At 42.9% G+C, this 144,179-nt stretch overlaps 1 protein-coding gene across 2 annotated transcripts; it reads right to left on the bottom strand.

The window, feature by feature from the left end:
• Positions 1-50,315: 50,315 nt before the first annotated feature.
• ZNF366 (zinc finger protein 366) lies at positions 50,316-112,214 on the bottom strand. Of its 2 annotated transcripts, none has more exons than XM_045848233.1 (5): positions 112,077-112,214; positions 68,625-69,970; positions 65,220-65,411; positions 55,801-55,975; positions 50,316-54,257 (listed from the first exon to the last, which is right to left on the bottom strand). In XM_045848233.1, exons 2-5 carry the CDS (start codon positions 69,954-69,956, stop codon positions 53,716-53,718), a joined length of 2,241 nt encoding a protein of 746 aa, XP_045704189.1. In that variant the 5' UTR covers positions 69,957-69,970; positions 112,077-112,214; the 3' UTR covers positions 50,316-53,715. The 2 variants fall into 2 exon arrangements, with proteins under 2 accessions (XP_045704189.1, XP_045704190.1); XM_045848234.1 differs by lacking the exon at positions 112,077-112,214 and adding an exon at positions 78,906-79,007.
• Between the last annotated feature and the right edge of the window lie 31,965 nt (positions 112,215-144,179).

Here is a 144,179-nt window from a genome sequence, read left to right as displayed (position 1 = left end):
CTACTGTAGCCAGGCTGCCCTGATCCCAGAATTCTGAGAGATACAAACATATACAGATGAGACCACCAAGACCCACCCCGGATTAAAACTAGATGCTGGCAGAACTGTGCACAGAGCTTTCACTGACCCACTCCATTCTGGTGCATATGCACTGTTTCTCATAATTGCCACCTAAACCTTTGTCCACTCATCCCATCCAGCTGTGATGGGATCACAGGAGGACATGGTGGTCCTCGCTGCCTGACCACTCGAAGGCTTTGCCGATACTAGCCTGGTCCGTGCCGGACAGCAAAGCCCATGACCTGCTAGCAAGGGCCTACTTTCACATCCACACAGTCCCCAGAGCGCGTGGCCTTTTTAGGAATCCACGGGTGTCTTATGGTGTGAAACATCGAATGGCCTCTGCTTTAAGCACTGGGGGTCACAGTGAGTGGACTGCAGCAGTCAGCAGAGAAACTGCTAGGCAGAGAGTATGCCTGAAGAATGGCAAACGAAGTCTGGTATTTTAGCAACTCAGCTCTGTCTCAGTGTGGACTGTGGCTCTGACAGTGTGCAAATTCTCTGTCCCTAGACCGAAGAAGAAATTACTCCGTGGTCACCTCCAGTGTGGTGGGTTCCACATTTAGGGCATCCAATGAATGAAGGACTTTTTAAAAAAGTCATTCACATTTCACTGGGTGGGTGAAAACACCAGTTTAATGTTTGTACAAAGGACCTATTCCCTGTTTCATCAAGGTTGCAAGTTTGTTTTATGATGTCAGCCATGTCAGAAAAGAGCGTCTCCGAGTGTAGCCTGGGGCGCAGATAAAAGGCAGGTTGGCCTGTCACCGTTTTTACCTGCTGGGTTTCTACCTATATTATTACTGACTCCCTCAAGGTTTAGGCATGAAACTCCCCCCTCTTTAGTTTCCCACCAATAAAACTGACTAGCTCACCTCCGAACTTGATATTCAATATCCAGTGACAAAAAGACATGTTTCATGGCCAACATTATTTATGTTACTGGCATGCCTGAGTTACACAAACAGCCTCAGTAGCTGAAAAACACAGGGAAGACAGTAAAATTTACTGGAGTTTACTCTTCCCAGGACAAATCCATGAGTACCCTAACCAAACTGCCTGCAACTTCTTACAAGTAATGTCATGGTGATTTTACTATGGAAGAGAAAAAGGAGAAATAGAAGGTAAAGTCCCAGGAACTTCTCCTTTATCTCAGTTGTCCATCTCTTCTCACACTTGGAGTGACAGGAACAGAGAATGAGGATGGAAATGGTATGATTGATACATATACAAAATCTCACCCGTGGTTAAGACTTTCAGGGGAAATTTAGACCACAGTCTCAGCTTCCCAGTGCTCACTACCCCTTGGAGTAGTTCTGTTTTTAAAAATTTTTAAAAGGCAACATTTGGAAACTTCGTATACGATATATTACAAGACGGGTTTCTTTGCAGCAAAGGTGATGTTATAAAGCAGAGTTCAGCTCCTAGAAGACTGGCAACTCCACGTGTGTGATTGTGACAGAGAAGACAAGGAGGGGGAGGACTTGAAAAGGGGTCCCTGCCGGAGACGATGAAGCCAGCTGTGAAACATTCCCTAAGATTACCGGGCCCACACAGCTTTGTGTGCCTAAGTCACCTCGAATCTTTTCCTATCCCAATCTTCTGACACCTGTCTCCAGGCTAATCCTCCTAATCTAAACAGCTGCCTTGCTCATGTCATGCCTTGTCTGTAGTGACTCCCCAAGGTCTCCAAATATGTCAGATACATCCTAGGCTGGCTTTTAGACTGTTCAAGAATCTGGCTGCCACTGACATTTCATCTCCCTCTATCCCCACCAGGAATCTGACACTCCAATCAACAGCCTACACACTGCTTTCTTTTTGCCCACTTCTAAACCTTCGCCTGGGATGTCTCCATTCTCTTCATCTGCAAGAGCCTCTTCCTCCCACTTTCCTTCACAACTATCAATTCCAGTGTATGATACACGAGGTGGAGTTTGGGGTTAGGTAGATCTGGGTTAAAGCCTAGCCCTACTACCTGCTTGCTTGTCATTGGGCAAATGTCTTATCTTCTCTGAACCTCAGCTTCCTTATCTATAAAATGAGAATGTTCACATCAGGTTCACAGTAGATACTCAGTAAAGGTGAATTCCTTTGTTCTGCATGTCTGCTCAACTCCTGTGCACCTCCCCAAGCTTCTCAATCAACTAATTTCTATCAAATTGACCATAAAATAGGGTTTATATATGAAAATAAAATTTAGGAGTTATGCAGGTGTCATCAAGGAACTGGCCAGGCCAGGAATGTAAAGATCAAAGATCTCAGGACAAAGCTCAGGGGCCAAGTTGCATGGGTCCATTCTCTGCCAGGGACACACTGAAATTTCAATTTCAAGGGAGTGGAACCAAGTACTTGGGAAAGAGTCAATCAGTTCACTAATGAGAAATTGTAGCATTACTGTGATTCGCTGTTAGATAGTTGAAAGAGTTCCAGAATAACATATTTTTATAATTCCCCTCAAATTTACAAAAGATGCCAATGAACAGATTCAGTTCCAAGATACTTGAATCATAATTTTTTGAATAAAAATGACACCCTAGATGTGTTTATGATGCCTAAGCCCCTGTGAAAGAAATTGGCCCACCAACAACGCCTTAATTTGGCAGGTAGTTTGCCTTGTATTGGAAACCTTCTCTGGGCACATCTGATTGGCACATCAGGTGTAGTAGGCACCTGACCAAAGGGCAACAAATCAGATAGGCTAGAGAGTAACTATGTCTTATGTCCTAATGAAAAAAGATGAGCCAATCAGATTCCCCATCTTTCAAGAACTGGAACACAGTTCCAGTAGGAAACACAGAAAGAATGAGACCAGAGCAACAAGAGCAGAAACCATAAGGATTCCCTAAGGGAGAGTCAGGGACTTTGCAAGCAAAATCCATGAGCAAGCCAGAGTCAAGAAAGTCCAGAAACCTCTCATCAGCAGAAATAGCCAGTTAGTAGACAGAGGAGAACAGAAGTGAGTAAAAGCACAAGGAGAAGCAAGAAGCCACGAGAAAAAGATGGAGGGAGCAGAGGGTCCCTGGGTGTGACCAGTTCCTCAGGCCACCTCAGTCTTCGGAGCTATCTCAGTTCCTGCAGTGAAATCCCCTTGTCTCAACCAACTTAGATTGGTATTCATTATAAACAAAGAATCTGACTTCGACAGTAGGAAAGCAGTGCAATGTATTACTACTAGGAAAATGTAAATACACCTCCTCTGGACATACACACTGTCCACAAGTCGCGTTACCAACAGGACTGCGAGTATTATTTTTAGGTGAAATACAAGGCCCATGTGCCTTGGCATCTGAGCCAGGCACCTCAGGCATGCTTCATCCTGAGAGGATCTTGTGATCTTTACATTCCTGACCCAGCCAGTTCCTTGATGACACCTGTACAGCACCTAAACTTTACTCGCATATATAAACACTATTTTATAGCCAATTGGAAAGTTTATGCTACCTTAAAGGACCGACTGCCATTTTCTCAGAGCATTGGCAGGAGGTAGCCTCTTATTATTTCACTTCTGAGGGCAGCCACCATGATCTGACACCTCAAAAGTATTCCTGCCTGCCTTGAGGATTCAGATCGTCCTGCACAGGATGCCATGGTGACGTGATAGAGAGAGCTCACTTTCGAAATGAGAAAATGTGCCACCTGTGTCCTTTGATGGATGTACACCCACTGGCCCTGTGACCCCAAGCAAGTCCCTTCATCTTTTTGAGATGCAGTTTCCTCTCTTGTGATAGATGATCACTTCTGGAATTAATAATATATTAATCTTTTTAGTGAATGTCTTCTTCCCATTAGATGACAAAGGAGGTAGCTTACAAGGAAAAGAAAGACTCCAGACCAGGAGTCAGGACACCTGCGTTTCCTCTCTGCCCCTCACTGGCTGGGCAAGCTTGAGCAGCACATGAGACCCCTCTGGGCCTCACCCATAAAACAAAGGAGTTGGTTTGTACCTCATCAAAATGGCATTTTCACTCCAAATTTCACGATTCTATGATTTCTAAATATCCCCAATCCATGATTCCAATGTCTCCTTACATCTGTATTTAAAATTCTTTATCTTTTTTTGTCCTACCCCGATGATCCAGACAGCAATTTGTGCAGCAATTCTTAGGAGAACTGACTTCTTTCATTTTGTGCAGCTACAGACTAAGCATAAAGAATGTTTGTGGGGATGGGGAGGCTGACCAGTGTGGCTCAGTTGGTTGGATGTCATCCTGCAAAGAAAAGGGTCACTAGCTGATTCCTGGTGAGGGCACACACCAGGGTTGCAGGTTGGGTTCCCTGTCGGGTGGAGCACGTACACGAGGTAATCACTCGATGCTTCTCTCTCACATCGATGTTCCTCTCTCCTTCTCTTTCTCCCTCCCTTCCCATCTCTCTAAAAATAAATAAGCAAAACCTTATTTTTTTCTAAAAAAGAATGTTTGGAGGGAACTCTGGTATGTTTCAGTCCAATGCCAGTGAGAACAGCTGGACCAATTCAGGTTCCCTGTGGCACAAGTCCTCCCGGTTGCTGCTGGAGGGCTGTGAAGCTTCAATGAGAACACAGGCCATATGGAAAAGGAAAGGTGTCTCCTTCCCAGAAAACCATAAATCCATTAGTAGAAAATGAAGGCATGGAGACCAAAGCATTCCTCAAGGTCATTTTAAATGACTCCTCTTAAAAAGATTAAATTGGTGAAAATTAGGAGCATTGGGGTCCAGATTAAGGAGGTACAGGTGAACAGAAAAAGGCCAGGAACAGATATGGCTAGTGATAAAAAAAATTAGTGCCCTGCAATTTCAGTAAAAACAGAGTCACAAGTGACCCGAAGATACCAAGGGCCATTGACTGTCATTGTTCCACCAGCACGACAAGTGCTCTAGCTACGAATGATGGCACAAAACTCTACAGCCACCTTTGATTTGGCCCAGACAGGCAGTTAATCTAAAGTAATCAGATATAAAGAGTGTGAACTGGTAATTCACAAAATAAATACCTATAAGCAAGAGAGATAAGAAAGATTTTCACTCTCAATAATAATTAAAATAAAATACAAAATGACAATTTTTTTGCCCATTGAATTAGCAACAAATAAATAGCATCCAGTACTGCTAAGGGTGTAAGGAAATAGCCAATCTTGTATACAATAGAAAATGCAAAATTTTAAATATATATAGCCATTGACCTAGCAATATCAGTCCTAAAAATTAAGCCATCCAAAAATATATGGATATTTACTTAATAATGTTCTGTTTCACATCGATGTTCCTCTCCTTCTCTTTCTCCCTCCCTTCCCATCTCTCTAAAAATAAATAAGTAAAACCTATTTTTTCTAAAAAAAAAGATTGTTTTTTAGCTTTTAATAGTGAATGTTCATTAGCTCTTAATAGTGAAAGTTGGAAACTATTCATATCAATGGATTGACTAAAAAAACTTTGTTCACCTGAATACTATAGTAATACATAGCTGTTTTTGAAAGAATGAGTTAGATCTAAATGTATTGAGGTGGGAAACAATTGAAAAACGTTTTGGAAGAGAATGCACAGTGTCATCCATGTCTTTCCAAGGTTGCACAGGTCCCCACCCAGCACTCTACAAGGTCCCCACCTCCCTCCCTCCCGCACATCTCGCCACACCCACCTGATGTGATGCTCTAGCACCATACTGAGTCTCCAGCTTCTCTAACTTGTCCTGGGTTCTCCCAAGAACACATGCTCTCCCTCTGCCTGCAACCCTGGCCCTTGGCTCGTTACCTGGTTAATTCCTAATTTTAATTTTGTGTTAGTGTACAAATCTGGAAGAGTTACACCAAAACATTAATGTGGATATTTCTGAAGCCAACATGTCAGGGTATTTCCTCCTTCTGCATCATACTTTACTGCATCTTTGACTTTCTAAGTATGAAAATAATGTTTTATTATTTTATGATTAAAGAAAAACACTATAAATAGAAAGAATACGACTAAAATATAAAGTGATCGGATCTTACCTCTTGCCCTACAGCTATCGCTACCTTCTGTGCCTTATAAATTCCTCCAGTTACAGATAGATATTACCCATATGCAGACAAAAAAATCCCAGGAAACCTAAAGTCTCCCAGGAAAATGTAGGCCAGAGGGAGTGAGACAGACGGGAAAAGGAGGAGACGCTTTGCTAGTGATTTGCCAGTAAGATGGTACTTACTTCCAAATTTCAGGTTAGGAGTCTTGGGTACTTTTAGTCCCATGGAATGAAAGCTGAAGCTTTAGTTGTTGCCCAAACTCTTAGAGAACCAACCAAACAGAAAAACAACTTTGGCAGAAACCTACACGTTTTATTTTTGTTAAGATTATCAAACCCAACAAACCGTCTCCCCCAATTTCAAAGAATACCCTTTTGTTAATTATAAACTAAAACAAAGTTCCATCATTTAACTGATCTTATACAAATCAAAGAAATATAGTATATTTGAAAAACCTTAAGTATTAGAACATCTGGGTGATAGTTCGAGTTCTGCAGTAATGTATGGTGTTTGTGTTAGTTCATCCCACTCCAGACACAGAAAGCTCGTCTGTAATGTCGTCGTCTCTACCACTTGCTGACCTTCCCACCCTCCATTCATGAGTCTCCAGACTTTGTCAACTCATGTCCTAGGTGCTTCTCCAGTCTGTCCACTGCCACTGTTCCACCTCAGCTCATGCTTTTTTCAGCACTCAGGTGATCAACCATCTTCATTTGTGTGCGACTGAGGGGTATCCTGGGATGTGGTTGGGATTCCCAGCCTTGAAGGCTGGGAATTGGTATAGACTTCCTAAGGTCATAAGAGGAGCTCAGTAAACATATGTCAGTACAACTGGTTAGTTATATGAGATTCACAACAGACCACTGTATTCATTAGCCTTTATTTGTTTGTCTATAATTGAATTTATTGGGGTGATATTAGTTAATAAAATTATATAGGTTTCAGGTTGTATAATTCTGTAATACATCATGTGTATATTGTATTGTTATTGTATTGTGTGTTTACTACCTCAAGTCAAGTCTTCTTCATCACCATTTGTCCCCACTGTACCCTCTCTACCTCCCCCTGCTCCCCTTTTCCTCTGGTAATTACCATGCTATTCTCTGTGTCTGTAAGGTTTTTTTTTTTAAAGATTTTGTTTGTTTATTCTTAGACAGAGGGGAAGGGAGGAAGAAAGGGAGGGAGAGAAACATTGATGTATGTTTGCTTGTTGCACACTGTCAACTGGGGACCTGGCCCACAACCCAGGCATGTGTCCTGACTGGGAATAGAACTGGTGACCCTTCCGTTCACAAGCTGGCACTCAGTCCCCTGAGCCACACCAGCCAGGGCTGTTTTTTTTTTAATCCCTTTACTTTTTTCATCCAGTCCCCAATGCCTCTCCCGTCTGACAGCTGTTGGTCTGTTCTCTGTGCCTACGAGGCTGTTTCTATTTTGTTTGTTAGTATATTATGCTCATTAGATTCCATGTATAAATAAAATCATATGGTACTTATCTTTCTCTGATTGTTTTATTTTACTTAGCATAATACTCTATAGGTCCATCTATGCTGTCTTAAAAGGTAAGATTTTCTTCTTTTTTACAGCTGAGTAGTATTCCACTGTGTTACACAGCTTTTTTATCCACTCATCGATTGATTGGCACTTGGGTTGCTTCCAAATCTAAGCTATTGTAAATAGTGCTGCAATGAACATAGGGGTGCACATAACCTTTTGAATTAGTGTTTTGTGTGTCATATTTCTTTGAATATATTCCCAGAAGTGGAAATTCTGGGTCATAAAGGAGTTCCATTGTTAAATTTTTGTGATAATTCCAAACTGCTTTCCTTCTGTTTTTGTCAGTGGCAAAAACCATAGCTGTTTTGTTTCAAAACCATATAACTATGTAAAATTGTGATGGATGTCATGTAGTAGCCTCATGCTTATTTTTTTGTATTTTGAATTTAAGTTCCCATGAAACAACGATAATTCTTGTCTGTGACTTTGCCTAAATTTTCACAAATAAACAAAAAATTTTGTTGTTGAAAACTAAAGAACTTTAAACTCTGGTTGTTTTAATGCCTTTATTTGTGTGAAAATATAAAAAAAATCATACTGGGACTTCTGGTCAAGATGGAGGCATAGGTAGATACACTGTGCCTCCTCACACAACCAAAAGAAAGACAACAACAATTTAAAAACAGAAGACAACCAGAATGGACAGAAAATCAACTGTATGGAAGTTTGACAACCAAGGAGTTAAAGAAGAAGTATTCACCCAGACCAGTAGGAGGGGCAGAGATGAGTAGCCGGGCAGAGAGGGCTTCTGGGGCTGGCGGACCCAGCAAGGTGGCAGATTCTGGAGCAGGCAGTCACACATTCACATGCAGATAAATCAGGAGGACAATTGGGGAGCAAAATAGACCTTGCAACCCAGGTATCCAGAATGGGGAAATAAAGCCTCAAAACCTCTGATTGAAAATACCTGTAGGGGTTAAGGAGGCAACGGGAGAAACTCCCAGCCTTACAGGAGAGCTTGTTGGAGAGACCCACAGGGTTCTAGAATGTACACAAACCCACCCACCCAACAATCAGCACCAGAAGGGCCCATTTTGTTTGTGGGAAGCAGGGGAAGTGACTGAAATCCAGCAGAGAGTGGAGCAACCACCATTGTTCCCTCTTGGACCCCTCCCCCACATACAGCAATGTGGGTTACCCATCCTGCTAAACACCTAAGGCTCTGCCCCTACTAGTAACAGATGTGTGGAGACAAAAAAAAAAAGGCCCAAATAAAAGAACAGATCAAAGCTCCAGAAAAAAATACAATTAGGTGACAAAGAGATAGCCAGCCCATCAGCTGCACAATTCAAAACATTGGTAATCAGGGTGGTCACAGAAATGGTTGAATTTGGTCACAAATTAGATGAAAAAATGAAGGTTATGCTAAGTGAAATAAAGGAAAATGTACAGGGAACCAATAATGATGTGAAGGAAACTGGCACTCAAATCAACTATGTGGACCAGAAGGAAGGAAGAAACATCCAATCAGAAAATAATGAAGAAACAAGAATTTTAAAAAATTAGGAGAGGCTTAGGAACCTCCATGACACCTTTAAACATGCCAACGTCCGAATTATAGGGATACCAGAAGGAGAAGAGGAAGAGCAACAAATTGAAAACTTATTTGAACAAATAATGAAGAAAAACTTCCCCAATCTGGCAAAGGAAATAGACTTCTAGGAAGTCCAGGAAGCTTAGGCAGTCCCAAAGAAGTTGGGCTCAAGGAGGAACACACCAACACACATCATAATTACGTTACTCAAGATTAAAGATAAGGAGAGACTCTTAAAAGCAGCAAGAGAAAAGGAGACAGTTACTTACAAAGGAGTTCCCATAAGACTGTCAGCTGATTTCTCAAAAGAGACCTTACAGTCAAGAAGGGGCTGGAAAGAAATATTCCAAGTCATGAAAGGCGAGGACCTACATCCAAGATTGCTCTATCCAGCAAAGCTTTCATTTAGAATGGAAGGGCAGATAAAGTGCTTCTCAGATAAGGTCAAGTTAAAGGAGTTCATCATCACCAAGCCCTTATTTTATGAAATGCTAAAGGGACTTATCTAAGAAAAGAAGATAAAGAAAAAACATGTATAGTAAAAGGACAGCAAACTCACAATTATTAACAATCACACCTAAAACAAAAACAAAAGCAAACTAAGCAAACGACTAGAACAGGAACAGAACCATAGAAATGGAGATACATGGAGGGTTATCAACAGGGCAGTGGGAGGGGGAGAGAGGGGGTAAAGGTACAGAGAATAAGTAGCATAAAGGGTAAGTAGAAAATAGACAGGGGGAGGGTAAGAATAGTGTAGGAAATGTAGAAGCCCAAAAACTTACATGTATCACCCATGGACATGAGCTAAAGGGAGGGCATGTGGGTGGGAAGGGGTGCACAGGGCAGAGGGGAGTGAAGGGGGGAAAATGGGACAACTGTATTAGCATAATCAATAAAATATATTTTTTAAAAAATCATACTGATTATACACATGAATGGAAGGAGGCATTGACACAGAGACTTTTGAGAGGAGGTTAAATATTTTCCTTACTGTTTTTGAGTAAAGATACGCCAGTGATCATGTAATTCTCATTGTTTCAAATAAAACAGTAAGGTCATTGTGAAAAGATTTGATTTGGGAGAGCTGAGTCATGCTTCTGGATTCTGTCCCATCAAACTTCTCCCTGATCTTTACCCTATTTCTGTAATGTTGACTTAAAAAATTGTACTTACAGGTTTTAACCAGAGAAGAGTTAACAGATTTAAACTAATGTTGAGAAATTGTTCAATAAAATGAACTTGATGTTGACAAGAATTTTAAATAAATTTTGCTAGTGATGACTCACACTGATGGTATGGTAGGGGTTTATAACGTGGGCTCTGTGAAAGAAAAATATATTCAGTGACACTTGTTAAAGATGGTGAAGCAGACTTTACTCACTACCACCTCAATAGGTATAGGGACAACTACAATGGGATTTTGCAGTGAAGGAGAGAGATTAAGCTCAGCTTTGAATACAGCATGGTGAGGGGTCAGTGGATGAAAAATTACTTAGAGGAAATACCAGGAGTTCTGGCCAAACTGACCTAACACAGGAATCTTTGCTAAAGATCAGTCAGGGTGATTAGACATCACCTAGTTGAGAGTGGGATTTTTCCAGTTAAAGTGACTTAGATGGGTTCTTGCTAAAACTGGATTTTACAGGGAAGTACACAGAGGAGCCCAGGAAAAGGTTCAGGAGGCTGACTAAAGTTTGGCCAAACAAAGAATCTTTGTCAGCTGCCCAAACCCCTTGAGACTTTGACTGGTCCCTGGACAAAGCATTCACAATGCAAGTTCTAATGGTCCACCCCCACAGTCAACAGTGTGGCAGAGAGGAAGACAATGAACAAGTAATTATAGAGTATAATGAGGACTAAAAGAATACAAATAGGATGCTGGAAAGGAGAATAAAAAGGGACAACTTTGGAAAGTGGGTCATGGGAGGCACCTTGAGGAGACATTGAGTTGCAGAGAGAGAAGTCAAGGGAAGAAGTGGAGGGATGGGGTTGTGTGGGCAGAGGTGAGCAGTGTAAAGCGCGGAGGCAGGACCAGGCTGCTGTGGTCTTGGAAGTGCGGGAAAGGCAGCACGGCTGGAGTGTAGAGAGGACACCCTAAACCAAGGTCAAGAGGAAGCTGGGATCCAGAGCATGAAGAAGTTTGGTTTTATTCCATGTAGAGTGGTGAGCCATTGAAGGGTATATTACCAGGCAGGGGATGGACTTGATTCTCATTTTTCAATGATTATTGTATGGAGAGATCAGGTCACAGCAGGGCCAGAACAGAAGAAGGAAGACCAGTTAGGAGGCATTGCAGCAGTCCAATGAGAGTGGGCTTCTCCAGGGCTCGTGGCAGTGGTGCCCTTATGAAGAAAGGTGGGGTAGATCTGAAAATGCATACGTAAAGATATTGGATAGTTAAATACACAGTTTTTAACAATGATGAAAATTGAGTGTTTTAATGTTGATGTTGTCCCCAAGAAAGACTGACATTATTGCACAATTACTGTTCAATTTCCACATAAATGCATAGGACTGACATGTCATTTTCATTGCATCCTCACGCCTGGGCAGGAGAGAGCACCCACATCAGCCACAGGCACAGGAGCCCGTGATGGTGGCTGATTCTCCTGCCAAACGAGCTCCTGTTTTCCATGATTAACAGGGGCTGAGTCACGCAGGCATCAGGCCTGTTTATGTAGAGCTGTCTTAAAATAGGCTGGACAAGAGAATGAGGGAAGAAGGAGGAAATCACTCCCAAGTTGTTCTTACTAACTTCCTCCTTGGGGCATAGGGTTCAGAGGGGCTCTATTATTAAAAATGTAGCAGGTTATCCTGGTAGGGTATAATGAATGAAGATCAAGCACGCATATGTGCATGTCTTGCTGTTCTGGTAGTTCCTGCTTCACCCTAGCTACAAACAAGTTCACAAAGTTTCATTAGTGGACAGGTTCAGAGTGACAGGGCTTTATCTATCTGGTGACATAAGATCAGTAAAAGCCCAGCATAGTCAACTTCAGGTCACATCTAAATTGCTTGGTAGCAACTACAACAGGCTTGAAATAAATAACTTGGTAAAATCAGTCTATAGTCTATGAGGTAGAATTTGGGCCCATACTCTGAGTAATAAATTGATCATATAAAAACAGCATTCTTTGATTTGAACCTAATAAAAGAAAGGACAACTCACTACCTCTGTTTCTCCCAGCTTTAAACGCCATTCCTTCACGTGGAGTGCCACAGTCTGTGGCTTCCTAGGGTGACTGAAACGTTTGTGTGGGGAGGGGTCAGAAGACTAGAAGGGAGGCTGCTACCTGGGGGCAGAGCCCAAAACTGGGGGCAGCTCAGCTCTCACTTTTCCACAGAGCGGAGCAGTCAAATAATGAATTTAATTTTTTAGAATGAATGGCATTTTGCAAAAGGGGACAAAATGCTTATTTTATGATCATTTATTTTATAAGATTTTACATCTATCATTAAAGCTCTATTCCAGGCTATAGAAGATATTTTCCAATGTTTTTTAAATTGTGGCCATTTAATTATTGAAGAAATACTTGTAAAAATTTCAAATGCTTCAGAAGAATAGACATCAAAAGCGAATAGCCCCTTCCCCATGCCCCATACCTCCTCTTCTTCCCAAAGCAGCCACTGCTATGTGTGTCCCTTATCCTTGCAGATTTTCTCTAACCATACACAAACTTATGCTTGATCAATAACATGACACTAACACAAAGCAGGCAGCACATGTATTTAAAAACAGAGACAATACTGGATGGTTACTCTGCAAATGGTTTTCTTTACTCTCCAGACACTGTATTTTAAAACGCACCTCCTGCTTTTTTAAGGATACACCATTATTTTACTAGTGTCCTGTTGGTGAACATTTAGAAAGCTACTTTTAAATAAGAAAAATTTTGTGGGGGGTAGGAATGGGCAAAAACGCTGAAAGAAATTAAGAGGTACAGATTCTAGTTATAAAACAAGTCATGGGGAGCAAGTACATACTAGGGAATAGAGCCAATAGTAGTGTAATAACTGCATAGTAGCGACAGAGTTTCTTGACTTATTGTGGTGATCACTTCATGAGGCATATAAATGTTGACTCCCTAGGCTATATACCTGAACCTAATATAATATTGTATGTCAACTATACCTTAATTGAAAATAAAATAAAAATAAAAGAAAGTTTCTATGTAGTGGAAGGATTCTTTCTAGGTAAGGATAGAATGTACTGAGGCTGTGGTAGGATTTTCATCCAAATGCTTTAAACCAACTATGGATATGAACTGAGAACTGTTTTCATTGACAGAAAACTGAGGCATTAGGAGACATCAGGGAACTTGCCCAAGACTTGAAGACACTGAGCCATCTGCCTGCTTCTCAGCCTGGGACCCAGGGAGTGGCACTGTTCCCTGGGGATTGGAAGGGCACTGGCATGGGGGAGAAGATTTGAGTGGAGAAAAGAATGTAAGGAAGGACGCAGGGAAGTGACACAGCAGGAAGGGAAGAAGGAAGGACAGAGGGAGGTGGTGACCTTGGGACTCCACCCCACCTAACCCCCTCCCCCACCACTGCAGGGAAGAGGGGGGACACAGGAAAGTGGGAGGAACTGTGGGAAGCTCATTGGAAGGCCCAGGACCCTGGAGCCACTTTTTCAAAAGGGTGTTCTGTTGCCAAAGTAAAATTGCAGGGAGAAGCCAGAAAGTATTCATGTAAGAAGGACATTGTAAAGCTTTGATTAAATCCTGGCAGAGGACTCAAAGAACATTGCCATGACTCAGATCGGAATAAAAAAGTATGATGCAAGTTTTGGGAGGGGAGGGATTTTTCATGTGGTTATTTTGGAGATGAAACATGTCAATGATGGAGGCTCCAGAAATGGTGTGTGCGCCATCAGGCAAAATTGCAAAGGAGGCCCCAACCTCGTCTGGAGCCCCATGTCCCCATCCTCTAGCCTCTCCCACCTTGAAGGGCCTCCTCTCCTCTCTAATGCCCTGAATCACAGTGAAAACTCCAGAATTTCTACAGCAGAGGGACTTAGGGACACCAGTCTGAGTAGGGGGCAGGGCTAGAGCCTAATCTTGAAATTGCATCTGTAGGGCAAGCAAATCATTTTTTGCTTGAATATGGTATAAAGCAAGTCAAACAGCAAAGTTTCCAAAAGATGTTTTTATTTATATTCTAAATAATAGTATTAAGAGAAAGTTACTTATTCACCTCAAACTATATTTCTCGTACTTTATATGAGGTATTTTGAGGAAACAGAGGAAGAGAGACCCTCTCCCAGCCACACACTCCTTCCCTTAAACTGCGGGCCACATCCTCATGTTCTTTCTGCTCCCGCCTCATCAAAACTTGCTCTGAGGACAGTTAGGATGAACTCGGGAATGGAGCATAGGCTCACCTGTCAGGATGACTGAGCTATCTGCAGTTTGTCAAGGCATTAAACAAAACCTGAGCCAAAGAACCACCTCTTTGGGGGCAATGTTAGTTGGTGGAGTGAGTATCGGAAAGAGAAGTTGCTCTTCCCAAATTCTGACATCCGTCCACCCTGTTCATGAGGCCAGGCCAACCAAGAGTCAAGGGATTTGGTCAGTGCTTTAAGGGTGGGAAAATGACATTGTCATTTGTCAAATAAATAACATACTAGATAAATTCTTGAATATGTAAATATATGTAAATGGAGACATTATCTTCATTGTGAGGGAAGTGTGTTATTTTACATGCACTGGGTCCTTCCCATTGGACCAGGACACAGGGTCTCTGCGAAGGGCTCTGCTAGGGCTGAGCATGGGCACTGCCCTAGGGGAGTGGACAGAGGAGGGAAGGTGGGAATTCCAGGCTGGCTGTGGATGTGCCAGTGAGTGTCGTTCCCCACTCCCTTTCTTAAGGGGAGGTGTATCGATCGATCAGGGAGCAGCTTTGGAAAACAGTGAACCACTTAGATATTTTCATCAGAATGAAGGAATTTTGGGTTTAGAAAATGTTAGAAGGGCTGGAGGAGTAGATTTCAGGCCTGAGGAAATGACTTTCAGAGCAGGACCGCTGCAGGGGCCCCCAGGGAGTTGGCTGCCATCCAGAGGTGAGCAGTCGAGAGACCACAACCCCAGCACTGCAGATGTCAAGATCCTACCACCAGAGCTGTGGGCCAGAGATAAGGAAACCTCTGTCATCACTGATGCAAGTGCTCCTTATTGTCCATGAAAATAACAGTTGGACACTGGGTCATGGGTGCAGAGAAGTCCCATCTGCCTCTCTGTGGCCTTGAATGCAGTGGGACAAACCTTCTCCCCACCCTCCTTCTCTATTCTTCCTTTCAGATCTTGTTCAAGTGCCATCAGTTGGCAGAACCTAATTTGCATCCAAAACCCTAACTGCAAGAAAACCTGAAAAGTGATTATTTTCAATTTTGTAGTATAAGGGTTCAGAACAAGTCACCCTAAGATGTGCTTCTGTGGTATGAGAATTATTCTGAGCTAAAGGCAACCAAGACTTTGTGGGCTCAAGAGAAATTCCTACTCCTCCCCCCACCCCTGCCCCTTAACTACCTAGAAGAATTTAAATTAGGGGCCTTGCCCATAATAAGAGTTATCACCAGAAATGACTATGACCTATCTATAGAGGCAGGGCAAACATCTAATTACTGAACATCTGCTCTTTTTATCATCCTGCAGTGACCTTCCTCCCCTCTGAAGCCCCAAGGCCCCTTACCTCATCCTTAGTTCAGGATGCTGTACAGGCCTCATTCTAACTCTGCCCCTGAACCTCTCGTGTAGGCAGGATCTCTGACCCTCTCATGTATGTGGGCTTCTCACATGTCTATACATAAATAAATATGGTTATTTTCTCTTGTTAATCTCTCATGTAGATTTAGTTATTAGAGTAGCTGAAAGAACTTTGAAGGGTAGAGCAAAGATTTTTCTTCCCTCATAGCAGTGCCAGAGAGCACACAGGAAAGAGGTTGTTGGAATTGATGCTAAGGACCAATTCTTCACATCTGCTGTAGAAGGGAGGACTGGGGAGGGGTCGGGGGGGATTCCCTCTTCCCTGAGGTCAATAGAGAAGACCTTCAGGGATCTATTCAGAAAACTAGAAGTGTGTCCTATGCAGTTTGGGAGGAAGGAGGGGGAACATGTTCTGATTCCTGCCTGAGCAATCTGAAAATGAGAGATGTTCTGACTACCAGGAGCAAAGGCAATCTGGGTACTATCATAGCTGGCCTGTTCTCCCAGAGTCTGAAATTCAGGGGAAGAAAGTAAAAGGAAGCCCGAGGGTCTCCAACTGACAAAATGGCCCACACTCCTGAAAGATCTGTGTGGGGCTCACTCACGTCTGTGCAGGTAGGTATCCGAAGGGGAGCAGGGGCTCCAGCAGCAGTGGCTGGAGGCTAACCCTGGAATGCTTAGGGCCTGAGGAAAGAGCCATAAGCATGGAGGCATGGAGCAGAAGGAGAGTATAGCAACTATATCTAGGAGGTCCCCCAAGAGTTGACAGACACTTCTTCTAAGAAAAGGAATCAAGTTTACACTCGGCCAGGGACGGAAAGTGTGCTTAAGGCTCACACCAGCTCAGACAAGTATAAATGGTCCTGCTTCTTTAAATCTCTTCCCTTATTCATGGGTCAAGAACTATGTATAAGAGGGGAAGAGGGAGAGAATATAAGGTGATGAAAGTGAGTGTCATGGACTGAATTGTGTCCCCCCAAATTCATATACTGAAGCCACAACCTTCAGTGTAGCTTAAGGAGGGAATTAAGGTTACAGGAGGTCATAAGGGTAGAGTTCTGATCCAATAGGATTAGTGGCCTTTTCAGAAGAGGTACCAGGGAGATTCCTCCTCTACCTTGTGTGGACACAGCAAGAAGGAGACTCTTGGCAAGCCAGGAAGAGTCTCCACTAAGAACTGAATTGACCAGCACCTTGATCTTGGACTTACTGGCCTACAGAGCTGTGAGAAATCAATTTCTGTTGTTTGAACTACCCAGTCCATGGTACTTTGTTATGGCAGCCTGAGCCGATGCACATAGTGAGAAATCAGCTAAGGCCCCTCCACTGTCTCACTGTCACTAGGTAGAGGGAGGCACAACTCTCAATTTTAAGCCATACTTATAATTTTCACGATATATAAAACTAGATATTTTGTTTACTGAATTGAGGCCACAAATTACTATTTTTTTATTTCCAGAGAGTGAACAGAAACATCATAGGATTGTTTGAGATTTCTTTCAGGGACTGGAGAAGAACTAGCCCAGGGTGGATTTAAGCAGCTGGTGGAGGCAAAAGAGCAAGCTGCTTCATGAGTGTATCCTAAGAATTGTTCTCATTCAATATGTCAATTATAAATTAGCCTCCAAAACCAATACATCATGTTACATAGTAGAGATAACCCACATGCCCTGAAGAGATGACTGTACCTAGCTGAGTACAACAGTGGGAGCTGGATGGGTCTCCATGGAAACAAAGACAAAGGCGAGTGGGAAAGCAGGCTGACACCTATCCCAGTTCAGCACAGGGGGTGAGGCTCTTGGCCCAACAGCCTAAAATGTTTCCATTTCCATGGCAAACTGTCCCTCTGACGGGTGAAAGGGCATCCTCTTCTCTTTAGTGGAGAGATGTTTCTTAGGATCGATGAACTGCCAGTGTTAGGATAACATCCTCACTTTTGGATAAGTTGGCTGCCCATGGCTGGAAGTGAGAGTGGGACACATCCCTTTGCTAATACAAGTTTTCCAGTCTTCGGGATGACTTGATGATTCGCAGTAAATTCCCGGACTGGCATTCTGGTTTGTGTGTATCAGTCCCTGTGAGCCTGGTTAATGTGCATCTGTCCCTGAGGAGGGTGTCTATTCTCGGTGTCTGCTAAATATCAGTCAATCATCAAGCAATGGATTGATAAAATTTCTAGTTTTAAGATTGACACCCAAGTCCTACTAAATTATCAAGGTAAATATTTTATTGTGAGTCTCTTGGCAGCTAGCTGGCTGTGCTTCTGGAGACACTCCTATCAGAGCCTTTTCATTTCCAAATGTACCAATGGCCTGTGCAGACATACAGAGGATTCAGGTTTGTGAGCGCTCAGAGGAGCGCTCCATGCAAACTATAGCATTTAAATTAGAGTCATTTAATGAATTGCAACCTAATTTCTTTCATTTTTCATGGTTATCTTAGTGTTGCAAAGGGTCACACTACTTCTTACCTTAACAGATTAAAGCACATTTTGTACCTCACGGGTAAACTGCCCCAGGTGCGAAGCCAGAACCCAGTTCTAACCCATGTAAAATTAATGATTGTTTCATTCCAGTTCATGAAAACCAAAACAGGGACATTCTGTCCATTAGGCACTTCTACTCTGGTTTCTTCAGCTACTCTGGTCCTTTAATTCTCATTCCTAAAATAGCATAGCTCTAAAGTGGCCACGTGTGTGAATAGGTGAGGACACAGGGCGACATTCTTGAGTTTCTCCCAACATGAAACCAGAATACGTTAATGCTCTCTTTGTAGGAAGCAGCCCAATTAGATGGATAACAGAGGACCCAGATTTTGATTTTAAAAAGTTGACCTTAATAAAGGCAAAATATGTGGCTCCTTTTCACCACTTGTTTTCAAATCTTTACACCGACTAAGCAAAGTGAAACCATTCTTTCAGGTTTAAGAGTCAGCCTTGCAAATGTGTCTGTTTATTCAATGTTAGATTTTGAAGACACTAACTAACATTGTCAAAATTTGCTATACCCTCTAAGGGAAATCAACAAACCCTTTAAAGCCTATTTGTAGTTTACATTGCTCAGTTGCCAAGCAAGGTAAATGGTGCCAAGAGACAATGTAATGTGTTTGCATATGCTCTCCTATGTGATGCTAGAGTTTTCCCAGAAATGAATAAATGCATGACAATGTAGGGTGGGCTTATTGATTTAACTGTCAATAAAGCTAAAGATAAAAACTCAGCAAATTTGAAATGAAAACAATGATCCTTTAATTTACATACCATAAAATTTACCCACTGTTAAGTGTTCAATTATTTTAACCAATTGGCTGTTGTGTAGCCATCACCACACTGAGTTTTAGAATTTCTCCATTGTTTCAAAAGTTCTCCTACGCTTTTGTTTTGCAGTAAATCTCCACTCCACCTTCAACGTCGGGCACTAATAAAATTTCTGTCTCTGTAGATTTCATATAAATGGAATATAATTTGTACTCTTCTGTACATCTGGCTTTTTTTAGTTGGCATAATGCTTGGTGATTATGAATGACACTGCACGGAACATTCTGTGCAAGTCTTTGTGCATAAATGTGGTTTTATTTCTCTTGTGTAGACTCTTCAGAGTGGAATTGCTGGAATTGCTGGGATGAATTTATGTTTAACTTTTTAAGAAAGTATAAAATCATTGTCTTAAGTGGCTCTCCTATTTTATGTCCCCATCAGCAATGTGTGAGGCTCCCATTTCTCCCCGTCTTCCCTAACACTTGTCATTGTCTGTCTTGATGTTAGCTATTCTAGTGAGGGTGAAAAGATAACTCATTGTTGTTTTAATTTGCATTTCTCTGGTGAGTAATGACATAAAGCATCTTTCCATATGTTTATGAAATATGTATATATCTTCCTTGGTAAAATATCCATTTAAATCACTTACTTGTTTTTTAAAGATTTAATTTATTTTTTATTTACTAACTCATTTTTAAATTGAGTTGTCTTCTTATTGAGTTGGGAGAGTTTTTTATATATTCTAGATACAAGTTCTTTATTAGAGACATGATTTGTAAATATTTGCTCCTGGTCTATGGCTTACTTTTCATTTTCCTAGTATGGTCCTTTGAAGCACAAATGGTTTTAGTTTTGATGAAATCCTTTTATTTTATGGATTGTGTTTTGGTGTGACTGGCTTCTTTGGGGGGCTATTGTTCATGGGAACACATGTTCTCCTCTGTCCCATTTGCAATATTCTCAAAGCTGCCCAGGAGTGTTCTACTGACGCAAACGAGTGATAAGAAAGAGTTTTCAGGCAGGCAAAGTCTCTAACAGATTGTTTCAAGAATGGAGAAAAATGAGTTGTGTTGAATAAAGAGGGAAAAATCCTAAAACACAGCATGAAATTTACTAGTAGAGAAATTTCACAGTAAACCTAATGTTAAGTTAATATTAATAAGAGGGTGGGGGAAAAGCAGGAGGGAAGAAGTGGTTAAAAATTAATGTACTGATTTTTTTCCAGGGATACTAAGACAAAGGCAGAAAGCTTTTTGGTGACCTTGACCCCAGCTGGGCCAGGGGAGGGACTGGCGGTGTTTCCTTCTCCATCATTCTCTCATTGCTCTTCTGATGACACGGGATTGAGCGGGTTAGTAGAGTGTCGAAAAGAGGAAGAAAAACCAAGCACTCAGTAATGTATAAGGAAAATAATGGTATGCAAAAGTCGGAGTCAGAAAACTCAAGCTTACATCTCAGCTCTGCCCCCAACTAGCTACATTGCTTTGGGACACTTGATCTCAAAGTCTTTGTTTCTTCTCCGTTAATACGGGAACAATAATTCCACATCACAAGGGGCTGTGAGGATCCGCTCTGTGTGTGTGTTGTGGGGGTAGTGCTTGTGAATGTGTCTGTTGCACAGTCAGAACCCACTAGAATCTACCACAAGGACAAAGCATATATTTTTTTGCCTTTTCCTTTTTTTAAAAAAATATTTTCTTGATTATGCTATTACAGCTGTCACATCACTCCCCCTCAATCCCCCTGGGACAAAGCATATTTAGGTTTGGCAAGAGTGTGCAATTCACAGTAAAATTCTACATTCCCGCTGTAAACCTAATGAGACAGTATGAGACAGGATCTTAATGTCATTGGTACAGTAATTGGATTTGCAGAGTGGAATATAGGAAAGGCTCTCTGGGAGAAAGAAACCTCATGTTTTTTTTTCTGTTTGTTTTTATCTTGAGTTATTAGAGGTGTGGGAGATCTTAGACTCCAGTTGAAAGATAAATGATACAGGAGAACAAATGGGAGAGGAAGAGATTAGTTGAAATCTAAGTACTGTCATTAAAAAAGAAAAAAGCAGGAAGAATTTTTCTCATCAGTCAAATGAAGGGATCGGCACAGATAACCTCTGAGACTATTTTTTGCTTATGGTTCCACCATGAAAAAAAGCTTTTCATGGAAGTGAGGCTGTACTTGCCAGAGGAGAGTTGTCAGAAGAGATTTTAAGGTGGTTGATAAGACAGAGCTGCCAAAAAAAGTCCCTTAAGAGCAGAGGCGTTTTGAATACAGTAAGAAAGCAGAAATAAAGAATTACTACCTTAAGGCACACACCAGTACTTAAAAATGAACGTGTGGAAAACACTGAGGACAGGTTTGGTTCTGTAAATAGAACCTCCTTTATATAGGAAATCCAGAAAAAGTTGGTATTTTGGAATGTGATGCTGGGGATGAGTACCTTTCACATCATGTCAGACATTGTAATTAAGTTTGGAAAGGATGGAGATTTGCAAAAAGTTATGAGAACCAGGAAGGCAATAGAGAGGCAGATCATTTAAAGGGCCTGAACCTACACCTGGGCCTGGAAAAATACCACGACCCACAAGAGTTACAGTTAAATAGATTATCACCAAGAAGAGTATTTCAGAGACTGGCAATTTCCCCTTAACTCTCTAGGCCTGCAGATCTGGTTGTGAGCACCGAGCAGCTTAGCCCCACCAGGCAGATTTGTTTATGGTGTACATTAATGGCTGTGTCGGGCATTTGGGAAGAAACTTGATTAAACTGATCAACCTCAGGGGAATGGGAACTTTGTTTGGTGTGTGTGTGTGTGTGTGTGTGTGTGTTATTTTTGAGTATGCCAAACTGTACAGAGAAAAAATTGAGAGCCACCTTTTTGTTTTGAATCAGAAGTTCCTCAGCTCCTAAAGGCACGCCAACATAACTTACCTTGCTTTATGTCAGACTCACCCAAACTCTCTCTGTGTGCAGCCTTCCCAGCTGGATGCTCACAGAACTTAGTCACATGCTCACAGGTGAATCGCAGGCACGGGAATGTTGACTTTGAATACTACTGTCTCTCTGGGGCTCACAGTCTCTCACTATCTCTGCTCCCTCTTCTTCTCAATGAATGACTATTTAGTTATGAAAATCTTGATAACCATAATTTCAGGTTTAAAAAGTATTAGGTGGGAATCCTTTTCCTTCTGAATATTATAAAGATATTTTTGAATGACAGAAATATTTTTCATTAAAAAAGAATATATTATTATCTTAAAAACTTTAAATAAAAATAGGTAAAATAAAATACAGGGTCTGGCAGAAGTAATGCCTGCTTGAGTGTGGTTGGTAGAGTAATAATATGGGTGTAATAATTTATAGTTTTAATGTGAACATTTCACCTAAAATGTCATATGGTGTGCTTGAGTGTGGTATTGTTTCAGAATTACATGCTTATGATTTTGTAATAAAAAGGGGCATTATTTGTGCTCGATCCTGTGTAGGGATCCCCATTCTCCTCTCAGTCTCTATCTCCAAACTACCCCAATCCCACACTCAGGCGTAACCATTGCTTAATCACATTTTTTAACAGACTGGAAAAGATGAACAAATTTTCTTCAGATGTTTTTAAGATATGAAGAAAAAGACTCAAAGAGAAAGAATCAGTTTATATTGTGCCCACTCTGGACTGGCAGGGAGGGTTAACACTGACTCGAGATGGATTCATAGCTGGAAAGAGTCTTATCAAGGGGACAGCAAAAAGAGTCAAGGTGAAAAAAATTTTGAGAGAAAAGTGTACCTCCTAGAATGGAATTCATTTTTCTTGGGAGGAAATTAAGAAAAGATTCAGTATTAGCATGTTTTAAGAATTGAAACTGTGAGAGAGAAGTAGAGATAGAGTGTGGTTCGCACACCATGGGAAACGCTCACTGAAGGGAATGTGAAGGGCGCCTGCAGGACGGTGACAGGGTCCCCCAGGGCTGCCAGCGCGATGAAGAAGACGACTGGTGACATTTGATTGCTGGAAGCTCAATTTTAAGCCCTCAGGCACAATCCATCTTGCACAGAGGCAAAGTAAAGATTGGATATGGACTAAAAATGGTTGGTAATAAGAAAATACTAAGCAGACTACAAAAAACATGACATGAGAAGAGGAACATTAACGACCTCAATAGTACATTTCTTTTTTAATAATCGACAGATGATGATTATAATTAGAAGGCATGACTAAGAAATTTAAGATCATTGATGTTTATTTAGTAGGGCATAAGAGAAAACCTGGGTTTTTTGTTTGTTTGCTTGTTTATGTCGACAACGGTTCGGAAAGCCTATTTATTACTGATTTGTAACTAGGCTTCCTATAATCTCTCTTTTTCTCTCTCAAAAATAGCCTCCATATTATTGGAAATCATTATGTTGAGATTAAAACCCTAAAGGCATTTTGTATGTGAAAACGTTTGAAAATAGAATCCTGTGCAAGCTTTCACAGGACTAATTATGGGCTTGGGCCCATTTAGGAAAGAGAGAAAAATCCTCCTTAAGGGGAAGTGAGAAGAAAAATGAGGAACAAAACTATCAGAAAGAGGTGGGCTAGAGATGTTTATGTTCGGTAACTTTGTTTTACCAGTTTCTGAGTGTGGTGTGAAAAAAATTAATAGACGACAATTGAATAGGAAGTGGCCAAGTGGCGAGAAGAGGATAAATTTGTCAAAATAAGGTTAAGCTCTTTTTGTTCTTATTCTTGTTCAGGAGTTATTATTTGTTGAACTATTTTTTTAAGCATAGGAATTATGAAGATAAAAGTTGATATGTAGGAAGACGTAACACTATGTTATTTATGTTTTTAAACTTCTTTTACAGCCTTTTCATACCCCCTCCAATATATTATATTGTTAGGTGGAAATCTAACTTTGGAAAGTCAGCAACCCATCGATGGATGCTTAACTGTTGAGCCTAGGGACTAGAAGGGAGAATTCAGAGCAAGCATTTCTTCAGGTGGGAGGCCGAAGCCAGGACAACAGAGGGAGTGCTTAATAGAAAGGGGCAAAGCTACATGTTCCCCCTCCAGTCCTGAGTAGCTGTTTGAATCCAGGCAAGGGGCTCTAAACTAAAATGGCAGTTCAATGGAACAACTTTTTGTAAGTCACATGCCAATCAGCTGCATGCTAAAAAATCCCCGACCTGCATTTCAGGCTCTTGAGTAGCAACAGCCCCTGTTATTCTTGATAGTAAGGAACAGTGTGGTCTCTTGCTGACACCCAGGGAATGTGGTCACTAAGCCACAGGAAGAGTGAGAACAAGGCAGCTTTGGGCTCCGGCTACATTCTCTCCCCTTCTGTCCTGCTCTCCCTTGTCTTCCCCTCCCCTTTCTTTCTTCCTTTCCTCTCCCCTTCTCTTCTCTCCTTTTCTTGGCAACTGTCTGTGTTCCTCTCTCTACTCAGCTGTCTGAAATGGCTTTTTCTGGATACTGCGCCTTCTCTTCCTCCTCTCTCTGAATCTGCATGTGCTGTACCTCACCCTGGACTGTGCTCGCTCCTCTTCACTTGGCTACATCCCGTCTGCTCTTTCAGGGTCTTCTCAGGTGCAGCCCTTTCCAGGTAGCTGCCCTCCACCCCTCAAGGCTGGGATAAGTGTCCCACCTGTGAGCTCCCTGGTTTGCTGCTGCCAATCACTCCATCTTTCTCTTTGTATTGCAATTGCCTGACCTCTTATGCCTTTCTCCCACTGCACGTGAGCCTCCTGAAGGCTGGACTGTCCCTTGTGTGCCTGAGCTTCACATAGAGCATGGAAGCATCTGTGAATGGCACACCCGAGGGTTGTGTGGTGCCCCTCTGATCAGGAGCTTAACATGTACGGGATGGGCAAAAGTGGGTTTGCAGTCGTGAGTACACAAAACACAGAGATAATAAAGCTATTGTTATCATCGTAATTTCCACAGAAGCAACTGTAAAACCACTTTTGCCCACCCCTGTACTTATGGAAAGGACAAATGAGTAAATTAACAAACTCGATTAATCACACTTATGAATTACACATAAATTGTTCATGTTGCCACAACACCCAGGCTTTCCAATTTTGTCTTCCTTATCATTGCATGAATCAGGTTTACTTGGGTCTGGAGTTTAAGCCCAGAATTCTATAGTAAAAATTACTACAGGTTTAGCACTAAGTAGATCTACAGAAGCTGATAGAGCAGGGCTTTGGCTCACCCATTGTCTTGAATCCCCTGACTGAGGATTCTGGTGGCTGATGTAACCTGCCTGGAAAAAGAAATGGCCCGCCTGCAGGGAGATGGCTCAAGGTGAATGGCCTTGACTATGTCTGGCTGCCAAGGTCTACTTTGGACAGCAAATGACTGAACTGGTTGATATTTCTCTTGAAAACTTCCATTCCCAGTTGGAGAAATTCATAATGTGCAAAGAAAATAATGGCTTGGGATTTATGTTTTTGTGATCATAAGAATATTCCCAGAAGGCACCTTTGTGTTCATTCTCTCATACACTCTAGTTTTGAGTCTTTAGCTAGACTGAAGAAATTGTTTAATGTTTCTGATTTGATTGCATCATGGCCTGTGAACACCACAAATTAGCCATGTCTACGGTGGGGAAATGGCCTATTTCACACTTACCCATTCCTCAGGAGTCCGTTACTGCCCACTTCCACCTAGGTCATGTTCACCTATAAAAGGAATGAAAATGTACATTTAAACCCTTTAAATGTAGTTTCACAGTCTGAAATCAAGACCCTATTCTACCTCTTTTCCTTAAGCACTGGCTCTAACTGCTGAATTCTGGGTATCATATTCCCAGTGGGGCTTACTGTGAATTATTGGGGTATCAGCAACAAGGAAAATCATGTTCTGTTTCTAATTGGAAGCAGAAGGGGATACACTATATTTCTTTGATAAGAAAGTGGGATTTGCCTGCCACAGTTCATGGGGAATTTTTTTGTTTTTACTTACATGATTTTATTGCCTCAACCTGGAGGTCAGAATGTCTTGACGTATAAGAAACCCATCTCTCGGGTGCCAAACTCTTTACCAACTAGGGATTAATCTGCCTCCTGGCTAGTTGCAGCGCCCTTGTCCAGAGTTATGTTGGTGTCTCAAGCATCCTTTTGTCAAAGTAAATAAGTACAAGGAAAATTCCCACGCTGGCCTGAGGGGCACTCCTTAGACAGGAGCTCGAGAGTGGTTCTGAGAAGCAAATGAAGATCTGGGATTGGAAGGTCAGAGAAGGAATCAGGTCCATCTCGATTGAAGATGGCTATTTAAACAATGAGTATAATATAGGTAACTGCATAAAAGTTCGCTATTATGATAGGAAGCCATGTGGATGTCCACTAAATATTTTGTTAATTTCAACTCCAGCTTTTGGTTTCTGGCACACTTTAGATTAGGCAGAAGCTGAAAGGCGGTAGCTTACACGTAAATGATTTCCTCTTGAAGTATAGATAACCCCCTGGTGGCGTGTTGGCTGATGGTAATAGCCCAAGCCAAAATTCGTATTTATCTGGGTTGAGATTTTTTCAGAATCACATTTAGGAGCAACTGCATTAAAAGAAGGAATGGAAAGGAGGGAATCTTGTCTGTCAGTGGGGTCACAAATACTCCACTCCAGAAAGCCAGATGGCACTTGGTCAGCCGTTCAGAGCTGAAAGGCCCCAGGACACCTGGATCAGGTGCTGCCTTTCTTACCTTAGTGGTACAGGAGCCACAATATCAAATGTGAACTAACCAGTCAGCCTCTCAAATTCCCATGCAAACCACCCATCAGGTATCAGCTGGTGCCAAGAATAGTCTTGTAGGCAAAAGTATTTGCTTCACTTCCTGGTCTCTGATGACTATAATACCACTGTTAAAGATTTTATCTTAGTATTGAAGAACTGAATTCATGAGCCAGAGGTTTAGGATTGTGCCACTGTGGCAAGTCACCTCTTTGAGCTCCGGTTTCTAATCTATAAAATTTGATGAGTACTGCCATCTTTCAGGTTGTTGTGAGGACTAAATGAGATATTAGTTGCTTTCAAACACTGGTACCATGAAAATTACTTGGCTGTTTGTTAAAAATGTAGATCCTCAGGCCTCCTTCAGAAGATACCATATACTGACTTATTGTGCAAATGTGAAGAGTTGTACAAACAGAAGTAATTGCACTTATCATCCTGGGCACTCCTGCAGGGTTAACCCTTTCATCCCGTTACACATCAGGACAGGGAGTGAGGGTTAGAGAATGTGACGGTCACTGAATCTCTCATATGGTGTGGGCCCATTTCACACATTATATGATGTAGGATTAGCAGTCCCATTTTAGAGATGAGGAAATTGAGGCTGAGAGAAGGTAAGATTCTTATTCAGCATCACACAGATAGCAAATGAAAGAGTCTGTGAACCTGCTTTCCTTGCCTCCAAAGCCCAAGCTCTTGCCACTAGACTGGAATTAACCCATTAATTAGATATGGATCCTTTCTAAGTGTCCATAAGCGGAGACCCAACCTTGAGCAGAGGAGAGAAATGTATAAATAAGCCCTCAAAAGTGTGGGTCTCAGACCAGCAGCTTTAGCACTGCCCTGGAAATTGTAAGAAGGGCAAACTCTTGGGCCCCACTCCAGATTTCTGGATCAGAAACTCTGCAATGGGTTCTGGAAATCTGGGTGGGTTTTTTTTAAAGATTTTATTTATTTATTTTTAGAGAGAGGGGAAGGAAGGGAGAAAGAGAGGGAGAGAAACATCAATGGGAGACACATCAATCGGTTGCCTCTTGCACATGCCCCAACCGAGGACTGAACCCACAACCCAGTGTCATGAACATATGTTTGCAATACAGTCTTTCCTGTTAGTCATCCAGGCAATTGTTCGGCAAGCTGCCTACTGAGCAACCTGGCACAAGGAATAGACAAGAGTCACACAAGGTAACTATGCTATTCACTCAGCTTTTATTGAATACAGGTTCACTCAAATAGAACATCAACATACATTAATATCCTACTCACACTCTAACAGTCTAAGAGAAATATAACACACACACAGCAATCAGTGAGATATAATGAACCTGAGTCCCAGAACCTCAGCCTACAGGTCTGGGAGACAGCACGGTGGGCAAGGGAACCGCCAGGTTCTTGCAAGGAGGGATCTCCAGAGCCAGGTAGGCAGTAGGGCAGGCGAAGTCCCCAGTCCAGCAGGGCAGAGCCTCTGGTGGCCGATGCCAAGGGAGGTCAGAGTGGCATGGAGCAGCACTCTGGGGTGTGGAGCTCAGCTGCCTCAGCAGTGTCCTGAAGTCTGCCTCAGTTATACCTTGAAAGTGGTGTGCTCCACTTTTGGGGGTCTCTTGATAAATGCCTTGGCACACCTGATGGCAAATGGGGTACTTCCCCAGAAGCCTGTCTGTGGGCGGTCCTGCTGTGCGAACATGGCTGTTTTGATCACGTGTGCTGATATCTTAGGTGTGTCTCCTTGCCAGAAGTGTCTGCTCTAACTTAGGTAGTTTCCTTCTTGAACCCAAGTGTCATGGCTGACTGACAGCTAGCTTGGTTGACACGAGTGACTCCACTTTGTTTTATATACTTGATCCTATCTTAACTGGACCGACGCCATTGTATTGGTCTTGCTCTCCACACCTAGGTATTTGCCCTGATCGGGAATCAAACCGGCAACCTTTTGCTTTGCAGAAAGATGTTCAACCAACTGAATCACATCAGTCAGGGTGGAAATCTGGGTTTTAACAAGCCCTGCAAGTGATGGTGATGCACACTTATGTGTGACAACCTTTGCTATAGACCTGAGGAAATGGGTGTGAGTGTCTGTGAGTGTCTGTGTTGTGGGGAGGACCCTGGGCGGTGGAGGGAAGGGGCAGCTTGAGGCAGGAGGCACCGTGAAAAGGGGGAGAGATCTCAGAGTGCTCACCTTCACTCAACTGCCCTCTGTCCTGTCCCTCTGAGGCTCCAGGCAGGATGCCTGTGGCCCCCACACTCCATGCCAGGAATCAAGTGGTGCCAGGAGAGGATTTTGGAAATCAAAGGGCCTCCTAAACATCTAGGTGAATCATTTCTTTATTTTACTTAGATGACCAGACATTTAGGGCAAGTTCCATAATAAAATGTTCAATCAAATATCAGAATGATCTCATAATAAGTGGGAACAGAAAATGTACCTTTAAAAAATGTTCCCCTTTCCTTTTTTCTTTTAACTCACCTTCCCACATCCTCCATCAGAAAACACTGTCTGGACATCATCTGAGCCACTTGCTCCCTTTCAAATTAAAAAAATTTCCCTTCAAAAATGTTGAGATTTAAAAAAGAGTGAGTGGAAATCAGTAACCAAGTGACAGAAGACCAAAATAAGAATTAGAAAATAAATATCCTTAAGAATGGAATGACTAAAATGCAATTTTTGAACTAACTGCATAAGGCCAAGAACGAAAATTAACCATAAGTATAGAAGACTTTAGGAAATTACTAAATGTGGCATAAATGGATTCTTTCATTGAATGTCTTAACATTTTTAAAATACAGATTTTGAGCAAGCAAATATATTTACATGGTTCAAAATAAAGTATTTGAGAGGACACGCAATGAAAAGTCTCCCTCCTGACCCCATCCCCCAACCACTCAACTCCTCTAGCCACAGGCCCCCGAGGGAATCAGTTCATTATAAATCTTCCTAGAGATAGTTCACACACTTAAATATTTTACATGATTTTCAGCATACTATAGTTTTTAAAGCCTAATACTATAACTTTCAAACCATTGAAAGTATATTTTATATAAAACTGATTCAGAATCACTATTGTACCTTCCGAAAGAGGGTTCCAGAATAAAACAGTATTGCCGTGTAACTTGCCCTTCTGTGAAACAGTGCCGTAGTCATGCGCTCCATTATACTTGACTCTGACACCCCATGTCGGGCTCTTGCTGCTAGAGGGGGAAGCAGGAGACGAGCTGGTGCCCCTGCTGAATACACTTGAGCTGGTGGCTGAACAAGAGGGGCTGCCATGATCTTGACCTTTGCAGGTCCAGAAACATCCTTTTATGTCACCAGGTGTTGTGCCAGCTCCCTGGGATTCTCAGAGAAAACTTATAAATGCCCATTTTAAATAACACTGAAAAGGGCCCAGTGGCCCTGTGAGCTGCTGAGTCCTGTCCCTCCTCCAGGTGAGTCTGCCTGGGGAACCAAATCACTACCTAGAAGGTCAGTTGGTAAAGCAGGGTCAGAGTCTGAGGCATTGCTGGGGGTATTGCTGGCTTTGCTCACTGAGCTACTCACCACTTCTAGTAAGCAAACTATGAATTGTGTAACTATTTTTTTTCTTGAGTCCTTATTACTTATGCTTATGGTGTGCAAACATTTTACCCTTGTTACTGCATTCAGTTCACACAGTGCTCTGAGGTGAGCCCAATGTGTGTTCCACATGCAGATACTGAGGCTAAGAATGGTTCAATAGCTAGCCCAAGGTCACAGGAAACTCCTCAACTAGTCCTCTCTACTCTCTTTATGATCTTTGGGCAAACCCTCAATTTACATATTCACTCTTCACACAGGTTACAGGAACTTGGGGCCCCAGTTCTTCTTAACACACCTCAGTCCCGGTGTCACCCCCAGGTTCTCCAGCAACCATTCACTCATGCCCCCGCATCACTGGCCCTTTGGATGCTGGGGATCCAAGTGTGAGGGGCTCCTACCTGGAGTCCTTGTCTGTGGCAAGAACAGACCTATAAACTAGCGTTTACAATGCAGGATGCTCTTGTAGAGACAAAGTGTACCAAACATTACCCGGGGGCCTCAGGAAGTGGCTATAATAACTACCATTTATTGAGCACTTACCACATGCCAGGAACTGCTCTAATTTTTTTAATACTTATTTAATCATCTCCACAATCCCCCAAGGGAAGGACTATTATTATGCCATCTTACTGATGAGAAAACAGTCACAGAGAGATTATGTAACTGGCCCCCCAAAATGGCACACAGTGTAAGCTGAGCATTTCCATTGGGCGTTTTCCCTAGTTCATCCAGAGGACAGCATATCTGAGCTCTGTGGCACCTTGCCATGACTCGAAGAGCTAACTGTGCTGTGATAGCTAATGTTTGATAATGCGGTTGCCGGGGTACTTTCTGCAAAGACAGAGAGTATGAAGGTGTACAAGGAAGCTGCTTTGATTTCTAACAGTGTGGTCAGAGCACCCTTGGAGAGAGATTGGGGGAGGAGAGTTGACTTGACTAACCGAAGTCATTTGCAGCACTGACAACCCCTTCCATTCAGGGTGTGGTGCTGTCGTGCCTGGGTTAAGTTCTCACTCCCTGCGCTGGACGCCCAGCCTTCTGCGGAGGAAAGCCCTGTTTCACCCTCTGCCAAAGACTCTCCCCCAGTTGGTCAGTCAGTTTGCTCTTCAATGTATGACATTGGTCACAGGGGGAACTAGCATGGATGAGTCAACTTGACCTATCACTGCCCTAGAAAAATAACCCAGAGCAGCACTTACTGGCTCTGATTTCCTGGTGTCATTTACCCACATAGCAGCAGCATCTCACTGATTCTAAGTGAACCCCCTCCTCCAGAGAGGGGAATTCACAGAAAAGTGAAAGTGTGCTGATAAACAAGAATCCACGTTTCACGTGGGTGGGGCCTGTGGGGAAAGAGGACTTAGGGGGCATTTCAGAAACGGGTTGGTCTGGAATGGAGTGTGGACTGGGAAGACAGAAATGGCCTATCCTAGGAAAAGGATGGAGACTTGCCCTCAGAGAAGAACCAAGGGCAGGAGCTGGTGGGGTGGGGAGCCAGGGGAGTGGCTGCATTGTGGGGCAACGCCCACTCTCATTTGCCTGCTCTGAGAACTGGCCCCTTTTCACAAGGATAGACTCTTCCCTGCCCCGTCTAACCTGCGTGACCCTGGGCCATTCTTTCTTAGCCATAGCTGATAGGTCCACGGGACTCTCTGACCTCAGTGGTGCCAATCAGATTGGTCTCTGAGGCATTTGAAAGTGTGAGGCGAGAAGAACAGATAATTGGGGATGTATGCTACTGAGTGAGGACAGCAGCCTGGAACGTTGCTGATGCGGATGTCTGAGTCTGCCCTGGGCCCAGCCCTCCCTCAGGCTGGTTGTTTAGATTTTCCTGGGCTTCCTTGTTTATTTATTTATTTACGTACTTACCTGCCTGCCTGTTTAAGTTGGCTAGGGTTGACTTCTGTGAGCTGGGATCAGAAAAGCCTATGTAAGATTGACAGAAAGCTGGGAAACACCTCTTCAGGCTTCAGGGCTACCCGCCCAATTCTGACGGAAGGAAGCCAATTTCTTCCAAGTAAGATTGACAGGTTAACTAGCTGAAAATTAAGGCTCCATTGAAGTCTGAGACTACTTGGGAAAGTGATCTCTCTCTCTTTCTCTCTGCCCTGCCCTTCTCTCCCAGATTACCTAAATTACATCTCGGAATAAGATTAAGATGCAGCTGTGACTGACTCCGGTCAGAGGTGGCTGAGGACCCTGCCCCCGATGATGGCTAAGATTTCTAGAACATAGGAGTGGCTGCTAAGCAGACTTACTGCATCGGGATATCTACAGAATATCTGTGACCCAGGAACATGTATTTTAAACATGCTGTCTCATCTATTTTATGTTAATTTTTAGATTATATATAAACGTAATTTAGGTTATATATATATAATTTAGATTATATATACACATATATACATATATACATATATACATATATATATCAGTTATCTTAGGTAATTCCAGTTGTTTTGAAACACGGACCAATTTTTGGCTTACTATGCACTGGTGTCCTAGGGCTACCGAAACAAATACTACAGATTAGATAACGTGAGATGACACGTGTACTCTCTCATTGTTCTGAAGGCTAGAACTCTACATTCCAGGTGTCGCCACGCCCATGCCCCCTTGGAGACTCTAAGGAAGAATCCTTCCTCGGTTCTCCTAGTTTCTGGTTGTTGCCAGCAATCTGGCATTTCCTGGCTCACAGATGCCCCACTCCGGTCTCTGCCTCCACTGTCACATGGCCTTCTCTCCCACGTGTCTGTGTCCCTATCTCCCCTTTCTTATAAAGACACCAGCATTGCATTAGGACCCACTCTAGTGGAATATGACTAACTGTAACTCAATTACATCTGTAAAGACCCTGTTTTCAAATATGGTCACATTCACACGGAGCAGTGGGTAGGAAGTCAGCATGTATTTTTGAGGGACACAGTTCAATCCACACTTCCCGCTGGGGATTTATGTTGTGTATAATTTTTCCAAATGATAATACTACAACAAACATTCTTTCATATAAATCTTTGGTGTCACCCTCTGTGGTTATTTCTCTCTGATATGTTACTGGAAGTGAGTCATGGGTCAGATGGAGTATCAATTAGAGTCCAATCAGGAAAACAAACAATACTCTTAAGTTTTTATAACAATGAGGAATTTATGCAAAAAAAAATGGATTACATGGGTTCTAGAAGAGGCTGAGTAGCCAACAGGGGAGATGAGATTGCCCAGAGTTTCCTTAGGTAATTCCAGTTGTTTTGAAACACTTTCGGGGCAAAGCCACAACCACCCCTGCAGGCATCTGATGGGATCCAGAACAACGGCAGGCCTGTTGGGCAGGAAGTGAATCCCCAGCAACGGCTTTCAAATGTGCCACTCAAGGGCCGGTGGGGACCTGCCTCCTGCTTCCCTCCCATCCCCCCACTTCTCACCACTACCTCTGAGGCTAGGTGACCAGGGAGTCAGAAACAAACGCCCCACAGGGACCAGCCCTCTTTCCTTCAGAGCAGACTGGGGGCAGCGGAGGAGGTAGCCTGAGGGCAAATGGACCTGGACTGGCACAGGTGTGAAGAAGTTCAAGGGCTTGCTACATTGCCCAGTGCTTTCCAGAAAGCGTCTACCAACACTCACAATAATAAGTAATGCCCAGGCCAGTATTGATGATCTAAATGTAATAAATAACACTTTCGGTTGTAATATTCAACATTTCAAGTAACAGTGTCTGATTTCAAAGGCAATACATATCATTTGGAAAGTAGACAAGCAAACAGAAAAATATTAAAATGCAAACTAACTTTATTGCTTGGTGACAACCACTGTTGACACACGCCTTACACTCACCAGCGAGCAGCACTCAGGACCTGAGGGCCGTCACGGATGAGTCGCCCTATCTCATGCAAAGTGTGAGTTGCTTTGACCAGAGCATCCATTTTCTTTCTGAACACTGAAGCTTCTCTTTGGTATTTGTTCTCAAAATATACAGCAGATGCAGCTCAAAACCCCAGCGAGGAATCCCACTGGCTCTGCCCTCAGATTCCCTGGCTTAGTGACTCAGCCTGCTGGGTGGCAAGCGTTTGGAAGACCTTTCCTCCTCGGTTTCATATCCCCAAGTGCCACCCAGTGCAAGGCTCCCAGTAGCTGTCCCCTGTGTCCGTGTGTGTTTAACAGTGAGAGAGTGAGTGCACATGCATCATCTTTGAAATTAACCACACCAGCATAGACAGTATTACATAAACTCCAAAGTAAGATGGGAAATCATTTTCTCACAGAATAACACAAAGTTACCACCCCTGGCAGTGTTCTCAGAAACAGGAGACTTGCCTCAGGCCCTGAAATACTGGAGTTTACCCTTCCTCAGGCAAGGCAGCTTCCTAGGTCTGTGTCTAAACTGATTTAAAGTAAAGTAACACAGGAACACATCTAGGTTTCAGACCAAAAGACAGCCTTGCAGCAAGTAAATAAAAGCCTACAGGACCTGCAGAAAGGAAGCATCTTGCTCACGTTGCAGACAGCTGAAGCTGAGCCAGTGCTGGTCCCTGGCACCCAGCCCTCGGCTCACAGTCTGGGGGGCTCGGGGAAATCGAAGGCAGAGGCTGCCTTCCCACCACTGGATGTGGGTTTGCATTTCCTTTCCCCATGTAACTAAAGTGATGACAGAAAGGCCCCATAAGCACCACCATAATAGATAGGAGGCATTTTGCAACTTGGTTGAACCTTTGAAATAATTTCCAGACACTTGTTTTCCAAAACAGACAGGCAGAATCCACTGTCGTATTGGATGTCATGCCCCTTCCTAGGTACTTAGGAAAGATATTACTGCTTTATAGCATGCACCACTTGTAACAGACTGCTACTGCTTCAACAACACATTCTGGCCCCAACATCCTACTTGGGAGGGTCAACATCAGTCTAATACCTGTCATTTTCCATGTTCTCCTTTTCCTTTGCCTTGCACCTGGACAATGGCTCCTCCTAGATGTTCTCCAAAAGTGTGTGCATGCTTGTGCATGTGTAAGCTCGTGCATGTTTGTGTGCAGAGTGGGTGTGGATGTGTGAGCATGTGCGTTTGTGTGTGTATGTGTGCAGGGTCTCAGTTCACTGTGGTCACTCACCATCACTGGCCTTCTGTGGCATGCCATAGTTGTTGGGGGCTGTCCTGTTTGTCCCTGAGGCCACTCTGGACAACCTCCTGCAGGTCTCCATCTCCCCTGGAGGTCAGGATGTGTGGGCCCAGCTCTGCTCCAAAGGCCAGCAGAGTCATTTTGGGTCTGGTCTCTGCAGGCATCCGGTCCTGCGGGTTGGACCTTGTGTCACGAGGAGTTCACGAGCCCTGGTCTCTCCTAGTATCCTGGAAACTGGCAATGCCAATGAGAAACACTCTCCTCTTTTACCTTCGAAACACAAAAGGCTTTCTCCATTCAGGGTCATCTTAGGCCTTTGAAAATAAGGTCTCTTTGCGGCTGTCTTCCCAGGGTCTGCGGCTTTCCTTCTGAGTGTCTGTGTGTACTTGCAAGAGCACACATGGAACATCACAGAGCCATGTAAAACCACGGGTAACTCCCCCTTGACAATAAGAATAAAGGCCCAACTGCCTAGCCTTTATTTGTGGGGTGGGAGGGTAAAATCCCCTTTGTTTCTTTCCAGAAGTCTAGAGTAAAGAGGGGGAAAAAAACAAACAAAAAGGCAATAATTAACATTACAATAACTCATCTTGTTACATATTAATTCATTGCAGACTCAAAATCAGGTCACATCTGGATTTTAAAGCTGAAATAAATGTGAATCAAGGAAAACAGTGGAGATGGGAAGGGGATGTTTATGCTAATACAAGCGACATTCACAAGGGCAGGGCCTATTGCAAATCTAAATGCTCAAACATCTGTGCTCTTCGATTCTAAAAAGTTGAATGATTCGTGAAGACACCAACTCCCCTTCCAAGTTAGAAATCCATTTCCTGACACCCCGTGGGAATGCCGACTTAGTCTGAGACCACAGTGCACGTGTGGCAGGAAGAGCCTGCTTCTTCTGGAGGTTGCTCATTCCATTCCTGGTCAGTTCTAACAGGGTTTGAAGTTCTTCCTTACCTTACAAACACTCTACAGTCCACGGTTTAGCCTTAGTTTTGCTTTTTAGAAGTAATGGAGCATCAGAATATTCAAACATTTAAAGCCAGTTAGTACACTCACCCACCTGGCTCCCTGAATTCCCCAGTCTCCACAGACAGAACTGCTTACTCCTTGCTGCAGGCCAGTCAGGGACCCAGGTCAAACGGCCCTTGAATTCAAACCTCTGTGCTCCCGCATCAAGCAGGGTGATGGTCGGTTTTACTTCACCAGAACACCTGAGTTCTAATGACTCAAGATACGAGCAATGTTGGTGAACACATGTGCCAGTCAACATTCTAAACACTTCGAGTATGTGTTTGAGAGAGAGAGTTAGCTCTCAAAAACTACCTTATGAGGTAGGTTTTATCTTTATCCTCATTTTATAGATGAGGACATTGAGATCACACAGCTAGTTACTGGCAGAGCTGGGATTTAAACCCAGGAACTCTGTCTTTCAAGTCCATGGACTTAATCACTAAGCCAGTGGTTCTTCAACTTGAGCATGAGTTAGAATCACAAGGGGCTTTTGAAACATAGGTTGCTGGATGTTTCTAATTTCAGTTGATTTGGGCCCGAGAATTTGCATTTCTAACTAGTTCTTGGGTACTGCTTGTGCTGCTGGTCTGAGAGACATGTTTTTAGAAGCACTGGTTGGTGCTACCCAAACCTTTCTCTTGATCCCCATTTTTGAGTTTCTTGCTTTGTTACCTGCCTGGCCCACAGGAAATGGAAACCTAACTCCACAGGAAATGGAAAGCTCCAAGGACCAGAAATAACTGGGTCCCCACTCTCTGCTCTCAGATGCCAGACGCTACTTGTTTTCCTGGCCCTCTGCAAGGATGTCATTTGCAAGATGTTCCTGTTTTCCACCTACCTTCCAGATGCTAGAGATGTCCCTAGTCATGTGGTAGGTGTATCTGCTCTGTGGATTCTACTCTGTCCTCTCCTATTATTGAACAAGCTGTGGCTATGTTAGCTGTCATTTCTGAAGTCTTCTCTGACCTGGGGCAATCAAGTTAGGTCATATGTTCTCAGGTGACATGGTCGTCAAACCTTTCCCTGTTCAGATGACCCCCCTCTAACCACTCTCTAAGGCTTCCATGCCCACCTTAGTGTATGGAGCTCAGGACTAGACGCAGTGCTATGTGGGATCTGACCACAGTTCATTGGAATGTGACTTCCCTTCTCCCAGTCTTTTGTATTCTATTCATACTGCTTAAAATTGCATTTACTTCTTTGGCATGTATTGACATTGGTCCCAAGACTTCCAAACATTTTTCAAATAAACTGTTTTCAAACCACCAATATCTTTCTTCATTTTATGCTTATGTAATTTTTTTAACTTTGACACAGGGCTTTATAGTTATTCTGGTTAACTTTCATCTGGTTTGCTTTTATATTGTTTCTGCCAAAGGATTATTGTTTTGTAATAAGTCTCTTTATTGTTTTTTCTTAATTATAAAATGTCTTTTTCTATTCATTATAAAGTGAATAACTTGTTCATTACCAAAAATGTCATAAAATCTAAACTAAAAGAAGAACATTAAAAACCACCAGACTTCACATTAAGTTGGCTATTTGTAGAGTCCCAAACTGAATATTATATTATCTTACCTCTTTTCAAAAATAGTCATTTGTCCATTTTCAATTTCCAGGGGCATTTTCCACCCTTTTTATTTCCCCCAAATTACTGGCAGTGACCCTACACTTACTCAGGTTGGTTTCCAGAGCCGTAGGGCAGCACCCGCCCAGGTCTGAAGGGTGAAGCCTCTGACGGGGGCTTCCTGTCCTCCCACTCCCTCGGCTCCTGCCTTGGACTTCAGTCACCTCCTAACCATGTTTATGCCACACTTCCAGGTTTGCAGATCTCTCACTTTCATAAAGAAGATGAAGCAAAATAAGAGTTGAGAAGAAGTTCTATTTCCCTCCTGTCATCCATTAGCCTTAGAACATCTGCTTCAGCACACCATCCTGGCCATTTTTGCGATGCGCATATCCACCATTTTGATGCCTCAACATTTTTTCATAAGCTTCGACTTATGTTTTTCTTGGCTCCAGTTTACCAGCTGTGATTTGTACCCTTACACAGTCTTCCTTTTTCCCCTTAGTAATGCACTGTTCTCTGATCGTGGTGTGTGTGTGTGTGTGTGTGTGTGTGTGTATGTGGTCTTTTATAATCTGATTTCATTGGTGGCCCACTAGTCACTCATTTCTTCTTTACATTCCTCTCTCTTTTCTTTCACACCAAGATCATTGAAAGTTTTTTCTTTTTAATTGAATTTATTGGGCTGACATTGTTAATAAAATTATACAGGTTTCAGGTGTACAATCCTATAATACATTATCTGTATGTTGTGTTATGTGTCCACTGCCCCAAGTCAAGTCTCCTTCCATCACCATTTATCCCCCCTCTACCCTGTTTTACCTCTCTTCACCCTTCCTCCTTCTGGTAATCACCATGGGGTTGTCTTTGTCTACTAGGGTGTGTGTGTGTGCGCGCGCGCACGCACGTGTGCTTTATTCTTTTACCCAAGATCATTTTTAAAAATTATATTTTCAGATTTATTTTTTAAAGTCCCTTCTCCCTTTATTGACTCTAGCTATATCAACATACCTATCTTTCCTTTGAGTTTTTGAAATCTCAGATAGATGCCTCACTGTGCCCTCTGCTTTTCCTTGGGCTACGGCAAGGATGATATGAAGTGTTATATTCAATAAATAGTGTGTGAATGTTATATTCAATATGGTTATAAAGTTAGTAGCAGAAGGAACAGACTGTGGCTAAGTTAAACAAACATGGAATTTGTTGGGTTCGTTATCAGGAAGCTCACAGACTAATAAGAAGATTCAGAACCAGGCTCTGAAACTGTCGGAACCAGAGTGGCTCCAGGAGTTCACTCAGCAGGAATTAGTCTGTCTTTGAGTAATTTATTTAAGATTAAAAGTCCTAGAAAAGACAGTGTGTCTGATTGGCCTAGCTAAATCCAACACCTGTCCCTTGGCTGGGAGATGGCAGGGAGTCCTGATTGGCCTGTGGGGAGGTAATCTCTCCAGAGGGAAGTAGGGCACAGTCACCTGCAGCAGGGTGAGTGCGTGACAGAATGCTGAAGAACAAATGCCCTCTAGGTACTGTCTCCCAACCACACTTCTTCTTTACCAATAAGTTCTACCTCTTTTTCTCAGAATTAAGCATTGGCAGGTGTTGCCTTTATTGATCCATTTGCTTCTGATAAAAGATGTTGTTAGCAACAGGCATTAGAAATTTATGAGATGCTCTGTTATGAGGAAGATGAGACTTCCTGCAGGTACCTGAATAGTGGAAGTCCCAGCAATACCAGTAATCTCTGTGCCGATTTTAATACCTCTGAGATTCTATTCCTGTTGTGCTCCCAAATCTTTCATAAAGATGTATCAACAAACATTTACCTCATATTAAAATATTGAATTACTTTAACAATCCTATTTTAGGTTTGTTATATAAACACTGAAAATCATAAATATTTGTTCAGATCCCATGATTTCTTCCTGAAAATGATTAATTGCTCCCTAATAACGTTAATAACCCTTTCTATATGGGTGCCGACTGTGTACTTCCTGATACTCTTTCATCTTTCTTTCATACCTGGTGCCCTTCATAAGATTCGATGTTTTGATTTTTCTTAGAATGTTTCTCCCGGCACACAGTTTCAGGGATGTTATTCACTCTCATCCTATTCAGCGTGTTCCTTCAGAACGTCTGCCAGGAGCCCCTGCCAGTCGTGGAGCTAGCAGCTCGTTCCTCATGGCCATCTTCCTTTGAAGACAGAATCTTCAGCAAGGAAGCATTTTAAAAACGGCTGTGATGCCTAGTTCTTTCATGTCCTATCTAAAATAAAATATATGTAAGCTCCTTCTGATTTTACCGTGACATATTTTATAACTGAAAGTTTGTACTTCTTAATCCCCGTCCCTTTGCTTCCATTTCCCCAACAGCCTCTGCTTTAGCAAACAGCAGCTTGTTCTTTGTACCTATGAATTTTTTTTTCTGGTTGCAGCTACTATGGAAAATAGTACAAAGTTTCCTCAAAAACATTAAACATAGAACTACCATATGACCCAACAACTCCACTTCTGGGTATCCAAAGAAATCTAAACACTAACTTGAAAAGATAAATAGACCCCTATGTTCACTGCAGCATTATTTATAATAGCCAAGACATGGAAGCAGAATAAGTGTCCATTGAAACACGAGTGGATAAAGAAGTCATGGTATGTATATGCAGTGGATCATGAATCCCATAAAAAGAGTGAAATCAAGCAGGGATGGACCTAGAGGGTGTAATGCCAAGTGCAATAGGTTGAACAAAGAAAGACAAATGCTATATGATATCACTTATATGTGGAATCTAAAAAAGCCCCTTTAAATGCAGAAACATTCTAATCTGGAAATCCATAATTTTGCCATGACTCAGTTGTCTTATTCTTGAGTATTTTCACTTATTTGATAAAAAATGCACATGTTATTTCTGTGCATCTAGTATTTCAGTGGCTTTCAAACTATTTTGATCATCACCAGCAGCAAGGGAAACATTTACATTGCTATCTATCTATCTATCTATCTATCTATCTATCTATCTATCTATCATCACCCAAAGCACTAAGCCTTATTATGCATAATATTCTCAGATAGTTTTTATTTTAGTCTATTCTATTTTTTAAAAATGCAGGTCTCAACCCCTTGATTTTATGAGCCATTAATGGGTTGCTACCTGTAGTTTGAAAAACACTGCTCTCTATGCCACCCCACAGGCCTGGGGTAAAATTCAGGTATTTGCATTGTGTAGTAAAAATCTTAAAAGCCTTTGTTGTCTGCTTGCTAAATTGTTTTCTTAAAAGTTAAAAGATATCCTTGCTAATGTACTGGGAGCAACATAAATCTGAGACTGTCTCAGAAGTTGGCAATAATGTGTTATGATTTGGTACTGGGGATGGGAGTATCAGTAAGTGCACCTGGCTCTGTCATTCTGCTTGACTGTCTGTCACAGTTGGGGAGGTGCTTCCCTCCAGATGCCTCTCCTGCAGCTCCATGAAGAGAATGCAAATGCCCGTCAGCCCTGGTCAAGAATCTGTCTCCCTGTAGCCTATTAGGTTACATGGCAGAGAGTGGCAATTGTCTCTGTCACTCAGAAGAGTGACCTGTTGTGTGGGGAGACCAGGGGACTGGAGTAAACTCGAAGGCAAGGAAAGGGGTGCAGGTGTGGAGAAATGTGCCCTAGTCTTATGCCCTCACCCTCAGAGCAGTGCTAACGACCCCATGTTTGTGCTCAGGTCGGCTCAGGAGAATGCAGAGCAACATCAACACGATTTGTCAGTCACCTGTGTGTCAGGCCCTGCTCCAGGCACATCCCCAGATGTGGTCACTGTAGTCAGCGTAATAAGAACTAATGTATATGGAGGCCTTATTTTGTTTTAAGTCTCACAATTCTATGAAACAGATGCTAGTGATTCCCAATTTTGCAGATGAGAAAACTGAAGCTTAAAGAGGGAGAATAATTTCTTCCAGGTTATGTTGCTGGCATAAAATGGAGGAATGACCAGAGCCCAGGTCTGTCTGAGCCCAGAGCCTGTGCTTGTCACCACCACCCTGTACCGTCTCTATGTGACAGATAGGAAACTGGCTCAGAAAGGTCAAGTGGTCAGTCCAAGGTCACACAGCTGACAGGTGGCAGAGCAGAGATTCACCTGGAGTCTGTTTGGACACTGTGTTCTTTCACTAGAACTGCTCGGCACTCCTGCATCATAAGCCCACAGAGGCCTGGAGTGATGTGAAGGGAGATGTGGTTCTTCCAGGAAGCCTAGCCCCTACGGTTGGGTGAAATAGCCCCAGGGCTGCTGTTGAGGAACTCTCTGTTGAGTCTCCACAAGCTGGCCAGGGGTGAAGGGTGAGGGGGTGGGTCTCATAAACCATCCTATGTCTTTAGACAGATAACAGTGTAAGCTCGGGGACATTTCTGAGTTCTCTAAAGCTCTGAACCATAAAGATGTGAGGACTTAAAAATTTTTTCAGTTCGACACAAAGACTTAACTCTTCAATTTCCTTCTTAACCCATGTACCTTATGAGAGGCCAAAATCGATGTTAACTTCGTTGCAGTTGCTTAGATAAATAGAAACAAGCAGAGAAGGGCAGGAACCATGCTGCATAGTTCTTAGAATACTTAGCTCCCTGGTCCTCCTCCACTGTACCATGTAAAGCTCCAGGAAGGGGATTTCTAGCACCATGGAAGACATTTAAAATTTAGTTGAAGAGGAAGCTGTCTAGATTAGCAACCTCTACCAATGCCACTGAAGTCATTTAAGGAATAGTGTTAATAGCTGTTAATATTATACGTACTTATTTTGCATGAGCAGAATGCTATCATCATTGCCTCAGTAGGAGTGTGATTATTCTGCTTATAATTTGGGAACTTTCTGTATTACTTACATACTGTTACTTATTAAGCTACTTGTCTGAATGGCCTTTTCATATAATGGCCCCCAGGGCCGCTCAGGACAGTGCCTGTGTCTGCGGCGCTCATCCCGGCATCTGCACGGCCTCGCGGCCCGGTGCCGGTCACGCAGCAGGTGCCCAGCCAACAGTCATTGAATGTGTGAGTGAAGATTTTGGTCTCCTTTCCTTTTTAATTTTAAATGGGAAAATAGTGGCTGGAAAATATTTACTGCAGGAGAATTTTTAGCTGTAAGAGTGTCAAGGTTTTGATGAACAAACCCTCTTCTATAGTTTTGAGGCTAAGTATAGGTTTTGATCATTAAATGACTCATATTAGTACTAAACTGGCCATATTAGTTTTGTTTCTCTCTAAACAAACAAACAAACAAACAATGTCTCATGGAGGTTTGGGTTGTTCACATTTTTAAAGTTTTTACTGTTTAAAATATCTAGGCTTGGACGAAGGATAGACAGTCCCCAGCGATTTGAGTCCTGATTGGATACAAGTTCTTCCGCACTCACATCACTGCCCCCTGCGTGGGGGAGGCAGTTCTCCCCTCCCAGGCACAGACAAGTCCCAGGAAAGACCAAACCCAGTTTTTTTTAGGTACAAGCTTTACAAGGGCCAACCAAGGGTATAGCCAGCTTGCTATAGCTAGTAGGTCACCTGGCAATTTGGGGTCAAGGGAAAACAGGATCACCCCCACAATGGACTGGTAAAATGGAATAAAACAACTGATACATACTTCTTTTAAAAAATGAAGTTGAGTCCTTGTCTTTTGAAGGTACAAGACAATGTGAATTAAACCCAGATAAATCACTGAGATATTCAATTGCTCTTTGTAAGGAGGAAGTTCCAATCCATCTTTTATTTTTCTATTTTTCTATTCATGAGAAAAAAACCAAAAATTATAAAACTAGGTAAGGATCTCAGCATTAATAGCTGAACAGATTTAAAAATTATAATCAAGAGATACTACTTAACACCCATTAGGATGGCTATTATCCAAAAAATGGAAAATTGCGAGTGTTGGAGAGAATGGGAGAAACTGGAGCCTTTGTGCACTGTGGGTGGGAGCATGAACTGGTGCTTCTGATGTGGAGAACAGGTTGGCAGTTCCTCAAAATTTAAACAAAGAGTTACCATTTGACCCAGCAATCCACTTTCAGGTATATACCCACAAGAATTAAATCAGGACTCAGACAGCGACTTCTACACTAATGTTTACAGCAGCATTGCTCTGTAAACATTAGCTAAGAGGTGGGAACAACCCAAATATTCATTATAAGGCAGATGAAAGGATAAATGAAGTGTGGTGATGTAGACGATATAGATATAGATATAGATATAGATGATGGAATATTTTTCAGTCTTTAAAAAGAATACAGTTTCGATACTTGCTACAACATGGATGAACCTTGAAAACATAAAGCTGAGTAAAATAAGCTAGACACAGAGAACAGATACTGTGATTCTATTTAGATTAAGTTTTCTAGAGCTGTCAAATTCATAGAGCCAAAAAGTTGAATGTAGGCTACCAGGGACTAGGGGGTGGGGACAGTAGGGAGTTTTGCTTAGTGGGTACAGAGTTTCTGTTTGGGATGGTGGAAATTTTCTGGAGTGGCGGTGGTCATACATTTTGAATGTATTTAATGCCACTGAATTTCACACTTCAAGATAGTTCAAATGGTCATTTATGCTATGTATATTTTACACAATAAAAAGAACATATTATAAAACCTGAGAATGCATTAAGTACATTCACAGTGTTGCACAAACACCACCGCCAGCTGCCGCCCCCGCCCCCAGGACAGGTGCCCTGCAGCACAGTCAGGGGGACGGTTCTGCTGCTGTTCCCTGGCTGCTCAGCTGGCCTGAAACAGCTCTCCTTCCCCGGGAACTGGGGAGGACGGGAGCTGCCATGTGGAATATCCACTTGGAAATCCACTGTCATTGCTCTTCCATGACACGGGCCTCAAGGAGGGACTTTCCTCACCAGCTGCCCCACTCAGCTCCTCCTTACTGAGCAGGAGCTTGGGGTGGGGAACTGCCCGAGTGCCTGGCCAACCACCTCCCCTACAAAGAGAGGTCTTCTGCAGGAAGCGGGGGAGATGGGGGCTGCCACTGGGCAGTCACACCCACTGCTGTGACCTTCCACACCACGGGTCTGGGCGCGTGGGATGGATGCTGCCATGCCTTCCACCACTCCTACTGGTTTCCTGTCCATGTCACTGAATAAATATTTCTTAAATGGCTGTCAGCCCTTTGGTCACACTCCAGAGATTTCAGATGATTGCCTTTCCTAGTTTTGACCAGTTTCATAGCTGTCTTTCTCGGGGTGAGGTTTCCCTGGGATCTTCACCCTACCTTTCAGAAGCCCCTCCTTCTCTGTAGAGTTTTAATTGACTAATGGAAAGATGCATATTTTTTATAGCAGCGTTTTGTACAGGTCCTCGTGAAGGATCTTCCTGGTAAGTTCATGTGTCAATCTTACACCCCTCTCCTAGTCTCCCAAGGCTATATCCGATCTGTCTACAAACTTGCTGGAGATGGCATACTGGAGGCCAAGCCCTGGGCTCAGAGAGCGACTAATCTGAACAAGATGAAGCATTTAATTACATAAACCTGAGATCAAAAGTAGAGTGTCCCTGCAGGAAGGTAAGGAGATTAGCAGTAAGGAGGCACACAGAGCTTTAGCAAAGGCGAGCTCTTTGAAATCCACAAAAATCACCTGTGTCTTCTTAGAGTGACTTCTGAAGGGATTGGCCCCGGTTGGCAGAGCTTGCCTCTCAGAGATGCGTCATTATACTTGATGACTGTTTACTGAACGTCCCCTGGGATGCCAGCATTGTAATTATCTGTTTCTAAGGCTCTGCATCACCTTGCTTTGATTTTTTTTCTTTTTCCTCCTGTAATGACTTTGCTATTACTGGGGTTTTGCATTTTTTTTCTCTTCCTTTGGTTTTCCAGGAGTGAGACTCAGTGCTGTATGTACAGCCTTGCATAACCGCAGCTCAGGATTTTAAACATTTTTCTGACTTGGAGAAGCCAGCACACCAAGTGAAGCTGTTTTCTTCACTAGACTTGCAGCAGGTTGGAAGGGAAGTTGTCCTTCAACGATGACAAATAGCACAGTCTCCGCAAGTCACAAATGATTAATAGATTTTACCTCATCCACCCCCTCATCCTTCACAGGCTGGAGACCAGTTTCATTAATACTACTTTCTAGAAGAAACAAAATTATTTGCCAACATCTTAATATGATGAATTGCTAAAATGAAAGAAGTATCCTGGTAATCCTTTTAGATGTCTCTTAATGTATCTCTCCATTTTCTTTCCAAAGACCACTTTAAGATCTGCCCTGTGAAAAGACTCACAATGCACATTTCGAACACCGGTATAAAGTGATTCCTCAGGAATGATGCCAGAAGCTTTAGCAGCCTTCCTGCACATTGCCCGTGATCTCTAGCCTGTCCTTCCAAGCACCCTCCACCTCTCCCCCTCCCTGCCCACGTGCATTCTGAATAGCAAGGCTTTCTGGCTGGACTCCTTGTTTGGGTCAAGTTCAGAGAGAGTTCTTATGTTTCTTTCATCCTCTAATAAAGTTTCAGGGTGAAGGTCAGGGGAAACACATCTTACAGATGAAGGGCCAGTTGAATCTTTGATTCAAAGGCTGTGGTTCCATCACTTTCTCTTACATAGAAATTGTATTCATCCCACACTTCCTACCGCAAATCACTCTGGTATTTCGGGACAATGCAGCAGATACACAGGACTTTTCCCACATCACACCACAAACACAGACCCCCTCTCTGGGGAACCAAAGAGAAACTTTTGGGCTTCCACTTCCCCTCCATTTGTTTGAAGGATCAAGAGAACACAGTTCCATTTTCAACAAAAATTAAAAAGGAAAATCATGAAAAGAGCCAACCTCCTTTTTTTCTCTCTCTTAATATATTGTTGCATCCAGGAAAGAGGAAGCAGTGAGCGCCACTGATACTGGGTCCCCAGGGACCCTCTGAGAGTCACTCCCCAGCTATCAAATGAGCACGTCTTCCTCCACTTGTAGCGCAAGTTAGTAACGGGACTGGAAGTTACTTTTGGCTCAGCTCTGCTGTGTTAAAAAAGAAAAAAGAAAAAGAAATGACACAATGCTTCAGGGAACTGGCTGTGTTCGCACCTGGGTTTTCACAGAGAGGACAGTTTTTAGCTTTAAGGTTTTGGAGATTAGGAGAAAGGAGATTTGAAACATCATTAGCCATGTTCCTGCCAGCCCCCCATAGGCCTGCTGAGAACTGTGTGTTCCTTGAGGGCAGGGACGTGCTCTTTCCACATGTTTCGTTTTTGATTTCTTCTCAAGGTGCTGTCTGTAGTGCCAGTGGGCCAATTCACTGTAGGACTTAAAGTATGACTACATCCATCTACTCTGCCTTGTTACAGAATAACATGTGTGTCGAATAAACGTTCTCTAGAACACCAGACTGTCATCCTTTGAGAACTGAACAGTTTACAGTGAAAATGCACTTGGAGTGCATTTAGTTAACAAACATGGTGCACATTAATTAACAGTTCTTTGACCATGCAAGTTCATTATCATGAACATGTATTAGTTTACTGGCTGGACCAGAGATGTTCTCTGGCCCTCAGGGATGAAAAGGATTCTGCAGACTCTCCTTATGGGCTTGGAGTTCCAGCCCCTCTCCATTGGTTCTTTGGTCTCTAACTCTGTGCTCCTTTGTTCCCACTTCTGCTCTTTCTTCCCAGGACCTGTGTCTGAGAAGCTTCATGGTCCTCTTCAATCTTGACTGTTGACTCCTTTACCAGTTGTAACCCAGAACAAAACTGAGAGAAGCCGAGATGGACTTAATTCTACATGCATTATGTATTTGGTAAATACGGTCTCTGACCACCAAGTAAAGAACATGAATTTTAGGATAGCTATACACATCTAAACCATCCTCTGTCATATGAGGAGATGAACCTTATATTGTGATTTTATTTTGTACTTAGAAATATATGCATTTATCTGCTCATTAAAATTTGCCTCTGGTAGAAAAGTCAGGTGGATCCCCAAAACAGATTTTAAACCACCCATTTCTAGCTTCTTCTTCGCTACCACCCTAATCCAGGCCAATGTTATCTCTCACAGACTATTAAAATTGCCTCTGAATGGTCTCCCCGAATCATCCCGGCTTCCTTCCAACCCATCCTCCACACCACAAGCCAGCATGAGCTTTAGAAGATGTCAGTCTCATCACATCACCCTCTGCTCGGTGGCTTTCCATGTCAGCCCCGCCTTGCATCGGTCTCTCTCTCCTGCTGTGTTCTGCTGGTCATGAGGAGGGTCAGGGCTGTCATTGTGCAATGGGTCAGGGAGGAATCTGAGCAAACCCAGTGACCCACTTGGGTTTCCTTGGTACTTCTTCCCCGCCTTGTGCCTGTAAATGAACAGTATAGCAACCACATTCTGACAAGGGCACACGTCTGTCTGAGCTGCTGTAACAAAATACCAGAGGCTGGGTGGTTCAGACAGCAAACACTTATATCTCACGGTCCTGGAGGTTGGGAAGTACAAGATCAGGGTTTCGGCAGGTCCAGAGTCTGGTGAGGCCTGCTTCCTAGTTTTCAGATGCCTGCCTCCTTACTGTGTCCTCACACGGCAGACAGAGAGAGAGCTCTGGTCTCCCCTTTCACTCACAAGAACATGAATCCCATTATGAGGGCCCCACCCTCATGACTTTATCTAAACCGAATTACCTCCCAAAGGCCTCACCTCTGAATGCTCTTACACTAGGAGTTAGGGCCTCAACTCCTAATTTTGGGGGAACACAAACATTGAGTCCATAGCAATGTGATGATGACCAGGGCTCAGATCCTTTGGCCATGAGGACCTGGGTCACACCATCTGGCAAGATGAGAGGTATCTAGACAGGTAATGGAGAAAGGAGAAAATGAGTATCAGTTGTGTCTCTGAGGCTAATTGCCACTGCGGGGGCTGAAGTTTGTCCCGCTAACTCTGGTCTGCTAGGTTTTCCCTCCTGAAGAGAGGCCCCGTAGACTCCTGGAGGAGCTGCCCCAGGCCTGTGCATGAAGACACAGACAGGAATGAGACAAGGGCCTGACCGGAGCGGACACAGAGATGTCACCCAGTCTCTCTTCGAGGAAAGGCTTGCACTGACCCGTGAGGAGGGCAGTCCGCAGACAGCCCCGACCACGGGCTCCTCCAGAATCTGCCCCTGCTGAAGAGTCACACCTTTCTGAGTTTATACCCTTCTGGCGGGGATGCAAGGGCCTGGACACCTCTGCCCAATGCAGCACAGCTCTGGGGAGCGGTCCTTGTGTGGAGCTGCCTGTCAGGGCCTGGTGGGACCCACATCACAGCTTGGCTTCTCTCTTTGCTCAGTCTTCTTTTCTCCCCCTTCTTTTAACTTGATGCCAACCCCAAATAAGCACCTTGCACTCAACATTTGTCTCAGCACAACTTCCAGAGACTTCAGCCCACTATGGGTGAAATGCTTTGAAGGCAAAGGCGGAACTTACTAGCTAGGTAATTTGAAGCAAGCTATTTCACTCTCTGGAACCTCCATTTCCGCATCAGTAACATGGAGATAATGATGTTTGCCTCTCAGAGTTGTGTGAGGCTTAAGAGAGCTCAAGTGTGTAAATCACCTGGCACAGTTGTCAGCATATAAGTGTGTAATGTTTAAAAGGGGAGTGCCCACAGAAATGGACAGTTTCCCAAGCTGACACAGTTTTGTGAGTTCTTTGTTGAGGCAGGAGACCTGAGTTCTGTTTTCTGGCCGATTCGTTGATGACAACTTCTTACACAGCATGGACTGTGAGCCAGCCATGTAAATGTCTCACATACATTAACTCACTTAACCCACACAACAACCTGGCGAGGAAGATGCTGTTCTTAGTGCCATTTTACAAGTGAGGAAACTGAGGCACTGAGAAGGTCATAAACTGGTCTCAGGTCCCAAAGGTTGGAAGTGGTAGAGCTGGGCTTCAAACTCAGGAACCTGGCACCAGAAGCAGTGCTCTTGCCTACTAGTGGACACTGCCTCTTGGCTAAACTTTATTCTGTGAAGAACCTGATGCAGAGTAAGGCAACCCTGCCTCTGACCTCCCACTTCCCCATAACACCCCTCCAGACCTGAGTGTTTTGAATAGGAAGGATGGAGAGGATGGGGAAGATGTCACCTGCCTGCAGATGGGCTGGGGGTCATAATGATTTCTGAAGCCTTGAGGAGGGAGAATCCAATGCCTGCATCCCTGGGCTGAGGCCCCAGCCAATGGGAGTCACCCGGCAGAGGGTGTGAGGGCAGGGGCAGGACTGAGACACTGACGATGGTAGCTTCTTTGCAAAATTTTGGGTATTGGCAAATAATTAACACAGCTTTTTCAACATGTCTTTATTTGCTTAAATTAACAAAATATAGGTTACATGCTCTTTTCAGGTAAACTGCTTTTTCACTGAAGCAGAAAGCAATATTCACAACTTGGGTTGCTATACACTCAGAGTTTTAATTTTTAAATAGCAAGCCAGAACTCTGTACAAAATCAACACTTGGTATAATGTTGTCCAAACATGTGAAGAATTTTAAATGTTAGCTCCATTACTTTTTGTTCCAGCAAAGCAGACAAAGATCATGATTCAAAACACGCTGTTAATATTTTATTAAATGCCTTCAGGGCTTAATAAATATAGTATGCACATTGGGGCAGCTACTTAAATAGAAATTCACCAGTTACCCTTGCAGGGTTATGAAAAGTCAGCCTCAGTCTCATGGCCAATGGGGAGTGAAATGTTTTTTAAAGAATAAAAGAATTGAACAGCAATACAAGGGGTGGTCATAGGCCTGAATTGAAAGGAGAAAGAAAAATATGTCACTTGGCTGGTTGGTTGGTTAGTTCAATGTGACAGTGGTCAAAAGCCTGAAAACCATGTGGTAGTAACCTATTTTCAGTGTCACAATGTGATTACTGTCATGCCATCCTGGCCCTGGAGTGCTGGTAACCTTGGATGGCTTCATCCCTTAGTTCTCTGAGGATGGCCCCAAAGGCTCTCCCTCCAGTTTTTATTCAGGTTAATGAGCTCTTTAGGCAGGGTGGCCAATCCTTTCCTGAGCTCTGCATTTATGCATAGCTGTCCATATAACTTACTACTGAAATTGGGACACTTTGGAGAGTTTAGGTGACACAACTGGCAATTACCCTGGGACAACAGGCATAAACCAGGGTTGTCCCAGGCAAACCAGGATGCTGCTCACTCAACAACATACAAAACCAACATTGTAACCCTGGTTCTCAGAAGGTTGCTGTATACTACCCATGGGGTTAGATCTAATTAAATATCTCATACCCAGAGTCAAGAGCTACAAACAGGCTTTAGGGTGTACCCCATAACAACTTTTTATTACTTTTCCTAGACCTTTTTCTCCCTCCAAATGAAATTTTACTTAGAAGGCTAACATATCAAACAGATGACATTTGAGCCACTCAGTGACACGGGCATAAGGACTGAGTCTCTATTTCCCTTTTTGCAGCCCAAGAAGGGCCCTGGTAGGACCTCGGCTCCTCCATGGACAGCTTTAAAACCACTCTTCGAGACCACACTCTTTCTGTCTCAACATTAACTTGTTCCTCAAATGTTCCCCCATGATCCATTTTGGTTGGAAAGGACGAGAGCTTGCTATTCCATATTTCCTGGCTCCTTTTCCAGCTAGACAGGCCCAGAATGAAGCGGAAGTCTGCAACCCTTATGGTAGGTCCTCAACACATAACTGCTTAAAGAATGAATATGTTACAGGACCCTAAGAGCTGGGGACCTCATAGGTCACATGCTCAGCCTCCTGGGTGATTTCTTCAGGGCATTGATGAGCTATATTAATAATGCATGGAAAGCAGGTTTTGGGCCCAGAGTCAGGTTTGTAATTGCAGAAACCACAATATTCCCTTCACCCTTCCTGTGCAGTGGCAATCAGAAACCCAGGCAGCTTTGGCACTTTGTGGTGGTGAAGCTGAAGGAAGGAGCTTTAAGCATAGTGGCAGGAGAAATGCACCAGGAATTGACAAAGCAGCCAGGTGAATGATGAGAACTGTATGAGGCTAATGGGGAAGCACCTTGACTAAGAGAAAAAGTCAGCATCCAGCATTCAGAGGTGGGCCAGGTCTTCTGAAGAAATGTGCTGGAGACTTTGGGAGGAGAGGAAGCAAAATAATTAACAGTACCTAGCATTACAAAGAAGAGTTGAAGCTACCAACCTAGAGGCAGTTTTTACATAAACACAGACACAGTACCAGGGGGCTCCTGCTTATGGTCAGTCAGCCACACATATGTGGCATCCTGTCTGTACTGCTTAAGCTGGTGCCCGTGCCTAAAGAAAGCCTACCTGCTGGGCTCCACCTACCCATTATAGTCATCGTCACTGGCTGGAATCATGATTCAAGTGTCTGGGAAGAAATAATTGGTCACTATAGCTGGCTATGTATTTTAAAACATATTAAGTGACCATAAACCTCACAGGCATCATCTTGTAATACAGAATGTGTGTGTCTATACTGTGCACGCATGTCCGCCTGTGGGGCTCTTACAGAACAGGTAACAAGCCTAAGCTAGCAGCAGGATTTCAAGGTCTCCTGCTCTCAATCTTAATGAGTCTGAAGCCAGACACAGAAACATTTATGGAGACCCTGGGTGGGGTTCTGTGAGACTAGTTTAGCCCAGTCAGGCTCTCTCAGCCCTGGCTGCACCGAAGAACCATGTGGCCATTTACAAACTAACCAATGCTGGGCTCCCCTCTAGACCAAGTCACTCAGAATCTCAGACGGTGGGGCCTCAGCTTAGGTATTTCTAAAGAGGTTCCCTGAGCTGATTCTAATGTGCAGGCACGTGAAGAACACAGCCCAGACTCTCTGCTGCTAGTGAGTAGCTGCTGGTTATTCTAATACTCCAAACAAGTCAGATCTGAGATTTCAGGAAGAAGTCCTCCCCCGCTCCCCCAGCTCCAGCCCCAAGGAAAAGCCAGCTCTTCAGTGTGGGGCAGGAGGCCTCCGAGCCAGGTCTCCTGGGAGGAGCTCTGCTCAGGACACGAGGCTGAGCACCATTGGGTCATCTGAAATGTGCTCTTAATGCCACACCTAGTGAAGGTAGCTGGACCAGAGCAAGGCAGCCCCAGGCAGAAATCTAAGTGTGGCTGGGCTTTCCTTAGTCAAGATTATTTCTTTTCTGTTGAAATTTTATCTTATTTCTGCAATGACCATGAAAGAACACCCTTTTCAATAACTTGCCCTCCTGTGTCACTTCTGGTATTTTGATTTTTTAATAAAGGCAATTTTTATATATACAATTACTCATATTTTCATCTATCTGGAAAAAATATTATAACTTTCACACATTCAACTAAATAGTCATTAATAAGGTAACAGGTCAAGCACCATATTTTTGCAACTCGAAAGAAATTTACCATGTGTTGTATATTAGTTAAGGAAAAATAGAATTTCTCAGTTCTGTCAGTATCAGCTTACAACTAGATATCCAGGAGAATATGTACAGCTTATTATCTTGGAGATGCCTAAAGTAACATTGAAGAAGGCGCTGCCTGTGTGTTAAAAATCAAGGGCCCGGAATGACCTGAGAGGCATTTACATCACTGAGGATGGTCCCTGCTCATTTCGTTTGAGCCATTTGTGAAGATGCGCGCCATCCGCCAGCTTGCAGCAAATGACAGTCATGCGCAAAGCTATATTTGAACGGCCTACTTCTCATTTCCCAAATGTACTTCTAAAACTGTCCACTTAGATACCTAAAAGCACTGCTTGTTTTTCCATTTTCCTCTCCAGTAATTCTTTTAAATTCTCATCTCTGTGTTTGAAGTACAAGTAATCAGAGAAGGAGGCGCCCCGCCGGGCGCTCTGCAGCGCCCTGAGACGGGGACACTCGTCTCTGTGGGGGCCATCTCTCTCCTGGCTGCCCTCCACCCCAAGACTGTCCTTGCTCTTCTCCTGGCGGTCTTCTCTCTGCACGTCCTCCTTCTCCTCCTCCGCATTCTCCTCCTCCTCGCAGTCTTCCTGGAGCACCCTGGGCGCCGGCTGGGGCTTGGTGGAGAGATCCTGGGGCACGCAGAGCTGCCTGCTCTGGGGGGCCAGGCCTGGGCTGTCCCGCTCCACCTCGTAGCAGTTGTCCTCATCCTCCTCTTCGTGGCAGGAGCTGCCCCGGGCGCTGTCCCCATCGGACTGGAACGCCCGTCGCTTCTGGGACAGGTCGAAGGGTTCCTCTTGCTCCAGGCTCCTCAGGACCCCTGCCGTCTGCGCATGGGCAAGTCTCCCCCTTCCAAAACCTGCAAGAGTAAAGGCAGCCGTCAGTCCCTGGGAAGAGCCTCTGAAAATGGGTGGTTGCACGGTTCTCAAGGACGTTTAGTGTAGTTTAATTTCGCATTTTAAAAATAGAGAAACTCCCAGAAAGGATGTGGCGATGGGTCCTGCCTCAGATGGAGTCTACACGAGTCTAACGCCTTTAAGATGAATTTGGCAACAAGCACCAAAAGCTTAAAATAAGCCTAGCTCTGACTTAGCAATTACATTACTGAGAATTTAAATTATGAAAATTGGCAGGTGCACAAAATCTGTGTATAAGGATGCTCATCACCACGATTTTTATAATGGAGCTGTGACAGGTTTGTTTAAATAAATAATAGTACGTCCATAAAATGATAGTGTGTGGAAGATGTAGACACCTAGTAATCATAAAAAAGGATTCTCTATATATTTTAAGCAAAAACATATTTATTCCATATATTTATAGTGTAGACCCAACTCATTCATTCTCTCTTCTTTGTCTCTTTCAAAAAATGAAAGATGTAAGTCAAAAATCTCATAAATGAGGTGATTTTGACATTTTTCCTTTTATTTCTAATGTATTTATTTTATTATTTTCAGTGAGCATGTATTTAAGCATAAGAAAAAATAAAACAATAATAGAGGCACTTTCATCTTTTAAAAAAAGGAAAGATGGTCTCCTTCCTCCCCTCTTTGCACAGCTCAGAGCACACCGCATTGGACAGAGCCACTCACTGCCTGTTTGTTGAATGACTGCCTGATTAGGTGACTGAGGAGCAACCTGCCAAATTCGGGAGATCTGGAACATGAACTCTTCCCTGCTGAGGGCCCTGGGACTGAGAAAGTAAATGAGGTGAAAAACTTTCCCAGGGAGGGACACGTGAGCCCCTGCTCTGCATCCCGGGCTGATCAGTCCCAGGGAGCAGGAAACTCGCCCTCGCGTGAGATATCTGGTTGTGAACAGATGAGAGGAGGCCTCACCTGCTACAAACACTCTTCTGCTGACAACAGAGCCGGCAGACCTGTGTGTTCGAGAGGAAAGAAAACCTGCATGACCTTAAACAGCTGTGCGATGAAGTAGGTATAATACAGGCTGTAGAGTCGGCACGGTCTGTGTTCAAATTCTGATTCTGCCACTTTTCTGTTGAGCAACTTTGGGCAAATTAACACCCTGAAGCCTCCGTTGCCCCATCTCTAAAACAGGGATAACAGAAGTTCCTCCAGCCTGAAGCTGCTGTGAACATTTAAGGGGGCAAGGCTCCTGATGCAGCATCCAGAACAAAAAACTAATAAAGGTATGGACTGGCATCATTACCATGTTTCAGTTTACTTACATAGGATTCACTTTTACTTACTATTCAGATCTTAGCATTTTTTGTTTGTTATAGTAACACAGCGTGCCCCAGCTACCCTGCTATAGCCTCGAAAATTGCACTCTCTTTTTTGACCTTAAGAATAAAATACAGGCTCCTATAAACAAGGTCACCTCCCATTTGTTACCCACTGGCCTCGACAAGCTTGGGGACTTCACGATAGAGTGATTACCTTGAGAATGGAGGCCCCGCTCCATGACCCCGTGTTTGACTTTCATGTGGCGCGTCAGGTTCCCCTTCAGGGTGAACTTGCTGGGGCAGTAGAGGCACTTGAAGGGTTTGCTGTCGGAGTGCAGGTGCATGTGGCCCATCAGGTTATGCATGCGGTTGAATTCCTTCCCGCACAGCTGTCGGAGACAGTGACAAGGAGAACATGGGTTACTGGCAGGCAGGGAGCCTTGCTCATGTGCACCCACACCTGGGCCCGTTTGGGTCTGAGCATCTGAAACTGCTCCCAAAGAATATGTCCCCATGGAAGTCGGGGAGGGGCTGGATTGTGCCCTGGCTCAGGGGTGGAGCAGGTAGGCATGGATTTGCGAGATCTTGGTGCTATGGCACAGGGTATTTAAACTCAAGGGAAAAATTGCAAAGTTATTAAAGCTTCTTTTGAACCTTTTGAAAAGGTGACAAGCTGATCTGAGAAAAGCAATTGCTCAAAGTGTGCTTCACTTGAATAATAAGGATGCAATTATTTGTTTAATATTTATGGAGTATTTACAATATGGAAGGCACTCTCCTAAGTCTGCCATGGAATATCTCACTTAATTCTGACATCAGTCCTATGAAATGGGTGCTGTTGTCACTCCATGTTACAGATGCAGAGACTGAGGTTGTAAGCTGAAGGGATTGGCCAAAGCACACAGCTGGTGGGTGCTGGAGCTGGGGGTTAGAAATGCAAGTCCTTGGACACCAGAGGCCGTGTAGTCAACCACTGCATCATACTGCGTGCCCCCAACAATCCCTTCTGTTAGACTATATCAGGCAATACTTTTCTAATTTTTAAGTTTGCTAATTATTGGAATGAATTTCAAAGTTAAAAGGAAGAAGAAGGCATGTAAAGGAATAAATGTATCTTTTCTCTGGGTAGAAATTTGAAGTATTGGAAATATTATCTCAGGTATACAAAAAGTAAACAGGTTTTATTCATTTTTTTCTGTGTCATTTTTCTTGATTTCTACTAAGCTACAAATGCATGATGGACCACAGCAGTGGCTCTCTAACTTCTTTCAGAAGAGAGACTGGTCTTTGCAAAGGCCCTGCTTGCAGATGGGGACAGTGTGAAGCAGGAGCTGCTGCTCCGAGGTGCTTTGCTTGCTCTTGTCCCCATGTCTCAGCGGAGCAGGGCTGGAGACTCCGGCCCCTTCTCGGCTGGGCTGGGAGGAACGCAAAGGAGGATTTCTGTGTCTGCGCTTGGGCCAGACTGTTAAAGGAGGAAGGAAGGTTCTCCTTCTCTCCCCACCTCAGAAGCCTGAGGCCTGAGGGCAGCAATGGACTGAGAGATGACACAGAGAGAGGACTTGGGGTGCAGCATCCTCTGAAGCTGACGTCAGTTTCCCTTTCTCACTGAGAGGTATTTTCAGGGCAAATGGTGGGGATTGTGGATTGACTTTTTTAATAATGAAGGCAATGTTTTCCTCAGCTAGCTGTGGAGGTATGAGTTGAGCTGGCTTTGAAAGAAGGAGTCGACCCAACAAATGGCAACTTTAAGAGATTAGCCCAAAAGCATGTTGGGTGGTAGGAGCAAGCCAGCCTGGGATTACACATTTGTCACAGATAATCAACACACAAGGCCCAGCAGAAGTAACACCTGTGTGAGTATGGTTGGTAGGGTACTAATTTGGGTGTAATAATTTATAGTTTTAATTTGAACATTTCACCTAAAATATCATATGGCTGAGTGTGATACTGTTATACTACTGAATTATGTGCTTATGATTTTTTAGTAAAAGATTTTTGTAATAAAAAGGGGCATTATTTATGCTGGACCGTGTAGAATCTAATGAATGGTTGGTAGTACATTTTTAAATGATTCACATTTGTGAGTTTTAAGTACTTTCCCCTGTTTTACTTCCTTACAAGCAAGTATGAATTCAGCATACTGGTGTCCTACACACAGCGTTCAGAGTATCTGCACACCATTTGGAAGTGTGGACTCAAGAAGGGAAAGGCTGAGAAACTGGTCTAATTCCAACATCCTCTGGAGCCCTACATGTGGGATGGATACTTGCTTTCTTTTATTTTCAACGGAGACAATTTATTAAGATATCATCAACCCGTGTTTAGTTTTGCACATGTGTGCAAGTTCTGGCAACTTTTTGATCCATGTATTAGCTTAGTTTATGCAGTTCTCCATTCTGGCTAAAGAAAAAAAGCTAAAGATTAGATGTTTCCAGTAGTGGGTCACTTTAGAAAAAGTGTGTTTCATTTGCTTCCTGATTATTTGGAGTAATGCTGCAGCAAAAGATCCGAAGAGAGCAAAATCCAGCTCCTCTTCCCACCCCCCGAGACAATGAGATACATAGGGAGACAGGAGCTGGAGGCTGGAAGGTCAGGCTATTGCACTAATCCAAGCCCAAATGGGTCTCATGGTCCTACAGCCCAACAGAGAGATATTAGCAGCTGGACTAGTCTACAAGGGTTTTATAAAGAAGATGGAATTTTCACCTAACTTTGAAGAATGTAGAGAGCCCTTTGTTTTGTTTTGACATGAGAATAAAGTATTTTCATTTAATGTCTTTAGATACTGCATTCCATCTTAGACTACAGGCAAGGTATCTACCACTGTTGTGATCACCATCAACTGCTTGTTGCTGCTGCAGCTGCTATAACTTTAGTGTCAGAGCAGATGCTGCAATTCACCTGCCCTGAGATGCCACCTCCCTTCCCTATCACCCCTCTCCCCACCTCACATGCACAGGTGTGCACACATCACAATAGCTACCACTGGGCATTTTCCAGAACCATCCTCAGCCTTAGGCAAGCAACATTTATGATCCTTTATCATAGCCCAGTGCATGTTTTTCTATCCTAATGTTTTCTGGCTCTATTCATTCACTACTGAACTTTCTGGAACATTTCAGTGGAACATGGGGGCATTGGAACATTAAAATGATATTGTTCCCTGGAGTTGAGGCCTATGGCTTTAAAGAAGATCCACTATGGGACACGACTGGTAAACTATATTATCTGATGTGTGATTGGTAAAGGAGACTAATTTCTGTGCTATTGGTAAACTTTAATTTTTATATACTAGAGTTATACTTCACAGATTATGGTCTTACTGGGCCGGCCAATGGAGAGCTTTCCCAGGGCTGAGAGGAGGTGTGTCAACTCTGGAAGATGTTTGGGGCACTCAAAGGTGCTGAGATCATCTTCAAAAATGCTAGGGCTAACCTTCCTTGTCTTCATGGCTAACCTCGACATGAAGCAAAGGGGTACACATATAGTGATACTTAATATCTATTTGGTTGGGGAAATAAATTAGCAAGTCAGGAAAACATCACAACCCCATGCAAAAACTCCAAAAAGCGGCCATCACCACTGTCTTCCTTTCATCACTGCAATGTGTATAACCCTATCCCCACTAGCTTGTAAACCAAAATCCTCGTAGTAGAAGAATAAAGACAATTAACTGAGGCCTCAAGGTACTTGGGACCATTCACATCTTAGTGGTTGGTACCTTTAGCTTCTTCCTCTTGGCCTCTGATCTTTCCACAAAGCCCTTCGGTTATTACCTAGAACATGTGGCCCCTCCATCTTTCTCAGAAGGTTGTCCTCACACGACAACACATGAGTATATGGAGATACTTTGTGTCTCTGAAGTTCGGAAAGAGGCCTCTTAGTCACTTAGTGAAGAGGAGCCTGAGGAAGAAGATTGGGTTGACTAAAGATGGTGCCCTCGGTGGGGTTTAAGATATGAGCTCTGAGCATCCTCACTGTACCAGAGGAGGGGAGTTAGGCTGGAAGGAAAAAGAAAGGTTGAGATGGAGTGCCAACACTCTAGTTTCTTCCTCTGAGAAAAGCAGCTGTCTATGTCAAGTCCCCCTTAAACAGTGACACAGGAGGCTAAGAGCTTGCTCAAGTCACTACTTGCTGAATCATCTCCCGCCCAGGCCTGCAGAGATGAAAATACAGGCAGGTGCTGGTGCAGGAGGCTGCTGGGGTGGTGAGGCCTTAGCAGTCCTGCTGCAGGTGGTCCTCTCAACCAGCCCACCCCCTTGAATTCTCAGTTCCTCTAAGGAGGGATATTAGTAAGCTGGACATGAAATCTCAGCTCTTCCTATGAGGCCCACTTTTGGGCCTACTTTTTAAGGGGTAGATGGACTTCAACATTTGATAGAAAATAAGAACAAATGTTTCAAACTGTCCTTTAAAAACGGGTTGCACGGATCATTAGCTTTTGAGATGGCAGAGCACAAAGGTGACAGTGAGACCCCAGAGGGATCGAGGACTGGCTCCATTTTCTCTCTGTAAAATGTCGATGTTAATAATAGTTTCTTATGAAGGTTGTTATAAAGATCAAATGAGATCATTTATGTAAAGGGTTTGCAAATAGAGCTCAATAAATAGAGCTTTTATTACTATCATTATCATGTATATCGTAGACTCTTTTATATTCCAGAAATAAAAAGATCTTTGAAGATGAGAGTGCTGTCTTTTTAAACTAAATTATTTGGAGGGGATATTGAAGGAAGTGAGGAACTCTCTGAGTAAATACCTGCCAGGTTAGTTGAGGTATAATAGAAATGGAAGCAGTTGTGCCTGATGGAAAGAGAAGATTTGTCTTAGATCGCAGGGTTTGGGATAGCCCATTATCTGGCTCCCTGATCCTTAGCCCTCTAAATAGCTGGCAGGTGCCCTATTTCTCATAGGAGTTCTAGATTCCAGCTTCCTGGTTTCCCTTCTCTCCCTGGTCCAGGGTCTAGAGACGCCTCGGGCAACTTCCCATGAGCCCCAGCGACAATGCTGACATCTAGAGTCACCGAGAAGTCAGGTCGGCTATGTGCACAGACAGGGTGACAGCAGCAGACAGCTGCTGGGCTGGGGCCAGAGGCCCACAAAGACAAGAAGAGCCACACTGTTTTGTGCCAGCCAGCCTGGTCTGATCCTGAGGACTGAGATGCACCAGGATGCCTGTGTTTTCCTGTTCTGAGAGCAAAGGTCAAAGAGCTGCAGCCTGCAGCCTAGGAGAACGGCCTCTGCTGAACTGCCCTTCCCTTACATTCTCCTCTCTCTTTCTCTGTCTCTCTCTCTCTCAGTAAGAAGGGTGTTCCTTTCCTCAAAGGGAGAGAGAGGGAGGGAGGGAGAGAGAGACTGTAAACTGTCCAAAAGGGCCGTGAGAAAACAGGAAGCTTTGAAAAGTACAAGAGAAAGCAAGATGAAATCTATTTGCAGGCGGGCCCCTGGGGACATGTGAGGCATTGTTAAGCAGGCAGTTCATACAGCTATATCCTTCCTTCTGCTGAGGAGGGCTTTGCTGCCAAAAGGCTGCTATCTGGTCACTGCTTTAACCCCCTCAGTGCCAGTCTGAGAACCTTGGTCTCAAGTACTGAGCCCCTGAAAGTCCCACGTGGTTTCTCCTCTACATGGCATCTAACAGCTGGAAGGGGAAGATGGAACCTGTTTGGTAGAGGTGGTGGGGACACTTTCAAGGACACTGCAGCCTCTTCTGTCAGCTCTGCATTAGGCCTTCAGGCCTCCGCTTCAGATCGGGCTGCAGATGACCTGGTGATTCATAACTTAGGCAGCTCCCAGCTTCACCCATCTCAAAGGAGAATTTGTCCCGGAAATTCTGGATGGCTGCTTTTCCTGGACAGGTTTCCCAAAGACGGCAGCTGGTTCTTTGCTCTTATGGAGTGCGGCGGCTACAAGGATAACATCCAAGTGCACCCTTGCATGCTTACGCACAATCTGGGAAGCATCTTCAGAAACACAACTTAAGTGCACAGGCGCAGGTCCCTGGAGAAGCTCCAGCTGGCTCCAAGAAGCAAGGAGCCCAGAAGTCGAGCCAATAGCAGAAGAGCCCAGAAGGGCAGTAATTTTTTATAAGAAAAAAAAAAAAACAGAATGGAAACGTTTCCTCTCCTCTAATTTTCCATTCTATTGTTAATGCTTAATCCCACATTGAGCGAACTTTGCTGCTTGTTGTGGACAGCTGTTTCCATTGAGCATGGGCTGCGGCAGTAGAGAACCAGGCCATGTTGCAACAGGGGGAGGGGTTTATTTTAGGAAGGATTTTTAGTGGTGAGAGTACCAAGAAATTGGAATCTGTTACTTAAAGAATCTGTCCCCAACTTTTTTTTTTCTTTTGAAAGGTTTGGGGTAAAAGAGACAGAGCTAACTCTCAGTATGGCTGGAGCAAGGCCTGCCTTTATTTTTCCAGCCATGCCAACCATGCGGGAGGAATAAGTCTGCCCTGTTACCACCGTAAAGCCTGGTTTAGTAGCCTGGGCCTGTCCTCCACCCTCACTATGTAGCCTGCCAGCCACTCCTGTCTGATGGCTATGGATTGCATAGCGATGAGCAAAGGACCCTCCATTCTTCTCCCTACTTCCAAACTCCCAACCAGCTCCCCCCAGGGCCAGATTTCCAAAACTCTATCACAACATGGATGAGAAGCAAATCCCACAGGACATAATGTCGAGATGGCCTATCTGCTGTGCCATCTGGAGCAGATATGCTCTCACATTCTCTGAAATGAAGAAGGTGACAGTAGGAAAAGGATGCCCAGCAGGGTGGCACTTTGTGGGGAGATGGGAACAAATAGAGGAAGAACCTGGAACTTCCCAGGAGACAGAGTGCTCTTGATCAAGGTGACTGACACCTGCTCTTGTTTCCGGAACGTCTAAGAGTGGAGAAGGGCCACTTAAGTTTGATAAAGATACCCTTTAACATCCGATGATTTCTGATTTCTGTTCTAACGATATATACACTCTCCTAGGCAGCCTCCTGACACACAGCGTGGTCCACTGAGAGAGCCTACCCCCAGGAAGAAGTGACCCTGAGCAAAATCAGTCCCATTCCTGTGCCAGGCCCACCTCCCATTGGAGATTAGAAACTGTGCACCATTTCAGAGCTGTCAGTTTATGCTATAAGCACCTCTCTTGTGGTATGATGAGACATTCAGAGGCTAACGCATACCCAAGGAGAGGTCAAACTGAGTTTCTGAACCATAAAGTTGGCCATCAGACACCCTTCAAACCACGTATGGTGCACCATCATTGAGGCAGAGTAGGGGGCAGTTGTTCATGATGAAAGGCCTGAAACATCATGCTGGGCTGGCTCGCTGCATTATTGGGCCCAGGACGTACTCTACTGTATAGTCTTCTAGCCACTGAGAGAGCCCTCTGAATCCTCAGATACCTCCAGGCCAAGAAATCCTCCAGGCCTCTCTGAGGCCCTTGATATAGAGAGATGACTGCCCCTGTGCTCCCAAATTGCACATAGCCTGCAAGCCTGTATTGGCTCCACCCCCTGACAGAACCCCCTGATATAACCTTCCATTTCAGAGACATTTTCGGCCTGGTTTAACCAGTACTGCTGAATCTGAATTGATGAAGTGGAGGTGGAAGTTGGTTGGACTAGACAGGTGTGAATTTTTAGGAGACTGTTAATTATGCAATGGCTCCCTTCATATTTTAACAATTTTATGTGTTCTCTACCACCAGTTGATAAGATAAAAGCATAATATGTGCTCAAAGTCCAAGAGTAACCTCAACACAAGGAATGAAGAGTGGAAAAGAGATCCCGTTTGCACCTCCATTGCAGGAGAAAGGAAACCCCTGGCAGGTGGGAAGGGTTCTATTAAAAGGGAAGGGGTCAAGGGGCTCTGTGAAGTGGGTAGGAAATCAAAGAGGTGTCTAGACTCACAGGAGTGTTCAACCTGCAGCCCGAGGGCTGCATGTGGCCCAGGATGGCTGTGAATGCAGCCCAACACAAAATCATAAATTTACTTAAAAAATTACGAGATTTTTTGTTTTTGTTAGTGTTTATGTATTTAATGTGTGGCCCAAGACAACTCTTCTTCTTCCAGTGCGGCCCAGAGATGCCAAAATGTTGGACACCCCTGGGAGAGAGAGAGAGAGAGAGAGAGAGAGAGAGAGAGAGAGAGAGAGAGAGGGAGAGAGAGTCGGCCTGCGGGTGTGCCGGCGGCCTGAGCAGTCACATAGGATGCCAAACTCAGAAGGGTGCTGAGTTTGGCATGATGCCCTGCATTTACCATCTTAAATTCTTCGTAACATTTGAACAAGGAGACCTCGCATTTTCCTTTTGCACCTGGTTCTGCAAGCAGCTTCCTCTCCCTTCAACTCAAGATGGACATAAATTGACTTTCAAACCACTGGAACTTGAAGGAAAGGAGGGGAAACACAAATGGGTGGCAGGAAAAGGGCTGGAGGGGGAAATCTCCCTCCCCCACCTCCGGAGAATGCCCACACAGGTCTAGGGAAGCTCTGGTTCCTGACCCCTCTCACCCCATCCAGGAGTGGCCAAGACAGGAAAGAAGTCAGCTTCACAGGGGGTTCCTTCAAGTGGGGAGAAATGCGGCAGAGGCGTTAGGGCAGGAGCAGCCCCTGGAAGCAGGACACCCTACTTAGAAACAGGGGTCTACTGAGAATGTCATTCGGACCCCACCAGACATGCAGTAACAGAGAGAAGGCAAAATTCCATGTCAAACAGTAAGGCTCTAATGATACATGATTTCTCTCTTCTTCTCCCTCAGCCTTCTCCTCAAGACCTGGGTAACGGTTGTCAGTACATTCCTTGAATGAAACTACCCAATTGTGAGCAAGATTCCTTTTCGTTTTAGAAGTGAAGGGAAACAATGCTGGGGCGGGGGCGGGGGCCAGCCTGGGAAGGCCGAGCATTTCTGAGTGACACCAGTCAGTGCCTTGGGTTTTACACATCTGCAGCTCCCACATTATCTCAGCTGACTAAATAAAAACCCAACCAAGTCAGTGTGACACAGAGATTTTCACAAAGATGCTCTGTGGTCCTTAGAAATAAATGAAAACTGCTTCAGATGACTGTGCTCGGTTATTCCTCAGCCCAAGCAAGCATTCCTGAGGTCATCTGAGGGCTAGTTTCAGAATCTCTGTCATCCTCTCTGAAAGACCTACCCTTAAAGTACATTATTCAGCCCAAGTATCAGGAGGGGAGGAGTGGGATGGGAGTGGGGGTAGTGCTAGAAGCTAGAATATAGAAACTCCATTCTATATTCTACTTATTGGCTTGTAAGGGGAAGAGGGCTACAATGGATTGTTCCTTCCTAGAACAGGAGCTCACCACATCACCTTCACCCTTTAACAGCCTCATTCTCCAAATGGGCCTTCCACCCTCAGACCTTCCCCCACTGGCTGCCTCCATCCCCTGGGCCCTGGCTGCACAGCTGAGGGTCAGCGTGAGCATAGGTGTGGTGGAAAGAGGGAAAGAGCAACAGATGAGCCTGGGGTTGGCCGTGGACCCACTCTGAGCCTCAGTAGCCCCACTGATGAAACTGTGAAGAAGGTTCCCTGGAGATTCTTCCCCATTGGGCATTTGCACAACCCCCTCTGAGGCCTCCCTGTTTGCACTCTCCCAGGGCCCCCTGCCCACCTTGCATTTGAAAGGCTTCACATCGGAGTGGACGATCATGTGTGCCTTGAGGGTCTGTTTCTGCACGAAACTCTTATAGCAGAGGTGACACTGGTAGGCGCGGATGTTGGTGTGGATCAGCACGTGCCTCTTCATGTTGGCCAACAGAGTGAACTCCCGCCCGCAGATCCCACACTTGTGCTCCTTCACGCCCTGGAGGGAGGCAAGGTTCAAAAAGCAGTGGTTAGCAAGTAACGGGCTTTCATCAGGGTTGTTGTCTTTGTTTTTTCTCTCTGCCATGTAAATCCATGAAGAGCTGGCTAATAGATGTTTAGTTCCAAATGGTGTGGCCTTACCTTTTTGCATTACGATTTTCTTGAAAAATGTTGATTACATAATTTTCTTTTTTTCTTCTGAAAACTGTAAACTACCCAAAGTTACAGGAAAAGAAAGCTATTGCTTTTGTTGCTCCTGCTGCTACTGCTGGGGTTAATTCTACAGTGATGACTCTCAGAGATTAACAGGATTTTGGTAAGAGCAAAGTGCAATGCTATGCCAAATGAGTCTATAATCTGGCTTTCATGATAATGAAAAAAATAAACCTCCTAAACTGATAATAACATTTCCTGTATGAAAATCAACATTCCCTTGAGTTCTCATCAAATGGACTTGAAAACCCCAGAAGAACAACTCATATCCACAGTTTAATAAATTAAAACTTGATAACCACCTCTTGAGATGGTCCTCTGGGTCCCTCCGGCCACAGTGGCCTCTGTGGGATTTGGGTATGCAACCTCCTTTCTAAGCCAGCTTCAATCTTATAGAGAAATTTGATGAAGGATAGTTTTCTGAATTAGACAACAGGACCAAAGGAGATTTTCTAGTTTCCTTGCTGTTCGTGGAGAAGTATTTGAATAACTTAAGCATTGATGTCCTCAGCTGAATGAGCCCTGGCACTAAAGGGTGAAGTCAGGTCTCTGCCCAGCCACTTACTGGCTGCAGAGCCCCAGGTAAGCCTTGTGGCCTTTCCTGGCAAAGGCCTCCTCATCTCTAACCGAAGGGGTGAGCCATAAGAAGCTGGGGACTTCTCCCAGCTAGAATGCTCTCTAGTCTTGATTATTGCAGATGAGTACACAGTTATGCAAATGAGAAGATCTCAATTTTATTACCCTCCTAAGAAAATGAATTTTAAAAATGCATTGCATATTCAAACCAAGAGTTTAAAATTATGAAATTAATGAAAACTATTTTCTTGTTAGGTTATAAAATTTACTTCAGCATCATTGCTCTGAAGATTCTCTCTAGCCCTGGCTGGTGTGGCTCAATGGACTGAGTGCCAGCCTGCGAACCAAAGTGTCGCAGGTTCGATTGCCTGCAAGTCCTTGATGAGAACTCAGGAGAATGTTGATTTTCATATAGGAAATTATATTATCCGTTTAGGAGGTTTATTTTTTTCATTATCATGAAGCCAGGGCACATGCCTGGGTTGCAGGCCAGGTCCCCAGTAAGGGGTATGCAAGAGGCAACCACACTTTGATGTTTCTTTCCCTCTCTTTCCCCTTCTCTTCCCTTCCCTTCCCTTCTCTCTTAAAAAAATCATTTCTATACTTGGCTATGATCCAGTTGTGCTGGGACCAAGAGGTATCTACTTGTCACTGCCTTTAGAGAATTCCAAGTAAAATTCACATGTGGGCTGGCCCAGAACCCACGTGAATGGGAGCCTGGACACAACTATGGGGAACACAGGAGGCTGCCGTGTCTTTAAAAGGATCAGTGAAACCATAGAGGGGGAGCCTGCTGGGGTTGTTAGGAATGAGGGGAGGGAAGGAGGTGAAGAAAGGAAAGTCTTGTCAATAGTGTTCAAGAGCTCAGGTGCTGGAGTCCGAGATCTTGGGTGACCTCCACATGCCTCAGTGTCTCATTTGCAATTTTCAAGTAATGATACCTGTAAGCAGCTCTTAGCATTTTTGAAGAGAATTAAATGCAAAGTAAAGCAGCTGGCACATAGCAAGTGTTCAATAAATACTACCTCTCGCTATTCACTGACATCCTTTATTAAATGCATTTTGTTTCCTAATTTAAATGAGACTCATTTCAGATACTAGGCTGTTTGCTATTTTGACTTCATTTTCTACTATCTTAGTAGAAAATGCACTTTTGAAGTGCACTTTTGATTCCTTTTCCACACATGTAGGAAATCAGCAAATGATCCCCTTGGTGGCTGAAACTCAGGCTGGTTTCTTTGTTGGTGGTTCCCTCACGTGGCAGGCCTCTCCTCTCCAGATGCTTTCTACAGGTGCCCCATGGAGGGCAGGAGCTGCATGCGGAGCCCACGAGGTACCCACATTGCTCATCTCTGCAGCAGAGCCAGAAATACCCTGTGTTTTGTACTTAACTATCAAACAAAACCCATTATGGCAAAACATAAATGGTATCTTGGCTGAGCAAAGCCCTCCACTGACCCTTAAGAACTAAAGAATGTTTTAGAAACTCTGGCTTGCTGGAAGTCTCTCCTGCCAAGAAAACCACTTGAGGTCAAAGGTGTAAGGGTAAAGGTCAGCAGGGCAACCCTCCCTTCTCAGAAGCTTCAAAGCAGCCCCAAGACAGCTCAGCTGGGTACGATTTCAGGGACACCACTGTTAAGTCCCTTATTTTAGTTGATCCTGAATGATTCCAGGGCTTTGATTACAAATTAGGCTGAACGAAGACCCATGGCCTGCGTTTCTCCTTGAAGACCTGGCCTGAGGGAAGATAAAACCCAACCAGCTAGAGAAGGTGCTCTCTCCTGCCTCCTAAACACAAACCACACCACCCCACCGTCAACCCGGCAGAGGCTCCACAGGGGCAGCACAGACCCTGCTGGATGCAGCCTTTGTGTCTCCAGAGCCACTCACCTATGAAGCAGGTCTCCCAGTGAGGGAGAGAACAGCGGGAAAGGTAGCCACTGCTTCAGCAGCAAGGGACCAAGAGAATTCTCTAGAAAAAGGCTCTGATTAACATATCTCAGACACAGAGCTGGTCTTGAGTAGATAGAGCCTGATGACACACTCATGCTAGTGCCCTGGATGAAGTCTCCAGAAACTGAATTTTAGAAATTCTAGGAAGCTAGGAAGCAAAGAGCACGAAGACCAGCTGTTTCCTTCATCCTTCCCGCCCTCTTCTCCAAGCGACCCATGTTGTTTCTAGACCCATCCGAGACTCGAGAGGGCTAGAGGGGAGAGGGCTTGATCGCTAGCCTCCTCTTGCTTGCCCATTTCAAGGTGAGAAGGATGGCAGGGTTCAGGAGTCAGAAGCCTCTCGCCCAGGGTTACACGGCTCCTCCTGTCAGAAATGGGCAGCGGGTCAGACCTCCTGCCCCAGTCCCCAGGCTCTCCTGCTTCCACCGCCAGCCCAGCCCCCGCCCCAGGCTGAGGCTCCGCGCAGTACCTTGTGGGTGAGAGAGTGCTGCTTGAGGTGGTGGGGCTGCACGAACTCCATGCCGCACTCGGAGCAGATGTAGGGCCGAATGTCCTTGTGCTTCATCATGTGGTTCTGCAGCTGGCTCGGGTACTGGAAGGTCTTGTCGCACTCGGAGCAGTTGTACTGGATGGGCCCGCGGTGCGTGGTGAGGTGCCTCTTCAGCTGGGCCAGCGTGGGGAAGTCAAGGCCGCACTCCACGCAGATGTTTTCCCGCCCGCTGGCGTGCTTGGCCTCGTGGGCCTTGAGCTCGCTGGGGTAGGCGAAGCCCCGGCCGCACACGCGGCAGTTGTGGGGCTTCACCTCGCTGTGCTGCATCATGTGGCGCTTCAGGTGGCTGGTCTGGGTGAAGGCCTTGTGGCACACCTGGCATTTGTGGGGCCTCGTGCCCTGGTGGGTGAGCATGTGGGTGTGCAGGTGGCTGAGCTGCTTGAAGAGCTTCCCGCAGCGGGTGCACGCGTGTGGTTTGATCCCGCTGTGGCCCAGGATGTGAGTCACCAGGTTGTACTTGGAGGTGTAGGACTTCTCGCAGTTGGGGCACTGCCAGCGCTTCTGCGCCCCGCCCACGTCCACGTAGTAGCTGTCATCGATCTGCACGTTCACGTCCACCCTCTCCACCTTCTGCTTGGTCTCTTCGCTCTCCTGGGGCTCGGCCTTCCGGGGCAGCAGCGGGTCCGCGGGCTGCTTGGGCATGAAGGTGTGCCGGCTGAAGGGGAAGGGGGAGGCTGAGGGCATAAAGAAGGGGAACATGAGGCCCGGGGGGACTTTGGGGTAGTAGGAGTAGGGCGTGGGCAAGAATGGAGCCGGGGTCGGCTGGGGCCACACGGCACTGGGCTTCACGGGCTCCTGCTTCACGGGCTTGCCCCCCATGTGCTCCAGGGTGCGGTAGAACTGGAAGCCCACGTTGCACAGGTCGATCATCTGCGAGTCATACTTGGGGCGCGGGGGCTGCGGAAACAGCAGAGGGAAGTTCGGGGGGCCGTGGGTTTTGCTTTCCTCGGAGTGGAGGACAAGACCGGCTTCTTCAGATGGGTGGTTATAGGGCATCTTGGTGGGCACGCTCTTCCGTTTCCGAGACCCTCCTCCTTCGAAGACTCCCGGGAATCCGTCAAGGTCTCCTGGAGGGGGTTCATACCGGAACTGGGAAAAAGGCCCCCGCAGAGCTTCTGGAAAGGGGTGTCTTTGGGGAGCTTTCCCTCGGGAAGCCACTTGCTGCAGGTAGTGGGGAAAGGAGGGGGACCTCTTCACACCCAAACTGAAATGCACATCCTCATCTTTGATCATCTTCATTTCCTTCTGCATCCTTGGCAATGTTCCTTTAAAGAGAAAGAAACTTATTGTTTAAAAAAAAATCCTTTTTCCATTATGGTTTTTTTGGCTGGATGTCAATACTAATGTATGAAGAGTAATGCTTGCTTAATACTGACCCTCATTTATCCTAGGGCTATTCAGAATAGCACGCTACCCCCTTTGCAAACCTGGTTACAGTTGTGGAGAGCACTGGCCCCTTGGAGTGCGACCTGGCTCCAGTAAATCCTCAGCCACAGAACCATAGCTGGGAGGGGCTGGGGCAGGGGCTGGGGGTGGGGCACACTAGATTGGGAAGAAGAAACCTGAGAACCCATGGAGCTGTTGTCCCCACTTAAGCGGAGGGCACCAAGGCCCACAGAGATGAGTGGCGCACTCAAGTCCCACAGCCACTCTGTGCACGAGTCAGACCTGGGACATGCTCTGCTGCGGCTCTTCAGCCTGAGATGGAATCACATGCACCGATGGTGACGTAGCTGTGTCTTTTAAGGTTGTTCCTTCTCTAAGGGCTCCCCGTGATTTCCAGTGATTTCTGCATCTGCAGACCTTGTTGCTGGGGGAAGGGGATATTCAAGGACACGCTGGACAGGGGATTTTAACGATTAACTCAGATCTTGGGTTTTCTGAGTATCTACCCCAAGCAAGGTGTGCTGCTGGGATATATCAAGTAGACGAGATCAATGTGATGAAGAAAAGCATGTAACCCAATGTGACAAAGTCATCCTGGCATTTGTGCATTTTAATCTAACACCTGAAGCAGCTGCGGAGGGAAATTCCAGGATTGTGAGTCTCTAAAACCGTGCCGCCTCTCCCCCTTCACACAGGCATCAGAATAAAGCACGGCCTTTGGTGACTCCTGCAGAACAGACATTTCTTAGCTGAGCCAGGTACCGCCACCTGGCTGCCTACATCACATGTGTCTGGGAGAGGCTGTGGGGCCACAGTCTAAACCAGGGGCCTGATCTTTTCATATGTCTCCTCGCCATTTTTCTATCCTCCTCACCTGGATACTGGTGGGAAGATCTAAGTAGCTGACTCCACAGTTCTAGTGAGAGCTATTTCTACCTACATCTCTTCAGTTTTAAAGGGATTGGTCGTTTTTGCTCATTAGAGGATTCCTCAGAGCCAGTCAGCCTGGCCAGGTGTAAGGTCTATCCTCAGGTCACTGGAGAGAGGGCTGGGGTAGGGTCCTGGACTAACTCAGGGCCCCGGCCCTCCTTGGGAATGGCTACATGCTGAGCAGCGCAGGTTGAGGGCCCAGGGGAGAGAAGGTGCACAACTCCCAGGGGTTTTCTGTTGTCCTGGGTAAGGTAAGTATAGTTTTCATAAGTATCTAGATATTCCCAAATTGCATGTGTGTGTTTATGAGATGTTTGAGAACTGTAGCACGATTTTTTAAAATGGCACTTTTTACATTGGATTACCAATTCTAAGCACAGATGATCCAATTGAGGGGAAAATTATGTGCCCTTATTTTATGAATATTTAGGCATCATTTAAAGTTGTTATGTGAAAGTGTTAGAGAACTAAAGCATCATATCCATCAATCACTGTGCACATAAAGTGAGTGGGAAGACAGTCCCACTGTCCGTGTTGTCTTCCTTCCCCGGGTTCCAGGCTGAGTGATGCAGAGGGAGAGCCTGCGTATCCACCAAGAGGGAGGCCCAGCCCTGCACCCCACCCTTCTTCTGCTCTTTTCTGACATTGTTAGCTAAATGCTAGGCCTTCTACCACGGCTGCCTCAAGCTCCAGGCACTGGTAGGAAGGGACAAGTGCAGTCAGAGGATGAAATGTCCAACTTCATGAGACTAGGAGTGTGTTAGGGGGGGGTGTATCAAAATGAGGGGAGTGGTGCTGTCACTATCAAAAGGACCAGGACAGCACAGAAAGGGCAGAAGCTCTCAGGCGATTTTTCACATTTACTAGATTGTCACTGGGCTTGCAATTCAGTGAGTCATGAGCCCTAAATTCTACAGTGTTATAGAAGTTCTGGCCTGCCCCAAGAATTTGTTGTATCTATAGACATAATTCACTTTCAGACTAGGCTAATGTGTCCTATTAAAATGGAGGGAAAATGGCAGCTCCTTTTTCTGGAATTTCATTTTGGCCACAGTTGGATTTATACCCTTTGGAGATAAGACCTTATTTGTAAAAAGGCTGCTCAGACCGGAGAGAACTCTTCCAGGCTACTAGTGACTATGGCAAACCAAAGTAGAGCCCATCCCAATGCAAATGGATCCTGTTTGTTTTATTCAGATCTGGTTAAAAGAGTCAGTTGATTCTTACTTTATGTTAGAGAGCTTGACTGGAAAATTAAGCTCTCCAGTATAAATGTCAGAACATGGGCCAGAACTTATTGAATTTTTTGTGTATTGTTTGTTAAGAAGGTATCTGAAAACGTGTCACTAATGATGTCTGGTATCTTTATGTTTTGTATCTTATACTGGAAAGCTACTTAATTGGAAAGGAATGTGATCACTAATTTTGAAACTGAAGGTATTTCAGTTGATACACATGATTGTCACCTTTGTTTAGCATTTTTGTTTTTAGTTGTGACATTGTCTACTAGTTGACTCATCTTACTATATTAGGAGTGACATAATATAATGGCCATTTCAAAAGCATACTTATTTAAGTGCCTGCATTTTTATTTTATCACCATTGACCTAGTAAAGCAAAGAAAGATTGTTGAACAGAAGTAATATGTTTTTTAACACAAATGGCAGAATATGTCCCCCAAACCCGGAGACTTTACATATGTACATTTTAATTTCCTCCTTATTTCAGTATAATAAAAATTTTCCCCCAGTTTTTAACTTGTGCATATACATACCTCAACCCTAAATTAGTAGTTATTAACAAAGGAAGTTTAAAAAAAGCACTGGGATCCATCCATGGACATTTCCCCAGATCTTAAAACAGCAGCCCCTTTCTGCATAAAAATCTTAAGGAGCACGGCCAATCCCTACAGAGGCTGAGAAACTAGATCTGTTAACTCTTGGCCCACTTAAGAGGTAAATCAGCTAGCATTGTTGCTACTTATCAATATTCCTGTCTTCTGAGCACAGGGTACCAAGGCCAAGCCACAGGAGATAAAAGAAAAGCACCCCAAAAACAAATCCATATTGGGGATGAGGAGCATTGACGGGAAGAGCAGGGAAAAGATGTCTTCCTCAGGGGGTAATTTATCCTGAAATCAGCCAGTTCGACACCCTGAGCAGCTTCTGCAAAACTATTCATTGACACCCAGAAAGCCTCCAAGTGTGCCACCCACGTGCTCCCCTCTATTTCTGAGAGGAGGTCCGCAGACATCCATGACAGTTATGAGATTCCTATGGGAAGCAGAAGAGGTTTGGGGGGCAGCACTGATCTACTCGGACAGGCCAGGGCAGCCGCAGGGGAGCTGCAGGCCCTCCCTGGTCAATGATCTAACTGCTCCCAGAAAACCGGTAGTTTGTAGGATAGTTTCCCATTAGGACATGTTGAAACAATAGGCAAAAAGAAAGAAGAACTAGAATTATAAAAGTACACAGCTGCTGAATAGTGGGAAGCACGTTGGTTTGGAGCCTGAGGGTCTGGGTTGGAACACGGGCTTTGTGTTACAGCTGTGGGAACTGAGCACGTTTTGGGGGAGGACCTAATGTCATCTATGACATAAGGGTGGGGCTATCCCCATGGGGTTGATGAAGACTCTAAAATGTTAGAGTGTGTATGTGAAACTGAACAGTGCTGTCTCTTGAGGGGTAAGAAAGAGAGGACAGGAGCGGATGGCTGAGGTGACGATCCATGGACGATGCTGATTGACACAGTCTCTGTTTTCCAAACTGAAGCTCTTTTCGCTATCAACTGGCATCTGGGCTTCTGCTTTGCAAGTTCAAAACCAAGGCTTTGCCCATCTACCCTGAGTTAGTCTTGTCATAGTAGTGAATGTGAACCACACTCAGTGAGGCCAGCGGGTTAGGCCAGGGTGATCCTCTTTATTCAGTGTGCAGATACCCCTCATTCCTTCTCTATGGCTCTGTTTCCTATTATGAAGATAATATCTCTGAGCCTTTATTAATAACAAATGGCTTTGGTAAGTGAGGACAAAAGGGATTGGGTGGTCCTATGAGCTATTTCATTCAGTTTATGGGAAGCTGAAGAATTGCTCCTCATCTAATATCAAATGCCACCTTCCTAGCAACAGGAGGACCATTTGTCAAACCCAAAGACTCAGGCACTGGGACAGTGCTGGGTCAACACTGGCTCTTGCAACTCCTGTTAGACTGTGAGGGCAGGGACTGGGTCTGTTTTATTCACACTGTGTTTCTAGTCCCGCGCATAGTGCCCGGCACAAAGTAGAGGACCAGTGAACTGCTGTGGGATAAGTGAAGGAACGAATGGTCCTTGTTTTTAAAGTCTCCATATGGAACTTCATGGACATGGACAACAGTGTGGGAATTGACTGTGGGAGCAGGGGGAGGGACGGGCGGAGGAGGGCAAAAAAGGAAAAATTGGGACAACTGCAATAGAATAACAAAAAATAGTTAAGGAAAAAATAAAAGGTATGATTTTATCTTACATTATTCAGATAGCAGGTGACTTTGGGGATGACACTAATCAGATCACAGGCACAGTCACAAATTCTCAGGTAGTTGTTGTGGGAAGAATTTGATACACACACTTTGTTGTGTGTTGTTGCTTACCCTCCTCGGTTTCCAAGGGAATCATTCTCTGAACAGACCCTCAGATTCGGGGAAAGGCCCTGATTCCTGGCTTCACTAACGCTAGGGAGCCATCCTTAAAGTGCCACAAGGTTCTGCAACCCAGTCGTAAAACAGACACCCAGAAAGTCCAATGGGCAGTAGGAGGTAGAAAGACCCCTGGACTGAGAATGTAAAATATAAACCAGGAGTGGTTTATGTATGCTTTCACCCAAAGGAAATGTTTAGGAAGTTAGTTGCAGTTTACCCTTTGTACTAACATGGGGGTGGGGAAGGAGAGGCCTTAGATAGAATAATCATACATTTTTATTGCTATGTTCAGAGAATGTTTTAAGTTCCTGGTGTTCTTCCAGGTATACTCAATCACCAAACCCAATAGGCTCTACGTCAGCAACAAATTGTTCAGGGAGGAAAATATTGTGCTGATCTGTTAGAGGAATCTGGGACTCAGGATGTCTTCTTTTTTAAAAAAAATGATTTTTATTGTATTTTTTAACAGGTATTATTCATAACAGTTAGTTATGAGGAAGTGGTGATTGAATAATTTTAAAAACAAAAACAAAAACAAAATCTCCTCTTTGAACCATAATGACCAAATAGAAATGCAAGTCCTAACCAACATGAAACTACATTTGTTGGGGGGGGGGGGAGGTTGCTTCTAATAATGCCCTTTAATTGGGAATTCACCTATTGCACCAAAATATAAATATTCCCCTGATAAAATTACTGGTATTTTGTGGTTCTCATTCGAATCGAAGGTCATTTCAGTAAATGCTAGTGGAAGAGTCATGGTGAGTCAGCATGCCAGGGCTAGACCTATTTATCTCCTTTCTATTCATCCTGAAATTCATGGGGGAAAAAATCTCTCATATTCTTTGTTCCCTGAATATTTCCAAGGTTTCACTGGAAAATGCTACATTTTACTATTGGAGACACTGGCTTCCCTTTTAATCTGGGAGAATGGCACTTCACTTAGGTGGTCTACTCTCAACAAAAATGGAAGCAAGGAAGAGGTTAGAGTTGAGGAAAAGTTTAAGAAAAAGGAGCAGTGCTAAGAGCAGCAAAGCTTGGGGAGCTGTGGGAGGACAACAGGAAGGCAAGATGGGAAGTATGTGGACAGACTACCAGCGCTCTGTTCAGACACAAGGATCTTGTTTTAAGACTCTTCTAATGTGGGATTTTATTGTATCACCTGGTTCTTCCTGAATTTGTGATAGCAGAAGGAGACTTTGAGTCTTAGAATTAAATGTTCTAATAATTCAACATAATTGTCTTAATATATATGTAGCTGTACTGCTGATTTCTTCATCTGCAGGTATTTGGCAAAAAAAAAATCATTCAGTCTTGTATTCCTGTGATTGGCAAGAATAGACAGTCTCTCTAAGCATCTGGAACATAGAGAAATATGTTCTCAAAGAATGGCCTGCCCTGGCATCCCCTGGGTTAGTGGTAGAGCCAAGAAGAAGTGACCAGTTGCTTGGTAGCCAGACCCCAGGGCCCTTCTGGATGCTCTTGTGGATGTGATTTAATTTATAAACCAAAATTCCTCTCACTTTATTACAAAAGCTAATCTGTCAACCCATGGCATGGATTGAGTCCCCTGGGTGGTCAGAAATATTAATGAGACCTTTTCAGAGGTGAAATAATCAATTGAACTCACATAATTTATTTAATTAAGTTCCTAAATGCCACCAAAACATAATAAAGTCATGTCTAGTTTTTCATTGTTTAAATTGTCCATAATAACATGCTTATATACCATTTTTATATACATATTTTTAAAGAGTCCTATTCAACAACAGCAACAAATTCAGCTACTCACTTGCATAGGTTAAATGCATGCATATTTCACTTATGAAAGTTCTTAATGCCTAGGTCTAGTTTCTGGAAAGCAGGAGTGAGTACAATTACTGGAGCACCAGAGCAGCTGCTAGTGTGTTGGGGTTATCTCTGTCCTTGTGACCCATTTAAAGGAAGGAAATGAATTGTAGATATGACTTAGCAGTTCTCTTTCCCAACGCTCAGAGCTGCTATAGCTCTTATGGATAGAGTCCCAACTGGAATGTTAGAGTTTTTCTCCTACTTTCATTGGGGGAAATGTCCTTAGAATATGTATCAAATTTTTTGTTTTGTTTTAAGTTCATAGATCAAGTAAAGTTTGATATACCTACTGCTAGCTAAGCAGCTATACACACACATGCATATTAAAAGCCTCATTTTCTCCACCTCTGGGAATGACAGTGTATTTGGTCTGGGGCCTCATGATTGGTAGATAACGCCAGGAAATATGCAATGAGAACTATCTGACCAGTGTGAGTGTCTGCAAGTAAAAGTGATAAGGATCAACACATAATAGAGGTTAGCCATATGTAAAAGGAATCTATTTTGAAAGTGAAACTCAAGGCAGTATTTTTTGCAGTGGAGGGGGTGAAGAACTGTTCTATATCTTGAATGCGGTGGTTACACATTTCTCTATTTGCCAAAACTCATACAACTCAAAGGATGAATCTTACTGTATGAGCATTAAAAGTAAGTTTCAAAATATAAAAGAAACTTACAAAAAATAATACTTTGTATGTCATTGTAAGAAGAGTAATAGAGAGTATTTGGGAAATGTCCAACACTCAAGGTGACCAGACTCATCCTTTAATCAGTTCATATCTATGGAATACATCCAATAATACACATGTGACCTATAAAGAGGGAACTGGGTTATATGAATTGATAGTATTAATTTATGCTCTATCCAAAAGGTAATGGCAGAAGACAGCTTTTTTCTTGTATATAGTCTATTCAGCAAAGATATTGTGGGGCAGGGATGGCATATTAAGCTATCCTTCAAGGTCTTCTAATCTTTGGCTCTGATTGCATTCAGTAAACAACAATTTCTCCAACATTCTTTGATCTATAAAGTAGTCTACCATCAGTGGACAAGATCATTCTGGTCATTAGAAAATACACTCCTACCCCCTGTAAATCAATAGATTGGCATTGATATTCAGGTCCATAGATCACCCTTAAGGAAAATTCCTTAAGCCTGATTAAGTGAGTGCTCTTATGAAATGGAACTCATGAATCTCCAAACCCACAGACCAAATTCTGAGTCATGGCAACCCCACCAGGCACTGCTATCCCATGAAGTCTACCTGAGCAGCCAACTGCCTTATTTCTTTGATACTTCTTCTTCTTCTTTGTAGAGAGCAGAAGCAGGGAGAAAGAGAAGGAGAGAAACACGAAAGTGAGGGAGAAACATCAATCAGTTGCTTCTTGTACATGCCCCAGGCATTGCCCTGATCAGGAATTGAACTGGTGGCCTTTGCTTTGCAGGACAACGCTCAACCCACTGAGCCACACTGGTTAGGGCTCTTTGATAGTTCTCACTGGATACATCAATGAAAGGTTCTCAAGATTCTACAGGGCAGGGGGTGGAGAGAACCTTGCCTACTGGAGGCTTTATAGAGACCTAGAGGTAAAACTTTCCTTTCTACCAGAGCTGGAAGAAAATCCCTCACTTCTCTGAGGTCTGTCACATTTGCTTGATGTTCCACTCATTGATAGGGTCCTGTGCTGCTCATCACCTTTCTTTGTGGGTGGGCATCTTATATTTCTAACAAAATCTGATTAAGAAGTCAAAAACTTGCCTGGTGCCCTATATGTTGTTGGAACCCAATAATTACTTGGAAATTTATTTGACAAATACCGTTTTCTAACTTGCTTTCCCTCCCTCACATACGTGGACACATAGGGTATCTCTGGAAGAAAATACAAGTATCTGGTAATACAGGTTGCCCCTGGGGAGGGACACTGTAGGGCTGGGGGAGGAAGGCTTGGGAGCCTGGCAGCCAAGTTCCCAAATCCATAATCTATAGGAAGGCACCTTTCCTGTTGACCAGTTCCCTGGATGGAGACTTAATTGTATAGCCTTTCAACTTATGCTTTCATACACTGTGACTGACTTAACTATTCAAATACTATTAAAAAATTAAAAACCCATGTAGGCTTTCAAACAGCAAACATTCAGACAAAAATAGTATTGGATTCTCTCCTTTTTAAGAATGCTCTCAAAGCATTTCTTTGGACAACTCAATTTCTCTGCCCAAGGTCTTTTGATGCCCCTGGCAGAGTCCACTGTAGTTTGTACGTTGGGCACACAGCATTATGACCCAGGCTTATATCATCAGGGACATAAGTATAAGCAACTGAAAAGATTGACTAGAAGAAGCCTCCCCAATGCACTCACTTGGGAAACCACTCCAGGTGCCTCCTCTGTGCCTGCACTGTGCTGGGGATCAGAAAGATAATGTCTAATCAGCCGGACACTGGTTTCAAGAAATTCACCACCTGGGAGAAGAAAGTGACAAACAGATGTGGAGAAATATGTCCTAAGAGCTACAATAGAAGAGTCTTGAATAGGTATGTTATTTGCTGAATATGAAAGAACAGTAAGAATGACATTTCTTTCACTGACATAAAATATTTTCTTTCAAGATATTCTCTTTTATTCCATTTTTATCATTAAAACCTAGGTTAAAACAACACAAAACAGGGGAAGGAATAGCTGTGAAAGTGAGGGAAGCAAGGAAAACCTCCCTCTTCCCCAACCAGGGCCCCCGCCTTCCCTGTCAGTGTGTTCTGTAGAGCAGAGGGAGACTTCGGTGACTTGACAGCCGGGGCCAACTTTCATACACTATATTAGGAAAGCCAGGTGTGTGTAAGTCAAAAATAAATTTCTTTCAACCTTGAAAATTCAGATAAACATGAGTTTGCTGTGCAGGTTCACGGTAATTACAGAATCACTCATGGCGAACATGACTAATCCAGTGTCTCTGTTGTACTTCTCCCTGAGGTTTTCCTTGGCTCCTTCCCCAGTGCCGACAAGGAACTCCGGGGAGGGAAGAATGAGACTGTTGGACGGGGGACAGTGTTGGGTCTTCCCCCCGGGCCCTAAGATAGTTGGGTTGCTTAAAAGTTTCTTTCAGTCTAAAATAAAAGTGCAAACCTACTTATGCCACTGCAGAATCGCAAAATGTCAAAGCAGGAAGCCTAAATCTTTCCATGTCTTTCATGTCATGTATAATGACTGGCACTTACTTCAATTTTTAATAATAAGTTTTCAAATTATAATAATTTTCTAGTCTTAAAATGATTTCCTGTTCTTCAACAATAACTAGCAGATACAACTACAAAAAAGTCTGTGGAATTCTCTCCTTGTATGCCTCTCTTTCTGTTCTCCTCTAATAGATAGGCAGAATGTTTTTTGTTTGTTTGTTTAGGATTAGTCATCAAAAGGAATATAATTTTTTCAGATATGGTTCATCTTGCTTTTTAAACACAAGTGTATTCTCGAGGCTGTCCTGGTGTGTCGTGGTTAGAGAATGGCCCTGGAAAACAATGCTCAGATTCCCAAGAAAGAACACATTCATACCAGAATCCCCTAACTTTGAACTTAGCTAACCCCTTTTATGAGCTTCAGGTGCCTATTTGTTAAAATGTAATTATACTCCAGGATTTGTTATTGTTTCAACATGTCTCTGATTCTTGGATTTTCCTTTATCAATTTCTTTTTTCTGGTATGTTCTCTCCCATTCACCCCAAATGCTAATGTTATCCATGGAAAGAAGGAGAGACCAAAGTGTCCTTTTGCCAACACCTTCCACCTCAGCCATTCATTTTTTATGGTTTTTACAAAATCTGGTTGATTGTTTCTTGGAAATGACTATTAGCTTCTCTTTCTTTCCATTCCCATATCTAGAACTTCAGTTCAATTGGCTGCCACCTCACCCCTAGATTACTTTCACCAGTTTCCATCCCCTCTTCCAGATCTTTCTTGTCCCTCCTTCCATATCTCTCGAATACTAATGCCAAATCCATCTTCTAGGAATTCATCATTTTTTCTAAGACAACTCTGTTCAGCAACCTGCAATAATAATGTGGAGAGACTGCTGTGGTACACAGTGTGGAGATAGCTAATTGTTGCTTCAATATTCATTCCCCCTTCTCCCTTAAGAAACAGAGCCCTGATTTTGCTTGTGGTGACAATGTTCCAGCAAAACCACTAGCTTCTCCAGACATCCTTTCAGTTAGGGCTTGCCCTTTGACACAGTTCTGGCCAGGGAGATGTAAGCAGAAGACTACTAGCAATCTCTGAGAAAGTTTTTGCATTCCTGATGCAGAAACCACCCGCGTATGCTTTCCTGCCTTTCTTTTTTCTGCCTGGAATGTGGGTATGAGGCTGGATGGAGGTGGCACTGTCATACTGGAACTGAGAAGCTACACAGTTAATGGCAATGCCTCCCACAGGTGTGGTAGAGGGGAAGAGGTAACGTGTCAATATGGAGCTACTGTACCCACTTGGTACTTGTTTGCTTGTTATTTGAGAAAATGAATCCTTTTCTTGGTTAAGAAAGTGTATTCAGAGTTCTGGGGCTTGTGGATAAACCCACCTGAAGCACAAAGTAAATCAAATATAAACTCCTCTCCCTGACTTTCAAAGTCCTTCATAAGCAAGTCCAGTTCAATTCCCCTAGTCTCTAAAATCTTCTTATCCCCAAGCTTCCACTATTCTTTTTATGCCTTTTTGCCTTTACTTAGATTGGCAGGCTTTTAGGGATATATTTTCCATTGATCCATCCCATTCTTCCTGGAAGTCTCCCCTCCCTAGTTTTATGCCCAATTATCTCTCTTTTAGCTCGAGTCCTATTGCATCATCAGCAGAGCCCTGGGTAAAAGTAAATACAGTGTTTTCCCCTGAACTACACTCTGGTTATTTGGTGGTTATGTTTTCTTTTCCCAGCCAGTGAATAAGCTCCCTTCAATGTGGGATTCACATTCTTCTATCTCCCACTGCATCTTACATGATACCTATCACCATGGAGACACTCGGTGCAGGGCCGTTGCCTGGTGGCGATTCTGCTAGTGTGCATTGCTATATCTGCTTTTTAAAACAGGCTTGTCTGTGGCTTTAAGAGCACATGTGAATTTAGGCTGTATTTCCATCTAGTAAGTTAATATCATTGGTTGGCAGTTCAGCATCAGTAAGAATTAATTTGCCATGGGGAGAAATTTTCAGCAGCAAACATGATCACTGTGGTTTCTTTATTGCTGGAGCATAATGTTGGATTCACACATTGCTAGAGCATTTACTGGGATTGGAGATCAACCTCCATCCCATTAAAGCTGAGTTTTCAGCATTAAGACGTTATGAGAGTAGGACTCATTGGTGCCCATCTCCCCCTGTCTCAGAAGGGAGCAAAGGCCAGTTGAAAGGTGTGGCTTGGGTGAGGGGCCACAGATCTGCTGTCCAGTGCCTGCATGGAGCCGGGGCAGGGCGGCTACAGCAGCGGGTCCGGCCCAAAAGCCTCCTTGGAGGATGGTGTTCTCCTTGGAATGCAAAGGAAGAAAGGTCACCATTGATTACACTTCTGAGGGTTTAATCACTCTTCTATGAAATGGAAATAATCACAGGACTTATATGCAGACAGTTTTGTGTTATTCCTTAGGCACTTAACTGAAAATCAAAAAGGACATCAGTGCAGGGAGGGGATATCCAACTTCAGAAATGAAGTTTGATGTAACTTCTCAATTTTCTACCTTAATTTTTCTTCGTTGAGATGTAACTACATTCATATCCTTGCTTTTTTTCTCTGTCTCGAGCATAAACACACATACATGCACACACACTCACAAGTATTACCATATTCTCTGTGTGTGTGTTATAGTAAAAAAAATAGAGTTATAGCCACTATGGAAAACAGTATGGAGGTTCTTCAAGAAACTGAAAATAGAACTGCCACGTGATCTAGTAATCCCATTTCTGGGTATATATCCAAAGGAAATGAGATCATTATTTCAAGGAAATACTATACTCTCATGTTCATTGTAGCATTATCCCACAATAGCCAAGGTGTGGGAACAACCTAAATGTCCATCAGTGGATAAATGGATAAAGAAAATGTGGTGTGTGTGTGTGTGTGTGTGTGTATGTTGAATATTATTCAGTCTTTAAAAAGAAGGAAATCCCGCCATTTGCAACAACATGGACGAAACTTGAGGGCAGTATGCTAAGTGAAATAAGCCAAATAGAAAAAGACAAATACTTTGTGCTATCACTTATATATGGGAATTAAAATAAAAAGTCAAACTCTTAGAAACAGAGAGCAGAGAAGTGGTTACTGGGAACTGGGGAAGGAGGGGGATAGGAAGAGGTTGTTAAAAGGTACAGACTTTCAGTTTAAGGTGAATAAGGTCTGAGGACCTAATGTATAACATGGTGACTGTAGTTGATAACAGTGTTAGATAGTTGAGATTTGCTGAGAGAGTACAACTCAAATATTCTTACCAAAAACAGGGAGGGGGCATTATGTAGGGTGATGGGTAGGTTAACTAGATGGGGAGATATTTTCACAATGCATATGTGTATCAAAAAATTATGTTGTACACTTTAAATATCTTATAATTTTATTTGTCAATTATATCTCAAGAAAGCTGAAAAAAAAGAGAGAGAATTCTCTTCAAAGGTTTAGTTTCTCCTAATACATTAAAAAGCACAAATCTGCCTTCAGAATAATGATCCTTAATCTAGGAATTGCAATGACTTCCTTATTTGGTGTTTTAATCTCAGTTTTTAAAAAATTCAATTAGTAATACAAACAAAAAAATGAAAGCATAAAAAATTTGTTTCTTTTGGATTTTCCATAAGATAGACCTTGGGGAAAATTCCCACAGGAACCATTCATAAATGTCTGTGAGTTGCTTTGGGGGCCATCAGAGGAGTCTCAGAGGCAAGGACCCCACTGAGCAGTCCTGAGACTGAAATAAAAAGAGCCTGAGCTTATGAGCAACAACACAGAGGCCTGTGGGCCTTGAAGGCTTCCTCGAAGTTCAGGGGCTCAGGAGTGACAGCCTAGCTGCCTCCACAGGCAGAGTTCTGATGAGTTTATTGCCATCCCAAGTAAGGTTTATGGGAGTGGGGAGAGAAGGGCCACTCTTGCAAAGATGTATAAAGTGCAATTCTTTTCCTTAGGCAGCTTGCCCCTAGTTGAGGAAGTGTGCTAGAGAGCACAAAATAAGATATTCTCTGAGTTGCAGGGGACCTAGAAGGTCTAAAAAGGTAAGCTACATTATAAGTCTCTTAACCTTCGGAGTCTTGGTTTCCACATTGATGGGGCCCATAATGCTCCCTTGGTAGTGGATTAAATGAGATAACGTAACTTGCAGAGTGCGTGCACATAGTAAGTATAGTTCAATTTGCTGTTACTATTGGCATAATGACAAGTCAGCAAATTGTGTTCGATAGATACTGCTGTCAATAGGATATCACTTCAGAGGAGGTGGTCAATGAGGTGAAAGGGGAAGAGGATGGGTGAGTTCTAGAACTAAAACACTGGGGAGTGGGCATGCCTTGTGAGGTAGCTTCTGGTTACAGTGGTTATCCGGGCTATCTGATCAGAGAGGGTCTCCCTCATTCCATCAGTCTGTAGAAACTGGGCTTCGGGAACACAGTGAATGAGGAGCAGGCATCCTTGTTCATAACAGAGCTAATGGGCAAAGAGGAAGTATGACCCCACGACATTCATTGATGGCCTGACTGTTCACCTAGGTAACTTTATGTACCTTTAGGTTACATAGAAACCAAAATCTCCCCATCTCCCAGCTCTCTCTTTCATAGCCCCGAGCATATTGTCCTGGTAGAAATATCACAACATATCTTGGCCATTCATTCATGTATTCTCTATCTTGCCCTGCTAGATCATGACCTCTGTGAGACCGGGTACCCTGCCTATGCTATTCATTGCCATACTCACCAGAAAAAATGCCTTGAATACTATAGATCAGTGCATTAGAATCACTTGAGAAGTTTTACACATACCACACTCCCCTCACCACACACACACACACACAAAATGTGATGTCTGGGGGCCTCCCAAGACCTACACTACATCAGGATCTCTTGGGGTGGGGGTCTAGGTATTGGTGCATTTTAACAGCTCTATAGTGATTATTATGGCCAACAGAGGTCAACAGCTACTTCAGGGAGGTGTTCAGTAAAGTTCTGTTGAATGTAAATGGCAGAACCTATTCACTAAGGTGGGCATGAGTGAGCATGAGGTGGGAGGGAAGAGATTCTGATGGAAAAAGCTCTGTGACTTGCAGTCACTGCTGTCTTCCCACTACTCGCCCAGGCTACCAGGAATGGAGTGTGGGGGTCAGAAGAAGATTCTCCTCCATCTCAAGGCTGAGTTGATGAAACATGGCCGATGGAAATGGCCATTTGGGGGTCCCAGTAATCCACAAAGAGACACAGCCTGGACAGATCATGCTATACTCTGGTGGGGGGTGGATACCACAAAGGCACCATTTGTGTGCATATGGATCTTAGACGGGAGACCCCTCCCCACCCCTTTTTCTCCTCCCAAGCCTCCACCTCCCCCAAGGCCCCACCCACAATGCTTAACAATGAGGAAGAGGATGCAAGAAGATTTTCTTCCTGCATGACTATGATACTTCTGAAAGGTTGAACTGTGGGATTTTTTTTCTTTTCACTTCTCTCTTGGAAATCACCTCCATATGCTGATTGGACTATAGTATAAGACTTCTTCTTTACATAGAGAAAGCATTCCCCACTATATTTAGGAGGTAAAAGAGGCTGCTGTTATTTCAGCTTCCTTAATAGCTTTCAATGCCATTGCATGGTTTTCTTTAAAATTTTTTTCCCCAAAATAAACAACAAAATGTAAAATCTTCCTTTCTGCTTTGATCGATGGTTCACACCTTTTGGAATATCTAGCTCATATTTTTGGAAAGAAGCAGCTGGTTCCCTTGACATTTAATTCCAACAAAATGCTTCATTCAATTATCTCTCTCCTAGATAGGGTACACAGACTATTGGAAAATATTCGATGACACTCATCCAAATGTCTGCATTAAGTATAGAGTATAGGAAAGGTAGAGTATACTTGTAATATTCTGGAATCTGAATGAATGGCATTGAAATGGCTGAGCTTAAGAAAACGCTATCCCGTGGCTGGCATAGCTCAGTGGATTGAGTGCGGGCTGCGAACCAAAGCATTGCAGGTTGGATTCCCAGTCAGGGCATATGCCTGGGTTGCAGGCCATGACCCCCAGCAACCGCACATTGATGTTTCTCTCTCTCTCTCTCTTTCTCCCTCCCTTCCCTCTCTAAAAATAAATAAATAAAATCTTTAAAAATATATTAAAAAAAAAGAAAACACTATCGTGGCAGGAAAGGATCTAGCTGCTGTTGATAACCACAGGGAGGAACCTTCAGCTGGGGTAGGACAATCAGGTTTTTGTCCCTGGGTCAGGTTGAGTGTTTTAATCAAAGGACTTTGCTATAAATCAATGGCATTAGTAGTCACCATGACAGCTGTGTTGCAAGGCTTTTAACGGATTATCTCTTTCAATCACTACTATAATTATCCCTGTCTCATAGATAAGGAATTGAGGCGCAATGGTTATAACTGATCTGTCTACGGTCACATAGCTTGGAAGTAGCAGCTCTTAGCCAGGGTTTGGCAAACTCTTGGTAAAGAATTAGAGAGTAAATATTTTTGGTTTTGTGAGGCCTATAGTCTCGGCGGCAACTACTCAACCCTGCTGCTGTAAGGAGAGCAGCTATAGTTGCTAGGCAAACAAAGGGGAGTGCCTGTATTTCAATAAATGTTTACAAACAAAAACAACAAGTGGCCTGCACTTGGCCATGAGGCTGTAGTTAAATAACTCTAAGCCATGGCATTAAGCCCTCTCTTGAGACTTGTTGCTGGAAACTTTTATTTAAATAATCTCCTTTCAAGATCTGTTACATTTCTATATGAGCTATTGCAAGCACTCATTGAGCCTACTTATACAGTGGTCTACTGAGTAAGTAGAATTGAGTTTTTTTTAATGAATCATATTTCTTAGGGCTAGCAACAGACTAAATGTTATGATGGGAAAAGACTTTTGAATGAGTGGGTTATAAACTACACGAGGAGGAAAGCCTCTGAGTGCATCTTAGCTCTCAGGGGTCTGTGTGTTGGCACGGCGGAGGAAGAGTTAAGTTTTTGCAGCATCCGCTCAGCACCAGGCCCTGTGCGGGGGCTCTTCCCGCTCTCCCATGTCTTCCAAGAGTCTTCATATGCCACTCCTTTGGTGCAAGTTTCAAGGTGACACTAAAATCACACCACAGAATCAAAGAATTTAAGAAAATGGAGCATTATATTCAATCCCTATATCAATTCTGCAAGGCAGGTGCCCTTATTCCATTTTATTGATGAGAAAGAGAAGCTCAGAAGGGAAGTTACTTGCCTGAGGTCACAGAGTGGCTGAGCAGGCATTTCATCCCAGATGTGCCCAATTTATGGGCCTGGTCACCTTCCATTAGGCCATGCTGCCCTTCATAGTGGACTGCACACCTCACCTTGCTTCATAACTCAATCATTAAGAGAGTTTGAAAAGTCAGTTAAATTTGAAATTCTACTTAGTTCTACTCTGTAAAAAGGAGAATAAGAAGTCTTGGTGTGCCCCACTTGCTTCATATAGCTGCTGTAAAAATCAAACAAAGTAGATAGAGTATGTGAAAGACACTTGTAAACATGAAACACTTCCAGGCATGTACGGTGCTGCCATCGTCAGGGAACTGGTCAGAGTCATGGTGAGGCAGGTCCTTTCACCTCCTCACCACACTGCTGGCCACTGAAAGGGTTCCCCTGCACCCAGGGGACCCCAGCCACTGAATCATTCAGATTGCCCAAGTCTGGGAAGGAATTGGCCCCCAGAAATCCCCTGAAATCAAACCAAAGCTTAGGAACTTGGAAAAGGTTACAGAATAGTCATCCAATTTCTAGTCACATAAATGACTCTTATAAACACACACATAAGTGTCATTGCCATCTCTCCCCACTTTCCTCCCAAGAGACTCTCCTACTTCTGTTCTTCTAGTTTCAAAAGGGCTTTTTCTTCCTGGGATGAGTGTAAATCCAGCCCTTTCTCTTTGACCTAACTCCTGCCCAGGCATTTCAACAGTGTGGTGGGAAACACGGCACCAGTTTCGTTCAAAGCCCACAGCTCCAGCTCTTTGGTTGTGAGGGCTTTTGTGTGTCTTTGCCTTAAACCTGTGAACTTTCAAAACCCTTGTCTAAAAGTTAGAAAGTAGGAAAGTTGAATACCTAGATTACATAAGGGGAAAAATTCTGTATGTAAAAATTACATAAATTAAAAAGGAAATGACAAACTGGAAAAATGCAACACAAAACATAAAGGTGGTGTTATTTGATATCTAAGAGCTTCTACAAATCATTCACACCAGTGACTACTTAGTGTGGAAAATAGACCAAAAGCTGTGAGAAGGCAATGCACAGGAACAATTGTAAAGGCAGATTAAAAAAAGACTTCCTTGGATAGTTTCAAGAAACACCCAGACACCCAATTATTATGGAATCACCAGTAATGGAAATGTTTTGACAAAACGTACAGGACTATAGCTGGCATAGTTAAGATGTATACGTGTACATGGGTGTGTGCAATCTCCATATCAATAAACCTGAACCTGCCTGAGACATTCAGAGAATGATAATGGAGACAAGGATTGGACTGAATGTCAGATTTAAAATTTGTGAAAACAGCATATACAAATATAACCAAGATTTTAACTCTGAGAATTTGGATGAAGGGAGCAAGAAATATGCACAGCTGCCCCTGGAACAGCACAGGCTTGAACTGCACTGGTTCACTTATACGTGGATTTGTTTTTTCAATAAATACAGTAAATATGTTTTCTCTTCCTTAAGATTTTCTTCATAACATTTTCTGTTCTCCAGCTTATTTTATTGTAAGAATACCGCATACAATATACTTAACATACAAAGTATATTTCGATTGACTGTTTATGTCATTGATGAGGCTTTCAGTCAACAGTAGGCTATTAGCAGTTATGTTTGGGAGAGTCAGAAGTCATATGTGGGTTTGCAACTGCTCGGGGATGGCATGTTGGCCCCCCAACCCCAGCGTTGTTCAAGGGGCAGCTGTATATATATTTAGGGAGAAGATGGAAGCAGCCCCACACGTTCCTGCTTTGCAAGTGTCTGGTATGAGGTACGCAAGACCTGAAGCTCATCTAAGGCAAAATCACACTGGGGAAAATCCATTCATGAAACTAAACCACCCAAATGCAAATGACATTCCATGAATAGAGACAAACACCAGTGTGAAGGACATTTTCCAAACCAATGTAAAAATGTATAGGAATAGCTGGATTTAAACTGAATAAGAATTGTATGGCAAATTGATGAGGTGGTGAGGAAAAGCCAAGTAAGATACTGGTGGACCTGTTCTGAGAGTCCGAACGCCACAGTCCTGTGTTGTGTACATGGCGTTGTGGTGAGCAGGACAAGGAGGAAGTCGGGAAAGCAGTTGAGAAAAACTGGCCGTTATTGATCAAGAAGGATCGAAAGGCAAAATGAGTTGGCACCAGAATTAGATTAAGGGGACCTACTTACTCTACACAATTTATTTTTAATGACCTTTAGATAATATAAATTCATTACACTTGTAAAATTTAATACTGAAATGTTTAAAGAAGAAAATGAAAATAATAATAGCCCCCAAAAAACAACTGTTAATACTTCAGTTTGTTTCTTTCAAGCCTAAATGCTTTCTTTTATAACACTATTTACTGTCCATCTCTATGCAATGCACAAGTAATAGTGCAGTAGACAACTTTATATATAAGTCTTGGTTGAGTCTCTATTTCCATAGATTAGATTCTCTAGAAATAGATTACTAAATCAAAGGATATAAATTTTCAGGTCTTAATACATATGCTAAATTGATTTCCATAAAGGTATCCTTAATTTATACTTAAACTACACACTTCTTTTTTTGTATATTTTATTTATTTACTTTTAGAGAGAGGGGAAGGGAGGGAGGAAGAAAGGGAGAGAAATATCAATGTGTGAGAGATACATCGATCAGTTGCTTCTCATGCATCCCCAGCTAGGGACCTCGCCTGCAACCCGGGCATGTACCCTGACTGGGAATTAAACTCATTTCTTTAAATGTATTTTTTACTTACTTTTTCCACCTGGAATTAAGTAAGCTCCCAAAATTGAGCCAACATTTCTGTAACAGGAATAAAAAACAACTCCAGCTTCATTGAAAGAATCGTTTCGTGATATTTGTGGTAATTTACATTGAGATAATTCTCAACATTTTCACAAACCTCTCATACCCATTATTACATTTAGTCCCCACAAAACCCCCATGAGATGAAGAGAATTAATTGTAGAATGTTTGGACCATGGGAGAGGATTTCAGACATGATCTTGTTCAGATTTTATTAACGTTTCAATCTGACAGGCACAGGGAGAATATGAGAGTTTTAAAGTTCTAGAGCCTAAGTGTTTGGAATCTCACTTCATATATCACCTTCCCACTGGTGACCTTGACTCTGTGCTGGTCCCTGTAAGGCTCTGACTCATTCCCAATTTCCTCCTCCTCCTGCACTGTTTTATCGTCCCATTGGAAAGTACACTATTCAATCTCTCCCTGTTGTGGGGATTTGCAATAACTGGAAATCTGAACCCAGACTCACAGGCAAGACAGAGTGATCTTGAAATGAGCACTTTACCTGTGCTGTGTACGATGACCCAGAAAAGAAACCCCAAGAGCATGTGGATGACCATGAGCCAATGAAGTTGAAAGAGTAAAGTCTGAACTTGGAGGGTGGATTTAATAAACTGAAGTAAAGGAAACTTGGTAAGAACAAATCTAGGGCTCAAAATATTTCACCAGATGATTTTGACCATGAGGATGGCTCCATGCAGCAGTATGCTGAGACACAGGAGGGATCATTTTCCCTGGGTAATTCTCACCTGCTCATGTGACTTAGGTAGTGTAGGTGAGTTATGTCAACAGATAGGAAGAATCCTCAAGGAAAACTGTCAAGGCTCCTTCCACCCCACAGATTTGGATATTCTTGGCAGATTACCATCTGGTTAGTGTGCTATAGAATTCCAATAAGTTGCCTGGAAATTAAAATAACACTCTGCTGATGTTTGATGGTCAACCAACTGTCCACTGCTGCCTCTGGTCAGCTGCGGACTCGTTTCCCCCCAGGGGTCAAATTCATTTTATTTAGAAACATCTCAGTAGCATTTCCATTTATTTTTGTGTGCATGTAATTTTAAATTCAGAGAAATCGTTTCTTAAAATGCCTGACATTAAAGAAAATCTGGCACTGTATTGCCAATGCTGAAGCCAAGTTCCACGTGTAGAAAGTAGCATGGTTTAGCATGTTGAGAGTGCCAAATTTTCCTTAAAATTAACATTTGTGCCATATGTTGGTCCCTTAAACTCATTCCTCCTTCGGCTGATGAAAATGCAAAAGGAAAACGCTCTCAGACTGAGAACTATTCTCTCTCTTTGTAGACACTGTTTTATCTGGGCATGAACAGTGATCTTCCTTTGGGAGTGAAAATGAGCACCTACCCTCTAAGTCTTGGTGAGAGGTCAAACATTTAAGAGGCTCTGTTTAATGTATACTTATCTTTTAAATACAGAAGGACTGATGTTTCCACTGCTTTGTACAAGGCTGTGTGTCTGCTTTGCTGGTTTAGAGCTGTGCTGTCCCCTTGAGCACTCACTAGCCACAAGGGGCTGTGAGCACAGGAGATTTGGCTGATCTGAACTGAGACATGCTGTACATATAAACAGCACAACAGAGTTTAAACATTTATTTAAAACATAAAATACACCATTAACACTTATTGGATTGATTACATGTTTAAATAATCTTTTTTATTTACTGGGTTAAATAAAATAGATCATTTAAATTAATTTCACATGTTTCTTTTTACTTTTTTAATAAAACTGCTGAAAAATATAAAATTACATTTGTGGCTTGCATTATATTATGTTTCTATTGAACAAAATTGGTTTGGAGATTGTTGTTGATGAAGGATTCCATCAATTTATTATACAACCAGGCCGTGGGGCTGGAGACCACTGAGGGAGGTCCTCCCTCCCACTCCCCCTTTCCAGTAAAGCTGAACACTAACAAAATCATCCTGCAGTAAGTCTTATTTTAAAGGTTTGTAGGAAAATTAATTTTCTTTTTCTGTGGCTTGATTGAATGAAAGTAGTAGAGTTTTATATCCACTTGTACAAGGATTTTAAACAAAGCATTAGCAAATATTCTTGAACTCATCAACCCTCATGGCCAATTCAAAACCTCTCCCATGTTCATCGTCACCCACTCTGCGGTCTGAGCAACCATGATCTCACCTGAGCTGCAGCATTTGTCTCATGAGTGGTCGCCCACGCTACTCTTACTACACTCTTGTCACCTTTTCCCCTCAAAGCAGCCGTAGTGAGCTTCTCAACAAGTGCATGTGACTGCCATTTCCCTGCTTGAAGGCCTCCAATACTTTCCCACTGATTTCAGAATGAAGTTCAAAATTTGAACATGGCCCACAAGCCCAACATAGCCTGACCCTCATCCATTTCTTCAGCTGCATCTTGCCCACGTTCCCTGAGCTTTCTGCATTTTACTCATATTGGCCTTCTTCTGGTTCCTCATCCATATGATGCTCCCCCTCCCTCCAGAACCTCCAGACATGCCATTCTCATTGCCTAGAACACTATTCTTCTCCCTTTGCCTTCTCCGCCTGGTTGACACCTATTCATTCAAATCCCTGCTCAAGTGTCCCTCCCTCAGCACCTCCTGACCAGGGCAGATATACCAATTTTAACACTCTGAGTATATCAGTGTGGTCACTTTACATTTATTTGTATGATTATTTCTTAATGCCTGGCTCCCTTTGTAGACTATTTGCTCTAGCAGAGCAGCAAGTCTGTTAGTTAACATTCACTACTGTCTCCCAGCATAGTGCCTGGCACATAGTAGGGCCTCAATTAATAAGAAGGACAAAGGAAGAAAGGCAAGGCAGTTTGTACCAACAAGAATCTTGCCTCTTCTTCCTTTAATACTCTTGAGAGGAGAGGGAACACCTCTCTGCACTCCTTCATGGCTCATTAACATACCCCTTGAAAGAGCACCTGAGTAACCCAGGGTATGGATTAGAAAATGCTATGCATTATGTTTTCATTGTCTATCCAGAATCCAACCATTTCTTACCACCTCCATTGCCTCTATCTTGGTCCAAGCCACAACACCTTTCTCCCAGGAACTTTGGCTTTTTCTCTGAACTAGATGGAAAATCACTTCCTAATAGCCTTCTAATTCTTCTCCTTACTTCCACACATGACTCTCTTTAGCCTATTCAACACACTAGTTGAAATGATTTTATTGAAATAAAAGTGACATTTTGTCACTCCCCTGCCTAAAACCCTCCAGTGATTTTCTATTTTAGAGTAAAAGCCAAAGTCTACCCAATAGCCTACAAGGCTCTGCATGAGAGAGTTAACCCTCTGACCTCATACCTGACCACATTCCCCCTTGCTTACTCTACTCCAACCTCTCTGGCCTCTAGTGGTTCCTCACTCACACCAGGCATTGTCCCCCTCAGGGCCTTACACCTGCTATTCTCTCTGCTTAGACAGCTCTTCCCCAAGAATCCTACTCAGCTCTCTCTCTTCTTCCTTCAAGTTTTTGCTCAATATCACATTTTCTATGAGGCCACTCTAACCCTGCTCCTCCTCACCCAGCACTCCTTATCTTCTCTCCATCCCCACTTTGTCTTTTGTTCCTTGATACACTCCCAGGGCCTAATACAGTGTCTGCCAGGAGGTGGTTGCTCCATATATGTTTATTAAAGAAAAGATCAAGACCCAGCTTATGCACCTAAAAAAAAACTGGTGTGCTTGAGCCCAGCCATCGAGCGTGAACATGCAGACTTGGCCTGTGTTGTCAGGAGGTAGACTGGGCTCCACCTTGGAGCTAGTGCCAGGGACTCTGAGGCTCCCTAAGCCCTGATCAACTGCTCAGTCTCCCATCTGATTTCTATAACCGTCTGTGAGGCCCAAGGAAGCAGTTTGGTTCCAGAGAGCATCTAAATGGCTCTTTCCAACATCCTCCCTCTAATTCCTCTTCCACCCCCACTGCACACAAATATACCACACAACCCTCTCCCTTTCCAAGGACACAACTTGGGCTATTTCTAAAACTAAGATTCTGATCCAAAACAGTAGCCAACACATAGTGCTTCTGAATGGGCACAGGAAAAGACAGAGACCTCTGAGCAATTTCCTGGCCCTATATTTTTCCATTCCCGTAAAGGAGATCTTCTTTAGCTCAGGAACCTTTCTCTGAACCAAGCCAGTGCCTTAATGGTACATGCCATTTTTTACTGCCTTGGCATGTTTCTTTGTTCTCTTACTTTCTATTTTAAGTGATCAACACCTGGGTCTTTTCTGTCAAAAAAAAATTGACAACCAGCTCTACCAGGTGTTGACTGCTAGTTAAGGCTCATAAAATGCTAATGGAGAGTTCTTTTCCTAAACGGGTATTTTATTTAATAATACATAATACTTAAATTGCACTCTCTGCCTTCAAAGAGTTTTGCAAATTTTACACTCCATTAAGCTGAGCAGCACTTGAGTTCATGCCTGATGGCTGGAAAACCAAGGAAGGTTAAACAATTTGCCTTGGGCTATAGCTAGCTGTGCTTGGGACAAAGTACTTTGTCTCTTTTAATGGATAGGAAAATATAACCAGTAACAACTGTCTTCATCAGTAAATTAGTTCTGAGTTCTTTCTTTGTGCTTTTTAAAGCCATACTGTGACTTGCTCCCTTGGCTGTACTGGTTCCACACTGTCTCTGGAAACCATTTCCTGTTCTTCTTCTCCCTTCTTCCCTACCCCTCCTCCTCCTCTTCGTTTCTTCCACCCACTCTCAGTTTCTGGGATACTCTACCTACCAAGGGGAACCCACCATACCCCCAACCCACAGGGACCCTTATCTATGTCCTCCTGGGACCCACTTTCAGGTGCTATGAAAGGATGGGGAAGGCTTGAGATCAAGTTTCTAATGGGGGTAAAAATCTTGGAATAAGTTGGTGTGTCTTCTTGACCTATCAGTTTTAAGTAGTGGTGAGTAATATAAAATATTTTAAATGCCAAAAAATATAGATATGTTCTGAAGCAGAATGCAAAAAAAGAAAAAAGAAAAACAGGACAGGTTAAAGTCTGAAATGCCTCCTCTGGTAGACCACTTAAGATTTCTTTCTTAGATTTTTCTGTCCCCATAGGGGTACATAGATGCACAAAGTCTGAGAAGAACTGACAAAAACAGTCTTTCCTCTGGGCTCCAGGGAGAATATTGGGACTGATTTTCTAAGGACTAGAGGAATCAATCTTGTTACCTTATTGTTTCTTTGAGCAAGAAAATTTTTTCTGGGGACTCTTAGTAATGGAGGAAACCTGGACCATGCTCTTCCCTGTCCTTGAACATCCACCAGGCAGAAATCTTACCAAACCAAGAGCAGAGTGTCCCTTTTCTTACTATTCAGCAAATAAAAGCAATAAGCAAGGAAACCCATCACACTTGAAGCTATGAAGAAGAAAAATCTGGCATGTGTTCAAAGATGAAACTTCTGTTACATAATGATTTCATGATTTCATGTTGAAGACATGAAAGAGAATTTCATGTCTTTAAAGAGAATTGAAATGGGTAAAATAAAGAAAAGGCTGAGCCACAGTAACCAGGATATGGCTTTACCTGTCCTCACCCAGGTGCACATGCCTGTGTATCTCCTTCAGCCCCGAGGACACTTTAGCCCAGCATAGCATTTGGCGAGAAGGTACAAAACCATGTATGTGACATGCCTGTAGAATGTACCCACTGTAGGAGAGCAAAGAGCTCAGGAGACAAAGTCAGAAAATCAGGCTGTGAGTCCCAGCTCCACCACCTCCTGACTTTCCTAAGCATCCATTTTCTCAGCCCTAATAACACTTTATTTGTTAAATATTTAATATTTATTAACTATTTCTTAATATTTATTAAACATTATTTATTAAATATCTCTATCTGTTGTGGGCACATGGTTGAATTGCATTTCCCTGTCCCCTTTATATGTAGACATGGCCATGAGACTTTTTTTGGCCAATAAAATGTGAGTACAAGTGATACGTGTCATTTCTCTGTGGAATCTCCAAGAAGCAATCCATGATTCCACATAATTTTCTTTCCCTTTGCCATAGCGACCTCAAGCATTTTCAATAATAGCTGTTCTATGAGCCTGGAGCCTGAGGACCTGAGTCAAAGCTACAGCTGCTACCTATAATGGGCATGTAAGGAAAGCGAGAAATAAACCCTTGTGTTTTCTTTCTCTCTTTTCTGGGAGGTTGTTTGTTAAACATACAAAAGGAGGGAGGTTGTTAAAGCATAAGCTAGTCTATCCTGATGAATACATTACTTCATCAATCTGGAGGAAGATTAAAATGGGTTACCCAATAGGTAATATGCGTGGCACACAGCAAGTGCTAAACAATGTCAGTTCTTTCCTCCCTCACTGAATTTCTCTACTTTGTGATCCTTCCCAGCCCTTCCTTATCAGCCCTATGCTATGCTAATCTTCAGAGTTTTTCAATGAAAGGAAAATAAAAATGAACTTTATTTTAAGAGCTCTTAAAGTATTCCCTAATACCTTTTTTAAAAAATGAGAGAGCCCCCTGGAATGGACCCGGGTTGGGAATTCCCATGTTGAGAAGAGAACCTGATTCTCTGAAATGCACAAAAGAGAAAGGAGCTAAGGGTCTTATGAAAGAAATTGTCCAGAAAGCAAAACCAATGAACTCTGAAAATTTCCAACCACAGGGAGCAGTCTACCCCACAGCACGGTGCTGCTATCATAAAGCTGGAATCCGGGCCTAGGTGTCCCATGGGGACCCAGTTCTGACTCTCCTATAGCAAGCAGGTCATCTGTCCTGGACGGAGGCGGAGCCCTGTCCTCCTGAGTGCCAGCTTTCTTTTCAGCGAAAATGATGAAGATGGTCGGACCTCAAGCTTTTAGCTTTTTCCTCACTGGCCCCTTAAAAGGCCTGTCTCTTTCTCCCTCTGACCCAGGCTGTGACTTGGGGAAGCCAGCTGGGCTGCTGCCACTGTTGCTTTGAGTAAATACTTTGAGTTAATCACTTAACAACTTATTCAATTAGGCCACCAGCCCAATACCTTCTTAGGGTGTTTAAGTTTATTTTGAAGGAAAAACATTTCCTACCTGAAATTACTCTGGAAGGCCATGTCTTTGAGCTTTACTCAAAGGGTAAATCTCAGTTAATCAATTTAGAAGGCATTTATTACAGCTGTGGGTCTCCAAATTGTTGAAAATTTTGAGGAGAGAAGGAAAAAGGAATGGAATACAGATGAGATAGAACTATATAACCTTTGAAGTTGCGTCAACTGGGACAAGTTCTTTAATCTCTGAGCCTCAATTTCCATATAGAAAATGGCAATAAAAAATAATAACCCAACTCACAGGGTTATTATAAGATTTCATAAAATAAACATTAGAAAGCCTCTGATGTATAAAAAGGCACTCAGTAAATATGTAGTACGTATACTGGTATTTGGGCTCCCTAACAACCCTGGTAGGAAGATATTCTCCTGGCTGTGAAGAGGAAGGAGGGAGATCTAAGACATGGTTAGGGATGGGGAGATAGAAAAACATAAGACAAATTAATAATTCTCATTCCTTTTGCAACAACATGGATGGACCTGGAGATTATTATGCTAAGTACCATAAGCCAGTCAGAAAAAGACAAACACCACATGATCTCACTATATTTGGCATCTAATGAACAAAATAAACTGATAAACAAAAATAGAAACTGAGGCATGGACGCATGGAACTGACTGACAGCTGTCAGAGGGGAAGGCGGAAGGGGACAGTTTGAAAGACGGGGAAGGGAGTAGCCGAAGAACATCTCATGCACAGCCCATAGACACAGACAACGGTGTGGTGAGGGCCAGAGGGAAGGGGCAGGGGCCGGGTGGAGGTGGGCAAAGTGAGGGAAAAGGGGGACATCTGTAATAGTGTCAACAATAAAAATAAAGTTTAAAATAGTCATGATTTTTTAAAATAGTAATTCTCATTCCAAGTTCCTTGTTTTCACTCCAGGGCCCTTCATCTGGACCTTTTGAGGAAGAATCCCAGAGCTTCTGTGACCCTGAAAATGGGCCTCAGAGAGCCCAGCTCTGCTGTGCACTGGCCAAACCACTGGGATGGGGAGAGGGGCCATTCCCGGCCAACCCTGTAGAGAGGGACGAACTGGGGATATCTCACTGAGGCGGCGGAAGGAATCTGCAGTGTTATGAAGGAGGCGTGTTGGAGGCCTGGGGCCTTAATAGCTCCTGTTCAAATACTTCAAAGAGCTGACATTTAGATGAGCTGGATTTGTTTCCTGTGACCCCAGTAGGTAGAAACAGGGCCAGTGGAGGGAGGTGACAAGGGAAGCTTTCATCTCCATTCAGTATAACCATTAAATTACTGGAAACCTCTGGAAGGCTTGGACTGGATCTTCTTCCCTTTAGTTTCCATGGTGCCAGCACAGGGCCTCATCCGCAAGAGATAGTCAAGGAGCAGCAACTGATGGCATTTTCACTGGCTGGTCTTGGGGTGGAAGGGGGAAAGCCAGTTCTGAGAAGCTGATTAACTCTCATTGACCCATCTGCCTGAGACCTTGTTAAAACAACTGTGCCAGCTAGCAGCGAGCCTCGGGGCAGCCCATCCCAGAGTACTAGTGACCAGCACTCTTCTTCTACCTGCAACACCACACTTTGAAAACACTGAAGAAAAAAAACTTTCTATGAGGCTCAAAGGTTGTTTATGTAATGACGCTAAAAAAACTATTGTGGAATGATCTGAAAGTGAAATTTTAAGCTAGATAAACATTGAGCCTGCTATCAAAGGTCATTCTAACTTCCTTTGACCCTCCTGTAACTGTGGTCCTCAGCATTTCGGTTTGTAGCAAGAAAGCATTGCTTCTCTCTGCCTGTCTAATGGTCTACTAGCCTTGTTTCCTCCTATAGTTGTTAATGAGGACTAAGGCCTGTACTTGACCTCAGTTCCAAGCCCAAATCTTTTCTGCCTGATCCCTTAAGCACATGTCTTGATGAATCTAGTACGTTCAGTTGGTAGACTTGTAAAGTCTGCTGGACGAGAAGATGTGGAAACATTATCATCTCTCTAGCTTGAGCTCACTGGAGTGAATATTCCCAAATGGACATTTGGGTAAAAGCAGCTGCCCTAATAGCCTGCCTGTGACTGAGGACATGTTGATAAAGAATTACATAGTCTAGAACTGCCCCTGATTCCTAGGTCACATTTTCATTAATTCATTAACTGACTCTAAGAATGTCTATCACATCCCAACTCTGTGTCAGAAACAGTGGCAAGCGGTGCCTAACATGACATTTGCTGACTGTTTCCTATGCTCACTCAAATGACTGCCACAGTATCCCTGTGAGGTAGGCACGACTCTTTCCTCATTTGGCCACCGAGGAAACTAAGAGACACAAATGGGTTAAACAAATTGCACAGGTCACACAGATAATAAAAGAAGGAACCAGGAGGGTTTGGGGTTTTTTTGTAGATAGCTGTTGGAATGAAGAAATTAAACAATAATGATATATACTTCCAGATGCTTTCTAGACTTCTATCAAATACACAGACTTATTCTAGGAAGCAGTTTGAGAATGGAAAAGTTCATTGCCCCCAGAAGACCATGATTATTCAAAGCACCTCCCCACGAGGTAGTAGTGAACCCCAGCTTTGGTCTGCTGCAACAGTCCCGTGGCTTCTCAGCATGACGACTCCTTTTGTAAATTTCAAAATAAATAAATAAATAAATAAATAAATAAATAAATAAATAAATAAACAAACAAACAAACTTATTTTGCAAATCTCCAGTAAGTTATAAAGGATACAAAATAGCCAAAAGCTGTTTTGAATTCAGTAACATCTTTAAATTAATTTATATTTTACTAACTCCTACACTATAGCCAGATCGGAAAAGCAGAGGATCACCTACTTTCAAAACACTGTTCGGTCAGTATGCGAACAGTAGGCACGTGACATCCAAACACAGACTTTCCGGCTCTTTGCCATAGCTCCACAGACCCTCGGACATGCACAGAGCTGTATGGCTCCAGCCGCATTCACTCTCTCCTCTGAGCCTGTCTCCTCATCTCTAAGTGGACATAACAAGAGGTTTTTCAGAGGATCTCAGAATTAATGTGAGACCAGAAAGGACTTGGACAGCTCTTATCCTGGGGACTACAAAAATGGTTAAAAACAGACCCTGGTGAAAACCTTTCCAATGTAGTTAGAGAGACAGACACACATGAAAGAACTAGTAAGCAGGGCAACCCACTAAACTCAACTATGCCTCTGGGATCTAGCTCTAGACTGTGATCTGATCATCTGTAAGGCAGGGAGTGCACGCGCAAGGGGTTCACTACCACCTTACACAGGGAGTTCAGTTTACTTAAGGGTTTTCACTAAGAGTAAATATAGATGTCTTTTGGCTGCTATCAATGGCTGAGAGGCTTGAAGCCTCAGGACCCCAGAGGTTGCCAGTGCAGATGCGTCTCTCGCGGTGCAGCTCTGAGGATACGCCAGGGAAATGGGCATGTGCACAAGATGGTGATGGGAGGTTTTTGGTTTGGTTTGAAGCTGCAGCTCATAGTTATTAAATGGCTACCATGGAGAGGAAGTCATACAATGGTCCTAATATTAATATTTAATGCTATTTTGATTTAAATGTAATTCAAGGCACATTTATCATGCAGAAAGAAACTCGCTGTTTAACTTAAATGGCTCAACCCCAGCATAATGTCACAATCTTGCAATTCTACAGCCGGCATCTATCACATTTTCAGGATATAATTGCCTCCAGGGGATGCAATCTTGGAAGAAGTGTCCCTCAATGATATTGGCAGTAGAAATTACTCCAGTCTGTCCTTTTGGGTTTGTTGGATTGAAAACAGAAAAGCCATTTCATCGCCAGGACTCCTGGTTCACATGTAAATGAGTACACAGCTTAATAACTCAGATGCCTCCAGGAAAGCCCCAAGGCCCATGGGCAGGAGGAGTTAGATTAATAATGAAAAGGGGTAACATTTATCGAGTATTACCAGGCACAGTGCTAAGCAATGGCATGAACTATCATCACTCGTTAGCCTCATAACAAAGCCTAAGAGGGCGGTGCGATTTTATACCTGTCCTGTAGATGAAGAAATTACAACCCCGTGGTCACACCTCAGCAGGTTGCCCCTAAACATGGGTCGTAACTGCACCTCTGTGCAGTCTTGCCCCTGCCTCACAGCAGGCTTTCTGGGCTGCCTCCTCACCCTGGCAGACGCCCCTGTTTTACATGTTGCTACGAGGATGGGGACCCAACAAGTTGAGAGGCAAATGAGTGAGAAAGAACAAAGCCTCTGGCCGTGGCTTTCTAGGTGGCAGTTGATGACATGCTGGCAGGGAAAGGACAAGAGGAATGTAGACAGGTGTGAGGTGATCATCCTTAACACAATTTGCAGAGTATGGAAATTAAAATCGCAAGTATCCTTAAAGATCAACTGGCTAGCCCCTTCATTTTACAAATCAGGAAATAGAGTCTCGGGCAGTTGCCCATGATCACAGAGCCGGTGTGGAACTCACAACTCTCTCCTTCTCTTCTCTCTCAATTATTCTTTTTGATTAAGTAAAAAAGCATAGTGAAAATTTTTCCCTTACACACTTTTCCCCCACCCCAGCCATCTGGTCCCCTGCCCAAAGGCAAATCGTATTAGCAGATCTATTGTGTCCTTCTAGAGATACTCTATAGGTTTCTGCTTATTCCATAGGCATGTCAAAAACAGGTTTCTTTTTCAAACACAAAAATTACAGCATTCTACCTACTAGATGTATCTTGCTCTTTCACTTAACTATCCAGGTTAGAGATTGTTCCATTGTCTGAACATGTAAGGCTGCCTCATTTTTTCTCAACTTTTTAATAGTTTTATTGTGGTCAAATTATATAATATAAAATTTATACATTTTAAGTGTCAGTGTGATAAGTTTCTGAAAATGCCTATAGTTGTGAAGTCATTACCAGTATCCAATTTTGAAATAATTTTATCATCCCCCAAGGTTCTGTTATGCTCATTTGCAGTCACTGCCGGCTTCCACCTGAGCCACAGGCAACCACCAATCCACTTTCTGCCTCCATAATTCTGTGCTTTTCAAAATTCCACATAGATGAAGTTATTCAATATTTATTGTATATCTGGCTCCCTAAATAATATTGGGTAGGGCTTAGCATGATGTTTTTGAGATTTGCTCACAAGTTGTGTATGACAGGAGTTTCTTTTTATTGCTGAGTAGTATTCTGTTGTATAGATATACCACCTTTTGTTTACCCACTCACCGAGTAGTGGACCTTTGAATTGCTTCCAATTTGAGGATATTATGAATAGTGCTACTGTGAACATTTGTGTAAGAGTCTATGTGGATATTTGACTTAATTGGGGGGATTAGTTACTCTAGAAGTACAACTGCCATGTTGCATGATATATGTACATATAACTATTTAAGAAATTTCCAAACTGTTTGCTGAAATGGCAGTACCCTTTTACATTCCCACCAGCTCTCTATTAGAGCTCTAGTTTCTTTACATCCTCACCAACATTTGGTATTTTCTGTCTTTTTCATTTTAGACATTTTATTGGATGTGTAGGGGTATCTCATTGTGACTCTGGCTTGCCTTTTCCTGATCTACTGATATTGCGTATCTTTTCATGTGCTTATTTGACATTTGTATATCTTCTTTGGTTAAGATATCCACTCATAATTTTTTCCCAGTTTTTAACTGTTTTTTATTATTATTATTGAGTTGAGAGTTCTTTATATATTCTGGAAACAAGTGTTTATCAGATTTACTTTGCAAAGATTTTCTCCTACTCTATGGCTTGTGTTTCATTTCTATAATGATGTCCTTTTTTTGAACTACAAAAGTTTTTAATTTAGATGAAGTCCAAGTTGTCAATTATTTATTTGTTTGTGTATTTTGTCAGAACCAAGAAAGTGTTGACTAACCTAAGGTTACAAATATTTTCTCCTATATTTCCTTTTAAAGTATTACAATTCTAAATTTTATATTTAAGTCTATGATCTACTCCAAGTTAATCCATGTGCATGGTATGAAGTAAGAGCCTAAATTCAGTTTTCCTTTTGCATATAGATATTCACTTGTTCTGGTGCCATTTGTTTCAAAGATGATCATTCCTTTACTTTTGCAACTTGTCAAAATCAGTTGAGCATATACCTAGAGTTCATTCCTGGACTCTGTTCTATTCCTTTATTATTTTTTAGGGCTGCATAATGTTTCATTTTATAGATGCATCTTGCTTAATTTAACTAATCCCTAATCAATAGACAATTATCTTAAGGCTGATCTTTTGTTTTTCTTTTGAAGTCATGCTGCAGCAAATATGTTTTTTGCACCTTATACTTGTAGGATAAATTCAAAGAGGAGCCAGTTTTACATTTTGGTAGCATTCACATGTCGATCTCTATGGAAGCTTTACTGTTTCACCATTACACTCTCAATGCAGGACAGTACTCTTCAGATCCTTGGAAGCACACATGCTGATAAATGTTTCTTCTTTTGTTTCATCAAGTAGGTAAAGAATGGAGTCACCATTTAATTTGCATTTTTTATGAAATGGGATGAGTGTCTTTATATTTTACACATTTAAGAGCTAACTATTTTACTTTATGGGAAATGTGTGTTTCATGTCATTGGCTTGTATTCTGTTCATTTTGGTTCTTTGTGATACACATTACAAGTGTTTCCTCCAGTTTTTTGTTTGCATTTTGACCTTGTTTATTGAGTTGGGTCCTGTAGGAGCTTTTTTTTTAGTGGAATAAAATGTATAGTAAATGCTAAGCCTGGGTAAAACTAGAAAGAACTCCCCTACTCCAAGATTAAAAATAAATAAGTCTATTTTTCTAGTACTTTTATGTTTTTATTTTTAAGATTTTAATCCTTAATCTGGAATTTATTTTAATTTAAAAAATAAAGTAGGGATATAAGTTTATTTTTTCCCAAATAGCTAATTAGTTGTCCAAACATCAATAATTATATAATCCAACTTTCTCCTTTGATATACAATGATATTTGTATCATATATTACATGTCCATATGCATTTAGATTCACTGATTTGCCATATTTTTATGTGTCAACAAGCACACTCAAACCTCTGAACTGAATCCAGGTTTAGCCTTCTCTCCTGCAACATTCTCTAAACAACACACATCAAGTGAATGAAGCACTTATGAATTGCCTGCAATAATAGTTAAATCATCTCTCACGTTCTACCCCACTGCCATTAGCTAACAAAATTGAAGCTCTTTTTAACATTGTTAATAAATATATAGTTATGACAGTAAATCTGTTTGGAAATACAGGGGACTGAAAATCAGATATCATGTTCTTGAGTCAAATAAACAATTTGGTGCTAATTCATGGTTTCCTTCCATAAGAGCCAGTAATTTTGGGTAGGCTGTGTATGTGTCTGTTCATACACACATGCGTAAGGCAGATGTGCCACATACAGAAGAGATGGCACTTTATTAAGTTAACCAACTCTTCCTACCCCCAACTCCACTTGGTTGAAGAGCAAATAAATTTGGCACTTTATGTCCTGATCCTTCTGGGCTAAGATATGCTCATGGTTCAGTGTCTCCCTAACTGCATGTATTAAATATGTGAGGCCAAAATGCCTCTTCTAGGAGGCTCAGAAGGAGCAGAAAGGAGCCAAGGTAAGCCATGGTATGAGCACTTAGGGGTTGTAAAGGCACACCAAATGGAATTATCTTCTTCAAAATGATGTTGTGTTGGACTGCACCTTCTTTTCCAAAAAATTGGGCTCTCCACCCTTTCTCTAACATTCCTTTTCATATCTTGTGGCTACAGCCAAGAGATAGGAACTCTGCATTCCTGGGTATCTTAATGGAGTCCTAGATGGGTGAGTGTGCCAGGAAGTGACTGGGTTTCAGGGGGGCTGAGGATGATGTTGGAGGAGACACCAACTTGCGTGCTCCATTATTGGGTATCTCCTGCACTCAAGAAAGACAATACCCATAGCTCTTTAAAAACCTTGTAGGAGTCAGGATTCTCGATACATCTAGGAGTAACCATGTAGAATTTTTGCATGCTCCTCATCCTGAGAGTTAAAGTTCTAGTAATTCAGAAACCCCATCTTTGTAGATTAAGTATAGTGCTCCTTAGCACCTTAAAAGTGTTCAATATACATATATATTTTTAGGGTAGTGCTGAAAGACTTCTCTTTGTACATTTTTTTTAACTGAAAAAGTCTATGGGGGTGATGGGGGAAGAGGAAGTTGCACTGTGTTGTGGGAAAGAAAACTGCATGAACTGGAGAAACAGCAAGAAATGAAGTGGTGGTGCATTGTGGTGGGAGTTCCCTGAAACAGTGCTGAAAACCTCAAGTTTTTCCTCTCCCTTCACTTCCTGTGGAAGAAGACCAGAGGGCCTGCCTCCACTAAGAGGGAATACCATCATCTCCATCCAGGCAGAGGCCCAGTTTTGTCCAGGCTGAAGCAGACTGTAGGCGATTCCGGTCCTCTCCCTCACTCTCTTCCGGCCCTGCTTCCTTTCTCCACCCCTCCAACAATAGCCCCCTCTTGATTTCTGTTCCAAGAGAGAACGGTGAGTCCCCAGTGCAAAGGAAACTCCAAGGATTCTTTCCGCAGAGTTTTCTAACTGGGGAGCGTGAGGTGTGTGCTCTGGCATCTGCTCCTTGGTGGTGATGCTGGAGACCCAGGACCCCCCTCCCTTCTCTCCGAGAGACTCAAGGCAGGTAGCAGGGTTTCTTGTCCCCATTCATTAGCATTCAAAGAAAAAAGCTGGCAGAGTATCTTTTTCCTGGAAGGACTCTGAGGTATTCTCTCTTACACTGTGGCTTTTAAATATTTTTTAAATTGCCAAAAAAACTGAACATCTTTTTTGGGTGATATCCCCAAAATACCTGTCACTGCCCCTGCTGGGACTTTCTTACTCTGAGCCAATATTCTGTAGACTAGACAGAGACTTGGACCCCGCCCCAAGTTTATTAGACCTGGAGAAAGGCCTAGGAATTCTCCCCAGGTGATTCTGAAGTTTGGAGTTCAGAACACACTTGGAAAACAATATCCCAGACCTTTCCTCTCTGAGATTATTAGTATCCCTCAAGATGGAGTTAACTTGCTGAGTGAGACCACAGAAATCATGCCTAATGTTGCTCAGAGCTGAATAGACTCAAGAGCAGTCCAGCAACACCACTATCCAGGAGGGAGCAATGTGTTCTTGGTCAAGGTCAAAGTTAACCTTGTAACTCTTTGGAACAGGGACTGACACTCCAAAATCAATCTGTGTACACATAGAACAAAAGCCTAAAGTAGTGCCGTTGAGGCCTGAATCACATGGAGATCATCTTAAAATGCTGCTTTTGATGCAGGAGGTCTGGGATGAAGCCTGAGATTCTAACAGACTTGCAGGTGATGCTGTGCTTTTGGTTCTTGGAATACTTTTGAGGAGTACTGCCTTAAGGGACACTTAATTTTTTAAAATATTAATTACACTTTCTTCTTAATGAGAAACCTATAAACGAGCAACATAAATAGATTTAGTGACCTTGAACATCACTTCTAGTGTGCCTGTTGAACAAGGTGGTTGCATTTCTTCACCTCTAAAATGGGGCTTATAAAGCACCTACTTCTTAGAATGGGAGGGGTAAGTGAAATGACGTATGTAGAGTTCTGAGCAGGCCCCAAACTTGGTAATGACTCCTCTGTAAATGTGGCCATTGGAGGTGGTGGTGCTCTTTTGGTTATCTCATTCTCACACTTAGTATCAGTGGCCATCCTAGGGAGAGGTCTGAACGTATCAAAGGAAAATAGTGAGGCCTGAACGTATCAAAGGAAAATAGGAGAATGGGTCAGAATTGCCTTTGTGGGCCCTGGTGCTTGGCACCGAAGGGACAAGCTTTATCCATGTGAACAGAGAGAGCTTCTTCCGTTTCTACCTCAACTAACAGAAACCTTAGACCCCAGTGTTGTTGTTATATTTATACTTACCACTTCAAATTCGCCAAATAAGTGAAAAACTGCCTCAGTCCAGTATTTGTTCATTTGGCTGTCTCCATGGCCTAATTATATAAAGGAAAGGGTATTGTGCTCCACAAGGATATCACATTTCCATCCTTGAATTCACCCCTTCGTATTTGTGTAAACCCAGCCCAAGAGGCATCCCTTTAACTTGGATTTACAGCCCTGCCTAAAAAAAAAAAAAACAGGGAGCGTTCAGCATTTCCTACAAGGCTGAATCCTGGCTCACAGCTCCTTTAGTCAAGGAAAAACAAATGACCACTCTCTTTCTCACCAAAAACAATCTGCTAACCCATCATCTGCCCAGAAAACAAATGAAAAACAAAATGCAACCAACAGTCTTTTCTGTGTATCTGATAAATGTTTATCTCCATGAACAAGTGGGTGGTGTCCTTTCCAAGATGGCTCGGTCACATACAGGTAGCAGCCCCATGCATGTAATGGTGGAACAAGCTGTAATTCCAGCCCATTCAGAGGGGAATAAATACACCAGACTGGCAATTTGGCATTGTCCAGACCCCCCAAAAAGTTTGAATCACTTTTTTACTTATTAACTGCCGATTTGGCAGTATATAAAGGTAGCATGTTTACTCTACAGCCCACTTATTTATGACATCATCTATTCAACAAATATTTAGTATGAATCTGGTATATGCCGTGTGCTATTCTAGGCTCTGGGCATACAGGTGGTCTAACAAAGTTGCTGTCCTTGTGATGCTTGCTTTCTAGTGAGCTTCTATGTTACACATAACTCCTGATGCAGACATGTTCTTATTCTTTTATCTGAATGTCACTGTTTCTTCTAGACGGATGTGGTGTTTGGCTAGCTGTTTCTGAGACTACACCAGCACGGTCGTTGCATCTCTGCTCCTGTCAGATGGAGGCCCACACCTACTGGTGCTTTGCTTAATTGGCCATATGAATGTAAGAGGAAAAATATTGAGTGATTGAGGTAGAAACAAAATCAGGGAAATCAAAGCAATTTTTTTCTATAAGTTACAGATTTTTCTTATAATTACAGCAGACTTAACATGATAAGTGTTGGTTTTTCAAATACCATTATCAATCTTTCGCCCTTCCATGTTACCACTAACCAAGGGACAGGATCTAACTTCTAAAACAGGCTCAGCACAGCACATGTTGTAAAAAGGTAAAAACAAAACAAAACTGAAAGAAACTGATGAGACTGACGCCACCAACATTTTTAAAAAGTGAACAAAAAATTTTAGTATTTGTGTTTTCTTTGATTAAGAATACATGCTCACAATAAGATACAAATAATATAGAAGTGCATACATCAACAAGGGCTGTTTATGTAGAATCATAATATTTCTAGGTCTCAGGAACTGCTTTTTTTATGTTTACGTATGGTGATAGAACATCGATCCGTCTCATCAGACTGCCTGACTGACTAGCATAGGCCTTACTCTGTAATTCTTGTAGAATAATCATCGATGTACTCAACACTGACTTTTAAAGAAAACGTCCAAAGCTGAATAGGAATTCCGCTTAAAGTCATGGTTCTTAGAACATGCATTTTAATTCATTGTCAGAGCAACCCTGAAGAACACAGGGCAAGACGCTGACCATCCATTTAAAAGAGTCACAGGATGTCAGCGTCCGAATCTCATAAATCTTATAGTGCAGTGGGCAGGAGAAAAGAAGAGTGTAAACAAGCCCACAGGTGAGTTCTTATACACAGTCTCACACACACACACACACACACACACACACACACACACACGCCCCACCCTAGGAATCACTGATTTGGTCCAACCCCATCATTTTATAGGTGGGAAAACTATAAGGTCCAAGCACACAAAGAAAGCTGTCAAGCCTCATATACAGGGGGTGGCAGAACAGGAGAGAAATGTTCTGACACTCAGTCTGGTTTTGTTCTATTGCACTAAGGTTCAGTAAAAAACATCTTTTGCATATAAGTATATAACAACTGAGCTTCAGTTTGCTCTCCCAATGTTAATTTGCCCAAACAAGTTTCAATTGTATCAGAGCTTCTTATTCTAACTAAATAACTTCACAGGTTTTGGTTACTGGTGATTTGGGTGATTTTGGGTGATTGTTGGTAGTTGTGTGCTTTGCATTTGGAAAGTATAGAGGGAAATTTAATTAAGACCTAAGTTAAAGTACCATTATTACTCTACAAACTAACTAGCATGTACATTTTGAAGTTTAGAGTGAGGGGAAAAATGTGGTTGGATCACACACACCCCCACACACACCATTTATTGGTGTGAAGGTCCGTGGTTCCACACTAAATGTTTGAGGAGCAGGACCTCCAAGTACACTTAGCCCTTGGTAGTGGGAGAGCCCGTTACTTCAAGTCCTTTTCTCTCTGGTTCTCATGGAACTGCCACGACGGTTTCCAACAAAAGTGCCTCCAGCCCTCCACAGCCAGGGAAAAGGTCACCAAAGACACAGAGCTCAAGAGCATGGGAAACTGGGTGAAAGGGAGAATGAAATGTCTATGGTATGATTGCAGTATCTCCGAACACTCATCTAAATTGATAACTTTCATCCCAAGACAAACTTTCCCCTGCATGGAGTGCTACTGAACACAGCTAGCATTTCGATGTGGCTGAATCTGGCATTTCTGCCATTATCGGAGATGAGTATCAAAATATTTGTCTCTACATTCCTTTATTTTACAAGAATTTGGGGCTCAGGATATCCTCACTCAATGTGTGCCTAACTCAAAAGCTATGAGGAATAATTTTTGTTCTCACTGACCCTTGGTATAGTATTGATCAAGAATTATGCCACAAATTTATAAGAGAAGTATTCTATTCCCTACATTAAACAAACACAGCACCTTTAAGTATTAACATGACTCAACAAATTACAAGTGACATCAATGGGCTCCTAATTGCCACACATTGTGTTAACTGCATTGCATAAATAATCTTATTTAATCTTCACGACAACGATATTATGTTGATGCAATTTTACATTTGGGGAAACTGAGGCTTAAAGGGGTTAATTACTTGGAATAAGTCCCAGTCAGTAAGTCACAAAACTGGACTTCAAACCCAAATCTGTATAACAACGAAGCCTGTCCTTTTGAAGCCTGAGTCACATCCCAGCACACAGAAACAGGACACATCCTAACATAACATTTATATGACAAATTTATAATTTAGTTAGAGTATTTGTACTGTATGGGCACAAATTAATTAATACCATGTCCCGTTTGTCAAATTCTGGATCATTCCAAGCTGGAGTTCCTCTCGTGATATCACAAAAGAGCCTGGGATGACCCCAGAGAAGAATCACACACTGGAAGTTTCCACCAGTGCCAGCCAGCTCACTCCTTGGAATTGAGTGAAGCCAGCTTGGCATTAACCCGACTAAACTAGTCAATGGCTTTTTTCTTTGGGCAGCTGAAACCTTTTGCCCTCATCAAATACTCTCATGGCAATGACTTGACTTAAATGGAAATATTGAATATACATTTTTTTCTTTAAAAGAAAAGCACGTATCCATCCCGAGCTCCTTAGCCTCGGGCCACAGTGAAGGCTCGGGCTGGCAGGCGGGCAGCCCCGTGTGCCCTTGGCAGATGTCCTTCAGCTGCCTCGTCTTCGGTCGGCGTGACTCTGCCGTCAGGTTTATTTTCTACATTGTGTGGCATCTGATGTTTTTACTCAATAACCAGAACTGGAGAGTGTTCTGTGATGTCATTTTAATTGGGCACAAAATTAAATACATTATCAAGGAAAAGTGAAACTGAAAGAAACAAGTCAAAATCGCAGCCCTGAGTTTTCTACAGGGGTCACGATTGCTGATAAAAGGTGCAAAGTGCCCAATCCCATCAGTTTCTGCTACCTTTTGACCGGAAGATCTATGAAATGGGTGACTAGGGTCAGTGGTAGGGGAGCTGGAAACCACTTTTAACTGTGATTACAATGATTTTGCGTCCTCAAGCAGGCAAACACGAATCACGTCTCTTTCACCTTACTCATTTTATAGTGCTCCTAAGGAAAGTCTCTTGAAAAAAGGAGAAGAGAACAGAAGTCTGCTAATGCAACAAAACCTATGTAACAATCCACTTCCATATACTTTCTCACTCTTATTAAGACGATGGCTCAATTTTGAATAAAGATTAATTACTTGATTGTGGTTAATGTACAGTCTGGCCAAATTAATTTATAAATAAGAGACTGGATATTTTTATTACACTCTTCACATTCCAGGTGACCTCAATCAGCAAATTTCATAGAAAGGAATATCTTAAAAGTCTGTATGGTTTTTGTCTTTCACCCATTTAATACCTCTTTTAATTAAATTATTAATATTAGAAAATTTACATAGTTTTTCCAAGGGAGCTTGCCAGCCTATCTTTGACAATGTGATCTTGCCTCCCTCCTGGCTTTCCATCATGAGTTTATGGTAACATTATCCTTTCTGAAAAATTTAATTGAAAAACTTTGACTTTTAAAAGCAAGTTATATGTTTTTAAGCTTGACTCATTCACTGCATCCTAATTGGTGTGTGGAAAACCAGGCTCGTGAATATTCCTCAATCACATCTATAGTTTAGTTTTTCACTCCTCCTGACACAAGCAATCAATCTCAATCCTCCTATTACTGTTACATGTTGTTTTCCGAAACTAAAGATATATACCCCAAAATCTTTGTCTTCTTCTGTGGGGCAGATAACATTTCCCACTGACAGTAGATAATAAATTTACATTCAACCCACCCATGAAGCCTCAACACAAAAGCACCCCGCATGCAGTACAATTCAAAGTGTCATTCCCTTCTCCTCTTCCCTTCCCTCCTCCCTCAGTGATGCAGAATAACAGTCAAAAATTAACATTTCTCTTTTGGAGAGTGAAGAGTGGAAAGAAAAGAACAAGAGAAGGGCACTTCAATCCAGAGGACGGGTAACAAATCCCCAGACCAAACCACGAGTCTTAGCAGACACCCTGATAAGAGTCCCAAGGCAGAGCACTGAGCAAGAGAGGAATTCTCCAGTGCAATGGGACACATCACACACACCAGTGGCTCCTGGCTAACCCAGCCACACCATCCATGCCAAAATTCAGATTTAACCCAATGGCCTCCTTAGCCCCAGTGCAATTCTGTTGCCAGGTCTGCCAGCCTCAGCTCTGCAATGCATCAGTATTCTCTTTTTTAAAAAGTACAAGCTTAAATGCTGGGCCATCCATCAGTCATACCCTCTGATTAAGGATTACACCCAGTACGGTCTTTCTGTTGGAGATGCCCGAGGCAGTACCCATCCCAGGCACACGGAGGTGGAAGTAGAAAGATTGCATGGGTGACTTACCAGCTCCTGAGTGGATGGCTGCAGCAGCCCCAGTGCTTTACCTGATCCCCCGCTCTCTCTGTGCCTCTCCCTCTCTCTCTCCCTCTCTCTCTCGTGTACAGATTGCAAGGAACTTAAAGAACTCACAGGGACAGTGTTTCAAATGACTTAAGAAAGAGAACAGGAACAATACTTCGTTCTCTTTTTCTCAGATGAGTACCTTCGGGAAGAAGGAAGGAAGGGAGGGGAGAGGGAGGAAGTCAACAACCCTTTGCTTTCCTGAAAAAAAATAAGGAAACAGAAGATAGACATCTCATTTTCTCTTAAACAAAATGTTGGAAGGGGCAAAAAAAAAACTTTGTAAAAAGGAATTCCTCAAAAATGCTCTCTGCCCTGGGAGCATTAAAGAGATGAAACGCCTTACTGGCCTGGCCTGTCCAAACAAACGGTGTTCCAGAGAGACAGGCTCTCCCGAGCCTGCAGTCTCTGGTATCTGGTTTGTAGAACTGACACAGCCAAAAGGGAACAAATCATGTCATGTCGACTGTGAGCAAAGGAAAGTTGGGTCTGCGGCGCTAATGGAGGCAAACCTGCAGCTGTAGGAGCGGGAGGTGGCCAGGCGGCCAGGACGCGTGGCCCCTCCTAGGCCTTTCAACACCCGCACTGCCGCCGTCCCTCAGCCCGGCCCTAGGTCCTCCACATCCTTCCAGGACCGAACAGCACATTCATGCACCGGTCCCTGACCTTTATGCCGTGCACCAAACCAAGCTTCCATCTTTGCTGATGGTTCAAAATTCCTTCAAAGGCAACTTACCACACTGGTGCTGAACATGGTTTTCTCAGAAGGGCTGTTTATATTGTTCTATCCTTTACATTCTTAAATGCTTCTTAGGTTCACAACATACTGTGGAACAGCGTATGAATTAGATCAGCCTGCCAAGGTTTTTAAAAAAGAGGTGGGGGTGCTGAGTAGAAGGAGAGAGCAAATGGAGAGAATGTTCTTTATCAAGTTAGGGGCACTTGGCAGTTCAGTGGGCAGCAGGCATGCACCCGTTTAGGAGCAGGCACTTAGGAATAAACAAGGCTTAAAACTCTCTGACTCGTGCTGTGTGTCTTATGTCCTTCATTCATTTGGTTAAGAACATTGCACCATGAACAGGAACCTGTAGTTATGTGGGCCTTTGTGGCAGCAAAATAAAAACCAGCATTAATGTAGTTCCTTATTTTGCTCAATTATGAAAAAGGGTGTGGAGAGTTATACCTGATAACAAAAAGCAATTAAAGTAATAATGAGGAAAGAGCAACTTAGATTCTTGGTAGGAATTTGATTGGGCACCATGGCCTATAAGATTATTCTTGTATCCCAACAATTTTCTCCCTCCATTAATTATCTATCTATCTGATCTGTGTATCAGAGAGAACACAAAGGTTTTGTGACTCAGTGAGTTTGCAAGAGCCAGGATAGTTTTATTCTTTGCATTCCCTGTGGCACCAATACTGGCACAGCACAGGGGTTTCTGGCCTGGGTAACCCAACACCATCTACGAGTGAGAAAACCAATGCCCAGAGAGGAGTCTGTGCAGTTTGCCCAAGGTCACACACATCAGTGGCAAAACCCCAAGTGTTATGTGTCTCCCGCTGCAGCTCTGGTGCTCTTTGCCCTCTGCTGGCCTTCCTCTATATCCTGCCTTTGTACACAAGGGAAGGAAAATGAAAATGAAAATCTAAGAAAACAAGAGAAGAGCATGAGAGAATGAGGTAGAGAGGGGAAGGAACAGGAAGAAACCCTTTTAAAGGAGCAGCAATATTGGGGCAATGCTTGGAGCAACGGTGAGGGTAGAGAAAGGCAGGTACACGGGGCTGAAATGTACCATAAAAAGTGAAAGCAGGTGGGAGTGGGTGGGAGTGGGTGGGGGTGGGTGGCTGAGGCAGAAGTTGGGGGAAGCTGCCCTGGGTGCTGTGGCATCAGCAGCAGAGACAGAGAGGGGATGTGGAGGAACAAAGAGGCTACGAAACCCTTACAGGAGTGACAAGTCTCTGATCACCTGGAGAGTCAGTGACAGCAGCATGGAGGCCTGTCCACGTTTTCCTTCCTGCGGCAGCCTCAGGGCAAGCCAGGCTGAGCCCCAGGAGCCCAGTCGGAATCCAGAGGATTTCCCTTCTAAGTGTGCAGAATGTGGGGACTGTCACGTTGAGGCGTGTTGTTTTCTCCCAGCCCGCTGTCCCACCCAAAGAAGGCTGGACGGGGACATGTACCATCTGACCTGTGTGGCTTTGATGTGATGGAGTGGCGTCTGGTCAGGATCTGGCGACATCACCTCTGGAAATACTGGAAGAAGATTTCTCATGTTTTCAAAATACTGCTGTGAAGCAGCGTGGGTCTTAGACACTAAGTCAGCCACAGTTTTTCAAAAGGATTCCCAACCCTGCCTGTGCCAGCTGTTCTGCTCCTACATCCCAGGGTAGACAGGCTTCTCCCACTCTCCCTGCTCTGCCAATCACAGGAACAGTCATCCTCTAACCCTTGCCTAGTCACCCACTGGGTGTCTAGAAGCTAAAGTGCCTATGTCCCTCCCATTAGGTTTCATTAGGAGGGAATCCAGTAGGTTCCATTTAGTTCCTTTAGGAAGGATTTCTAATCAGGCCCCTCAAGCTGGTGAAGCTCATGCTCCAGCTCTCTCCTGGCTGATTCAGATTCGGACTGAAAGTGGAGGGAAGGATGTTTGCCCTGAGGGCAGCTGAGGAGACCACAGGTAGAAATGGAACACGGCCATGCCTCTTACCCAGCAGGGAAGCCACACATTGCATTGGATATTAGAGATCATTTGAGCAGAGACAGTGAGCTGCAAGACCCTGGCACTGGATCAGGGGACAGGCAGAAACATCAAGGTGTAAAATTCGGTGTGACCAAAGCAGTGACCAGGCTCAGAACCACAGAAATATTAGCTCTACTCAAAATGACTCCCCACTTCTGAAGAATCCTAATTGGAACTTGTCCAGCTTCTGATCACCCAGAACTCCAGAGCTACCTGTTTACCCCAGAACTTAGCTAACCCCCGATCATGGCGGATGGTGGAGAGAGGATGGACTGAAATATGTGTTCAGAACAGTGTACAAAAAAGTAAGTGTTTATGCCAGTGACAAGTGTTTATGCCACTGACCTTTCCCAAAATGAATACATCTGAGTAACAGAAACAGAACAGAATATCCCCTATGGCCCTCTAGCCACTACTTCTCCTCAGGGATCGCAGGGTCCTAACTCCTATGCCTGACCCAGATGTGTATTAATCACCTATTATTAAATTTACATAACAAATGACATCCAGTTGTACTTTTTGTTCTGGTTTCCTTTGCCTCGGTACAATGTTTGTGAGATTCACTCCTGTGGTTGAGTGTAGGTGGAGTTCACTCGCTCTCATTCTATGACTGTATCGCAGTGAACGCCTGCCCTCCTGAAGACGGACGTGCGGGTTGTTTCTAGTTCGCAGCTGTGTCACAGGGGCTGCCGGGAACACTCCTGCTCCTGCCAGGTGTCTTTTCAACTCTGGTGCGGGGCTCTCTTCTCTCCAGGAAGATCCTCGGTGCAGTGATTCACAACCTTTTTGTTTGGTCTCCTCTGGCACACATCTCCTCCTACATGGGATGCCTGGCACACATGGATTTTTAAATTCAAATGGCTTTCGTCTGAGGACATGCTGATGCCCTTGGAGATGCTGGCAGAGTTCCTGAGGTGCTTTGGAAGAAGTTGGAAGACACCATTCTCACTTCCAGCTGCAACCTGGAGATGCTAGTTCCTGCGGCTCTGAGTCATGCTCCACCGGCTCTCCATCTCGCTTCCAGATTCTGTGGAAAGTGGGTCTCTCCTCCCTCCTCGGGGCTTCTCACGGCAGGCTGAGTTTCATAATATTAATGTGCAGAGAAGATGGCCAAGGCTCGGGCCTGAAGCTGCTGTGACACTTCCTTTGTTTCTTAGATTTATTCTCTTCACCTTGCCAAACCCCCGTATCCTCCAAGTCCCAACCCTCAAAACGTGAGAACATTCATTTCTTTCTTCCTTTTCAGCTCTTTTTTTAGCATGAAAAGATGATGTGAGGAATTTGTTTAAACAAGTTGTTGAAGAAAGTCTGTTTTATGAATCTAGTTTCCTCATTCAACAAGTGGGGGTAATAACAGAACACCTATTTTTCATTGTACTGGGAGTAAAGAGTAAGAATACTAACATCTTTCACATACTCACCATGTACCAGGCACTGTTCTAAACATGCTACATGGCATGCCTTATTTAATCCTCACATGGCCTCATGAAGTGGCTGCTACTATCGTCCTCTATTCCTCCTCTTCTTCGTAGGGGAGGAAACTGAGGCCTGGAGAAGTTACACTACTTCTCCAATATTACACGATTAGTAAAATTTCAAACCCAGGGAATTCTGGCTCAGAGTAGTAATTTTTAACCATGAAGCTAACTTGCCCTGCTCTCTGAACAAATACTGCCCATCACACAGCAAAAATTCAGTAAACGGTCCTTCAAACTGGAGAACAACCCCTTTTGTAATACTGGAGATAAGAGTGTACAGCACAGAGGCTCATTCTGCGATGATTTAGTGCCCAGGTCTAATGGATGGGAAGGCCCTTTGCTAGGTGTGGTTAATGTGCTTCTGGGTTTCACTGCCTGGTAGAGGGGAGACATGTTGAACAAATGATACCTGAGGATCTAAGCAATTATGGTCTGAGCTCTGAAGAGGAAATCTGGGAGTTAAGAGAGCTTATAGTAAGGTACCAAATCTGGACAAAATGTCCGAAAAGGTCTTCCTAAGAAAACTGACCTGTAAACTGGGACCTGAGAATAAGTAGAATGTTCCAGGCAATGATGGGGAGGCCACAGCTTATGCAAGAGGCAGCCTGGGGAGTCCAAATTCAGATTCTGAACTTGATCCTAAGATGAATGAGGAATCACGAATGATTTTACACAGGAATGGGACAGGATGAGATTTGCATTTCAGAGAGCAGATTTTGATCATTATGTAAAAAGTGGTTTGTGGAGGGGTAAGAGCAGAATCAGATGAAAAATTGTGAGTCTAGCTTAAGTCTGATCATGCCAGTAAGGGCCATCAGGAGATGCAGGTGGACATGCTAGTTGCCTAAAGAGATCATGGGATGATACACTTGAGAGCTACACTGATACGTTGTACAGGAGACTGTTGGAGAATGAATATAGGCAGTGCCCGGCACACAAACACTAGCTTATGGAAGTTCATACTTTGGAATGGCAACATCTCTACGTGTCCCCACCCCATCCCCAATTGCAGAACCTCCAAAGCTGAGTACCTACCTGCCTTTGCCCCACTCCAACCTCCTAGTCTACTTGCCTTGCTGTCACTGTCCTATGGTATATCCCCATGCCAAAATTTCTTGACATTCACCCAACAAAGTTTGTGTTCCTCTATTACATACTCAGTGCATTACTGAAAAGCCAGTTGCATCCTCAAAGTTGGTCCAGGAGTGCTGAATTTGAGGGATGGAATAGAACTCAGTGTTGGAACTACTAGGGTTGAAGAATATGCACCCCAGGCATTCCCTGTTCAATCCCATGCAGAGATTTTCTAAGACAGTCTGTTATCTGTGGTGGATCGGTAGTGCTATAACTTAGTTGCAGCATATTACGGGTCTTAAGAACTGGCCTGTGGATATAATCACCAAGGAACATGTGGTCTGTACAAAAAAAATGCATTCTGGGCTCCAAATATCTAATACAAGCATATGAGCATTTTTAAATTAGGGAATGGCAGTAGTTATACTAAAAAGCAACTGTGGGTTTATGACCAGCTCAGAGGTGGGCAAGCATTCTCCTTCAGTGTTCACGTACGTAGTTCAGTAGAGCTCATCCTCTCACATTCTTCCCCTGGAGTGGCTTTTTCTCGCAGGCTCTTCACAAGCACCCTAAGATTGTATGTGTCTGTGGCAGGCACATATGTGACAGAAGGGACAAGAAATAATGTAACACATTAAATCAAATAGCATTAGGGCTCCCCCTCCTTAGAAAGTCAGCTAACAGTTCTGTATCACTGTTTCTCTTGGCTCTCACCTCTTCCTTGGGTTGTGCCCGGCCTGGGACATTCATAGTTCTAGGAAATCAGCCCCAAACCTGGACCGCTGTTGGCTAATGCATGATCCCCTTAAAGGTGGCTGGTTCTGCTCCTGGCTGTATGCCCTCAGTGCCAAATTCTGTCTCAGGAATGTCCACCAGATCTTCCAAAGCCATACTGACTAATGCCCAGACCCAAGATTTCCGCAACACTAAGAAAATCCCCAGTCTGTCTCATTTCCCAATCTTTTGGGATCCAGCTCACACAGGGGGTCAGGCTTTTCCCTTCTTCAATACCAATGCCACACCTTTCAGTTTCTTTGTACCTAGACCAGTAGTAAAATTAAATATTAGATGAACCAGTAACACAAATCAGTGCCCCCTGTGTATTGTAAGAGAGTGTGATGGGCCACCTGGCAAATTGAAGGGTCCATGTCCTAGTTAAAGTGGCTGTGACCATGTGAGAACAGAGGCCTAAGGTGACCAGATTGTCTTATTTTGTAAAAAATAAGAAAAAAACCTGGATTTTTAAATGTGAAGTATCTTGAAGTTTTAGAATTAAAAAGGACTGTCTTTCAAAGATATTAAGGAATTGTTATTAATTTGAGGGGGGCATGACAATGATGTGGTGGCTTTGCTTTAAAAATACATAGTGAAGTAATACCAGATAAAATGTAATTTGTTTTAAGATTGTACAAGAAAAAATATATTTTATATGTAAAGAGAATCTAAATTTGATGTTTTTAGCTCTGGCTAGTGTGGCTCAGTGGATTGAGCACCAGCCTATGAACTAAAGGGTCACTGATTCGATTCCCAGTCAGGGCACATACCCGGGCTGTGGGCCAGGTCCCCAGCTGGGGGCACATGAGAAGCAACCACACACTGATGTTTCTCTCCTTCTCTTTCTCCCTCCCTTCCCTCTGTCTAAAAATAAATTAAAAATTTTAAAAAATCTGCATATTTTAAATTCTTTGATAGTTCTCTCCTTGAGAAATAGCCTCTATTCCCCTTCCCTTGAGATCTAAAGACTTCAACTTAGTGAATTATTCCTAAAAATAGAAGAATACGGTGAAAGTAACGGGGAGTGACTTAGGGATACCAGGTCACAAAAGGCACCGAGGTTTGCTCCTTGCTCACTCTCACTCAGTTGGCTTGCTCTGGGGGAAATTAGCTGCCATGTCATGATGATAGGTAAGTAACCCGTGGAAAGGGCTGTGTGAATCTGAGTTCTGAGTAATGGCCCTGCGAGTGCATCATCTTGATAATGGCTCATCCAGCCCAGTCAAGCCTTCCGATGCCAGCAGCCCTCACCACATTCTGACCTGGAGCCAAACCACCTAGCTAAGCTCTACCTGAACTCCTGACGCATAGACACTCTGAGATAATAAATATTTGCTTTTTAAAAGCCACTACACTTTGGGGTAATTTGTTAGACCCCATAAAATAAAGAATGCATTAGCATTGGGGCAGCTGCTAATTTACAACTTTTGACCTTAATTTTCAAATTGAAAAAATCCCAGGCAGGAATATTTGCAGGTAGCAATCACAGTTTGACCCTGAAACTCAATGAGGCCGGTAATTGCTACTCTCACCTCCACACCACCACCAAAGGGGGTCAGCTTTAGAGTATTCCCACACCTAACCTCTCCTACACAGAACACCGAGAGGAAAGTGTGGTAATAACCCCTGACATGGATGTAACAGACTATGAGTTCAACTCACCACCTATACAATTGATTTGTTTCTTCTTTCTCTCCCACACTTGTCAGGGAGTGGAGGTGATGCTTCTGGGGCAAGTTCTCTTTTTGGGTATCTTTATTTAACAGATTTTCAATTGCCAGGGGTCAGAATATCAGTAGCTAATTTGCTTTATGTGGAGGTAAAATCTCTACTTAGTGTTGTGAGTGCTTGATGTATACCAGTTAATCCTTTGATAGCTAAATATTGGATTTTATTTAAAAGAAAAAACAATAACAGAAACATTTTGCAAAAAAATAATCCTACACAGTAACTAATACAGGCTACAAAATGTAAGTTTCACAGGAATCTAGGCTTTGCTGGTTCATTGCTGTATCTCCAGTGTCTGGAAGTCACCTCGCACATGGAAGTTGCTCGATAGGCATTTGTTGAATGAGTGAATGAATAAATGAATGAATGAATTGAGCAAGTGAGTGAGTGAGTGAGGAATGAGTGAAACCAAAGATAAGAGGCTCCATTAGAGGAGGAGGGTGAAGTACTATTCACTGGGCATTTTCCTTTCCCTTCCACCCCCCTATTCCCCCTCAAAATATCATCATTTCTGAAGCACCTTCAAGGAGGCTAAGACTCCTTAAGAAACACAGTTTTACATGCAAGGACCAGGAAGAACCTTTGGGACCAGATATGAGCAGACTCGGCCCATCCTTCTACTTATTGGCCACAAGGCCTGGCAGTAGTCTTCACAGCTCCTCTTTGGTTCTGATTGCTGCTTCTGCAAAATAAGCTCCCAGCCTTAATTCCAGAGGTGTCACAAGCTGTCCAGGCTTCCCTTTCTTTTAATATTCAACCCGAAGGCAGCAAGTCACCATTTGTGAGGCACTTTGAAGCTGACAAACCAGAGGCCTCAGAGTGATGTGACCTGAGGCACACAGCTTGGCAGATGACCTGGTGTGACTGATGTTCAAAGCAGCTGTCAGTGAATAGAAGGCGCCCTGTACAAAGGAGCCAGCCAAAAATAATGGGGGAGGTGAAAATTTAAAAAAGAGAGAAGAAAAGAAAAAGCACACAGGGCAGGGGCTCAGGGTCACTTGTGTTTCCTGTGGTCTCACCTCCTCCCTCCTCTCCTCCACCCCATCCTCAAACAAACCCCTCCTGCTTTCTCCAAAAGAAAAGTTGAAAGCTTTCTTTTGGAAAAAGAGTAGTTTGCTTAAACTGCTGCTGTTTACCTTTGGTAGGACAGCCATTGGTGGCAGAGTTCAAACACAGGAAAAGGCCTCTGGTTACAGGAAGAGTTGCAGACAGGCCTGGAAGACTTGCCGAGATGCTGCTGGCATTTGTACCTTTCCCTGTCGGTGCTCAGCCCTGGGCCCTGACGCTGGGCCCTGGAACCCGCTCAGGCAACCAGCCTTCAGCTATTTCTGGGACTGTGCTTACTTCTCCCTTCCCTGGGGGATATCGATCCTGAAGCATAAAGATGGTGAGGGATGGAGGGTGATGGGCAGGGAAGGGGGAACAAGAAGCGGAAAAGAGGCTTACATTAAAAACAAAAACACCGTGACTTATTTTCATTCTAGTATGGAAAATATAATTACAACAAGTAGCAAATTTTGGGTTTACCTTTGGAGATTTTATCTAATTGTTTTCAACCACTAAAGTCATCTCCAATGAACTAAAGAGGCCACATTTGCCAAAACAGAGCCACAACCTATTTCTCTGTAGCTGCTGCCAGAACCCTGCAATTTCTTTGTGAAAGGGAAGGGAAAGAATCTTCCTTCTTACGCCAAAGCACTTGCTCATGAGGCCTAGCCCTCCCCGCTAGAAGGGTTAGGTTAAATGGTGAGAGAAAGGAAGAAAGGCATGCTGAGAAAAATTTGACCTGTCAAAATAATCAAAATCTTCTGGGTCTTCCCCATTTTCCCCAAATTTCTTTCCTTTAATTCTACTTCAAAAATCCCCCTGGCTCCAAGGAGCACTATACTTTCTGGTCAGGCCATTTTCAAGTTTACCATGAGGATCTCACTTCTCTCTTTCCCTGATTTTAGAGTCATTTGTATCAAAAACCCTTCTGTCTTCCAGAGAGCCTACAGCATCCTGCCTCTTCCAGAAGACCTTGTCCGACCAAAATGGTCCAGCAACCACCTCCATTTGCCCGCTCTCACTGTCGATGAGCTCCTCACGTCCAGGGCATGCTATGTAGTGCGAAGCAGCAATTTCTCCTCCATTGAAAATATTTCCCTAGGGCTTTGAGTTCACCAGACTTTAGCTGCAATAATTTAATCAGTATGGAATGAATCTGTAAGAAAGGCCTTTTGAATTTTCTCAAGATTGTTCTCTCTAGTACTTAATTTTAGCAGTTTGACTCTGAGATGTTTGTGTGTGTGTGTGTGGGTGTGTGTGTGTGTGTGTGTGTGTGTGTGTGTTTAAATCTATGCAGTGAGGTTTGCTCTTCTTCATAAATCTGTAAATTTGTCTCTTTCTCCAAAGCTGGAAATTTTTCATCCATTTTTTTTATATTCTTTCCTGCCCCATTTTCCTCTCTTCTCCTTCGGTGACTCCCATTGAACACACATCAGACCTTTAGATATTGTCCACAGGTTTCTGAGGATCTGCTCATTTTTTTTTCAATTTCTCTTCCCTCTTTTTTCCATATTGGATCACTCATATTGAACTAGTTTAAAGTTCACTATTTTTTCCTGTTCTCTCTATTTTACTGTTAAGCCGACCAGTAATTTTTTTTAGATATTGTAACTTTCAGTTCTATAATTTTCATTTAGTTCTTTTTTTAAATAGCTTTTTAGAATCACTTTCTAATCTATCACCACATTCATCTGTGAAACATCCATATGAAGAATGGTGGGATATTTTTCTTAATCCTATTTTATATCTTGAGAAACCAAGAAATTTAGAGGTTGAGATGACTTATCAAAACTAGAGAGGCGGTGATAAATAGAGCCAGGATAGATAATTTATAGTGTGTAAAATGGTGGAGGGAGTGAGGGGAAGGATGGGAGGGGATTAAGAAGTGTGGGATAAGTGGAGTTTGCAATTCAAATAGGATGTTTAGGGAAGGCCTCATTGAAAAGGTGAGCAAAGAGAAAACAGCTGAAAGAGGGAAAGGAAGGGGAAAAGCTTTCATTTAGTAGGAGCAAGTGCCCTTAGTAGGATATATTATATATGTAAGTTATTGTATGGATCATGGGATGGTGCATCATATTTTTATGAGTTGGTTGGGTACAAATTCAACATACTGAATCCCAGATGCCAAAAGTAGTCAGGACTTAAAATTATCTTATGAACTATTTTATATCATACCAGATTGGGTCCTTTAAAAGGACTTGATGAGTGTTACATTTTTGTTCTGTGGGCTATATTACATCCTTGGCATATGGAAAGTGCTTTATAGGGACTAACAATTGAAAATCATGAAGTAGAAATTGAGAACTATGGAAAATGTCCTTTCATGAACATATAACTCGTCACTTCTATTCCCTGTAATTGATGATTAGGAAATTTGAACCACCTCCCCACTAAGGAAACCTGAAGAACTGGATGAAGTATCTTTAAAAATCTTCTTAACAGCATCAAAATGTTAACAAAGCAGTAAGGAATTTAAAAACCAAAAGGAAGAAAAGGAGAACCCAGAGAACAAACTAATAGTCAAAACCAATTTTGCCTTGAGGGCACTTGCCAATCCTAAAGAAAGAGCTGCAAAAGTGAGCTGCACTCCCAACAAATTCCTGGGGCCAGCGGATGAAAGGCCAGACCTGCAACCCACCAGAAGTGGGGGTTCCAGTAAACCACCTCTATTCAAACTGGGTTCCCAAAGAGTTACAGCTTCCAGTAAGGTCAATCACTAGTAAATCAATCCCTGCAAAGATTTCCTTCTGGCTATATGTCATCTGAGTGGTCCGGTGAACCTCAAGCTTTGAACTTGGTTTGAGATGGATCCAGACTGGTAGCCCCTCAGGTGTCCTGTAGAGGAAAATAAAAATTATCCTTTGAAGAAAATGCTATCATGCCAAGCCTCAAATTATTCTCGCAAATAATACCTAAAATACCATGTCCAACATACTGTCAAGAATCATCAGTCGTACAGGGAAACAAAACATACTGAGCAAGAGCCAGCGGAAACAACAGACAACTCGAATAAGCCCGTGAGCACTGGAGATAACGTCTGTTGGAATTACTAGCTACAAATTATATGCCATGTTTGAAAAACAGAGAGAGAGAGAGTCTTATTTGAAGAAAAGAGAAATCCAAAGTTAATGTTTTAAAATATAATATCTGAGAATATTTGGAACTAATGAAAGATATCAACCCATAGATTCTATATAGTATAGCTATACAACATTCTCATATATATCACAGTAAAATCCTAAGAACCCAAAGAAATTGAACTGTATATATACTATATCTTAAAAGCAGCCATAGGGAAAAAGACATATTACCTTCAAAGACATAAAGTTAAACTGACAGCTGATGTCTAAAAATCAATAATATATGTTAGAGGACAATAAAATGATATCAATATACTGAAAGAAAACAAATACTTGGTTAGAATCCTATTTCTAGTAAATTTATATATATATAATTGATTATATATATATAAAATAAAGATGAATAAAGACTTTTTTAATGAGAGAGCTTGGGAAATTTTAACATACATATTTCAGGATGAAGTAAAATAATCCAGATATAAAGTCTGAGATGCAAGAAGAAATAAAGAGCAAAAAAAAAGTATCTTGTGAATTCAAAAGTTATACACAATTTTAAATTTTGACAATAGAAAATGAGGTGGGTTGTGGGTAAATGGGATTAAAGTTTATATTTCTGAATTGTATAGGCCAATGATAAAGATCAGTGTTTATATTAAATTTAGGTAAGTTAGCAATCCAAGGCTAAACACTAATTAATAATAATTTAATAGAAAAAATAGTTTTTAAGCTAATTATTAAAAGAAGATATAGTTAGTGTAAATCTTTCAAAATAAGAAAGGGGAAAAATAACAATAAATAACCTTAGTTAATACAAAAGAAGTCAGAAAACAAAAGAAAAAGAATCATAGAAGAGGTCGGACATATTGAAATCATAAGACAAGATGATAGATTAAATCTCAAATATGTCAGTAATTACACTAAGTGGAAATGGGTTAGCCTTATTATTGCTTAACGTGAGTACATCAGAAGGCTGTGAGGAATGTCAGAGAATGCACTAGGCTTAGGGGAGGAAGCCTCAGTTCAGGTGCTGGTTTAGTCATCAGCTAACCATGGAATTCTGAGCAGTTCTCTGCACTCCGGCTCCCCCAGGGAAAAAAAAAGCCCATTAGGTTGGAGAATGTGTGAGTGAGGGAGCTTCATTCAACCCTCATAGACTGAGAGACACCTCCCGTGACCTCTTTTCATAGGTCCCAGGTCTTAAGACCGCCTCTTTCAGCTGAGGGTTTGTCACATTCCTAGAAGGAAGGGACGCCCTCTGCTGAGATAAAACTGAATTCTCTTCAGCCTCTGCTACTGGGCAAGATACCCGAGGTGGCCTATGGAAATGGTATATGTTAGATGTGGAGAGGCCTTAAAGGTAATAGAAATACTCTTTAAATGAATGTTCATACTCATGTCAGAATCTTCCACAATGATTTATTTGAGTTAGCAAATGAAAAATGCAACTCATTGGTCTCCAGGGAAAGGTGGGCAGAACTTCCAAAGCTATTTATATGCATTCCCCCCATAAGAAATTCAGATTTATCAACATTTTATACACCTAATGATACTGGTGCCCTCTCTTTGTCCATATGTAAGATGGCCACATGTCACAAACAAGCTGAAGTTTTATCCTCAGGGAAAAATGGGAATTTCACCTCAGGGAATGGTTGACCCTCATACCATAAATTCTTCATTGGCTTTCAGTGTATTGCAGTGAAATATAGCTCATATTTTTCCCAAGTAACAAGTTGGACAATTGGCTTTAAAAGATTTTTGCCAAAATAACTACAAGTTATACAGAGTATTAACAGTGCAAACACAAGCAAAGAACAAGAAAATGGCAGACCTGACATAGTTCCTACTCCTTTAAGCATATCACAAAGCAAAAACAATGATAATCTAGTCAGGTCTGCAAAGAAGCCTGCTAAAAGTACTGAACACCACCATCAAGAAGGATTTTTGATTAAAAAAAACAAAACTAATAGACAAAGAGAACAGACTGGTGGTTGCCAGATGGAAGGAAGTTGGGGGTTGGGTGAAAAAAGTGAAGGGATTAAGAAGTGTGAATTGGTAGTCACAGAATAGTCACAAGGATACAAAGTACAGCACAGGGGATATAGCCAATAATACGTACAGTGCCAGCTGAGTACTGGATTTATTGGGGGGAATCACTTCATACCCGAAACTAATGTAATAGTAATGTCAACTGTAATTGAAAAAAACAAATGCAAAACAAAGAAGACTTTTTGAAATATAGATTTAAACCCTATGTCATCAATGAAAACCTTGATATTAGCTCATGACAGAATGGGGTCATCGTAACTAGCAGGAAACCTGAAAGTATGATTTATGACATTTTTTTCATCCTTAAAGTTTGTTTTGTTTTGTTTTCTGTAATGAACTAATATGTAGCTTGTGTGTATAATTGGTAAACAAACAATCAGACAAATATTTTGAGGATGTCTGCTCAAATGAGAGCAGTGGGAGTACATTGCACAAACAAGGAAACCTGGAGACCCCATGCCTCGTTAACAACCAGATCCTTGGGGCTGACCTCAAGGTGACCTGAATTCTAGGGCCACCAGGGACTGAGCAGCCAGAGGCCCTTGGACTGGAAGGCTTGGGTGCTGCACTGTTGTGGCTCTGGCGGCAGACAGAGTCTCTAGGTCCAGTCCATGCCCCTCTCACAAGTGTCACATGGCAGCCACCAGTGGGTGGTCGTGTAGAGATATTTCAGTCCCAGTGCTCAGGCTGAAGTGCTGTTCCAGCTTCCTGCTTAACTCAGGAAACGTGGTCTGCCGTGACGCACAGAACTCCCTTGGCCTCCATGTCCAAAGGAACTTTGACAGAACTGACTTTCCACATGTCTCATGACTTCAACTTTCCAAACATTTGCTATTTTTTCCTTTTGATTCTGAGTATGACATGTATTTTTAATGTTTTATATTCCACTGACATCACTGTTCCTATATTGTATTAGAGTAGGGAGAAGCATTCATGTGATTACTTTGCCATCTTGACTCAGAATCCTTGGCATTCATTTACAAGTCTAACCAGCTGACGTCCAGATGGGTCCGCTGAGGTCCACAGGTGCCACAACCAGGTGTTACTAAAGTCCACTCTCTTGATTAGAATCCAGTGTTCTCTCCATTTCCAACATTGAGATATGAGGCTTTATTTGTCTGTTTACGTAAAGCTATTTATTCACTAAGTTTCAGGAGCCTGGGGATACAAACACTATGTCATTCTTGACATAAGACATAATAACATCTCTTTTGTGTTTCAAACTGAGCTGCCATCATAGCAGCAGGAGTGGCCCTCGCAAGGCCTGTTCAAGAACATCAGGGGTTATTTGTTCCAAAGAGCCATCTCTCCTGTCATGGTCCTTGTTCTTCCCTGCCCAACAGAGTCTCACTCCAGATCACTCCAAGCCACTCAGTGTCCAAATACATAGCCAGTGACCAGCTCAGCACGGACCATGTGACCCAGTTCTGGACAACTGGACATGAAAGCAGGAGGGGATACGTCTAAAAAAGATGTCCCTGCTCTTAATAAAAGAGATAACAAAAGGCAACTCTGGACATTGAAAATGTCTGGAGGTGACCTTTGGGATTTCCACAAATACATATTGACCTTGAACTGAGTCAGATGAGAGCAGAACGGAAAAGTGAGAAGCGTCAGGTCCTAGTGATATCACTGAGCCAGAGGGGCGTTAGCAATTCTGATTCTTTCCAGCCTCTGATAGTTCTCTCTGTGAGATCCTGCGCTTCTTCACTATTTATACCACTTTGAGTTGAGGTTGCAGTTATTTGAACATGAATGCATCCTAACTGGTAGTACCGAATGGCTCCAGGAGTAGGAACGTGATCATATAGACCAGCACTGTCCAGCAGAAATACGATGCAAGGCACAATGCAGGCTCATGTGTCATTTAGCATTTTAGTAGCTACATAAAAATAAGTTAATTTCAATAATGCATATTTTAAACTACTATGTGCAAAACATTATCATTTCAACATGCAACCAACATAAAAAAAAAGATATTTTACAATCTATTTTTTTATATGAAATCTTCAAAACCCAGTGTGCATTTTACACTTACAGCACATACCTCTATTCAGACACGGCACATGTCATGAAGTCAAAAGGCACGTGTGGTGGTGGTTACAGATGCAGAGGGCTCTCCAGAAGGCTGCACTGGGGACCGCTGCTGTCCCTCTCACTGCTGCTCTGGGGGTTGGAGATGGACTAGGTAGGGTCTCCTGCTGGGGCTCCTGAGATAACCATTTGAGCCCCTTATGCCTGGAGAGTTGGGGATGTGGTATTCAAAGTTGCCTGAGCCTCACACGGAGCAGGACTAGCTCCACCCACAGAGACATCCAGGCCTGGTACTAGGCCCATGTCATGGGCCAGACTGCCCTTCCTCCCTGTGAGTTATCCCGAGAGGGCCCTCCGTGTCTTTTCCTGCTGGTGTAGTTCAGTCGGGACCACACTGGGCTTCAAAATAGAGGCCATCGTAGCTCCCTCTTCCCAGAAGTCATCTTCACCACCCTCCCTATAATTTTTTTAACTCTTTACGGACCACCGCCTAGTGCTTTAACGAACCTCTGCATAATAAAGGCCAATAAGATGAGCAGTAACTTTTTGTTTGTTTGTTTGTGTTAGGCCACAAATGCCATTTTACTTTCCAGGGTATTAAACGCCTGGTCACTTGATGTTTGGGTCATTGAGAAGGGACCCGAGTCCCAGGCAGGCAAAGAAGTCAGTAACAACTTTCAAAAGCAAGCTTTTCTGGCTCAAGTTCCATCTAAGTGGCTAACAAAACAGAAGTAAAAACAAACAGCAGCACAACAAAAACCTTTCATTTGGAAGAGTGAACAAACAGACATAGGGGGTGCCTGGTGCATGTAACTTTATTATTTATATAGTAGCCGAAAAGCTATTGCTGTTGCTTCCAGTGAAAAGATGGAGGAAAAGATGGAGGACCTCCTGGAGGAGTGAAAAAAATCCTCATTGCTTTCTCCATGGGATATTTAGAATCAGGACTGGCCCTTCAGACATTACTGCAGGGGTTTTCTTAGACAATTTAAGGTTAGAATGAGGGGGAGGCCTACAGAAGGATGTAGGATTTTCCATGAATTCGTGCTGGTTAGGATTGGGGCCAGAGGGGAGGGAGGGCTAAGGTGATTATTTCATCACTACAGTTGAGTTTTAACCCTGTTTGTACATCTAGCTGGACAGAGTGGTTACAGCAGATTCAAAAACTCCAGTTTTTTAAAATCAGTCTGGGGCTGTAGACATTAGCTTTAAATTGCAACTACATTTCTAATTCTCTTTTCTAAGTGGAATGTATAAAATAATAATGGACTATGATGATAGTTCTCAAATTTTCCTGTTTCTAGAGTCACCTGCAGAGCATGTAAAACCCCCAGGGTTCAGGCTATGCCCCAGACCCATTAAACCAGACTCTCTGGAGGAGGGGGCCACCCTTGAGCATAACCTGAGGTTCCCCAGGTGCCTGCTGTGTGCAGTCAGGTGTGAGAACAAGGGCGTCATAAATTTCATGGGGTCTGACGGGGGTGTCCAGCCTTTTGGCATCTCTGGGCCACACTGGAAGAAGGAGAGTTGTCTTGGGCTATACATTAAATACACAAACACTAACAAAAACTGATGAGCAAAAAAAAAAAAATGGTTTTCCCCTAGCTGGTGTAGCTCAATGGATTGAGCATGAGCTGCAAATCAACGGGTCTCCAGTTTGATTCCTGGTCAGGGCACATGCCTGGGTTGTGGGCCAGGTCCCCCAGTGGGGGCCACATGAGAGGCAACCACACATTGATGTTTCTCTGTCTTTCTTAATCCCTCCCTTCCTCTCTCTCTAAAAATAAATAAATGAAAATTTTCAAGAAAGGTTTTGAGTAAATTTATGATTTTGTATTGGGCCACATTCATAGCCATCATGGGCCTCAAGCAGCCTGTGGGCTGCAGGCTGAACACCCCTGCAAATTTAAAACAGATTCGTATCTGAATAGGTTTAATAAAGAATATCCAGGTGAAGTTGATGCTGTTGACTATCTCTCAATAATTCTTTACTCTTCTGTTACTGTAGACAGAGCGCAGGCAGCTGGGCAGGGTGAATGTGGCCTGGCTGGCCACTTCTGAGAGGTGGATCATGGGTGCTGCACAGAGGATGCGGGTGCACTGAGATCCAGGGATGTCTGGGGACTCCAACCTCCTCCCCTGAATGTACAGCAAGGGCACCATGGCCAATGTCAAGAAGGGGGCTAAGGGCTGTGGTATCTCCAGGCTTCCAGATAGGGTCCAACAGCACCCACCCTCCCCACAGACCCTGACGTCCAAGACAGTCAGGGAGCCCTGGGAGTCTCCCCTATTGGCCAAGATGGTACTGGGGGAGGTCCTTACGCTTTGCCACCAAAGGCTAGAAAGATGAATGGATAGGGCCGACACCAAAAGCTAGCAAAATAATTGGATAGAAATAAATTCCTTCCCCTCCCTATCCCTATAAGAACCTGGAGCTTGAGCAGGAAGGGAAGATGGCCTTTGAGATGGGAGTCCACCATTCTCCCAGGTCATGAGCCAACTGAATAAAACTCTCCTTTTGCACCAGCACCTGTCTTGAAAGTTTGGGTTTCATTGCGGAAGGCAGCTGAACCTGAGTTTTCAGTTAACATTTCTTCTTTTTTAATAGAACTCCCATTTTGTGCATCCTCCTCTGAGGGGCCATGTGCTTCAAAGAGCAATCATGATTGGCCTTTCCTTTGTCATAGGCATGGAAGAGCTGGGGTAACACGTTGGAAATGGCAATGGCGTCCCTCCGTATATTTCCTGAGACCTGACCTTTATTAAAAAGCAAATAATACTCTGATAGCAGAAGCAGAGAAGAAATTTGGGAGAGGAAGTGTTATGTTGTTTATTGTGGGTGGAAAGATGCCAATAGGGCATACTGAGTGGATTCTTTCCAGTCTAATAGTGCTGTACATGACAGCCTGCCTCAAAGCTACATACAGAATCCTGGGAAGAGCATGTGCTCCCAGACAGTGCTTCTGCTGGCTTGATTAGCTTTGTCCTTTCTTTCCCCCTCTGATGTCTGTGATGACTGTCAACATTCCTTGAGTAGGACAGCTGCTTTGAATTCCTGCCACTTAGAGTGAGTTTGGATGCTTCTGCCAGCAGGGTGAAACAATGATCAGGCAGCAAAACTGGGCCCAGAAAAACAGGCTTCCTGGGGAACATAGCAGCCACTGAAAGGTCCAGTACAGCACAGAGGAGAAGCAGCTTTCGGGTCTGCTTTTGGTGACACTTTTTTAAGGGACTGCTGTTCGGGAAGGCTGGCTCTGCCTGGCTCACCTGTGGGAGGACTCTGTGGGCATTCTTCTGCAAATAAGCACAGAGTACTTGCAAATGGCCTCTGAGAGGAAATTAACTTGTTTCAGTGTAAGGTGTTCTCTAAAATCTAACGGGAAAAGCCATTCTCAAGACATACCTAGACACGAGCTATCCTATGATCTGTGAGAAAGACTAGCATGTCTCTCCTCAGACCTTCTTTGCATTGTTGCTGGTACTGGATCTCCCAGGAGGACAACTTCCATGTCCAGCAATGTCTGAGAAGCTCCCATTAAATCAACTCTCTGCAAATGACTAGAAATTCCAGACGGTATATTAAAAACCCACTGCCTGAAAGCACTGAAGAGTAAGTAAAACCCAGCAGATATTAGAGAGGATTTAAAAAAAATAAAAACAAAAGATATGCAACAGCTCTACACTGAGATCTAAAAAACATTGCTAAGAAAAAATTAGACACCCAAATAAATAGAGCGATGTGCCATACTCAATATTGCATACTCAACTTTGTTGTGCAAATTCTCCCCAAATTGATAGATTCAATGAAATTTCTATCTAACTGTCAACAGGCTTTTTTTTGGTAGAAATTGACAAGGTGATTCTATAATTAAGAGGAATATAAGAATCTAGGTGAGCCAGAACAATTTTGAAAAGGAAGAACACAGCTGGAGGATTTAACTGCCTTACTTCAAGACTTACTATAAAGCTACAGTAATCAAGGCTGGTGCCAGTGGAACAATAGGCATAGAGGTGGATGGAGAGTCAGACAGGCCCACACATAGATGGTACATAGATTTTTTTTAAGCTGCCATGACAAATTAATGGGGGGAAATAATCTTTTCAACAGTGGTGCTAAAACAATCAGGTAGGCAAAATATGAACCTCAACCTTAACCTCATATGATACACAAAAATTAACTCAAAATGGATCAGAGATTTAAATATAAAAGCAAAATATATAAAACTAGGATAAAACACAAGATGAGTGTTTGCAAGTTGTAGTAAGCAAAGATTTCTTAGGACATATATAACACAGTCCATAAGAGAAACATTTATTAAGTTGGAATTCATCAAAACTAAAACTTTATTTTCTTTAAGAAATATTATTAAGAAAATGAAAAGACAAATCACAGACTGGGAGAAAGTATACATGATACATATATCTGATGAAGGACCAGAATAAAGAAGTGATACAACTCAATAATAAAAAGACAAGTAATCAGCTAATTATGGGAAGATGTGAATAGTTGCTTCACAAAAAAAGACATATGAATAGCAAGTAAGCACGTGAAAAGATGCTCAACATTGCTGACCACCAGTGAAGTTCAAATTAAAACCCCAATGAAATACAACCACATACCCTCTAGAATGGTTAGAATAAAAAGGATGAAAAATTACTATGTATTGGCGAGGATATGGAGCAACTAAACCTCTGAAACACTGTTGAGTGCATTTTATTATATGTAAATTATATCTAAATAGAGCTTTTAAAATGCGCTAAGCTAGTGAAGTTTTAAAAACAGTGGTAAATGATTTACAAGAAAAGCCAAACAATATTTAAAGAGGCACTATACTAACTTTTTGCTATATATATTTCCTCAATCCTGACAAAGAGCCTATGACGTTGGTATAATTATATATCCATTTTAGAGTGAAAACTATTGATTCATAGTAGTATTCAGCACTAAGATGATCCAGCAATAATGTGGACAGAAGGTAAAAAGAAAAATCAGCCTTGAGTTAATACCTTCATTTCACCAAAATGGGGTGTGGCCAGGACCTACTAAAGTGACTCAGAGTTAAGAAACATTGGGATCCAGCCCTTAAGATATGAGTGTGTGTGTGTGTGTGTGTGTGTGTGTGTGTGTGTGTGTGTGGTGTGTATGAGAGAGAAAGAGAGGGAGGGAGATTCCCTGTAGTACCAGTACTGGCACATTAGGTTTCTGGCAGTGACTCAAGTAGCAAAACCCAAAATGTTATGTGTCTCCTGCTACAGCTCTGGTGCTCTTTGTCCTCTGCTGGCCTTCCTCTATATCCTTTGTACACAAGGGAAGGAAAATGAAAATGAAAATCTAAGAAAACAAGAGAAGAGCAGGAGAGAATGAAGTAGAGTGCGGAAGGAACAGGAAGAAACCCGTTTAAAGGAGCAGCAATATTGGGGCAATGCTTGGAGCAACGGTGAGGGTAGAGAAAGGCAGGTACATGGGGCTGAAATGTACCATAAAAAGTGACAGCAGGTGGGAATGGGTGGGGGTGGGTGGGGGTGGGTGGCTGAGGCAGAAGTCGGGGGAAGCTGCCCTGGGTGCTGTGGCATCAGCAGCAGAGACAGAGAGGGGATGTGGAGGAACAAAGAGGCCATGAAACCCTTACAGGAGTGACAAGTCTCTGATCACCTGGAGAGTCAGTGACAGCAGCATGGAGGCCTGTCCACGTTTTCCTTCTTGTGGCAGCCTCAGGGCAAGCCAGGCTGAGCCCCAGGAGCCCAGTCGGAATCCAGAGGATTTCCCTTCTAAGTGTGCAGAATGTGGGGACTGTCACGTTGAGGCGTGTTGTTTTCTCCCAGCCCGCTGTCCCACCCAAAGAAGGCTGGACGGGGACATGTACCATCTGACCTGTGCGGCTTTGATGTGATGGAGTGGCGTCTGGTCAGGATCTGGCGACATCACCTCTGGAAATACTGGAAGAAGATTTCTCATGTTTTCAAAATACTGCTGTGAAGCAGCGTGGGTCTTAGACACTAAGTCAGCCACAGTTTTTCAAAAGGATTCCCAACCCTGCCTGTGCCAGCTGTTCTGCTCCTACATTCCAGGGTAGACAGGCTTCTCCCGCTCTCCCTGCTCTGCCAATCACAGGAACAGTCGTCCTCTAACCCTTGCCTAGTCACCCACTGGGTGTCTAGAAGCTAAAGTGCCTATGTCCCTCCTATTAGGTTTCATTAGGAGGGAATCCATTAGGTTCCATTTAGTTCCATTAGGAGGGATTTCCAATCAGGCTCCTCAAGCTGGTGAAGCTCACTCTCCAACTCTCTCCTGGCTGATTCAGATTCAGACTGAAAGTGGAGGGAAGGATGTTTGCCCTGAGGGCAGCTGAGGAGACCACAGGTAGAAATGGAACATGGTCACGCCTCCGACCCAGCAGGGAAGCCACACATCGCACATGATTTTCACTTTAACTAAAGGCCAGAGGTCTGAAAAACCTTGTGATGGGGTGGGGAGAGGAAGGAGAAAAACTATGGCTTGCAACTGAGGGAATAGAAACAGTAACAACAAAACCGATCATCCACACAAAATGTTGAAGTCTATTCAAAATGGCATCCTACCATCTGAAGTATCTTTATTTCTATTTCTTTCTTCAGATCCAATTATTAGGCAAGGAAGAGCTGTCCATGCAACCCAGGACTAATTTAACACCAGACTACTGCTGTTTTTTGTTCATTTTTTCTCTTTTGTTTTTTGTTTTTTTAAATATTGTGAAGTGTAACATAACTACAGAAAAAGGCACAAGTCATAGTGAGCATTACACAGAGCCAGATCCAGAGATGGGACCTGATCGGCACCCAGAGCCCCTCCCCTCACGTGCCTTTCAGCCACTGGCTCCTCAGGTATAACCATGACTCTGACTCACTTTTAATCATGGCCATTCATTTTGCCTGTTTCTGAACTTGCATAAAAAGTTATCAAAAAGTGCATACTCTTTTATGTTATTTAGTTACTCCACCTTGCTTGTGAGATTCAACTGTGTTGTATAGAGTTGGTGTTTGTTGACTCTTGTGCTCATTGTTATAAAGCATTCTGTTGCTTAAATATATAGGACTTGCACATGCATTCCACTAAAGAGGACATTTGGGCTGGGCTGGTTTGTGACTACATGCATAGTGTTGCTGTGAACATTCTCACACATGCCAAATCAACTTTTGAAAGTTCAATGCAGGACTGTCTATTGGTGCTCTGACCCTCTCTACCAGGAAGATGATTTGCTCCCAAGATTCACAATGTTTTAGCAGCTACAATACCATGTTTTTATTTCACTAGGGCACCTACTTCCTCCCAAAGTGATATATGGCATAGAATTAAAAAAAAATAAAAATTAACCTGGCTTAAGGACATGACAATGTCATCAGCATTGACTCACCTCTGTGTGCCTATAGCGCCTTGTTCTGCACAAAAGAAGGTGATCACAAATTTTGTTTAATTGCATGAAACACCCTCCACAATTCTCCCCTCTCTTTGCTACACAAACATCATCACTCCCTCAACTATTCGTTATGACAGTTGTACTCTATTCCTTCGCTGTGTTATCCCTGAGGTGATTTTTTTCTTCTGGAAAACTCTACACCCATTCACACATTTTAAAGCTAGCTTCCTAAATTTTTAACACTAGTTTAAATAAATGCAAAGAATGGAATTTCTGCCATATTTTAAATTGTTTGATACTTTAAAATTTTTAAAACTTTGAAACTATAAGCTTAGCTCATATAATTAATAGCTGTCCTCATTAAAAATTAATTAGCAAAATCAGACTTACTTTCATTCAGACATGCTGTTTTTTATTTTTATTATTTCAAATAAACAAGTTAATACACATCTCTTGGCAAAAATTACATCTAAATTTTAGATCTAGATGGATGGATGATGGATGGATGGATGGATGGATGGATGGATCTTTTCTCCTCAATAAAGACAGTGCCCCACCTTCAATATTTCTTCCCAATGCTTTCTTTGCTTTGCTTTCACGTGGCTTTCTTGCAGAAAGATTCCATTCTTGAATTGTATATTTGTTTGGTGCCCAGTCTTTTACACTCCAGGGTAACAATGCTCCACAGTAAGATCCAGGATGTGGTGAGAGGTTTGTTTTCCTAGTTTTTCAGTGGGAGAAGAGAAAGAGGAGATAGAATACTATGCTCTGCCTGGACCAGTTTACTCCACACTCTCTAAAACCATGCAGAGAAAGTGATGTTTTAAAGATGTTGGGTTACTTTATTTTCTTATGCTATTAGGCCAACCTATGAGTCTTAGCTCCACCTTTATGTCAGATGTGAAAGACCCATGCACCTCTAGCAATGAGACAAAGAATAGGTTTTCCAATCTCTCAAGGAAATGAACTGTAAGAAATTTCCTCAATAGGATATTTGCTTACTTGGCATTTGTAAAGTTGAAAATTCTCTCTCTGAATTATTCTATTTTACTTGTTTATACTGTGTTCTGGTATTTTCTAGCTAATGTTAGAAACAGCATTATCATCAGTTCTTAATTATCTAACAATATTTTTTTCTGTTCATTAGCTGAGGTCAATTTTTAATTCAAGTTGACTGTTTTCTGAATTTAGCACAACAAACATCTTGGCTCATTTGCCCCCCACAGCTCTGCTAGTTTGAGATCATAGAATACTAACTAATTTAAAAAATAGGCAAAGGAGCCCAGGTTGGTGTGGCTCAGTGGATTGAGCACCTGCCCACAAACCAAAGGGTCACTGGTTCAATTTCCAGACAGGGCACATGCCTGGGTTGCAGGCCAGATCCCCAGTAGGGGGTGTGCAAGAGGCAACTGTGCATTGATATTTCTCTCTCTTTTTCCCCTCTCTCTAAAAACAAATAAATGAAATCTTAAAAAATAATAATTTAAAAAATAGGCAAAGGATTCCAAACATAAGATTTTACATCCAAAATAATAATAACGATAATAACAACAACACATTAAGAGTCAACTGATATTATTCTGACCTCTGGCACACCCTATTCACCACAACAGCTGAAAACCTGAAAATATCCCTAAAGGCCTCTGGGAGTGAGCACTCAGAGAAGATTAAAACCTTGAAGGTTCAGAAGGTGCCAGGCAACCATTTCTCCCCACCCCAAGGAGAGCAGGGATCTAACAAGGTTATAAAAGCCGACCATTGAGAGTGTCAAATCCTAGTAGTCAAAAAGAATTAAATGCTAGAAAAATACAAGGAGCAGAAAAAAGTGATGAAAAATGAGAAGTGGCAAAAAAGAAGCCAGAGCAAAGCCTAGAAACTGATGATTCAGGAAGAAATAGAACCCCAAGAGGAAGGAGAAGGGACTTGGAGAAACCCAGAGAACAACCAAGGACGAGTGGTACAGCCCAAAGAGCAGAGCAGACTGGAACCTGTAGCATTGGTCCCCTGCCCTAGACACCTCAGACCTCTGATGACCTATCCACAGTATTTAGTAAGGGTCTTTGTTCTGTTTCCATCTTTTTGACTTTAAAGAACAGAGATTCATTCATGATCCCAGGGAAAAAAGGAAGTTACTGAAAGAATCATGTGTACTGGAACATAACTTAGAGCTGGAATGCTATCAGGAAGTAAGGTGGCTCAAGAATTTGGCTCTTCCTCCTCTTTCTGGATCATAGACTTTCCAAAGACCCTGCTTCTCTTTACATACAGGCTCCTTAGCCCTCCTTCACCCAACTCTGGCTGCTTCATCATAGTTACTGCTTCTTCATAGTTGTGTGTATTTGCAGACCATTGTGGGGTCTTCAGCCCGAACTGTTATGTCACTCATCTTGCCAAGGATCAGCCTGCCAAGGATATGTTTGCTCCCCTATCTGTTTATACCAGGAGTGCTTTTCATTATAATTGCATAATTTAATTAATCCTTAGGTAAACTCAAAGCATGTGAAGAGAAAAAATATAATTCTCTTCTGGTCAAGATGGAGGCATAGGTAGATACACTTTGCCTCCTCTCACACCAAAAGAAGGACAACAAAATTAAAAACAAAAAATAACCAGAACTGCCAGAAAATCAAACTGTATGGAAGTCTGACAACTAAGGAGTTAAAGAACAAACATTCATCTAGACTGGTAGGAGGGGTGGAGATGGGCAAGAAAGGGTGGAGACCAGCATCCGGGGTGGAGAGAACTCATGGCAAGGAGGCAGCTGGAGGACCTGGGCAGGTGAGGCTGCAGCTGGTGGAGCAGGCAGTCCCACATTTGTGTGCGGATAAACAGAGAAGAACAACTGGGGAGCAAGAGAGACCAAGCAACCCAGGGTTCCATTGTGGGGAAATAAAGCCTCAAAACCTCTGAATGAAAAAAACCTGTGGGTGTTGAGGCAGCAGGAGAAACTCCTGGCCTCATGAGAGAGTTTGTTGGAGAGACTCACAGGCTCCTAGAAAGCACATAAAACCACCGACCTGGGAATCAGACCCAAGGGCCAAATTTGCTTGTGGGTAGCAGGGGAAGTGACTGAAAGCTGGTGGAGAACTGAGCAAGTGGCATTGTTCCCTCTCAGACCCCTCCCCCACATACAGCCTCACAAGGCAGCCAAGTGGGTTACCCTGACCTGGTGAATACCTAAGGCTCCACCCCTTACTGCATAACAGATGTGATGATACAAAGAAATATGGCCTAAGTGAAAGAACAGATCAAAACTCCAGAAAAAGAACTAAGCAATGAAGAGAGAGCCAACCTATCAGATGCACAGTTCAAAACACTGGTAATCAGGATGCTCACAGAAATGGTTGAATATGGTCAAAGAATAGAGGAAAAAGTGAAGGCTATGAAAAAGTGAAATAAAGCAAAATATACCAACCAACAGTGAATGGAAGGAAACTGGGACTCAAATCAATGGTTTGGCCTGTAGGGAAAAAATAAACACTCAACCAGAACAGAATGAAGAAACAAGAATTCAAAAAAAGTGAGGAGAGACTTAGGAACCTCTGGGACAACTTTAAATGTCCCAACATCTGAATCATAGGGGTGCCAGAAAGACAAGAGGAAGACCAAGAAATTGAAGACTTATTTGAAAAAATGATGAAGGAGAACTTCCCCGATCTGACAAAGGAAATAGACTTCCAGGAAGTCCAGGAAGCTCAGAGAGTCCCAAAGAAATTGGACCCAAGGAAGCACACACCAAGGCACATCATAATTACATTACCTAAGATGAAAGATAAGGAGAGAATCTTAAAAGCAGCAAGAGAAAAGGAGACGGTTACCTACAAAGGAGTTCCCATAAGACTCTCAGCTAATTTCTCAAAAAAATCTTGCAGGCAAGAAGGGGCTGGAAAGAAGTATTCCAAGTCATGAAAGGCAAGGACCTACATCCAAGATGACTCTATCCAGCAAAGCTATCATTTAGAATGGAAGGGCAGATAAAGTGTTTCCCAGATAAGGTCAAGTTAAAGGAGTTCATCATCACTGAGCCTTTATTATAAGAAATGTTAAAAGGCCTTATTTTAAAAAAGGAATAAGATAAAAAATACGAACAGCAGTAAAAAAAAAAAAAGAGTTCTGGTCAAGATGGAGGCATAGGTAGAAACCCTTCACTTCCACTGACAACCAAAAGGAAAATAACAACCAATCTAAAATCAATAAACAACCAGAAGTGCCAGAAAATCAAACTGCATGGAACTCTGATAACCAAGGTATTAAAGAAACAGTCAACCAGACCAACCAGACTGGTAAAGAGTGAGACGGGGCAGATGGGCAGATGGAGAGAACTCTCAGAGAGGCGGGGGCTGGCTGAAAGAATCTGAGGTGAGGAGGTGGACTGAACAGACGGGACTGACTGAACAGGAAACTGAGACTCAGAGCTGACTGGAATATGGCGGGTGCTGCAGTGGAAGAAACTCCCAGTCTCACATGAGAGTCTGTTGAAAAGTACACTAGAGATGAGCAGGCAAGCCACACTGTCCCCTCTATGGCCCCTCCCTCACAGGCAGCACCACAAGGCAGCAAAGAGGGTTGCCTTACCCTGGCGAATGCCTAAAGCTCCACCCCTTACAACATGGCAGGTGCACCAAGAAAGAAATATGGCCCAAATGAAAGAACAGATCAAAGTGCCAGAGAATGAGCTAAGCAATGAGGAGACAGTAAACCTACCTGATGGAGAGTTCAAAACCGTGGAAATCAAGTTGCTTCCCAGATAAGGTCCAGTTAAAAGGGTTCATCATCACCACATCCTTATTACATGAAATGTTAGAGACTTATCTAAGAAAAAGAACATCAAAAACTATGAACAGTAAAATGACAACAAGCTCCCAACTATCAACAACAGAATCTAAAAAAAAAAAGAAAAGAAAAACAACAAAAACTAAGCAAACAACTAGAACAGGAACAGAATCAGAGAAATGGACATCACATGGAGGGTTTTCAGTGGGGAGAGGGAGGGAAAGATGGAGGGGAAGGTACAGGGAATAAGCAGCATAGTTGGTAGGCATAAAGTGATGGGGAGAGGTTAAGAATGGTATAGGAAACAGAGAATTCAAAGAACTTATATGTACGAGCTTGGACAAGAACTAAGAAGGGAATGCTGGAGGATTCGGGGGGTGCAGGGCAGAGGGGGAGTAAAGGGGGAAAATTGGAAAAATGGTAACAGCATAATCAATAAAATACACTTTAAATATTAAAAAATAAAATAAAATGTTTCAAAGAAAAAAATACAAACAGTAAAATGACAACAAACTCACAACTACCAACAACTGAACCTAAAAAAGCAAAAACAAACTAAGCACACAACTAGAACAGGAACAGAATCACAGAAATGAAGATCACATGGAGGGTTATCAGTGGGCAGGGGGAGGTGGCAGAATGGGGGAGGGAAAGGTACAGGCAATAAGAAGCATAAATGGTAGGTACAAAATAGACAGAGGGAGGTTAAGAATAGTATGAGAAATTAAGAAGCCAAAGAACTTACATGTATGACCCATGGACATGAACTAATGTGCAGGAATAATGGTGGGAGCAGGGTACAGGGTGGAGGAGAATAAACGGGAGGCAAAAATGGGACAACTGTAACAGCATAATCAATAAAATACACGTAAAAATATGCTTCTACAAAAACTAACTTGAATGCTTTAAAGGGACTCATAAAGTTGAACTTCACACACACTTAAAACCTCAAATCAGATGTGATAAAGACAACTCTGAAAAACAAGGAAATATATGAAAAATCTACAAGTTTTTTGCACTGAACATACTGGAAAATTGTCTGGAAGTTGATTCACTTGAAAGAAACCAAAACTGGGAAATAGTAGACAATTCATCACAAATGTGATTTATTCCAGAAAGACAACACAGAACTCTAGTCAGCCAACCTACGAGCAAAGCAAAAGTCTTAGCCTTACCCTGGCTGGCGTAGCTCAGTGGATTGAGCTCAGACCGCGAACCAAAGTGTCACAGGTTCGATTCCCAGTCAGGGCACATGCCTGGGTTGCAGGCCACGGCCCCCAGCAACAGCACATTGATGTTTCTTTCTCTCTTTCTCTTTCTCTCTCTCTCTCTCCCTCCCTTCCCCCTCTAAAAATAATTAAATAAAATCTTTAAAAAAAATGAAGTTAAAAAAAAGTCTTAGCCTTACATGAAAAAAAGGCAAATGAATTTACATTTATATGTATTTATATGAATTTGTATGTTTACATATTAATTTACATGTATATATACAATTAAAACAAAGCCCTTTGGGTAGTGTCATTTTTTTTATTGTTCTCCTCAGAAACTGCCAACCATCAAGGCAGTCAGATTGGGTAGGAGGATTTCTACTGCAAGTTCATCCTTCCGACTGCCATTCCCCACTCCATGACGTGCTTAGCACCAAGTGCACAACAGGCTCTAATATGACCTTGTTCCTTGATGACCTCGGAGGAGGTAAACAGGCAAAACAGTGATAACCTAAACCCTGTTCCTGAATTATGTTCATGGCCCAATATTCCTCAAACACTAAGCCAACTCTATGTAATAGTGAACTCAACCCAGTTCACTGATCATTCCAAGAAATAAAATAATGTAGTTTCTTGCTTTGAGTTCATTGTTAAAGGATTTGGCATGCTTTTAAATATCCCCCGAAACAGCAACAGACCTGCCCTAAACACTCTCCTACCCCTGGAAGTGGGGTAAGCAGGACAATGGAAACAATGCAAAATAGTCCAAGGTTCCTTGGCAACCATGTATCCTGTCTAAGTCTCAGTCTCCTCTGCTGTAAAATGGGTTGTTATAAATAACAACTAAATGAGGTAATAGATAAATGGCAGGATAAGTCTCCCCCCACCCCGAATCCTCCCTTTTCTTCCTCTATCCACCAAGCCACCGTGGGGTGGGAGAAGGAGATAAACACAATAAAAAGAAGAAACATCACCCTAATCAGGCCTGGAGTCATATGCAGAGTAGTTAAAAATAAGGAGAAAAAGATATATTACTATATTTGCCATACTCTAAAGAATATAAGGGGCCTAAAGTCTCCTCAGGATCTCACTGTAAGGCCCACAGCAATCATTTATTCATTCATTCATTCATTCATCCATTGAGTGCCATTTATGTGTCAGGCTCTGTTCCAGGCACAGCAGTGAAATGAATCAAGTTCTCTTTCTCATGGAGCTTACATGATGTTTGTGGGGGAAGAAGAAACTTTCCTCTACCATCCTAGGTTCTTTGGTGGGTCTAATAATTAAATCTTTACGAGACAGGTTAGATTAACAAGAGGAAATAACCAGATTTAATTACTGTATACCTATGTATGAGAACCCCCCACACACGAGAGACTCAGAGATCCCACGAACATGAAAGAGTCAGAGATAGAAAGGGAAAATGAGGTGTGTACGGCATTCTGAGCTAAGGATGAGGTAGGGTGCCTCAGGGCTTCAAAGAGGAGGAAGGTCGCCGCAAAATGAGAGGAAGAGCAGATGTTCAGTAACTGGAAGTTTGCCCTCCATATACATAGCTCAAAAAAAGTTATTTCTGATGATAACTGTTATTATGAGCAAGGCCCACATTTAAATTTTTAAAGGAAGAGGTAAATGTTGATTGCCTTCAGGTCAAAATAATACACAGGCCAAAGGGGCACATTGGAGTGGGGGGAGGGCTATTCTGAACCCCTTCATGTTCTAGTTGAAGAAAAGCCAGAGACTGAGAGGTTACCTATGAAACCTGTGCGCAGTGCCCAGAGCATAGTAAGCACTCAGTAATAGCTATTTTAATTCTTGCTGCTCTTTACAACCCAAATAAAGAATCTAGTTTAGGATTATTAAATATGCCTTGACTTTTTGCCCTGTACAGCTCTATCCTCCCCTACAGCTGGGCCCACCTGGCACTAGCCCTCTCAGAAGCCAGCCTCAGGACCCCTGTGCCCATCTGAGCACAGAACTCCTTGTACTTGATGATCTTTCCCCTCCCCCACCTCCCTACCTATTTTCAAAAGTCACGCCCTTTTCCAGATCTCCGGAAATTAGAAATGGAAGCTGGGAAAGTCAGAGCTATAATGCTCAATTAAAATATGAATAATTGATGCTCTACCTCTCATTTTAGTCTAGAAGTAAGGGTACCTTTTCAAGCTTCTCCAGCTTTATGTGAGTCTGCGCACACAAAGCCCCCTCCCCGCCCCCAAGGGGCTTCCCTGAGGGGGAGGCAGCTAATCTGCTCATGGCCTCATTCCTGGCTGGTCCATTTCCATTGCACGCTCCTCTGAGGGTCTGCTTAGGCCACCTCATTTTAAATTGGAGCCCTCCACACTCCGATCCCCTTTACCCTAATCTCTGTTTTTAAATCACCCTCTAACATATAATTAATTAATTAAAATTTATTTTTAAAATTTTCCCTTTCTTCCATGAGAACGTAAATTCCTATGAGGGCAAAAATATTAGGTTTATTCATTAGAGCGATGCCTGGCCCGTATTAGGCACTGGGCAAATATTTGTGGAACTATTGAATGAAAACTCCAATGGATAAAGCTTTCTGTCCTGGAAGGGACTTCCGCTCCTAATGAGAGCTTCAAAAGAAAAAATCAACCAAAACTTGGACAACCAACTAAGAATCTTTTAGAAAGCAAAGGTGGGGTTTG

Source organism: Phyllostomus hastatus, unplaced genomic scaffold (genome assembly GCF_019186645.2).
Source record: "Phyllostomus hastatus isolate PE091 unplaced genomic scaffold, TTU_PhHast_1.1 phas_contig_58, whole genome shotgun sequence".
NCBI lineage: Eukaryota > Metazoa > Chordata > Mammalia > Chiroptera > Phyllostomidae > Phyllostomus > Phyllostomus hastatus.
Note: the sequence above shows the minus strand (reverse complement) of the source record. Positions and strands in the feature narration are given on the sequence as shown.

Coding starts and splice junctions, on each gene's coding strand:
- ZNF366 (XM_045848233.1), bottom strand. CDS start 69,956: ATGCAGAAGGAAATGAAGATGATCAAAGATGAGGATGTGCATTTCAGT. Junction 55,976..65,219: donor TGAAGCCTTTCAAATGCAAG/GTGGGCAGGGGG, acceptor TGTCTCCGACAG/CTGTGCGGGAAGGAATTCAA. Junction 54,258..55,800: donor GCGGGGCCTCCATTCTCAAG/GTAATCACTCTA, acceptor TTACTCTTGCAG/GTTTTGGAAGGGGGAGACTT.